Genomic DNA, 141,084 nt, shown 5'->3' with positions numbered 1-141,084 from the left:
GGGCCGCCCAGCGCGGGGGTGCGCCAGCGGCCGGTAAAGATGGCCTCCGCCGCCCGGGGGGGGGCTCCGGGAGACGCTGCGGTGGGCTGCGCGAGCCTGCGGGGCCGAGTAAATTGGGAGTACTGGGCTGCGTTGGGAATCGGTGGAGAGAGAGGGCAGCAGCCCCCCGGGGCGGGGGCGGGTGGCTGCTCGGTGAGGTACCGAGGTAGGCTCTTGGGTTTAAAGTTGGCTTTGGGAGGTGCCGACTTAATACTAAGTAAAGAGAGCAGGCCCTCGGAACCAAGTCTGGCAGCAGCCCTAATCCCAGAAGACTCTTCGTCTCCCCGCTGCCTCCACTGCCGTGCAGGGAGGGCTCAGAAACAGCCAGGACTACCTGCAGCGAAGTTTGTTCATGCCCGTTGTATGTGACCGCCAGGCCTTCACAATGAGTTTTTCTGTTGCTGAAAGATCAAGATGTTCTTCAGTTTCATCACTTCGTACAAGTGTATATGGGATTTATATGAATATTTTCCTAACGTACATCCAAAGATACTTCTCAAGAGAATGTCAAGAGGAAAATAAAAAGTTTTACAGTGGTATTAAGGAAAGTGCTTTTGTTCAAGGAGAAAGAGCTCCCACTAGATGAATTGATAACATGAGACAATGGGACAGAAGGAAAATTAACATGAGTAGCTTAATAGCTAAGAAAATAAATGGCTATAAGATCAGAAAGATAAGTTGAGCTGAGTCCATCAAGAGAGCAGTGTTTATGTTGGATCTGACGCAAATGGGATGCTAACGGAGGTGAAGGAAAAATTCAGTGAGTCTTGCTTCATGGAGGAAGCCAGCTCGGTGTGATGGCCTCTCAGATTCAAAGCACAGGCTTTAAGAGAACAAAAAGGACATAGACTATAGGTAGAAGTAGAATGGTTGGTGTTTAACAAGCTGTATTCTACTATATAAGATACTGCCTTCCAGTCAATCAGTAATCAAGCAAAAGTGTCACAGAATTAAGTATATCCCTTGTACTCTTTTTGATTATATGATAAACATTCATAATTGTCTTGTAGCACACTTCAAGTTACTACACTTACTCCCTAGTTCCCAAGCTGTCTATACCTATTCTTATGGTTGGACTCGATGATCTTAAAAGTCTTTTCCAACCTAAATGATTCTATGATTCTATGATTTATCCCTTGGTAGCCCAGGAACCAGTCAATAGTCCCAATGAGAAACTGTATTCTAGGAAAATGCATCTATTCATGGGCTGTTAATGAGACTTTGTTTGCACTAGCACCATGTGATGCAGTCACCGTGGTTATGTTACAGAAAGGGTTGGAATAATACACCACACATCCACATGAACGTGTGCTTGGTCAACAAAGCCACTCATATAAATTAATTCTTTAAAAAAAACAGCAACCATGTATTTTTCCATTAGTCCAGTCTTTTTTTTTTTTTTTCTGCTAGCATGAGCCAAATTTGTTTGTATAACTGTGGTGTAGAGACTTTTTCCTCCAAGGATTTTGCACTGTGCTTAATCACAGCTTATGAAGTCTAGCTAGTTTATTTTTTCTGCTTCACTGCACTGGGATCAAAATGGCTGGAAAGCATTCACCTGTAGAAGTAGTCTGCCACACTAATACCAGTAGTGTTTTAAACAGTAAGCGCATTTTCCTATATCTGTAACTTTGTCAGATAACATCGCTGGTACAGTAATGTCTTACGGACCAAAATCATTCGGTGTCAGCTGAGAGAGAAGGTGCATCTTTGACTAGGATGATAGCTTATAAATTGCAGGTATTGCCAGTGTTCAGGGTTACATCAGATTAAAATAAGGTGAACTAGTATAACTCTTGAATTTAGCTGTTGGACACTATTCTACAATTCCTGCAAATACTTCCATCATGTTCTTCCCCATCAAAACAAGTGAGATTCTTGAATCGGAAAAACAGATGCATAAAGACAAGGTAAACATGACACAAAGAAAATCTCACAAGTCCCAACACAAAAACAACCTCCCCCAAACCATAGGACACGGCGGTGTAAAATATCAGTAGCAAGTCTTCCTTTCCAAACAAATTGAGGACAATGCCGCAACCTTACAGACCGAACTGAACCGACACATCGCCTGCATAGCCTTCTAAGCAAGCAAAGAAGAAAAGACCCACTGGAGCTGCTTCCAGTCACACTGTTACCAGACACATCAACAGCTGTACAGGGGACACTTTGCTCCCCAAAAGTTATTTCCATCTTCATCCCTTTGTTAACTACAATTAGCATACATAGTATAACACCACCATGCCATGTGCCCAAGAAACAGTGATTTTGGGAGTTGAAGAAAGTATTCTTCCTTATTTTAAAGTGGTATGCCAACTCCTGAATTTTTCATTATGTTTTTGGTCTAGGTTTCAGAGTACTTCCCTCAGGGAATACCATTGCTCTCTAATATTCAGAAGATCTAACAGGGAAAGTGAAGCAAAAACTGAGCTCCTATCAGAATCTTTGTATCTTTCAAAAACCCATGTTTGCATTAAATACCTTGAGACGACTTTTCAAAAGCCACATAAGAGGCATTTCTTGCTTCTCGTTTCCATTTTAAGAAACTACCTTGTCAGATGACATGTGCTTAAGGGAGTGTACACTGGAGGTAACGGGTATTCCTGAAACTTAAATCCTTTCGGGAGACACGGGCATCCTTAGTGCAGCTTCTGGGAGAGGCATCCTGAAAGCAGTGGAAATTATACGTCCCAGCAAGAGCGTGGGAGCAAGGGAGTGAACTCAAGGAGTGGGGCAGTGACACGCAAGTGTGTAGCAAAGCTACGCACATCTCTTCTACCATTATCAATTACTAATGGGTTCATCTCTCGAGGGCAGAAGCAGGTTTACTTGAGTGCCATGAGCCACGGAAACCGAGGTTTAAGCAGTCATTAGACACTGTGCAATCCTAATCCTTATTTTGTTCCTACTTGAAGGTTTTAGAGAGGAAAAACTCTTCAAATCTGGACATCTCTCTCGTTCCTAGGCACTTACCTGGGCGTAAGGCCATCGATACTCGGCTCCCAGTGTATCTACCTGCTTCTTTCATTACTTTTATGTCTCTCTTATCTCCCTCTGTCTATGTTTTCTTTGCTGCCCTTTGCCCACTCCACTTAGAATCAAGTCCTTCGTGACTGTCTCCGAGGTTTTCAGACAGCTCCTAACACAAAATAGTAATGAGAAAGAGCACATTTATCTTCACATATCTTCAGATCCATTCCCTGTATTTCACTTATTTGTAATGAATATACAGTTGGGAATATTACATTTGGGAAGAGAGAAATAACAAGATGAACTACTTACATCCCAGTAATATTCTGGAAGAGACAAGAAAGCATTAGCTGTGGCTGAAGACTGGAACAACCCCAAACAACCCAAGGTGCAGCTCTCAAATGATAAAACTGGGTCTAAAATAACCTTGCCACTGCGCACTTGCAGCATCCCTAGGCAGGAATGGGAGCACCACCTGTAGTTAGGGCTCCCGTGTGAAGTGCTGCTTTCTGGTGCTGAGTAACACTGCTGAAGCAGGAGTGGCAAATTTTCCTAGAAAATATCTGTCTCAAGTTGTGGAGGTGTAGGTTTAGTTTTTGGCCTGTTTTGCCTTTAAAAAAAGTTCTAGCTAGAACAAGCCAGTCATGGGAAAAACAAAATATATGGAATTATTTTTACTACAATTTTTTTTGACAGCTGAACGCTGCCTTCATCAGCCATGCTCCATCTTCTCAGCTCCCAAGTGTTCAATGGCACAGATATGATCTCCTCAGATCAGCTGAGCTCTCTCTGTCCACAGGCTTCTTGGGACTTAACCTTGCAATTGTGCCATTGAATTCTTCAGGGCTGCTGATACAGAGTCATTATCCCCACTGCTGGTTTTGTTGACACTCTCCAGGGAAGAGGTTGGAGTTGAGAAGTCTGGGTGAAATGCAGAGGAGCGAGAAATGGGACAAGACATTTAAAAAAAATATATAAAAATGAAGGAAAGTATTTGGGAATGGGGTAGGAGGGCCCTGATTCAGGCACATGGAGTAAGGGAGAGCAGGAGCCAAAATGGGGCAGGTGGAGGCAGGAAAAACCTCTGTCTCCCCATTTAGTGCCACTTACAGCACTTCCAACTCAAGATGACTTTCAAGTCTCTACATGCTCAAGTTGTCTTTCAACAACAAAAGGAAACCCACTACTGAGGACCTACCGTCACGTTGCTGATCATCCAATTTAGGGCCAAACACGTGGTCAAGTGTTAGATTTCCTTTCCTCATGTCTTTGTTTTCCTGGAGATGGGGAAAAGGCATTAAGTAAAGTAAAGGAATGTTGGACCTATGGAGTCAAACAGTATTTATACTAGGTCAAATTAGTATTTGTGAATACTCACAAACTGGAAAATTTCAGAATTAATTTTAGCATCAAATTTCAGCAAAAAGCTATTATAGGGCTGCCTTTTCAGTCAAATGGTGTTTGTTGCTGTATTTCATTCAGTGCACAGGATTGTCCCTATGAGTAAGGACTGCATAATGAACAAGCCAGGAAGCTACAGAATAAGAATCGTAAGATTTCCTCTTAAGAAAATTTAATACCATTGTGGATAATTGTCTTTTTTCCCTGTCTGCCAGAAGCTTTTTTGTGATACTGAATAACTCACTTAAACCAGAACCTGCCATTAACCATTACTTTTGTTATAACAAAATCTTATCTCATCTGGAATCAGACCTGCTGCTACATCCTCTCCTCTTCTTCAGGAAAATAGGCCAGCCGCTTGCGACTTTTGAATTATGTATTCCTTAGGCATTTGGTTTAACATAAAGGCAAACATTCAACTCAGAGCTAAAATCACCGATCCTTCTTCTTTCCAGGCTCCTCATTCAGTCTGAAGTTTTTCTTTCTATCCATTGGTACAGGTAATTCCATTCAACACTTTCCTTTAGCTAACAAGTCAACCATGTCAGACCGTACCCTGTGAGAAGCTGACTTTTCCCCAGCCAGCAACCCTGCCCTGCGTTACTGTTCCGAGTTTGGTCACTTGGCTCAATCACTGTCTCCATCCGCTCTCCCCACTTCATCATCTGGGAAAAAAAATCTGATTGGCACAGCTGGGACTAAGGCCGAGTCCTTCCACAGGAGTAGCTGAGGGCTTTTGCAGGTTTGTTTTCCCTTCATTCCATTTCCAGGCAATCGGTATGAAGACACTTGTGGCCAAGTTTGTGTGGTTGCTGAACACCAAAGTGAAGCTGATTGAAACAGTGTAGAAGTATTCTGATAACCTGATGTGTCAAATGCAATGGACGCTTTTAGCGGGTTTTACTTTCATTTCTCTTGCCAGTGTCTTATCTGTAAAATATCAACAATAATAGCTAAATAATGCAACACTTCATGTTGCATGGACATAATGAAAATAATTCTTCCTGTTTGTAAAACACCTTCAGGCTACATCATAGAACCATCTGTGAGGAAACAAATTATCTTTTCAGAGTCGCTTAGGTACTCTACGTTAAGTATGTACAGCAACAGTAACTTGAATGGAAAAGGTAGAAACAGTAAGCAAATACCAGTAGCAATTTGAATATATTTATATTGTTATATTTATTACTAATCATACCAAATATAATAAATGAAAGGAAAGGCAACATTTCATGTGAGCAGTTACCTTGCTAAGGATATTAGGAAAGCACAGATGTGCTGTATAGTACTTTGATTAATATGGCATTTTACTGTTTAAATGAGCAGCATCCCCTTAACAGGAGAGATTTGAAGCCATTATGATCCATTAAAACAGTTATAAGTGTCTGATAGTAGAGTCCCTGGCATCTTTCCATTAGGATTTCTTGATTTGGTCTATATCTGGTTTTTTGTTGTTCTTTTTTGAACTGCATTAACTGTGAAAGCCCCTACCACACCAGTGCCCTAGCTGTTTGTTTTGTGCTGGTGTTAATAAGGGTACATTTTGACAATACTGATTTAAAAGGCAAATCTGAGGGTTTGGGAACTCCAACCTTGATTTCGGAGAGTCCTTCTCTGGAATTCTTCTACCTCTCTGTTTATCCTACTTTACTTTTTCTCACAAATAAAGCCTTGTTCACCACCATCTTTCTTCTTAGGCACAACAAACAGCACCGAACTTTATTTGGAGCTTGTCACCACTATTCCTTTACCAGCCAAATGGGATGCTGTTGAGTGACACAGTGGACTCCACAACCACTACTGGGAAGTAAACATGCTGTCTCTACATCTTCAAAGCAGGAGAACATTCTCTTGTTAAATAGGTTTTGCAGCCTGGTAAGAAGAAGAATAAAATGTATTAGAGAGCCACTTTGTTTAAAGAATTTTAGGGTTTGCTACTCCTTAAGTGACATACACTTAATAAGGATGTTCCATTTTGAGAGCTTCTGTGCATACAACAGGTTATGGGGCCAGAGCAGACTCACAGCACTAAGGTGAAATGCTGGAAATAATTATTATTATTTCCAGGCAGGTAATATATTCGCCAGTAGAACAAATATTTACTTGTAAATGTGGTTTGTTGGTGTGACAGCTATAAAACAGGCTTTAACAGTTTGCCTAATGCTAATTTACATACAATAAAAGTGCATTTACATAACACTAAGGAACAAACCTGTAAAAACAAGGAAGCCTGCAGTTAGCTTAAAAGTGTACCGTTTAGGTGGCACGGTATTTAAGTGAAATATATGATGCATTTCTGTTTTAACTGCATGTTTCATTGGGTTTGTGAGTTCATGTCACGGCCTTAATTGCATTTAAAAGCAGGTTTGGGGATGTGAATTTCCTTTGTAGCTTTTACATCCCAAACTAAAATAGAATGCAAAACTTAGGCATCATTAAAAGAGAGACAAAGGAAAGGGAACTGCTGGTAGGTCTCAGCAGCTGGGATAATCTCCCACAGGGAGAGGTGGAAACCTTATTCCATGAGTCATTTAATACCGAATAAACAAAGCACTGGAGAATAAATTGTAAGGCATGATTTTTTTTGTTGTTGTTCATTGACAGAGGGAGGGCTACCTGACTTAATGGAGCTTTTCTGTATTAGTAGAAAGCATGGACAATGTTACAGATCTACTTTTCCTTTATTTCTCATTGTCATTTTGGTTCTTGCTGTAACTGTAATCTAGTAAAGGCATGAGTAACTTTAGCCCCTGCGCTGTGAAGTAAAACTTTATTTGCGAGATTGAGCCCTCAAGAGTTGCTGAAATTCAGGATCCTCTTAGAAAGTGGCCATCACTGATGTAGTTACATAGTGTTTTAACTACAGTTCCATAAAAAGTTTTACACGCCCGACTATCACAGGTCCTGCTATTAAATGCTATGCTTTAGTGACAAGGCTCTGAGGAAGGTAGCTGAGTAAGCTGTGTATGCTGGCATGGCATGCTCTTGGTCTCCAGTGGAATCCAGGAGACTGATAGAAGGCAACAAATAACCCCTTTGCATCAGTACGGTAGGAGCATGTCTGTAATCAAACGTAATTATGGAAACACTACCAGTCAGAGCTGTTACAGTCTTGCCTGTAATCAAGAACAGCATTATTGCAACATTTATTAGTCTCAAAAGTAATCTCAGTTTTATGGGTCCTTGGAAAGAAAAGCATTATTTGGCAAATCTATCTATATGTGTTATTCGTCCACGAAGAGAGTTCTTTCTTTGAGAGATCAGAGCAGTTCCAATGAAGTACATCTTTTGGATAATTTCTTCAGATTCTTCATAGTCTTAAATGACAAAAAGCCCACACGTTACTTGAAGAAATTCTTTCCAAGCTTGTTATATGCAAACTTGGACTGCCCAGCCAGGTAGATGTAGGCACACATAATTTCCCTGATGCTTGAGATATAATGTAACCACAACTGGTGGAGATAGAACTACTACATTCAAATAAAGAGCTGAAATTAGTGTCATCATGCAGAAACTGAACTCTTTGATGTAATTGTTCAGTTATTTTAAGTTCAGGATGAAATGCCTCAAGGGGAAGACCTTCTGCTATAGTACAGAGTTATGGCTTTGGCTCTTCCAGCAGACAGCGTCTCTCTGTTACATGAGAGGGAATGTTAAACAGAAAATGTATTTGGAAAAAGGACGATATGTGAGATAACTCATCGTAAGAAGCATAGAGAAAGGGAGTAAGAAGTGCGGTTGATGCTGCAAGGTAGAAGAAGCTATATCTCTTAATTTTGGAAAGAAGAGGGAAAAAAAAGAATTTTTTTGTGACTTCTTAGCTCACAAGGGGACAGAAGAGAGCTCTGAATTCAGAAGTGAATGTGATGTGGGTGGGAAAGCAATGGAAGAAGAAAAATCTTGTTACCTTAAAAATGCTACTTCAAAAGGTTTAGAAACCAATTAATAAAACCACCTCAAAGCTCCCCAAGGAAATTGTGTGTTTTGTTCTACAAGTTACATAGGTGATCTGTAGAGTTGATGTGGAGGGCACAAAAGCTGTTATAGACTACTCCCCATACCAAGCCTCTGAGGTTAGGAGAGTCAGCTCCTCTGTTTGTGTATATGGTGACAGTTCTGCCAAATACTTCTCAGACACAGCAGCTTTATCAGTGAGAAGGATCTAGGCTGCCATGCAAAGATAATCCTCCCAGTGGTGTGTCAGGCTTGAGGAAGGGTGTGATTATCATTCCAGAGAAGTGTAACGTGAACCTGTGCCTCCCGTTCAGCCCAGTGGTGGCTAGGTCAAGGAGGCTTCTGCTCTTTGCTCACTCTGTCTTTCTTTTCTTCTCTTTCTTTCTTTCTTCTTCCTTTCTTTCAGCAAACAACTTCTCTTCATACTAACTTCTTTTATCATGTACATCTAAGATGCCCAAAGCGTGAACCAATGCCCCAAGGCACAGTGGTCCTTGGAAATGGATCTCCAACTAGACCATTAGCAGAGTACTAGGTAGATGGGAGTTTCCCATCTTGGGGTGCTTGGATGGCTGCTGGCTCTGATTAGCATCTTACAATGACAAGTTTTCTCTGAAAACAGCCTAGTGGAGTCTTTCACTGGACTGAATCAGCTCTGCTAAGCATGGTGTTTCAAGACTTCTCTACCAGCCACAGCCTGGGACACACAAAGCTCCGGTCCCCATGTAAGGGTGACATGGCACTTCCACACCTTTGATTGAACAGGTCTTAAAGATGGATGTTGCCTGTTCTGTCAATTCAAGGAAGCAGGCCCTCATCTAATGAAATCAGGTGTCTAATCCCCCAGGTCTCCTGAACTCCTGTGTGTCCTTTTTTATTCTTTTTTTCACAGGAAGGACAAGCACATCAAATGCCAGATGGGAGAATGGTGATCCTCTAGCCACATGGGGCTGTGCTTATTTATGGGTCATAATCCAGAAACAAAATATTTGTGTGTGTTTGGGGTTTTGTTCTGGTCTTGCAGGTCCAGTAGCAATGATGGAGTTGAGCCTGGAATTCAATACACAAAAAATAGAGAAAAGTAAGGCCGACAAAACTCAAGATTAAACAAATAACTAACTGCTGCATGACAACAGCAAGTGAGCTTGATCTTTTAAAACCAGACAAATTTCTGCACCAAAGCCCCTTTCCTCTCTGTGGGCTGCATAAAGGAAGGAACAGAGGCAGCTGCAACCACTTCAGCTTCAGAGATGGGGCTCCCAGTAGTCAGTCCTGCGAGAAAGCACCTGGCTGGCCTTAACGAGCATTATTTTCTAGAATGTTCCCCAAGCCCTGCTGGCAGGGAAATATACCTGCCTTATAAGGGAGAACATAAAGAGGCAGTTCTCAAACAGCACATGGTTTGACTTAAAAGCTTTCCTTAAGGGCAGAATTAATTATATATCATACAAATCTATTATATATTCTGTTTATACAATTATAAAGCATTATGGTTAATTAGTTGTGGTACAGACTCCTGAAGCAGAATCTGGTTACAGAATAAACAAAAAACTCAGTCAGCTGCAACAGTGGTTAACAACTTGCACTTTCATATCACCTTTCACACTGAACTCTCTTGGAGCGTTATATAAAAGTTATGCAATCCAGTGGGCTTGAGTTTTATATTTTTTGGAGGTTTTTGATTTTATATAAAACTAGAATATGCTGATCTGAAATGGCCTGACATTCTCACACCCTTAAGAAATTAAATTCAAAATATTCCCTAGCCAACTTTAATTCAACTGTTTTTCCCGTTTACTGCCATAGCACCTGAGTGACCTAGTGGTTAATCATGATCCTATTATGTCTGGCATTGTATATACACAGAACATAAGTACTTCTCCATCCCCTTTTCCTCTCCTGATACATACAGCTCTGACTGGCAGCCGTGGGAATCTCTATCTGTCTGCCTCACTATCCTAAAAATAGGGGTGAAATCCTGATTGTGAAAAGATTTTGATTAGACTGAAGTGTGCAATACTGCATAGGTTTTGTTTTCAAACTATGTTTTTACATTATTTTTATGCGATGAAGTAGGCTGACATGCCACAATATTAATGCCTCAAACTGTTAGATATCTTTGAACTTAATTACCTTTTTCCTATCACATTATTTAATGCTGAGTCTTATTGTTGTGTATATGCTGCTACAAGTGTCCAGAGAGAATAAGTGGTGGTGGAGATCTCATCAGTGTCATGTGAGTAGAGCTAAAAACCCCATAAATTAGTATTATTTGTTGTGTCACGGCATATTGTACTGCTTAATGTGCACACCCAAAAAGGCAGTTCTTAAAGCAAAAAAGCTTGTAATATTTGTAAGATAAATTGAAGTAAAAAACAAGAAGGGAGCAAGAGTGACGTTAGAGTACGTATGTAGTATAGACTAAATATCTATACTGTGAAATGTAGCACGCAACATATTTACAAATCTACAAATAAATTAAAAAGAGCACTCCCCACTGAAAATGCTACAGACTGATATCAGTTCTCAGTTTCCTGAATGCATCATGAAGGTAGTGGGATTTGAGATAACTTTGAAGGAATGCTGTGTAGGTTTTTTTACAGTCTATTTTGGGGTATAGTTCTCTAGAAGAAAGCCTGAAAGATATGTATGAAAGAACTTCTGAGAGAAAGAGTTGTATGGGCAACTGAAAAAGGCATTGTCAGCTTGGAGCAAAGAACTGCACAGTAAGATACAAGATAACATTATAGATGAGTGCCCAATGGATGCCCCTAACTTGTATTCAAAATAGCAGTAAAGGGGAATGCCAGGAAAGGATACAAAGACAGGCTGATAAAATCATAGAAAGAATTCAGGAAGGTCATCTTGACTTCAATGTTTTAGGCTCAAGGGGAAAACAGGTATGTGTAATGAAAAGTGGAGAACTCGCATTGTAGAGATGACAGTTGCATTGATGCAATCACAAGAAATCACCTAAGAAAACATATAAGTAGAATAATAAGAGGTAAAAATAGAGCCTGGTGAGATATCTGTTGAAAGAGAAAGCTAGGATGGAGATCTCCCGTGGCTGAAAGAAAGGTTAAGGAATTGGCAATGATTTGGAAAAGAAAACAAGACAAGACAGAGAGTCAAGAGAGGACAAGATTTCAGATTCACAGTATGATCAATAATGTCACAGGCTCTGGAGATGGAAGGAGTCTGGAGATTTGGTCACATCACTAACAGTGACCTCAGAAGAGCTGAGTGGAGTGTACCAGCCAAAATTAAAGATGACTTGGGAAAAGGTGAAGAAGGCAGAAAGCCATCTGAGGTAATTGTTTCGGGCAATGCATTATTTTATTTTAGAAGTTATGGACAGGAGGAAAACTTAGCAGAAATGTGAGAGCAAAGGAGGTCAAATGTAGGATTTTAAAAAATATGGATGAGACAGACATACTTCTGTGTATGTTGGGATGGCTATGGAGAGTTAAGAAAAACAAAGAACAAGGGAAAAAAACCCAAACAAACAGAAAATTACAGGATTACTGGCAAAGGAGGAGGGGTAAAATGAAAATCCGATAAGAATTGCCATGATAAGGGATTGGGGGAGAGAGGAAAAAGTGGGAGAGTGGATGAAAAGAGAAAGAACATGTATTTGTTGATTAGATCTTCTCTTGAAAAAGAAAGAACTGATAACATGGATAAGAAGATGGCGGAGGTGTGTGAAGTTGATTTCAGGAAACCATTATTTAAATTAAATGTTTGTATTTTCCAAAGCAAATATATTTTTAAACATGGAGAAGTCATTACTTAATTTGAATCAATGTGACAAATATGTAAAAAGTAAAAAACTTTTTCCATTCTCATGTCTGAAGTATAAATAATACTAAGATCCTCGGACGGTGAGAAAAAGTTTAAATATTATCACGAATTTGTGTGGGAACTGATTATTTTCCAAGCAACTATCAGAGATCCAATTTTTGTCTTCTGCCACTCAGGAAATATGTGTCTGTGTAGGTGAAAACAAGATGACATTTTCAAAAAAGTTACTCCCTACTATATATAACATTAGAGTTCACACAAAGAGATTTAAAAAAAAAATAATAGGAGTCCTATTGCTGTGTTTTATACATGGAAGCCCACTTTTGCTATTAGTGTTTTACCAGCTCCCAGGCATTTCCCTGCTTCCTCAATAGCCCTGTGATAAATAGCCCGTAACTGCTCTGTAAACGTCATTTCTCGTATCTGCTTATTATTCTTACATATCTATAAATTAAGCTTCTTGCTGCTTAATTTTAGCAGTGACAGTGATCAGACACAGGCAGGTAGTAAAGATTTAGAAGCTCAGCTTGTCCATCCAATAGTCCAAAAAGCTGGAATATTGCATTCAGTGGAGGTTTAAGTCCCCACATAAAACAGCTTTTCTTCCTTCAAATGGCAAACTTTCCAAAGAAGAGTTCTCATTTACAAATTCCCATCAATCAGTTTATTAAATTTAAATTTCAGTATTTTATTGCTATTTTCCATATATCCAAGTTAGCTATGCTAAGTAACACTAAAAAAAGCCCACTTCATTATATGCAAGTGAAGAATTTTAATTGGTGGTAGTTTCATAGAAACACTCAAGAACTTGAGTAGCTGTACAAGCCACTATGAAAAGAATAACTACAAAGTTTATGAACAAAGATCCCATTGGTTTAGCTTTTGGAATAGCGTTTTAAGTAATGTATTTAGAAACTGTAATACATACACTAGTGTGATGGCTTTGATCCTTTGATCCAGGCATTGGGATGCATCGAATGGAGATAGCTGTGGCATCTGAGCACCATGTTAATAGACACCTCTCACTTTAAAAAGTTTATAATAGGCAGGTAGGCCTTTTGTATTTGTGCATGGGCTTTGTCAAGTGTGCCCGTAGTCCCACACCATCTTTCTGAGGATGTCTTAGTGTTTGGGAACCCCCTGCTTCGCCCAGAGCTAGCACGGCCCTCGGCAGCCCAGCTGCATCCCTCAGCTGGCGTGGGCTCTTGGAGTCACTGGCCGCGGTAACAGCTCCGCAGCCACGGAAATCAAAAACAACTTCACTTCCCTTCCACCGCCTTTCTACCCTAACACAGAGGGAAGGGAAGGATATTTGGTGCCGAACTAGAGAGAGTTCAGGTAACAATAGCATTTTAGGAATAACTTAGGAAGATAGATACATGTTTCAGGAAGTTCCCACCTGCCCCTCAATTACAGCTTGTAGTGCACCACTGTGCGTAGCGGCCTTACACGCTTGGTAGAAAAGTACTTGGCTGAGCCTACGTATAAACTAAAATTTAACATGTTCAAAAGGTAGGATAAATTGAAAGTAAAGAACAAGCTTTTACAAGACATTTAGATTTGTCTTGAAACCACCGTTTTCTTTCAAGAAGTGCAGCATACTCACGAGCACACAGCAGCAGCTCCAAAAAAACATCTTCCTCTAACATTTTTTACACTTTTGTGGGCGTGCTTTAGTTAGAAGGATTCTGCAGAACAAGGAAACCTGAATATTTAGGAGAAAAACATTGATTGTAAAAGTACATTATTATGAATTCATGTCGCTTCAGAGAGAAAAGGAAGTACTAATTGTAACTACGTGACAGAATTTTAAGAAAACCAAGGAAGTTAGTTGGTGTGCCAAATTCGGTTATATATCAGCAGTTTGGAAAGAGAAACCTTGATTTCAATCTACTGTTATCCTATCTCTAAATAATAATGGTACATCAATAGAATAACAACATAATAAGGGCGATTTGATACAGTCTGTGGCTTATTTAAGGAAGAAACTTCTACAAGCAATTAATTGGATGATGAGAGTCAGAATTACCAGCTAAGTTTTATATCCACATATCTTATTTTCCTCCTGAGATACTAAGCAAATGATATATAGAGAGAAAATGTGTAGCTATTTGCACCAATAAAACATGTCAATGGATTTCCTATGAGATGCTTTTTCATGCTTTACCAAATCAATCCTAAATGGTTCTTAATATGTATGATTTCTTAGAACATGCCTTTGGTACTGGTTACAGTACATTTATTCTGGAAAGGCAAAGAACTCCTACCTAAGGTAATTCTGCCCTTTTGAAGTGTTTATTTTTGAGTGTTCTTATTGCTGGTATTACGTAGTATGTAGTTGTCCTGTTGTAATTTTTTTTTTTTTTCTGAATGGATATTTCCTGTCTCTCAGGCTATACTGAGATCACCTTCCATTTCTTGTGTCAGACTAATACTGCTGTACACACAGTGGATTTGCACAGATTATCAGTTGAAACACAGCATCTATGCACCTTGGAGTAAGTCGTCTCTCTCTTCATTGGTCTTTTTACAATCACATCCAGAAGATCAGAGAGAGTTTTATCACAGTCCTTTTCTTGCCTAGGAAAAAATCCTTCAGAGGTCCACTCCCCTCGCCTCGCTCCTGTACTACCTGTCCTGGAACACTGTTGCAGTCTCAAAACAAAACACTTTTTACAACTACTTTTAGTCATGTTTATGTTTAATATTTTGAAAGGGTACATGATACACAAAAATTGCAAAAGATAGCATGCGTTTGAGCAGCCTCTTCTGTTTTCATGTCAAGTGTTGACAGTTTTTATAGGAGATTCCATGCTACAAATTGTTTTATCAGCCCAGTGAATACATAATACCACAGAATTAGAATTTTTTAACTATTCAGATTGACATGGAAGGTAAATGACCTTATGCATGTGTCGTGGTTTAACCCCAGCCAGCAACTAGGCACCACACAGCCGCTCGCTTACTCCCCCCACTCCCATTGGGATGGGGAGAGAATTGGAAGAAAAAAAAAGTTAAACTCGTGGGTTGAAATAAGAACAATTTAATAACTAAAGTAAAATAAAATGTAATACTAACTATAACAATAAAAATATAATAATAGTAATAAAATAAAATAAAATAAAATAAAATAAAATAAAAAACCACACACAAGAAAAGACAAGTGATGCACCATGCTCACCACCAACTGACCAAGCAGTGATCCACCCCTCCTGGCCAACTCCCCCCAGTTTATATACTGAGCATGATGTTCTGTGGTATGGAGTATCCCTTTGGCCAGTTCGGGTCAGCTGTCCTGGTCATGCTCCCTCCCATCTTCTTGTATACCTCCGTGCTGGCAGAGCATGGGAAACTGAAAAGTCCTTAACTTAGGATAAGTGCTACTTAGCAACAACTAAAGCATTAGTGTGTTATCAACATTATTCTCACACTAAATCCAAAACACACTGTACCGGATACTAAGAAAGTTAACTCTGTCCCAGATGAAACCAGGACAGCATGAAATTATTTGCTTAAAACATACATAGCATATATGTGTGTTAACACACTTGGATCCACAGCTGCAAGCTGAGGTCAGCCCTCACTCCACCGAAACTATCAAGGTTGATTTCAAAGGACTGTTGTAAGAGGCAAAAGCTTGCTTTTCTAATGTAGGAAAGTCAGAACTAAATTAATCTTTGCAATGGAGGATACTTCATAAATACTTATTAAGATTGAGATGGCCTTTTTCTAATCACTTTCTTGATGAAGCTGTATCTCCTTTTCACCACTAGAAATCTCTCAAATGGGTTGGATAGATCATAAATACAGAATATATACATTGTAAGTGAAAAAATAATCTATGACACTACCTAACACAGTGGAAGTGAAAGACTAACCTGATTCACGGTTTCTGGGAAATATGTCACTGGCGTGAAATTCAAGCCCAGTATGGGCTCTTTGCACAGCATGTAAGCGCACGCACAGCTGCACCCCAGCTCACTACTAGATTCTGGTGATGGATTCCTGGAGGACAAACAAGGGGAGCAAGTGCGTAAGCACCTCTCTCTTCCCGCTGGGGGACATGGTCCCCCCTCACCAACCAAGGAACCATCTGGGCTGGCACGTAAGGGTGCACCACAATGGAAAGGACCATTTCTGGAAAAAGTTAGGAGCCAGAAAGGATTCGTCCCAGCAGCACGGCTCACCCAGCTGATACAGCGCCAACCTGCCACCTTTTGCAAGGGTTATGAACCTGAAAATTCTTTCCTACTTGTCTGGCAGTAGCTTTTACCCTGTCAAGAGCTGCTGCATGTCACCTGTTACCAAGGAAGTAGGTGCTGGCCAGGAGACCTGTGTTATTCCTTTCTGGTTTTAAGTTTTACTTTTCACCTGCTCTGGAGAGATAAAATGAATTCCAGTTTAGCTTGACAATCCTGCCTGCACAGGTGTGCTGTAAGAATAACACTGCGGTGTTCAGCTGGGTGAATGTTTTAGATGACTACAGTAATTATCAAAAGTACTGGGTTTAGTTCCCCCCCCCCCCTTTAATCTGTATCAGATTTGCCAAATAGTTTCAGCTGGCTTTTTTCCCTAGAGAAATAAAGCTGGAGGAGGAAAAAGAAAGGCTCGTGCCTCCTTTGGTACAATACCTGGTATTTAAATGATGCAGAACATGGGAGCTGTATAGCCAAAACCTTCCTCTTCATGAGATTCTTTGAATTCAGATTTTTAATTTCCTACCTAAATTAGTCTTCTAATTATCATGTTATTAGCTTTTCCTGGGTGGGGTTCCCAGTCCCTGCTCCTGATACTGGTGTATTTTGTGTATGTAATTAAACATCCAGGGTGGAGCAGCACCTCTACAAGCAGGGCAGGGGAAAGGTTAGGAGGAGCTCAAGGTCGTCACCCTGAAGGTGTCCGGCTGCAGGCTCTCTGCCCCCTTGGCCAGGAAAAGGAGGCAAGAGCCAGTGCCTCTCCCTTCTCTACCATCCTTCTTTCCATCCCTTTGCTCCTTTGGTAGAGGAAAAAATACGTGAGGGCTAGAAGTAAGAAGTTTGTGTTTTGCAGGGATGGGCTCCGACTGACCTAATATTTATTATGTATTTTATATAGAAGTAGGATGGAAGAGTTGCAGCAGGAGAGACTGAGGGCGATTCAGCTCTGAGCATCCTGTCTCCTGAGGATGGAGGATCCCTCCAAATTTAACCCAGGTTCTTGCATCTCAGTGAGTGAAGCGGTGTGACCACACAGCTGTTCAGCAGGGGGAACCCCTGACTCCAAATTTCTGTGAACTGAGCTACTTCTAAATAAAATAGCTAATTTCCTGTCAAAGGGAACAACTTACTCAAATTGGGACTTCTTCAGTTCTTCTCTTCATCATGAAAAATGGAAAAAAAAATTGGGGTCAGTCTAAACAAATTTTATTTAATTTTTCAGCTTGACAACTGATCCAAAAAAAATCATTTGCACAGTTCTAGTTCCGCTGTTATCACTCAACAGTTTCTATAAATATAGCAATTAATTTGCACTCTAAAAAGAGTTAGCGCAGCAAAAAACCCTAGGATACAAAAGTACACCTCGATGATTTCTCTCTGTGTTAGTACCAGCTGTGTCAGTCAAATTAGGCCATCTGTAACATCCTTGTAATCTGCAATTTTTAAATTCCCATCCAGCTACACCTATGCCACTCCTTTGTTTTCAGTAGCATTAGATAGGATTAACTGAAGAAGGAATCAAGTCTTCAAAGTTAATTAAAATGTTGTTGATGATGACCGGGAAGGCGTACTTAGAAGCTATAGGTAAAGAGATTTAGATGCTCGACATGGGGCAGTTGTGCCCAGGCTTTCAAGCTCCTGATCCATGGAAGAAAAATGCCTCTGTTTTTTCTGTGGTGGTGAAGCTGCCAGCTAAATGTGGACTGAAGTATAGCTGCTTCGGCTTCCCCCGGAGGCTTCTGTCTTCTGCTTCCTCTGGAGGCCCCATCTTCTCAGTCTGGTGCTGTTACATCTTTAATAAGATCAATAATCTTTCTCGGGTTTAGCAGCTTCATGAATTCTGATTAAGCTCCATGACAGTGGCTGTGTATTAAGAATAATAGGCAAGAAGAAGACTTTAGTGTCTCAGTCCATAAGGCATGATAGTTTCTTCTTTAGGCAAACCATTATTGATTTGATCTTGGGTTTTCTCAGCGTGGCCTCTGTAAATAAAGTGCTAACACATGCTACACTTACTGTACGGCTCCTCTTCCCTGCAGACCAATTCTTTCTGATGAAGACTTGCTTTAATTGTTCCATGACTACTAATGTGTTTAATTAAGGCTCACGTGGCTAAGTCTTTGGTGAGAAAATTAGGCGTGCTTACAAGAATTAATACAGTAAGAAATCACAAAGGTACAATCAGGAGCAAAAATTCAGAATGGTGTCTAGCACTGCTTTTCAACCAAGCACCGGTGTGTGAGTTTCTGCGCGTCATTAAAATTCCATTAAGTATTTTGGGGAAAAAAGCCTGGCACTGACAGGATACGTCATCTGACCACAGGAAGCTGTACTGACAAAAATTCATAAAGTGGAAACTGGAAACCCGTACTCTGAAGCTTTCCTGTATTAACAGTTTAATGTCCAACTATGTAATATATAATTTATGAGAATTCTCTAATGTGATCCAGCCTTGCATATTTTGCAATTTATTATTCTTATTTAGAGAGAAGTGAAGACTAAACTACTCTCTCTCTGATTTCTGAAGCCATTTTTAATAATTTTTAATACATAAATCTCATGGTAATTTTCCACAGACTCCACTTTGCAAACCCCTATTTCCACAAACCCTCTTTCCATAGGCTGAATGTTTTGTTTTCTATAGTCTTGTATGTACTTTGCATTTTAAATGTGGATTTCTTTGTTGCTTATGGTCCTTATGTGACTACAGCGGTAGCTAAGCATTTTGGTTTAACGACTTTATAGGTTTTGTGTATTTAAACCCTTTCATTTCTGCTATATTTTCTGAAATGGATTATGTGGAAGAACATTCTGTAAAACTTCTTTGTAAATCCCATTTTTGTTTTTTAATATCTGCTACTAGTTGTGAGTATCCACTCCATTGGGAGCCTGAAGAGATACGATAGATGCCAGAAGTACCATATTTGGGAGCGAACCTACAGTGGAACAAGAAAAAAAAAATCATCAACGTGCTTTATTTGGGAAGGAATCTGTGGCCTTTAAGAAATAGAAAGGGAGGAGAGAGGCTGCAGAGTATTAAAATATTGACAAGGCTAACAGGCAGTGCCATACTGTTTGAAAATGTGCAGAAATGCAAGGAGAAGGAGCAGTCAGTGAGCCCTCTGGTAGCTGCCATGGTAAAGGCGAGTGTGCCCTTCAGAGCAGTTACCTCTGCAGTCAGACTGGAAAGCAGGTATCCACAACCTCAGGGAACAGCTTGCAACAGGATAAATATGCCACAAAGATGAAGCTAGGGGAAATCAAATCCAGAAACTAAAATTAAATGGAAAACAGTCTGATAAGAAAAAGTGAAAGCATAATCAGTGTATGGAGACTAAAAGAAAGATTTTTTGAAAGTTATTTCAAGATGCAAAAGCTTCCTCCACTATTTCCTATTTGCATTTTAAAGTAGTTAGATAGCTTGGACTCAAGGTTATCTAGAAGAGGACTAACCTGCTTCAGGTCAGTTCAAAGGTGACATAGAAGAGTATTCAAAACATGTTTGTTAAAAAAGTAAACTTCACTGAAGTTTACTTTAAACTTTCCCATACTGTTGCTCCAAGAACTGTCTGAGATTACTGTAACTGAAAAATAGAGGCAGGGGAAAAAGCTCAGTTTTATGGTATTTAATATTGTAGGTATTTTCAGGTTGTTGGTGGTTTTTTGGGTTTTTTTTGTTTTTTTTTTTTTAAAAAAAACAACATTCCCATCGATAGCCTGGGTCTTTCATACAGTAAGAAGGAAGAAAAATGTTTAAAAAATTAACTGTACAAGGCTGAGTACTTACCACTACTTTCAAGACATGTTAGAACAGAGCGACTCTCAAGCTGAGGGTATTCTTACAGATCCCAGTATGACAACAGGTGGGAAGTGCCAAAAAGGTCTATACAAATACCATGGGCAAAGATTGGGACCTAAATCCAATCAGCACACCATTAACTTCAGTGCACTGTTACTCGCAAGCACTCAGTTTCTGGTGTTTGAGCACAACGTTGCTTTTGTTTCACCAGTTCCATATGTAGAAACAAAACGGCTTTGCCAGTTATGCCATGGTGCAAAATAAAGGAAATTTCCTTCTTTGTCCTTTGTAACAATTCCTCTGTTTCCAGCCTAATCTAGCTTGCGCTGCTGTACGTGTACAACAAGGTTTAATTACACAGAAGCCAAGATGAAACTGGAGGAGCCCAGTAACCATGGAGATTAGAGATCAATAATATAATACTGTTTGTTTATAAATTATCCATAGCCCATATATCCTTTTGTAAAAGGCAAATAGGCAAGTGAAATCCAGGCAGCATGCTCAATTTATTCTTATTTTCTAAAATTAAATGTGATTATGTTTTCTGTGGGTGACTACCTTCCAACTAATAATGTTATTTTCAAATTGTTCGATACAGTGTGGATTAGGTGAGATGACTGTGTTTGGAAAAGAAATATAAACCTCCTCAATACAGGAGTCATATAAATACAGAAGTCCTATAAAGCTGCATATATCTACATAGGAGTCATATAAAGCTACATCTGAAGGCTGTGTAGTGAAAAGTATACCCTTCGTAGGCACTGCCAGGCCATGTTACATCTCATGGTGTGATTAGGAAAAAGTTATGAAAGCATGTGCACCACACACAAAACACAATTCACATTCCTAATTCTTTTTCCAGTTAAAAAATACTCACCACGAAGCTTACTAATGGTGGCAATCAAAATTTGAAGGCTATCTTGGATAATGATGGTAAAGAACCTGGAGGAGGTTTCAAAATCTTAGTTGCTTTTCCTTTTGGATAGAGAAGACATTTTCTGACTAAGCCTTGTTTATCTTCCCCCTTACTTTTAAAGAGGCAACTAATCAGTTTTACTGAGAATATTTTCCACTGGAAAGTCAATAGTAATCAAAATTTAAACTCTTCACATGCTTTACTCTTCTGGGAACTTTCTACTTGGAAGGAAAAGAAGAGTTTTTCATTACTATCCATTTCAACGTTTTGTTCTAGCTTTCAAAATTACTTTGGCAAAAATGAATAGTAAAAGTAGAAAAGATTTTTTACATTATTTTACAGTTTTAAGTAATGCAAACCCAGAAGTGACCTTTTTTATGTTTCACCCCATGATGAGTTTTTCTTTCAATTGGGAATAATCATTTAAAAAACTCTTCCACAAAAGACAAAATCTGCCTCTTCAACCATTATGTGTATAAAAGGCAAAGCATGGAGAATTAAGAGCCATTTCAGAATCATTTATTGTAGCGTATCTGGCCTATGACTTCACAAGAACATTCAGCATCTCTCTAGCTCGAGTCTGCGCTTGCCGAGTTCTTGCAGTGAAATCCTATTTAAACCCAAGGGATGCATATAAGTTAGCATTTCAGTTTGAGAGTCCGTCTCCAGAAAATTCCAACTTACCGTGTTTCCATTTGAATCATGGAGCCAGCTTGGAGCATGCAAGCTGGTTTCCTTTTGAATTAAACTAAACTGAAAGATGTGCTTTGGAATCCAGGGGACATTTGGCCCGTAGGGCAAGAGCAACAGTAGTCTAAACTAGAAATGCTTGTAAAAGTGGGCGTTAAGCCTTCAGCCTTGGGTTTTTTTACTCTGTGGACCCGCTCCTCTTGGGCTGCATTACTTGCTGTAGTGTGGACATGGCTAATGAGAAGCGTTACTACTTTGAGTACTAACAAACCATAATACCCAGAGTATCGCCTTAAACTGATGTCCATTTAAGAAGATGGATAGGGCTCAGGATTTTCTGAAAACCTCCTGTCCACCACAGATGCAACCATCCTGTATGAATTTCAAACCCAGCTATTCCATTACCCACTGCTCCCACGGCACCCTTGGTCAGCGGGTTAAGAAACTGCAATTATACCGTGCCTGCCCTGAGACAGCTTACAAGTTCCCCCAGTAAGCAGCAGATTGATTTTTTAAGTTGGCTCTGCTGGCTTTCGAAGTGCCTAATGGAGTCGGTCCTAGCGGGACATGAAGGTTTGCCCACGTGCCTCCCGCCGAGGAGCAGCGCTTCCACGGCGTGCAGAGACCGTGCCGGTCTGCCTGAGGCACGGAGGGAGCCGCGGTGTTGCTGTGGTGAAGCCAAGCGTGTAGGACTTGTTTGCCCATGACAGCAGACTTAGTTCATCCTTCTCTCCAAGCAACACCTGGAAACATTTGTTTTCCAGTGGTATTTTATTTTGACTATGAACAGACTGTACTCGAATGATCCTTCTCGGATTGTTTTTCTTAAAGCCTTTTGTTCGTTATAGCCAGCCTCTAAAGGTAGAACGCATACCCCTCTGCTTGAAACAGAGGAGGAAGGCAAGTCTTTAACCCTGAGGATCAAGAGCCCCTCATGAAGGCCATGAGATGGCTGCTGAATGTGAACTTGGGGGAGGGATGCTGTGGGATGCGGGATGCTGTCCCCTGCAGGCCTGGATCTCTGATGGTCCAGATGGGGATCTGCTGAAATGCACCGCAGCTCCTCCTCTACCCACACACATTCTTTCCAAATGAAGGCAATGTGGGGAAAAAATAGCAGACGCTACGGCCTTGTCTTGATGTGCACCCAGGATACAATTTGGGTGTGTATCTGAGGCAAGAAGTAGGGCTTTCTGACCCCTGAATTAGATGTATAATTACTAGCAACTGCGAAGTGGAAGTCTGTGTCCATGAGAAGCAGGATTCAAATCCAGCAGGAGCCTGGAAATGGGAGCAACAACCAGTCACAGAAGCAAAATTTTGCCTTCCTAAGAAAAAAAACCTCCTGGCTCCCAATTGATCTCCTTGCTTCCACTGAGATCAATGATCACTCTGTCTCCAGGAACAGCAGGTGAACCCAGCGAGGGGCTGCAGGCTCCAATCTATGGCAGCGAGAGGCAATTAGCTGAATGTGCTGGCCTACAAAGCACAGCTCCTACGCCGGCCGCCTTTTAGGAGCCCTGCGGTAACAGTCACTTTGCTGAGCTTCTGGAAATACTCCAGATGCAGACTGTTCCCCCCAAAGCAGCAGAACTCCCATGCTAAGCTTTGCAGTCTTAATGCTCTTTTAGATTAGAATTAAATGGCTGAAATTGTCTAGATTTAAAAAAGAAAAACAACCCTAGGACAACATGAACCCAGCTCTTGTCCCCAAATCCATCACGTTGGCTCGAACTGCCACCCCACCTGGGCTATGACAACACTGGGGTTCAGCTGCCTCACCAGCCTGATAGCTGAAACCATCATGAAAAAGGTACGGAAGACTATACCGGTGAATTTCTCAGATATTTGCTAAGAGCAGAGGAAAGGTGAGACAGAGTTGCCCGAAAATGGAGAGGAGATGCAATTGCAGGGTGTGCGCCATTGACTGGAACACACAAGACGCAGACGGGCTCCTTGGCAGGCATTGCAGACACAAACGGCACATTTTGAAAAAGCGTGGAAGGCAGCCACATTTTAATAGACTTTCTCCCTGTCCTTTTTTTAATCTTACTTCAAAGAAGAGGTCACCACAATTCCTCTTCCCTGAGCCTCATTCTTGGAAATATCTAAGTCACTTAGACTCAAAAAAAAAAAAAGTAGGAAAATGTAGACTACAAAAAATGAGCTGGATGTGATCCCCTACCAAGAAGGATCACTGTTCTTGACCAGATTCTGCCAGGTCTTTCATTATGAGGATTTTCTCCACATGTGACACTTAAAATCAATCACTGGGAGAGGGATGGAGAAGGGCAGTGAAGAGACGGCAGCAATCAAAATAATAAACAATTTAGTGCCTGCTAGAGAATGTGTCCTTCTTTAAATAACAAGAAAAAGATGATAATGTGTTTTCTTTTGTGTTCAAGAAATCAAGTATTTTCACACTAAGTCAGTATTAACATTTTTAAAAAGCTTTAAAACATACAACCAGGTTCTGTAGTTAAGATGGGAAAACATTTTAAATTGGAAATGTGAATTTAATCCCCTCAATTAAGTGTAGAATATTTAAATACTTAACCTGATTGCTGCCAACTGCAATTTCCTATAATAAGGAATTATGAGGATAGAGAGTAGTTCTTAAAGGCATATGGTTCCCATGATACCAGCAAAGATTCAGGTCTAGAAACTGCAACTTCATCTATGTATATAGCCACTTCACCCCTTCACACAAGTTACAATTGGGAAAATTTCAAGTACTATTTTTTACAGGGCATTAAAAAAAAAAAAAAAAAAAATCTTTTTTTTTTCTTCATGTGGACTAGCTGGTAACTGCATTATTAACAGCAGATACAACAAAACAACACAGGTTTCCAGACAGTAGAGTCATAGGAAGCATCTGATGTCTGAATTAAAGGACATAAGAAAATTCTTCTGGAGAAACTGAAGACCAATCTCACACAATATATGTCTTTGTGAATAATCAACTTGTATATCTATATATCTATACCTACATATATACACACATACATATCTACATTCTCTGTGTATGTGCCTGAGTTTATGACACATGTCTGTTGCCCTAACTTCTTACATTAATTTTGCTATAACCTTTAGGACAAATCCTGTTCTCAGTTATGATGATGTAAATTATAGTAATTTTGCTGAAACCCAAGTTTGTGCAAAAATCTTTTTCTTTTCAGAACTGTTTTGTGTGTGTGTGTTCGTGTGCATAAAATATCTCTATGCTGAGGACAAGATATAGGCACCAACTTGTGAACTCACAAGGCCATTTTCTCACACATTTGGAGAAAGCAGCAGATTGAAAAACACTGGTTGCTGGCCTACAACTAAGCAGTATATTCTGAATTCCACCTCGATCCATTTTAGGAAGTGGTCATTATAAATTAACTTCCTCTACATCTCTCTACTTTGAACTGCTGTTCACTTCATAACTAAAACTGTATCTACAGAATGAAGTTTTATTTTTATCTGACTTTTTGCTTAAAAGCTGCATATTCTAATTTCCTCCTCCTTCCTCCATGGCTGGCAACGGACCAGCTCTTTTATGATATTTGGAGCAAAGAAACAGCTCACTGAACCTTTCCCAGACCACATTGTTGGGACTTAAACACTTTGAACAAATCAAAATACTTATTTAAAAGTAAATGATTTCCCATTTGCAATACAGCCTTCCACTGTTAATGACAGGTCTGATCTCTGCAAAAATAATTCTTCAGGAGAGAAGTAGGACAAAAGGGCTGAGAGAGAGATAAACTCATTCCATTCCCAGGCACTTTGCTGGAGCCATCTCTGGCAGTAGCAGTCACGCTTAGCTCCCTGCATAGATGGCCAAAGACAGACAAGCCAGAGGGTGACTCTCATCTTAACGTTGGGCAAAGAGCTCCTCTTGCCCTCCTCTCCTGCGAGCGGATGGAAACTAGGGTGACTGGGATTGTAATTAAGCACATCGGCATGGAGGAAGCAGAGAAGAGAGAAGATTTGTATCTGAGAAATTCCCCGCTTGGACCTTCTGGCCTGGCCCAAGCCAGCATACCATCAGGCACTTACGAAGGGCACCTACGAGTCCAGGTTGGATGTATCTGGGACAAATACAAGGGAGGAAACTGTCAGATAAGAATCATCGCCCTTCTCTGTTTACCCCAAATTTCACCATCTTAATAATGTAGTAAACACTGTAGAAGAGGCATTCGCTAGGTCAGAGCAGTTTAAGATCAATAGATAAATACAGAGGGAAAAAGTAAACAGAGTAAGCCAAGTGTTGCTGAGTTACTGTGTCCTCAAAAACATTTCTGTCAGCTATTACAAAGTAGACCCTCAGTATTTTTAAAAACAAGAGCAAAGTGCCAAGCTGCCACCTCTTTTTTTCCTTTTTTTTTTTTTTCCCCTGATGAAAAGCATAGGGTATTCTAACTTCTGATGTCACCAGGGCCCTCCATTCAATCCCATTGTGGGGATGCCTTCTCTCATCTTCTAACGCTCCAGCAATGCCTACGCTGATCCAGTTTGCTGAGATGGTTTTGCACGATTACCTGTTCTGATACCAGTTTCGGAGTAAGTCCTAAAAGAGAGGACTGTTCTCTTGGAGACTGACAAATTACTGGGTCATGATTTCCAGACTAAAGTGATATATCAGAAGCGAATGGTGTTTCAAAGGAGAACTTTTTCAGCACTATCTTCATAGTTTGTTTCTTTGGTGAAGCAGAATATTAGTTTGTGTACGAGCCAAAATAACTCTTTGAAGCAAGATGAAGCAGTAGGTGCCAGAAAGGCCTTGTTCAGTTAACTGCAATTTATCTAAAACCAGAATAATCTATTTGCAAATTTCCAAGTAAGACTTTATCCTTCACTTAAATTACCTCATCTATTTAAGAAGGGTGTACTAGTTGGCTTTTTTTCTTCCTAAGTAACAGTTATTTTTATTTTGGAGAAAATAATCCTTGTACAGCTAGGTTGCTGTTGCAGTGGACACACTAGGAACACTTTTCTTCCTACTTTGTGCCAGGAAGACAAGGATATACAAACCCATCTAATACCAAAAAGTGATTTGTTTAGTTACTGTGCACATACTCTCACAAATAGCCAGAGGCTTCCATTGCTACAGGAGATCCTCGCAGAGCAAGTCTCATCTGACTTCTTTTTGATGTCTGTGATGAACAGATCACTCTTGAGATGACTCTCTCTTCTAGGAGATAGTCTTCAGCATCTTGGCCTAAATCTCCCCTTTTGGTCTAAGCAGGGTGAAATGGCTCAGGCAACCTGCCAAGACTGGCGGATCACCAGAATATGATCTTGCTCAGTTCAAAGTTTTTAAAAGTAAGTTGTTTTCCAAGAAGAGAGAGTGGGGCTTCAGCACCACCCTGCACACTTAGAGGAATTGTGTCAGCTCTCCGTCATTGCATGGCTAATCATGTAGGAGATAGGAACAGAAGTCGGTCAAGTCTGCATTGCTTTTACCCACACGTTATCGATGTGCAACATCCTTTTCTTTAAGGACTATCACCCTTGAGATGCCTGTCTACCAGGATATGCCCCAATCCCAGAAACAAACCATCTGTCCAAACCCAGCTGGATGGAGTAGAGTATCCCCCAGGAGGCATCGGACTGGTATTTCTAAAATAGGTGCAGCTTTCCTCTGAAGGAGAGACAGCCGCTGGAGGTGGTGGTGAAGAGGTTTAGTTTGAGAAGACTTAGACGTCTTAAATATGAAGGCGAACGGTTTTGGACAAAACCTATCATCCTGGAAAATGGCTTTATTCCTAAATATTCTCTCAGATTTGTACAAATCGATAACTAGAACAACAGCCTGCCATACAAATTTTTTTATGGAAATAACTGCAACATGAATAGAGATAATTTCACTAGCTAGCCTCTAAGTAAACAAAAATGCATCAGCCATCTTTGTTCATTCACTCTATTTTTTACAGCTGTCCTAAGATTTAAAATTTGTCTTCAATTTATGACATTAAGATTCAAGATGAATCTTAATACTGATTTCTACTGTAAAGCATTTGAGAGATCTATAGCAAAACACTATGTTTCCATTTCTCAATCAACAACCTCTTATTTGATGCCATTTAAAAACATGACGGCAACTTCTAGCTTTGAAGCAGTTACTTTATCCTTGAGTGGATGCCTATACTGCACACTACATGCAGTAAACATAGAAAAAAGGAAGTAATTTAAAATCCCTCTATTAATCCAATATCAATTGCCTTCCTACTTTGCCTGCCCCCAAAACATGAGTTAAATTAGAACATGAGTTGAACTACATCAAAAAAGAGAGAATATCTTAACCCTGTGTGTCCAATTCTAGCCATAATTATACTAAGATTGATATGTACTATCTGCAAGTACTGTAATACTACTTGAAATAAAATCTGGCAGTCCTTTCCGGGATAAATTTAATGCATATGTTCTCTTCCACCCTATCAAGCAGAGGGAGAAGTGTAAATGTTTTTTATTTGAGAGACCACTGAAGGAGAACTAGCCAAACTACAAAAGACATAAAAGTCAAGTAACAACAAAAAGATCCTTTGAATCAATTGGTAAGATAAATATCAAGTCTTTGACAAAAGCCCTATCTAAACATATAATAGACAAAATCAAATCACAGGAATCTAAAAATGCCTTTAAGAGAAGAATAAGCCAAGCAGATGCACCAGTAGTTTCTAAAAACAGCTGAAAAAGGAAATTACAGTACAGTTTCCAAAACATCACACATTGCTTTATTTTCTTAAGGAGAAGAGACAAATAGCAGATCTCTTCTTAAAAAGGGTGACACAGTGGTCACACTAAAGTCCCAAAGTCTTTTTCAGTTCTAACAATTATCAGTTGCTTTAAGTAATTCCCTTCTCACCATGATGGTCCATTTCACCTGAGTCTTTGTTTTCTGAGCCCATCTGCTACAGACTTCTTTTCCAATGAGATTTAGATGGATGCCCAAAGCTGACCTCCCAGAACAGTTTCATGAACATTTGGATGTGAGTGGCTACTCTAACCGTAATGCTGATATCCACAAACAGTTGGGTAAGGGATGTTTATAATTGAGGCTCATCTTTTTTTTTGTTTGCTTGTGAGCAGTTTCTTTTATGTTCTGTTATTGAAGTACATGTGTCGACTGACTTAAGAGGACAGCCTTGTAAATGAGATCTTTGATCTCAAGAGTTTATTTTATCTTTGCAGCAAGGAAAAGTGAATTGAATTGGCTGGCAGAACTAAGCCCTCTCTTGTCTCTGTTCTACAGCTGCTGCATCCTTCTGGGGTCGTCATAACTTCCACTTCCACTGCTAGATACTCTCTTTTGCTACAGAATTAAAAAAAGGCTTCTCCAACATCTCATCATAACCTGCAGTACAATGCTGAAAGCTTTACAACTCCTGGTTTATTATACGAATGATGCAGCATGCTCAGACTGTTTTGCTTCTGTAGGAGGGATGTATTTGACAAACCACTGAGTTGCAATACAGCGAAGCTCTTTGAGCTACCCTGACACCTCGTCAGAAAGTAAACTTTAATAGAATATTCAGTGACTTTTTTGGAGTAAAACAGTTGAGAAAGACTACTACATGGAAGGCTGCAGACTAAAAAGAAGTATCTGCTCTGAGATGTTGAAAGGAGTATGTGATCCATCGTTACTCTCCCATTATTTATGTTAATGTACAGAGGCAATAGCGTTAGGAACTGTTGTGCTATCTACTACATGTGCACAAAAAAAAGACAACGGGGCATAATACTGATTTACTTCCCAGTTCAGATCACCAATATGATAGCGTCATCGTATTCTTACCACCTGCACTTCATTTAGTTTCCATACTTTCATTACAGCCAATGTTAGCTACTACAGAAATAATGTTCAATGAAAACTGCTTTATCTGTCCTCTCCCCCTCCCCTTCCTTAGCTTGATGTAATTTTACTACATATTTTTCCTTCTATACTACTAGAAGAAGTAACGAACACATGAGAACCTTGCCATTTTATAGTAGGTAGATATCTGTAAAAAACTAATAAATTTTAACAGCCTTGAAGTAATTGCATATAGAATAGCCAGGCTTAGTCAAGATCTATTGCACTCACCATAAAGGTAGAAAAGCTCTCCGTTAATATGTTTCAGAAAATAAAGTTTGAATTATTATTTTTAGGAGTTCTACTGAATGCTTAAAACCATTTATACATGGAGGAAAAAAAATTCTCCACACAGATTTGTCTTATGAGGGACTGCATCCACAGAGGTCAATGTAGTGCTTTGGATCTTACTGCTTTTTAGATCATTCAGCTGGCCCAGCAGCACAGGCAGGAGAATTCAAACAGTCTTACTCATTAGCATCATATTGTGCAAAGAAAAACTTTACATACCTGTACATAGAACCTAAAATGCGTGCTCCAGAACTAAACAGACAGTGAGATGCCATGCCTAGAAGATCAAGTTTACTTCTTACACTCCTGGCATCTGAAAATGATGAAATTCTGAATTGACAAAAATCTCAGTTTCACTCTATGGGCAGTAAAGCTTCCAAGTTAACTGACTGTCAACACAATGAGCACAAGGTAGCAACTTTTCTCCCATTCCAGTAAGCAAAAATACTTACATTTCTTCTTTCGGATGGCTGTGATTCAGACAGAAGGAAGGCTAAGAAAGCGTCTATGGGAACAGATCCCTTTTGCAGAATGATGCCCAGGTCTCTTTTCAGAAAACGGTCTCATGTCTGTGAAGGATGTTGAAAAAAAAGAGGTAGCTCTCTAGGAGACTCAAAGGACGTAAATATCTAACTGGTAAAGAAAGAACATGGTCTCAATGGAAGATACAGGGAGATCAATAATTTTCCTTAGTTTAAGGAATTTGAAATAACAATAGGAATAAATCAGGCCTAACATAACCCTTTCTAACTTTGCGAGCTTGTTAAAGAATGCCAAGCTTAACACTGATGGAATGCTGCAGCACAAGCAGGTGGGCTGAACAAACCCAACCTGGACTTGTTAAACCTTCTTCTTGCTACAGCACCAAACAGGAGCCTACCTTTGGAATTTAAGGAGGATTTTCTGCCTCTTTGTTGCTGTAACAGACACTCTCCAGCTTCAAAAGGAAATCTGGTTAATCTGGAATTGCCCTGTCATCAGTAGAAGAGTTGCAGTTACCTAAGAAGGGAAGGACTTACCCCTAGGAGTTGCACTTCTGGTTCCTCTCCATAGTCACTAGGCTGAGCAGAGAAAACCCAAAGCAAGATAAATTCTCATGTCATAACAAAAGATTGGTTGTAGGGAGGAGAGGAGAGCGGTTTCTCAAGCATAAGTTTTATGCTATTGTTCAGAACAACCCAATCATCTTGCCCAGGAGGCTGCTTTACTGCTTTTGTGAACGCAACAGGTTCTCCAGCTAAAAATGCAATAAACTGTGTGTTATTTTGAGATTCTGTAATTACCACGGTGAATATGCTCTTTGACTTTTTCCTTTATTTGCTCTAGGGTCAAAACCTCTCATCTGTGACTACACAAGTGTATATTTGCCAGCTGCAGTACTACAGTATCAGGGTTTGAATCACACTTCACAGAAAACTTCAGAAACTGGATCTGTAACCACCTCCTTGACTGACCTGCCGGACACAGCATTGTCTGGTTCCACTTCCGAGTTTGTCACCAAGGAGTTGTCTGTAGGGACCAGCTTCCAGTCAGCCTTCTGTGGGGCTGCTCTGGATGCAATTATTCTTTGATTTACCTTTGAACATGTGGGCTTCACTCCCCTTTTTCTACATTCAAAATTAGACTTTTCCAGAGCCTGTATTTACAACTTTTCCAGAGGAAATAAGAAGTGTCTTGTTATGTTTGATTTATTAGAAAGTTCCATAAGGAAGCTATCACACAGCGCAAAGTACATCTCTTGCAGGGAAAATGTAGAGAACTGCAAATGAAACTCAAAATCTCCCATGAACTAAAGTAACTCTAAATAAACTATTTAATAAAGGAGTGCAGGCCTAGTAATATGCCCACTAATGGCAGTGACAAAGCTCCCATTTACAGCACGTCACTGGCCCAGGATCACACCTCCGTCTTTCATTACTACTTCTGGAGTTGGCAACCTGTCATTAATGTCAGAATCAAGACATCAGCTATGAAATATCTTTCAGTTCTGTCTAAACAATTTACATATATATGCATACAATTCTATTCAAGTTCTCATTATTATATACAGAATATACAGAAAGGACAGCCAGGACGGTTTACTATTTTAATACCAATGTTGATTATATTTTAATAGTTTTTAGATTTTTTTTAAAAACTAACTATATTCCTTCATTGGTGGTCAAATGTTTGACAATATATAGAACCATCTGGTATTTGTTGCCAGTGACAGATATGCGTATATTCACATATATTCTATGCAATAATCACTTAGCGTATGACGTTAAACATATCTTACACAAGCAATTCACATTCTTTATGAACTAAGACTCTTTGAAATCTTTTATTTTCTGAAGATTGTGCCATCTTCATGTTGTTAGTGGGCAAATAATAATATCCATAAATCTAACTAATTTATAACAGTTCAAGTGTAATTTTTTCTTATCCCACTGGGAAGAAATTCACCTTTGCTGTCTGGATACCATTAGGCTTCAATCCACTTTTTATGGATGATCTCAAGCAAGGGAGAGGTTTGAGCCCCAGCCCTTGCTAAAGAGAGGGCAGTCAGCAGACACATTCCCAGTACCCTTGCTCATTACTAGTACTCTTGCTAGGTGTAAATTTTACCCTTTATGGAACATGATTAAGGATGAAGGCCAAATGTTTAACCTACCATCCACATTTCTCATCATGGGTGAGTACAACCTCCTCCCTACTCTCCGTTGCCTCTCCTTTTCTTTTGAAAGAATGCTTGTGAGTGTAACAGAGCACAATTCTGACAAGATGTAATTATTTTAGATAAATTATCTAACTGTAAGCAAAAAATGAATGCAAAAAATTATATGCTAAGTCAGCTAGCAAAGAAAGAACAAGTATTGTAAGTTTGTTCAGTCTTCAACAGTGTTTTGCAGTTCTGCTTCTAGACCACCTGAGCTGCAGAAACATTTCAGATTCAAAATGGACAACTTGAATGGAAACACGCTATTTGCAGAATGATTAATTTTTTTAATGATTAACTATAAAACAATCATAAAAATTAAGTTTAGTGCTACAGATGTGTTAACTAGAAAACTCAGCACACAAAAGAGTTCTAAACAATTTGATAAAATTAATTCTTCCTTCTAAGACTGAGTACTTCCCAGCTCACAGCCATACTATACTCAGAACAGTGTCATAGATGCCACCTAAACCACTGCAAGTCACCAACATAGGACACAGAATAGATCAGATGAAAGTGTGATACATTTGATTAAAAGGACCCCGATTTTTAAATGACACTGACAAGATTTCCGAATTGAATTTCCAAGTTCAAGCTCCCATGAAGTCTGAATGGTCACAGCTATAGTAAACAATACAGGTGAAGCCGAGTAATAACTCTCACACATAAATTTATTTAGTATCACTATTATTTCGCATTTTTTTTTTATTGGAGTGCAGCACAAATACTTTCCCTGAAACAATAACTTCAAAACATTTAGGAACATAGCTGTCAAAAATATTAAATACATACATTTTAAAAAATCTAAAACATGAATAACAACATAAGACGTATTCACAATGTAACTTCTCCATCATTTACAGTATTTATCTCAAATACTGTAAGAGGATGCAAGTCTGAAAATATAAGTATTTTAAGCTATCACAGAGCATAGAAAATATATGAAAATATCCACTAACATGTGGCACAATATAAATATTCTACCCCGAGAGAGAAAACAAGTGTAGTCTTTTGTGTGACACAGATCATTATTCATCACAAATCATGATGTTACATCAGAGAGCTGTTGCTCATGCAACAGCAGCTCTGGTTTTAGTTGAGAAAAACATGCTCAATGCTTGTGAGCAGGGGACATAGTGGTCTGCGAGAATGCATGTTTAGGTACTTAGCCATTTAATTTAGCTGGATAAGAAACAATGTAATGTTTTCCTGTTCTTAAACATTGCCATCTGTATCTCTGGCACACAAATTAAAAAAAGAAGGGTGTGACCATTAAAAGTACGTGTCCTGAGATTTCCTTCTTCAGGGGGCAAAGAGGTTAAAATGGAAAAGCTGATCTGTGTATAAATCAGGAACACATGTGGTAATGAGAACAAACAGCAGCCAACAGGCAGGCGGGGAGGACTTCTCCAGGCACAAAATGAGATGGGACAAAAATACCATCTACTGGAAAGGAAGTGCAGCAACTGATTTTCACTTTGAAATTGGTTTTAACCAATTCTATTAAATCTTCATAATTATTTAAGCACTCATAAATAACTCTGAGGTTTTAAAACTTGGTTTAACTGAAAAGCTGTCTGTCCAGTAGTGCAAAACATCGTTGCTTTAGCGTTAATACTGGCTTCTATCTGTACAAAATCAGAGGTGATCTTAACACCTGTAACAGGATCTATGTGTTTAGTATCTGAGTGAAATAACAAAACAGTGCAGACGTGAGCAGACTTCATCTTAAAGTTACGAAATGTTTGTGTCTGCAGCCTACCTACTGGAAGTAGATACCAACAGCCAGTCTCCTACTCAGGCTGAAACAGTTTTGCTTGATTTCTTTGGAGATAAACAGAATATTTAACATAGTAAGTTACAGTTCACTTAAAGCTAAGAAATATAACACAGTTGTGAATAACAATCGTTTTGATGCAATGCATCTGATATACCAGTGGCAGACCCCCAAAATATTAAGTTGATTAAAGTAAGTCTTTATCTTCACCTTAAGACTTGTTCCTTGACACAGACAGAAAAAAATAAAGAAAACATTACAGATCACAAAGCACTGAATTTTCAAGTGTAAAGTCATACCAAAATCTTGATAAATTATCATTGATGTCATAGGTGAGCAATCGGTCAGGAACGTCATTATGGGTGCCCTGCACTGCTAACACATGTGGTGCTAGGGCAAAGGGTACGTCATTCAGAAGATCTGACATGAAAGGGCTGCTTTCCAAATTTTGACTCCTTTCATTTCCCACCTCTGCACTTGACACAGTCAACTGTGATCGGTGCCCTGTATTTATCTAAAGAGAACAGAAGAACAGAAATTTAGACACTACAAGTCAGGCAGCTAAGGCTTTGTACTTAGAACCATCATGACCTACTAATAAATGAAAACAAAAAATACAAAAATAAAATCAGTTTCAGAGTTTGGTTCAGGTAGATCTAAAATAGCAGTTCTTGATACATGTCGATATAATTCTTTAGATCAGGCTGACTTGAATTAAGGCTAAAACAACAATTGATTTTTTTGAATTATTAGGGATATTTCTCCACCTAATGTTACTCTGCATTTATGAAACCCATGAGGCTGGTGGGACTTTTTGTCATTATGTCCAGTCTTGTTTAGGGGAAGTTATTTCATATAATTCCTTTCATAAACTGATGAAGCTCCATCTTTTGTTCCCCCATTCCTTTTCAGAAGTTGTCTAACAAAGGCATGACTTTGATGATTAAAAAACACTCCCATCCCAGTTATTTTGAAGTATTAATGATGTTGTTTTTCAATTTGAAATGGAATTGCATGACTGGTTGGTGAGGTCTATTATATATGGCAATACATGCATTGCCAAATACGTGCTTTATAGAAAAACAGAGTTAACAAAACTTTAAAAACAACCAACAAAACCCCCTGAACCAAACCCAACAATAAATAAATAGATAAACAAACCCCTGCCATATAGAAGTAGTCAATATCATTTACAGAAAATGTCAGCAGATGGGATGCTGGACCCAATAGACTTGCAAGCTTTGATATTGGCCTATCAATATAACTTTATTAAGTGCCTAAAACTTCTACTATTTTAAAAACAAAGAAAAGACTATTTACTCTGCCTCTAGAAATCAAATCTAACTTGTTTTACTACTTACAGCAATAAAATACTAAGCAAACTGATAGCTCTCACGTCATCTCTAGGAGTAAGATGTTTGTTATATGGATTTCTATTTTGTATAAGGACATATACAGAAATATTCAGTAATTTGTTCAAAAGTGCTTAACAAGTCATGTCAGAGCCAAGAACATTAGACATGAATTTCTGACTGCAGTCCTGACTTCTTCCTTTCAACTCTCCATACTCAGCACACAGCAAGAAAAATCCAAAGCTTACACTGTTACTAGGGAAGGGAGAGCACTGAAAGCTTTAAACGCTAATTTGGTGTTCAACTGATTATAAGAGTTAAATGGATCTAGTTGTGTGGAGGTTGCTTTCATCCTAAATTATTCTATGATTTTTAGGGGAGTTGTAGTGCTCAAGATCTGACCTGTGCTGGAGTTGAATGTTAGAGATCATGGCTGTTACAGAACACCTGAGGTTGTGGCTGTTTGACAGAAGAACAGTTTGGGCAGTGGAGTGGCAGTGGGGTTGGTTGTTTTCCTGCTTGGGAGTATGTAACACAGCTAGGCATTTAGCCAGGTAAAAGACACTCCATCTCCTTCTCAAAGGAAGGACTGGATTTGACTTGAATGCAACCTGAGCACTAGTCATTCCTTACACAACCCAACATTTCATCTAGCAGGACAGATAAACAAACATTAAACTTTCTATTAAACCATCAACAATGAAATAGATAATTGTCCTGGTTTCAGCTGGGATAGAGTTAATTTTCTTCCTAGTAGCTGGTACAGTGTTATGTTTTGGATTCAGTATGAGAAGAATGTTGATAACACACTTGACATTTTCAGTTGTTGCCAAGTAGTGTTTAGACTAAGTCAAAGATCTTTCAGCTTCCCATGCCCAGCCAGCAAGAAGGCTGGAGGGGCACAAGAAGTTGGGAGGGGACACAGCCAGGACAGCTGACCCAAACTGGCCACAGGGATATTCCATACCATGTGATGTCATGCCCAGTATACAAACTGGGGGGAGTTGGCCTCGCAGGGGGATCACTGCTCAGGAACTAATTGGGCATCGGTCGGCAAGTGGTGAGCAATTGCATTGTGCATCACTTGTTTTGTATATTCCAATCCTTTTATTATTATTATTGTCATTTTATTATTGCTATTATTATAATTATTATTTTCTTCCTTTCTGTCCTATTAAACTGTTCTTACCTCAACCCATGAGTTCTACCTTTTTTTCCCCAATTCTCTCCCCCACCCCACTGGGTGGGGGTGAAGTGAGTGAGCAGCTGCGTGGTGCCTAGTTGCTGGCTGGGGTTAAACCACAACAATAACCTTGCCAATTTAAGTCAGTCCAGAGTCAGCACTTGTCTTAGGTGACAGAGGAAGCTCGCTCCGCCATAAGCTACTGGGACAGAAGGGGTTAGTGGTGCTGCACACTCTGAAATGGACCCTCATTTAGAAGCTTTTGTTTATACTCATGAGGACTAGAAACCTAAAGCTTAATATAAACTTCCCAAGATCCATTACTATTATGTCACAGAATAATAATGTAAAATTTCTTAAGGTTAAGAAGTTTTATTAAAAACAATGACTGCTAGATATAACTACTAACGTTACTGGTTATGAACCAATACAAAAGACAAGCGAATGAGCTCCAAAGGAGGCAAGTGAGGAAAGCACCTTCCTACTGAGCTGCTGGGATTCACTTCCCAGTAAAAATCCTATTTGATTTTTCCCCCTTTCTTTCAGACCACCTTCTGGCTAATTGCTGTAAAACATTTTATTTTATATCAATAAGGAAAGAGTAGTCCCATCTTTACCTATTCTTCTAGGCCACTTCAGAGCCTTCTGGAGATAGAGAGGGTATGTCGCTGGGTTTCTCCTGCTTTAACAATATTCTCTAAGCTACTCTAATACTGACATGTCTGTACTACATAACTCCTACAGTTTCTTGTTCTTTATTTTCCCTAGCCTTCCTTTTCTCAGTTCTCTATTCTTATGAGTAGCTAACAGCTCTTCAGAAAGCTACATGCAACAGCACAGGCAAGAGTTGATAAAGATTTCTTTGGCTTTCCTTACTGATTCTGGTATCTTTAGAGGGCAGAGAAAATAGGAAAGCTAGCAGAGAAGTCAGGAACATAGCCCCCATAGTTCTCCTACTGCAGCTTTCCAAGCTCTCAGCAAAAACCCAAAGGCAACAGCACTGTAAGTCTGTAAGTTCAGGAAAACCCTAAAACCTCTTGTACTTGTCTGTTCTAATCAGCACAGATATGTTCAAATCATAGATGAGCAGCTCTCACAGAATCATAGAATGGTTTGGGTTGGAAGAGACCTTAAAGATCATCTAGTTCCAACCCCTCTGCTATGGGCAGGGACACCTTCCACTAGACCAGGTTGCTCAAAGCCCCATCCAACCTGGCCTTGAACACTTCCAGGGATGGGGCATCTACAACTTCGCTGGGCAACCTGTTCCAGTGCCTCACCACTCTCACAGTAGAGAATTTCTTCCTAACATCTAATCTAAATCTACCCTCTTTCAGTGCAAAGCCATTACCCCTTGTCCTATCACTACACTCCCTGTTAAAGAGTCGCTCCCCAACTTACCTGTAGGCCCCCTTTAAGTACTGGAAGGCTGCTGTAAGGTCTCCCTGGAGCCTTCTCTTCTCCAGGCTAACCACCTCAACTCTCTCAGCCTATCCCACTTTACAAGGGATGTTATCTTCTACTGCTAATTGATAACACTTAGAGGGAAGTCTTCCTTCTTGTCATGGCCAAATAGGCCTAAGGTGTGCATCATAAAATTCATAAACATCTTCTGCTACAGACATACTCTCTTGCTAAGAACACTGCCAAACACACAGAACATTTATTTATGTTAATGATATTTATCTGACGCCCCCTCTCCCAATACTTCAAATAAGTACTTAAATTTGTAGCTGCTGTAAACTTAAACGCTTCCCTGAATTTCTACTCTGCACAAATTTGTTACATTCCCTCTTGAAAGAAATAACCTGTGGAACATTTATTGAGGTGCTGATATTCGCTTGTATTACATCAATCTCATATTCTGAAGGGGAAAGCAGAGCCAGAAAGCTCCAAATGAAAAACAGGAAAAAGTTACACCTAGGAATCAATTAAGCAAGATCTTCAAAGACCCTTCTGCCTCCCCCCACTCCCACATTCCAGGTAAAAATGATCCCTCACTCACTGTCCTATTCCCATAGCTCAGATGATAATCAGAAATCCCTAGAATCTAATGTGGGTTTTTTTTGGCAAATTATACTTTTATGAACACCTGTTTATATCTTAATTGTCCCACAAGCTGGATGAACTCAATTTACATTGCAAATTAGACTATCACATGGCAAAACTAACTTCAAAGAGGAAAAAAAAAAATCGGAGAGAGCATAAAGCATCTTGGATCTTCTTTTTTTCCTCCAGAAACCTTACATTTGTTAGAAGGGTGCCAAATGGGCAGCCCCAGAAATTAAAACCCTTTCTGCACAGAGAACATACCATGTATTGACAACGATAGACAAAGAACCAGCTTTTCTTACTCTCAAGTCCCACTCCACATTTCAAAGCAAGACTGCAGTAAGGAAGGATGAATTACACTAATATTGTTTTACTGTTAAACATCATTTTACCATACTCAATTTCTGCATACTGTCAGCAAGGTTCGTAATAGTCTATAGATTCTGATACTACTTGAACAGCCAAATCAGTTTCATAAATAAAGCCCAAAATGGCTGGGAGCAACATAGTACAGATAAGCCAGGAACAAAGAAAAGCATCAGGTCAGTATAACGAAAGCCATAATCTGATCTCAGATCCAACAGTCTTTGCGTCCCAGTCTACCCAACCTTTCATGAGAAGGTCTTGGGTCCAATACGACAAGATCAGTTTACACGCATAAATGAGAAAAGGACTTGAGATTTCCTATTTCAGTTTCACCCATAAACCATTACTGTCTCCCCCATGAAAATGGCTATTTTTCACTATTTTAAAATGTTCACATTCACTTTTTAATTTATAGCAAATCACATTTTATGTTACTATTATTGAACTGACATCCGAACAAATTATACAATGGGAAAAATACAAAACCTGGGGAGGACGATTCTTTAATGCAGTATGCAAAACACGAACATGGTAGAAAAACGCTGGCCAAAGTTAACCTGGAAAGTTAACTGAAGATAGGCTGTGGTAAAACTGTCACGTTTGCAGTTTAACTCCTTGAACGTTGTGGAGCCCATTCCTTTACCTAGTATACAATGTGTCATATGCATTATGGCATATATTATCTATTAGGTATCTACATACAAAGAAAAAAGTTCCTGTCCTGAACAGTTCAGGTTGCAAGAAGTAATTTTTCAATTCTGCCTAGCACAGTCATTACAGGCAATCATTGCCCTTTGCTATGCAGAATTGTTTCTGAGCACTCTTGCAGTGATACTTAGATATTGGCCTCATGCAAGATCTTACCAAGCTAGACATATTTTTGCGCTTCTAAATCATAAAGACATCCTTTAAATGGGCTAAGACATATTTCACTCATATGCTGGAGAATCCACATCAGTGAAAAGACCTTGATGAAGCCAACCTGACCAGCAGGCCTTTATAGCGACTGCAGTAACGTAATGAAGAACTGGACACTCTGGTAGAGAACATCAATCACACATCAGTGCTGAGATCACCCAAGCTGGTTACAATGCAAACACCAGCACAAAGCTATGTGATGCAATCAAAGTCAAGGTTATGAAATAGCTTATGTTTTCATGCATGCATTCTTCAAGCATATATAGAACTGCAAGTCCTAGAGAATTTGATATCCCACATTAGTCACACCGATTTCTACTTAAATGCCTGACTTATTTATCCAGAATACAATCTATTCGGAGCATATTCTCTGGACATTAGCTAAACAAAGCACTGCCAAATGCTATGACGCACAATCCTGCTATGAGAAATATTAATTGAATACACTTAGAAGATCACCAAACAATTTACATTTCACCAAACACCAGGGAGTCAAAAAATCAGTTAAAATTAGAGAAGGTATGGTAATCAAATTTAATTCAACTAAGCAAGGTGTCTTCTTCATTCTTGGTTTGCAATCCAAATGAACAGGGATAAAAGAAAACAGTATGTAAACATATATGGTAGCTGGCCACCAGATACTAATTGCACTCTGACGGCAAGGGTGTTATATGTTATTTCAAAACTAACAAAGTATAGAATTATCCTCTAAAGTAAATTCTTCCTTTTTGCTCTTTTTCTTTTTTTAAATGTTTCTCAGCTGCATTTAAAAACATCTAATTTGCTGCATCTCTGTGCTAACCATAAGTCTGCCAAGAGTCTCGTAAGAAAGAAAAAATGCATAGTTTACAATGTACTGAGAAGCTGGATTTACAGTGCTCTGAAGCAGAATCAAAGATCACTGCTAGCATTATTATCATCTAAACTACTGAACAAGGTTTTCTAACAAAAATTGAGTGATTTAAAGAAATTTCTACTTTCTGTAGAAAGAGTTGTGGGTTTTTTTCCAGAAGCAGACCCATTTTCCTTAGAAAGACAGCCTTGAGAAACAAAAAGTACATTCAGTCTTCCAGAATATTTAGTAAATATCATAATGATGACAGAGACCTACAACACTACTGGTGATACAGAAATATTATCTTTATTTCATGCAATTTTGTAGTATTAGAGCAAATAGTGTATCATAATGTATCTCGGAATTTATTTAGCACTACGCAGTTACTTCTGACGTGTCTAGAAATGGAAATTGTCTTAGGGGATTGTTCTTCCAGTTGTGTTTCAGCTGATGCTTTTTAGGGTATTCACTGGTCCTTTTTAGAAAATTTGTAGGAATTCCAGAGTGAGCATCTCCACTGAGGACGATTCACTTTGCAAATAAGAAGAGTAATGGCAAAGAGGAACAGCAGGGAAAAGAAAAATTATTCACAAGGCACTCTGAATGTTTAGCACTTTGTATTAAAAAATCTAAGCTAGAAAAAAAGGATCAGTAAAGCCTTGTTGGAGGGGGAAAAGTGTACATGACATGACAGTTTTTAAATGTCACAAAAACCCCAACCCAAACATCAACAACAAAACACCCCCACAACCAACACACCAATAAGTATGTGACCTATATCCTTACAGAACTGAAAGGAGGGAAGAACCCACCCGGACAAGCACAAAACAGATGCCCTTGAGATGGTTTGGAAAACCTCATGCGAATCACGAAAGCTGCTATTCTTTCAAGGCTTGCTCAAAAGTTTAGTCAGCATCCCCTTCAGGGACTCAAGAAAAAAGTTATTTCTATCTGGGAGAACAAAAGTAGATGAAAGAAGTAGCGCTGGAGACCTTGCAGTAGCTCATTGCTGTACCCAAATGACTTTTGGTCGCTTTCTTTCTTTCTTAACAGAAATGCAATGAATAGGATTGTAATACTAGCTCAAGATTGGTGTTGTCAGTGGTTGCAATAGGCAGACTTCCATGCTGAAAGCTTTGGGCTAAGATCAAGTCCTTGGAGAGGCTTTTAGAAGCAAGAATGGCTGTCAATGGAAATCAGCTTTCCCATTTGCTTTGGGCTCTTGTTTCCCAGCTTCTTATGACTCTCATTCTGTAATACAGCAGTAATTTGTCTTTCTTAAAGAGCTGCTACCTGTACAAATTTTGTGTGATTAGTAGGCAGCATGTTTTTTCTCCATTTATCAATATTGCTGTTCAGAGGAAAACAGAACCAGATTTTAAAATAAGCGTTTAAGAGTATTTTTACTGATTTGTGACATACATTTTAGATATTTTTCTTTTTCATTTTCCTCTTTAAAGCATGTTTTTCAGCTCTTTCCTAGACTAGAACAGAATCAAGGTCAGGTTAATGTTGCTGAAATCTTAAAGAAAAAAATTCTAAAGAAACAGTGAAAAGTACCTCTGACATTCTAGTTTTTCATTATTATAGCAAAGCTCCCCACAGAGTACCCTGGCCTGCAAAGAACAGTAGGGAAATGTTTGTTAAACCATGCTTTCAGTATCAATAATGATGTACATTTGTACATACTCATTGGCATTAAAGCAATTAGAAAAGTGTAATTATTCAGAACTAACTTCTTCGCTAATGTAGGAACAATTTGATATTTTAAATGCAGAATGAACTTTCTATAATTAGTACATGCTCCCTGCCCTCTCAAACAGCTAAAACTGTTAAACTCTGCAGAGGGGAGGAATTGTGAGGTTGCCATTTGAACTCTGGATACTCTGAATGTTCCACAGTTAAAGTGTTAGTTTAATTATCCTAGTAAATACTAGAGATGCCTGTGAATTTTATTTATGAAACACTTATAGAATGTAATTCTACCCTGAAAACTATTCTTAAGTACCACAAAAGACTGCGTATCTAGTGTCTAAACCAACTATCTCATTTGTTGATCCTAGAAGAAAAAAAATTGGTTTTCTTCATTAACAATTTTGCAGACTCAAACCAGAACAAGATTATGGTTCTGTTTTTACTCAATCCCCTATAATAACAATTGGGCACAGGAAATATCTGAGGGGGACTGGTGATAAATTTAGCAAATATATTGAACTTAATATAACCAAAATTGTATAATGATATTTTTATTCCTAATTCCTACTTTTATTCCTTTACTCCTAATTCCTATTATTTATTTCATTCAATAATTGTTTAAAGACAGAGAACCATAACATCTCAAATGAGGACATCTGTAATGAGAAACTATAAAATTGTGAACAAACAGGGATAAGATGCAACATGAAGAATGACTGCAGAACTAAGAGAAAGCAGAAATAAGAAGGAAGCAGAAAAGGATTCTAAATATTTATTAAAAATGCTAAGTCTTAATTTCACACCATAAATAAAATAATTATACTCTTACCTTTCCTTCTATCCCAACCAATTTTAGCACTTTTGAATCTGATAATTGAAGAGCTGTATCAGCATTTATGCCCCTTCAGTAGCAGGGTTCCTGTTCTTGCTGCCTCCCTGTGCCTCTCTGGAGGACCCTGAGCTTAGGGCACTGTCCTAACAGGTGAATTTTGGACAACGTTCCCCTCTGCAACATGAATATTATGGTAAGAATAATCTTGGAAGAAAGAGAGGTGTGGGTTCAGTAAGAAACAGTTTATCTAGTTCCTCTGTTCCTTCGAAGTACTATGCAAGCTATTCATAGCAAAGATCTCATACATTATAATAAGCAACTTAATATTCAGCATGTTGTGCTTCTGCCAGTGCCAGGAAATGTTACTAAGTAGGCCAGAATTTTTTTTTTTCTTTTCTTCTGTAGCACATATACTGAAAGATTAAAAAGTTCATGAAAATTACTATAGTAAGTAAACTGCAAGCCAGAAATGCAGGCAGTTGTAGACATCCAGCAGTGCATTCCACAGCCACAAATCAGAAGTGAAGGACAAGTCAATATATTGCAAAATAAATAGAGAAGTCTGATAAATGCTGATAATGGATTTGTTCTATAACTTCAGTTAGAACACTGAAGCACAAAGTAGTCACATTTATTTTGCTGCTACCTTCATTCCTGATGTAATACAAAACTCAGATAACTTCAATACAACCAGAGAATATAGTAAGAAATTAATTTTCTATAAAATTTTAATTGCATATTGAAATAAACAGTATTTAAATAATCCATTTAATTTAGCAGCTTCATTTTATCAATGTAGTTAGTGACAACAAGATTTTAGTTTCTCTCTACTGCTCCAAGCAAAAAAACATCCTGAAGACTTTTTGGGAAGCTGATGTCCTGAACAGGAGGAGTTTAGAGAAATGGGGTCTCTGCCTCCATGTCTCTACCTCTTGTTCCCAACCCCTGCTATTGTAGAAGCTCCAACATGGTAACCTGCTATGGCAGAAAAAAGATGACAGTTTCTCTGAGATGGTATATGTTCACGGAGCAGAACCTCTGAAAACCAGGGCTAATACCGCATTTTTTCATTGTTCTACTATGTGTATGAAAACCCAAAGACCTGAATGGGAAAGGAAGCTGTCTACATAAGAAAAGAACTTCGACAATTAAAGACTAGTAAGAAAATATTTAGCAAACATGGTTTCATAAAAGGAAGTCAATAAATTTTTCAGCAAATTTGAACAACTGAGAAAAGCTGCGTATATCAGAAGTTATTGTTTTGAGAAGAAAAGGAAATCTCTCTTTGAGTAATTGAGGTCATCAGCAACATCCGCGAAATGTCCCCCCAGAACGTTAATATCTGTGAGAGGAAAAAGACAGGGATAACAATTTCCATCTACAATAAGAGGAAAGGAAAAGGAAATGATCTTGGATTTGATTTTCACAAGAAAGCTAATTATGTAGAGTGAACTGAAAAGAATTACTACTCTGAACCCAGGTGAAGCTTCCTCCAGTGATACCTGCAAACAACGTCCTCAGCCATGCTTTCAGAAGTTCTGTTAGGTGACTAAACCCCTGGATCTTCCTAACAGTCTCTCTCCTCAGTCTTGAAGATCATAAATGGACTCTCAGGCAGATATGTGAATAAAAATTGCTGTACTAAGTGCTTTGTTCTGAGGTTTTTATTGTGCTGCTTAAAATCCAAGCATGCAGCAAGACTAGCATTGTGTCCTATTTACAAATTTAAAATACTCTAATGCCAAAAAAGTGAATTAGGCGAGTATCTCCTAACACAACTTTCCACCTGCTCTCTCCATAAAGATTCAAGTCAGTAAGAGAAAGGAAGGATGGATATTTGACTTTGAGTTCCTCCATACACAGTCTGTAGCTGGAGCACTTGTCAACAGCACCTTCAGCAAACAAGTTACCGGGAGCCAGTTTGTAAAGCTTCAATCTACAAACAGTAACAAGACGGAGTTGTCCTCAGCACCTACTGCTTAGGCTTTTGAGATGCAGGAATAAAAGCATGATGACTCTCAAAGCAGTAAAGGACCAAATAATTAAATAAATAAACAAAAGGAAACAAATATTGGTCATCTCTTTCAATTAAGGTGGCCTCTTTCAGCCTCCTGGTTCACTATGGAAGGAAGATAATTGGACCATAATGAAAAGGAAGAAGGGTACTTTTTTGGTTTTTAAAGTAGATTTGGTTTTATCAAGCAGGACTACTAACTGCATTACAACACTAGAAGAGTATTCTTAAAATTTGTAATACTGGAAGCAAAGAAAAGAAATTTGCAAACAAATAATTTCCATTTTATCTTGTATTTTTTAAAAGTGCTTTAGAACAAAATTTGACTGTGCTATGCAATGCACAGTCTTTCACAAGTCTGATACGACTGAGGAGTGGTGAAGTTCTGGGGATTTCTTTAAGGCAGAAATTACAGCAGTAGCATATTGTGGTGAAAGGACCAAACCACACTAATGGAAAGTACAGAAAAACATATTTCTGTCTTATCCATATTAGCATTTTGGACTGAAATGAGGCAGTTTTCATGTCATATTTCCTTTCCATTAAAATGGACTGCCCACTGCTGTTTGTGGTGGGGTTTGTGGTGGGGTTTTTTTCCCCAGAAAGTGGCAGTGAAACTAACCTAAAGACATTGTTATTTTCCTTACTTGGTGTTTAAAGTAATTATTAATAAGCAGCCCTACTCTACAGTCTTTCAGCCACCATTTTACACTAATCCATCATGTTGTAAATATCACTGTACCATCAGGCTGTATTAGCACACAGTCTCACCAAGTGATGTATGATCTACATTGCATTTTAGATCAATTTTAATATTTGAAAGCCCAGAAGGGTTGCTCCCAAAGGCAGGATGACTGACCAATCAATTTGTTGACAGCAGCAAAATGAACCAGCATTACTGGCTTTTAGTCCAATCGCATGTGTTTGGGCAAGAGATAGAGGATAATCAGTAGCTTTATCTGGGGATTAAGCTAGTCACAAGATCCCAAAATTAGAGAAAGGCTAAAAAATGTGATGGCAACATCTGAACACTCAATTTGAGCATCTCCTGCTACAAATAACCATCCAATGTAACTGAATAAGCACACAATTAAGTCCAGCATATAGTGAGTCTCTCCCAAACTAAATAGGGAGGTATGCAAATTGTGCTTCTGGATACATGTGCCTTGGTCACTATTTGGAGCATATGTTCCTTTCCTAAAGCCTAGCTCTCAAAATGAAGAAGCTGCCAATCAGGCCAATTTTACTATTTTATGAACTTTTTACATGTGGGTACGTACACTGCTATTTATAGGCACTAAATGATGAAAATATACCATGCTTGTGTGTCGTTCTTTCCCTACAGGAGGTGATTTTGTCTTCCGTTGCTCATACCTCACCAACTGTACAAATTGACCACAGCCCTAACTCCGGATTCCACAGGCAGGGCTGTAGAAGGGAGGGATGCTCCAACCAATTTGATGTGTGTAAGTGTATTTGCTGGCCAGACAGAATATTCAAGTCCCATTTTAAAAGACTGTAAGGCTTCCTCAGTTCCTGTCATAATGAAATCTCAACTGAAATTAAACAAAGGTATTTCATACCTGCAAAGTGCTATAGAAAAGTGCTTTGTAAGAGAGTGCTGCATTACTTGTTTGAAAATGAACTGTTTTCTAAGTTCAGAGAGGAAGTTGGTGACAGCCACATTAATTCACATCTCTCAATTCCCACTCTAGTTCCCTTTATCTAAAAACATAAAGTTTCCCTTTAAGAAAAAGACAACGGACATAGCATTCTTGACATTAATATGATTACTAAGTATCTGAAATAACCCCAGCTGTGTATCATGTTACACAGATAACAAGTCTAACTACTCACTTTGGAGCTGAGAAAAAGCCTACAAGGTGATAGTCTTACAAGACAGCCTCAGGTCTTACTGGTTGACCCTGGGTCAATAGATTCCACAAATCAGAGTTTATAATATGTTATTTCTGAGGCCATTGCAACTAATCCTTTGTGACATGCAGAAGCAGACTTTCTTATTGATGATCATGTTGCTTAAATTTTACATATGTATGTACATATACCTAATATATTTATATATAATATATACATATACCCTCCCCTCCTGCTAAGTTGCCCAACTGTTGAGGGCAGACAGAAGTCCCCTGGTCCATACATTCTGGAGATCTTCCTAGTATGAAAAGACCTCTTAAATATTTCGGTCAGTTAACAAACAGTTAGCAATATGAACATTACAATATAATGAATCCTTATAAAGCAAATATGCTATTGCATAGTAATAGTTGCAATATGTAGTAGTTGATTTTTTTAGCTGACTGGGCTATTTACCTTCCTTCTCAGTAAGATCACAACCATACGTTGTGCCTTTGTTATCATATGGCTGCTCTACTTCACATGCACTTTCAATCTGTGGCTGCACATGGATCCCCCAAAGAACTGCAAGCTATTCACTATACATGCAAAGGATGGAGGGAGCTAAGAAAGATGATGTCCATTGCAGCCACTAAGACTGAAAAGTAGTCATCCTTCTTTAAAGGTAATGTTAAAACTTCACTTCCTATAGCTTATGATCACACACAATAATTGAGTAAAATATAAGATCTTTTTTCTGATGATACCAGCATTCAGAGAAAAGTACATGCTTGATGACTTGCTGCAGACAGCCTTATTCCAGTCCCTTCTAAGAGTGGATAAATTCATTAAGTGATTATTGCTTACATACCCAATTAAGAAGAGAGAAAATATGGACCAACATGCTTTAAGAGCTTTATATGTGAAAAAGATCTTGGAGTTAATATGACATATGACAAGCAATTAATCTAACCAGGCCATGACTAGAATTCTAGCTTATGAGAGCTTAAAAAAAAAAAAAAGACACCAAAAAACCACAACCAAACAACAACCAAAAAACCCCACACAATCTAAGCAGCAACATTTTCTACTGGCACCATAATTTGTCAAAATGGAGCAAACTGAACAAAAACATTGGCCAATAATTTTGAAATATAAACCACCTTCTCTAAAGCACATGTAGGGAATTTAAAATGATGCAGTAAATCCAGCCCAGAACACCCTTCTCGAGATTTTAAATATGGGACCCTCTGAACCATAACCTAAGAGTTGGGTGACTGAACAGAGACATGATCAGTAATAGCTCCTTTTCCAGTAACTTGTAAAAATAATCCAGACAGCCAAGCTTTAGTAAAAACTGGGCAATAATAGGTCTGGAAGAATAAATTAGTTTTAATTTTTTTAAATTTTTTTTTTAAAGGAAAACAAGATAACATTAGCATTATTCATGCCCTGGGATTATATCTGGCAATCTGCTTAAAAGGATATCTTAAAAGTGTATCAACTTCAGCAATACTTGCTAATTTTTCTAGAAGAGTAAAACAAAAGTTAAATTTATCTTTTCCCCTACTCTGTGCACTCACAACTCCCATTATCTCTTCCTTGGTATTTTATATCTCATAGTACTTCTGTCTTTCCAATTGACTAATATGACCCCTAACCAGATGCCTAGGAAACTGTTATTTACATCTATTCAGAATCCTTACATAGCAGATTTACAAAGCATCAATTTAATGACGATAATATCTGCCAATTCAGATATGAAAATATTTTTTCTAATTTATTTATATACTTGCCCAAAATGGTGCACACCAGTATCTATATGCAGAAAACCACAGATAATTTTATATTTACTTCAGGAAACATGGGCTTTCTATCTGCTACGTTCTCAGTTTTTAGTAGCAAATTATGAAAAGAAAGGGCACAAGAACCATAACAGAACTATTGCAATTCATAAAACTATGTCCTATGACGATAAGTATCACAGCAAGGTATATAATTAAGAGTGGCTATAACAACAACATATAAATTAGGTAATTATGGATTAAGCAATCCCTTGGGGGATTCTCTCTTGCCCTAGAAAACGTATAACAAGCTCCTTAGATAGAAGGCAATATCTATTAAGTATTTGAGGGAGAAATAGGACTATAAAGAAAAACAAAACAAAAAAAAGAACACAGCAAGAGAAAAATCTTAATTTACAATCTAAAGACAGCTCTCATTTTTGGTAGTTTATTTTAATACCCTTTACTGGTACAGTTTTCACCCATTAAATCTGCTGACATCTGTTGGCTAAAGAGCGCCTGTCAGATTATCAAGAAGTGCAATATCAAATAAACACGAGCTGTTTCTTAGGGTGACAATAGGGAGATACAAAACACTGCAGCTATTACCAGAAATGTAATTTTTGTTGTTGTTGTTTCTTACATCAATTTAATAATCCCAGGTGTCCTGGACGTCGGACATACAATAATCTTCATAAATCCTAGTTCACAGTCATACCATCTGTCAAAAATATTTTTTATGTCTCCTAATAGATATGCTACATAATTGCTCTCACAGTAGGACAAAAATACATGGTTGCACTAATCTGCTTTGCGAATGGAATAGCTCATTATGAAAAATAACCCCACCACATTACTAGGGTTTCTAGCACTCTTCATATATCAAAACTAACCTTTCCATTCTGTTATTTTCTATAACCTTAAATTCCCAGAAAGCAGATAAAGATTGAATTATCTGGAAATTGTACTGTAATAATGGAAAACTCACAAGCATGAAAAAATAAAACCGTAATATCTCTTTCTATTACGATGGTGTTGCAGTTAAAATTAGAAGCTTTGTATTACACAAAGAGACTAATTTAAGTTCTCGGCCCTGCAGAGCGCTAAGCATTTTGGCCCCAATCCAGAAAAGCACTTAAATGCGCGTATGACTTTTAGTTCATGAGCCTGAAGCAACTTCAGCAGGATTGTACGTGTTTGATTAGGCTCAGAGCACTCATTACCCTGCATCTCCCTAGGACTGACTCGGCATCGGGAGATGACCCTCCCAAACTTCCATCCGTACTTGTGGAGAAGGAGAGGATACTCCACATGCGACTGTTCAAAGCAGGAGTTTTGTTCCCACTCTGCAGCAGAAGATGAAATGTTTGGACTGAAGTTAGCCTGTGAGAACACTCTTCCTCCAACAAGTTTCTAAATATGTGCAGTTCCTCTAACATGCATGCAATATCAAAACCTCTTAAAATTTAACACAGACTGCAGGTATGGCAGTTGTTACGAGAGGCTGTGTTACATGTTGCTAGCTGCAGCAAGACAATCTTGGTGTAAGCTTTTATTTGTGCATTAGTTTAAATAATTTATGCAAGATTATACAAAAATATGTACTTGAGAATTCAGTAATTGTACAGCAAACAAATCCAATAGTACCTAAGTAAATGGGAAATTCCAAAGATGACGACAGTTTTCTAAAAATACTCCAGAAGATACTTTCTTCAAAAGATACTCCAAAAGATACTCCAAAAGATACTCCAAAAGATACTTTCTTCACTCAGCCTCATTTCCCTTTTGTATAAGGAAGTGACCCATGAACAAAGTATTACTTCATTCTTCTTTAAATCACATTTCTAGAAGCACTTTGATGTTCCACAAAGTCTACATCTAATAGGTTGTAAAATACTTTATATTTAAAAATAAAAGCAAGTTTCCAGCAATTAAAGGATGCAGTTGAAGAACAAAACACTCTTCTGCTCAACTCTGCATGACAAATATCTGATACTACTTTGCAGTCTAATAAATGTTGTTTAACATACTGTACTACGTTTATGAAGTATCCTTGTTTTAATGCTAACAAGTTTATTATTTCAATTAATGTCCTATGTCTCAATGACATATTGATTATGGAATACAACGCTTTTCCAATTTCACTAAATCAGTAGAGCTCTCCCACAAATTTATAAAAATATACTCACCACTGCAAATAGGAATATTGCTTTCCTAATGGCCAGAATTATCCATTTCTTTTCCATGATCCTCAGTTACTCTATTTAGTTTGAAAAATTGAGAATTCCTTCAAGTAAACGTGAAGTCCAAATACCAAAATCTAGACTGGAATTAATAACTTAGATACTACCAAATGCTGTATCTTAATTTAACTGATGTTGTCACAAGCCAGTTCATACAAGTATTTTTGTGACATGTAAGTCTTTAATAGAAAGGTTAAAATAAATCTTTTTTTTATCTTCACTGTAATATCTGCTATTTTATTTTGAAAACTTTGCTTCTTTCCTCTAACTCATAAACACTTAAAATCTACACAAGTTCCTATTTTACTGAAATTCCACAGAACTGAACAAACCACTGATGCTACAATAACTGGCAGTTCACAATACCTAGCAAGAACATCGCATTAAGGGAAACTATGTCTGTGCAGTAGGTAACCACAACATCAGTGCATTATACTGCCTCAAAATTGCAGGACTTCAGCTGCAAAACACCCTGGCTCAGATGTGCATGGATCCAGAAGTCAGACTACAATTTTGCAATTAATTGTAACTAATTCATACTTCTACATTATCAGAAGGTAAACCACTCATTACTTATGATGAATTAAAAATTTCTGTATCAGACACAGTTTTTAATTTGAAATTAAAAAAAGGACACTACAGATCACACACACGTTGACCACTCTTAAAGATGCAACGTTATCACGCACACCTCTGATATACCAAAGGACTTAGCAATGATAAATATTAAAATAGCATTGAGGGGGGGAAGGGAGAGAGAGAGAGAGAGACAGTTAATTCCAAAGCTAGAGATGAGAAAGAGAGAGAGAAAATATAGGTTAAGAAAAAAAAAAAAAACAAAAAACAACACCGCAAAAGCACAAAAATGTCTCACATTTATCCTGCAAGCAAAATTTCTCACAGTTATCTTGCAAATATCTAAAACTATATGACAATGGAAAACAGGCTCATTGCAAAAACGTTTTCAGAGAAGGCAAAGAAGAAAATATGTGTACATCATACGAAGAAATATTCTGAAAAGCCTTCTTTGGTATACATGGATTAAATATTAAATAAACCAGATGAATAAAAACAAGTCCAGATTTACAGCCACGCAGTACTGAAACAGAACTGAAACAATAAAGACAGTCTATTATACTCACACATTTACAACATGTTACTTACAATGGTAGCTGTGGAAATAAGTGACTTATGTAAATGTTTGACATTTTCCATCACTACTCACCATACTAATGCTTCTATGCAATTCATTAGCATTCTAGCTACAGTTTCATGCTTGCACATCTGAAGTATAAAAATAAGATACTCAGCAATGCCATACAGCCTTGCCTTCTTACTCTTTCTTTTTCAAATCAGTATTTGTGGCCTTGGTAACATTGTCATCTAATTACTAACAGTGCTTCTTTTATGATAGATGACAAGGAAGGCTGAGTAGGCACTCAGTCTATGGAAGATGTGCGTATGTTGAAAGCTTCTCCTGCAGGACATTCGTGCTTCTTAAATAAACTGCTATGGAAGTTTCATCATGTGTGCAAGGAAATAATCTCCTACCTGTGGAGGTTGGTTGGTCTCTGGAAACGAAGTTTTATCCTTTGACTCTCTACTTTGATCATCAATTGTGTCACCTAGCAAAGTAAAAAAATACCTATTAAATCACTAAAATCGTCCATATTTTATATAGAATAAGTCTTGAGTCTTCTGAAAATCAAATTATACAATTCCCTGGGAAAGGGGGAACTCTGTTGTCACATTTCTATTTTACAATTTTGAACACGGGAAAAGAGAAAAGCATTGAGAAGTGGTCTGCAAAACCTGGGAATAAATCTGTGTGAATTAGTTAAAGGGAAAAATTCAGAGGGGAAAAAAAAAAAAGAAAGAAAAAAAGTAGGGCCCCTATTTTTGCACACTTTAGGAACATTAAGTTCTAAAACTGGCAAAGTGTCAAAGAAAGGAGACATAGCAGTACGAGCATCTGTGTGAAGGCAATACCAGGTGACTCTGTCACATCCCAGTCCCATGTCAGGCTAGGAGGACATGTGCACTGTTACTCTATCCTCATTTGTAACCTCATTTCCATACAGAGGATATCTGTGCATGAATGCTGAAAGAGAGACGCAGCATACTGAGAGAAATTGCCTGGGTTTGACTGTACTGGGACAATAACTACTTGGCAGGCTGGGCACTAACCTCCTCCCATTGCATAGACGTGGCTACCTCTGCCCAGGATTTTACTGAGGAGACATGATTCGGTTTATCCCAAAAGCTGCAGCTGGTACCAATCTAAGATGGGCAGATCACAGCAATAGAGACAACAGTATTTAAATTTATTTTGAAGACAGAAGGTAAATTATTAGTTTTATTGAAAAGGTAGAGGTAGTAAAACAAAAATCCAAGCATATGTTCCTCAGATATTGTAAACAAACATCCACCTAGCCTATCTTCTCCAATCTTTGTTGGTGGGAGGGTGTACAACAAGTTGTAAAGATTTTGTGGATTATTTCCTTCTGCTGTTAGTGCTACTCATTAAATAGTTTGTAAGAGGAGATAACTTACAAAGATGAAAGACTTAGTCATCTTTCTGATAAAAAAATAATAAAAAGTAAAACCATAATTCTGGTTTTATTTTTATTTGAACTGACACTGCTTTCTGTAATGGAGTATTTTGAAAATACTCCTTAAAGAGTTCTGCAGCAACAATTCTAGATGAAAGGGTTCAATTTACTGTAGTTTAAGTCCTTTGCTAAGCCTGTGTTTTTGGCTGTCCTGTTCCGTTTTCTCCAGAGGTTTAGTTAGAGCTGGTGCATGCAGCAGAAGCCATTGGGAACAGCAGCCAGTTTCTGCCCATGCCCATTTAGCCTGGAAGTCAATGACACCCAGGTCCACACATGCTTGCTCCATGCTGTCACCAGTCCCCAAGGACTGACTGGTTAGGTCCTCCAGGTACACTACAATATTTAGTAAAGTTTCTTATGAAAACAAGCAGTAATATTTAGTCATCAGGCATGCTTTTTAATACCCAAGAATTATTCCTAACAGTGTATTTTGAGAGTCATCAATAAATGATCTTTGTTACACGTCATTAATGCCTATTAATTCCATTAATGTCTACACTTTTCAAGATATTTTCTGGAGTTGAAAATTGCTTCTCAGTGAACTAGTAATTCTCTGCATAAAATACATCAAAACTCTTGTATTCACACCATCTATTAAAAAAAAAAAAAAAAAAAAAAAAAGGCAGGGGGGAGACCAAAGGAGATGAGGAATCAGTTAATCTTCAATTCCACCCCACAATACTGTGAAAAACAAAATTTTTAAATGTCTGTAAGGTAACAAGGTAAGTAACAGCCATGAAAATAAATTATGCAAACCATTAGTTCACATTCATAATGAAGTAGAGAGGCCTGCAAAGACAAATTATTAGAGGTCTTATAACTGCACTCTGCAATGAAAGATTGCAAAGACTTGGGGAGGCGTGAAAATGGTTAACATATACGAAGAGGACAGCAAGACATTATTTTGTACGTTTGGTGTGGATGAGAGTGCAAACAAGTTTAAATTGTACCACATTTAGGCTAGATCTGTTTCTCCAGAAGTAGGGCTAATTAAGCACTTGAAACAACCTAAGAAAATGGTGTTCTCTCTAAACAGTGGTCCATCTCCAAAAGATTTCAGAGGTAAGTTGAAGAAACATCTGTCATGAATGATTTCAATCCTGCCAAGACAAGGAAAGTGAATGACCTTTTGTGTTCTCTTCTAGTCCTACATTCTATGAAGGATGCAGGAAGAGAGACTCCACAGGATAACCCTCCCTAAAATCAGGATTTGTCAACAGAACTCATGCTGGCTGCATGGAGACTTGTGAAGATGCAAGTAGACTGCAGCAAGCTGGACAAAGACTCATCAACTGTATAAGGGAAGAGCCGTGTAGCCAGTCAGTAGGAAAGGGATGGCTAATTGAAGTCAGTGAGATGACTCATATTGGGTAAAGTTGGGTGTATGCATAAACATACTGTAAAAGAGTTACACTGGAGACTTAAGAAACACAGGAACCACCTTTTTACTCCTTGTCTTTACGTACCGTTCCTGAGAAAGCACTCAGAAGTTTTTATATGCAAAAACCAAAAGACCAAATTCATGTGTGTTAATACTGTCCAGAATATACTTTCTTCCTGTGATTAGTTTTCCTTAAGATGAAAAGAAATCTTTGAAATCAGGACGAAACGGTCAAAAATGTATAAATGTTTGCTGGAAAGGAAGAATAAGAACAGCTCATTTGGAGAGAAATGAAACTTTTTGACTTAGAACTTTGCCATCCAACTCCCAGAGGTCATAAGTTCTTAAGGAGGCCAAAATGTAGCAAAGTCTATGGTGTTTCACAATGTAAGTTGCCTTTGTAAACTGACCTTTAATACAGACCTCTTATTTGCTAAAAATCAAAAACCAAAAAAACAACAAAACAACCAACTTCCCCCCCCACCCCCCAACATCTTGCCAAATTTTCAGGCATACGGTCCTGCAAGGATAAGCCATGAATCTTTGTATGGACTTATTATTTAAGTTAATGGAGTTAAAACAGTTATAGGCAGCTGCATAACAAGGTGTCCAAGAGGTCCACTAGGAGAGAAGAGTTTTCCAGAGAAATCTGTATTTTTGGTGTACTTCTTTCACCAGTTCCTATCTCAAATATCCAAACAGATTAGTCATCCTTCTAACCAGCCCAAATAATGAATTAACTTTCACATACCTCCTGTGCTTGTTTCAGTTCCCAACCTTTTCAAGCTTGCCATAACTGACCTATCTTGTTTAGCCACTCCCAAATTTTTTTTGTTCAGCTTGCCTTGGTTTTCCATTGATCTGAATTCTAATCTCTTCCCTTAACTGGAAGTCACAGTTTCTCTTTCCTCTTCAGGCTCAGCATTTCAAATGCTTCCCTCTGATCTGGCTTTTCCTCTTCTCCACTGCAACCCTGCAATCTCCTCTTCCCATCTACCTACATGTTAGGAAGGTGGATGAAGGTAAACACCGAATGGACAAACATCCCATGAGAGCACAGACCTTTGGGAGCAGGAACTAATGTGGGTTCTTTTGAGCACTTCACACATTCTGGTTGATAGTTTTTGACTGGGGGAAAAACCCAAACCACCCCTCCCCCCCAAACACTCTGAAAAAAACCCCAAACCCAAACAATTCCCCTTACACAATCCTGATGTAAATAAGTATGTAATTACAATTTTGCCAAACTAAGCAACTGAAATCTGGCTCTGAAAAAATCACAAACACATGACCTTAGTAGGAAGGGCTACCAAATACCCACCATCGCTTCCTAAAAAAGTTCTTCATGAGAACTGAACTGTAAATATGTTCATAGATAAGGCCAGAGGGACCACCATAATCATCTAGCCTAGCCTCCTGTATAAGTAAGATTTCTTGAATTAATTTGCTTGAACTTGAGCAAGTTTAAAGCTGTATTTTAATTAAGAGATAACAGACAAGATGATTCATTTTACAAAACAATTAGATTCTGGCTCATATATCCCTTGCTTTAAAAACATTATGCAAAGTTTTAGTCACAAAACTCCTATTAAAAAAAATTATAAGTCATAGATCTAAAAATGTCATATACTATTTAGAGACTATAAGAATTAGAAATGAAGGGTGCTCCATGCAGTGTAATATGGTTTAAACATCAGCAGCATAATCTGTAATATGAAGGACATTACTAGGAAAATTTATCAGGAAAAAAAAAATCATGCTTATTGCTGTAAAATATTCCCTTACTTATCAATAGAAAAATATTTTCAAGTTTGAAAAGAGAGCAGTAGACATATTTATCCTACTGTCTAGAGAAGCCCATATTTCAAATCCTTAGCCTTAGGAGGCTGTTTTTAAGTTATATTAACCCTCTTCCAGGCCCAAATAAATGGCATTGCACTCAAAGGTCAGACATACATTTCTTCTTTCACTGAGCTGGTGCTGGATTTACACCGATTCTCCGAGTTCCACCGATATCTTCTTTTTCCAAGAACTGCAGCCAGGTGTTGCACAGGAAAGAAATACTCAGTCCAGTCTTCAGTATACACTATGTACATTCCCCCTCTGACCTCAGAATTTTTGGTTTCTTCAGATATCTGCATTCAGCTGCCTAACCAGACCTCAGTGAACTCTCCTATAGAAAGGATCAGCCACAAGTTTGGCTTCTACTCAACAAGGAAGTGGCGTTTCTATTTATACTCTTTCCTCTTCCAGCATTTTGTTATCCTCAAGCTGTGTAGTCTCTTGATCAACAGATAGCATTTAAAAGTCTATCCCACCCTCAGTTTAAAAAATTAAAACCAATTGCAAATATATTTTTGAGTCTTCTGTAACTTAGATTGCCATTTGTTCTGGACTGTGCAAGAATCCTGTGAGACAGTAAAGCACATGCAACACAACAAGCAACCAAGTAACTAGCAACCAAATACATGGATTTTCAAATGTCACCTACAGCTTCAAAAGGAAGACTGCTATTTTCCATTATACTTTAGCTGGTTGTTTAACTCTTTGTTGCCTGTAATTATCTTCTTTATCCTGCATAGAAATGGCAAGAACAAAGAGTTTTCTGGCTTCTACTTGGAAGCAAAAAGACAAAAAGTTTTAAGAGAGGATTAGTAGGATCTGAACACAGGAGAGGCTGACTCTGTGGAAGCATCAAGGTTTTATTGCAGTTTTTTCTTGCCCCTCTCTCTCACTCATAAATCTTCCCCTCTCTCCCTGAGATAAGAAAAAAAGAAAGACAGGCCAGACACACCAATTTTAAGTCATCCTGCTCCAGAATAAACTAACAGCACTTCAGACTTCAGTCCATCGATAGTAGCACCATTTTCAGTCTAGGGAGGTATTTAAGAAGTACTGTAATTCCCCTCTCCCATCTGAACATCTGAGTCTCAGGAGTCCCTACTTCCCTGTAAAGGGATTTGATACTATCACGTTTCTGAGCCCTGCTCTTCTCTCAGCCTTATTTAAATAGCCTCCACCTCCTTCAGCAGCGATGCAACGCGTGTCTGCTCAGTCTCTCCCCAGCCCTGCTTGTTTCTCCAGCACCCACTGCCAGGGTCTCACAGCTTCCATTTACTTCCAGCACCACTGCAAGCTTATTAGGAAAACATTCTTTTCCTTTCTTTGTGCATACAGCAGATGGGCAATCAGCAATGCATGTCCAGCAGCTGCTGTTCTCCTCACTCCCATTTCCATCCTCAAGCCTCATCTCAGTCGCCCTTGTTCCTTTCAAGAAGGATCCATAGCTACATGAGTACCAAAGAAGAGTGATGAGCTGCCAATCCAGAATATCAGTCAAGTATGCTTACCAGCCAATTGCTATCCAATGAGTGAGCTGGGGACTGCAGTGGGGTGGTACCAGGGAACACGGATGGCAGTACCCAGAACACAAAATTGTGCTGTTTTTATGGGATCAAGACAATTAACAGAAGACAGAGGGAAGAACTTTAGAAATCTTTGCTAATGAGCATAGAATCACAAAACAGTTTGGGTTGGAAAGGATCTTTAAAGATCATCTAGTCCAACCCCCCTGAATGGATTGTACACAATTATAGCAAAATATAATACTCTATAAGCAATTTGACAGTTCCCATTGGTGATTAACAGACTACTTAATGATCCAACTGAATCAAATAAGGCACTGGTCAGTTGCTGTCCTCTTCAATGGGAGAGATGGGACATTGATGGATAGGTGGTTCTTCTCTTTTCTTAAAAGTGGGACTACCATTCTGTCTAGCATTAGTGCTATAAAACCTGCACATTAATCCTCATTACCTTCCATGTGCACATGGCCAAGATACAATAGCCTTATAAGAATCTGTAGAGTTGGCAAAACAATGAAGTCATCCTAGTTTCAGGTCACCTCATCCTGGTTTCATATTAAAGCTTTTCATATCAACAGCAGTTTCATTTCAACAAGCTAATAATACCCCCTAAAAATCCAATATATCAGCAAAAAGATTTTCCACAGCTGCAACTTTCAGCAAAACAAGAGTTTAAGAGTTTATGCTGTATAAGGGTGAATGAGAAGGAAGTCTGTGTAAGCCCATGCTAAGGCAGAGGTCTGTGTTAGCCTAAGCAGGCACATGGTAAGTCTTTGGCAGCCTTATATTGAGTTTCAACAGTGTTTTTATAGCTGGGTATTAAGGGGTCCAACAAATAAATCTTTGATCGGGAGTAGAACTTACCAGTGTCTTCTCTATCCTGACGAACCATGAGAGAAATCTATAAAAACCCTGCAGAGTGAGAACCCTGAAAGACTGATTTCTTCAAACTTGTAAAAAGGAGGGGGGGAACTCTAACAAGGTAAACATTATCCTGAATGTTTTTGCATTTATAGACATGAAGCAACAAGGTTCAGTCCTTTCCCAGTTAAGAGGAATAGCAAATCCAACTACAGCACATGCCACTGAAGGTTATGGGAGTAGCACTCCAAATTGCCACCGAGTTTCATTTTGGTATCCCACCCTTCTGCAGGTGATCTTAATGTAGAGTCTCCATTTTCCTAAACAATTCCGTCAGGGTCTTCTCAACCCGCATCCCACTATCAAGATCAGAGCGAACTACAGATTAAAAACTCCCCTACAGCAACTTTTTTTTTTTTTCCCCAAACAAAAACTTTTAGGAAGACAGCAATAGAAAAACAGTATGAGAGGATTAGAGGTTCCTGTAGGATTCAGTATCTCAGATCTACATCCTTTTAAGTTTGCAAAAAGCTTTTTATTTCTGTGCTTTTTTGTCTTTCCAACTTCTTAAAAGTTTGACTTCTTTCAAAGCTTTCCTGGATCCTAAAACAAAGGACCCTTAGAGTTTAAATCTAACTCCATCTCCAACCAGTTCACTGAGGCTAAATCATTCCAACTCCCCCGACCCCCATTTATATGGTTTTCTTTTAAGAGGTGCCCAACTCTTTCCGAAAGCTAATGAATCAAAAGCCAAAGTTTCCTAGCAAAATTTTGGTTGGAAGGAATCCCTGGAGGTTACACTAGTCCAACCTCCAGTTCAGCTGAGGGCTAACCTCAAAGTGAAACTATGTTCCTCAGGTGCTTGTCCAGCTGAATTTTGAGTGTCCAAAGATGGAGATTCCACAGCCTCTCTCGTCTCTCAGTTATATCTATCCCTCGACTATTTGTTACATCCAGGTCCACAGTCACATTCAAAGAAAGCTGTAGAATTCATTCATCTGTGAGCCAGGATCCCCATGATGAAATGTTATTTTACTTTGGTTTTAACTGGTGACACTTTCACGTCAAGCATAAAGAAATGCTGATGATCAATCTCATTCTGATTTACTGGTGTGAGGCATCCATGCAAGTACTTTCTTCTCCATTATATGTGCATAACAGCCTTTCTCAGTCACCCACAAAAACACTGAACCCCCTCACCACAGCCTATCTTTGAGTAGATCTCACTTTTCCATCTTGCTATTTGGAAATCCCATTCTTGAGTTCATTACCCTAGATGCTGCCGCACCTTTCTTATCTAGTTTTGCTATCGGAATGAGCAGGTGATACGACTTATCAGCTACTCAATACATCTTTAGTACTGAAGCGACCAACATGGTACCGATCCACGTAAGGGTTTATGACATGTTCAATCATTTTATAAAAAAAAAACAGTTGAAAACAAAAGCTACACAAGAGCAGTGTATGTTCTCTAAGTCTTCTGACTCAACAATTGTGCTTATCTGGGTGTGTGTGCCCATGCCTCAGGGAGAACCTCAAAACTATTGACTACTCTTCCTTTGTTCAACTGATACTGTTCTGTGGATAAGCCCCCAGCATATCTATTTTATGTTAGCATTTATCATGAACATTGTCCCTAAAAGAAAAAAATATCTGCAAAACTGCCTGGAAGGCATAGATTAGATGCCATAGGCCAGTCTCTACATGCATTAAGTCGCAGTTCTTGACATTCCCAGAGCACCTTTAAATCTTCCTGTCATTCACTTTATCTGTCAGTTAAGCCCCTCCTCTTCATATCAAAACAAATGTAACTTTCCAAAGCCAAGTGAATCCTACTTTTCTGGGGAAGTAAACCATTAAATCCACTTTTTTGAAAAAGAAAAGTTTTATAAGCTGTTTACCTCTCTCTTTTTTAATATTTATTGTTTACATAATCACTGAGTGTTAGTTTATTGTCATGGTCATCTGCACTAGCTCAGTCATCCCACAGAATAAGTACATTGTTTTAAGGTTAAGAATAAAACAAGAAGTCCCTTAAATTTTTAGATGTTTGGAGAAGCTTAGTGTTAATTTATAACTCCCCAATCTGCTTCCTGGGTAGTGAAAGATGCCTACACTTAGCATAATCCAACTTTGCTATATAGGTGGGCTGGTATGCAACAAGTGCAAAAGAAGCAGCAGTCTGCAAGGCAGATTTTCTTCCATGGTTGCAGTCTCCCACTGCTTTGCTTTTCCAAGGGACAGAGATAAAGACAATATTATTTGCCTTTATTTGTTCTGTTTCTCTTGCCTAACTTTGTCGTCTTTATGTTTGATGAGAATATGACAGTCATGATCTTCACAATCCTTCCTGCATTTTCTTACTTTGCTTGGAAGGATGACAGAATGTTTAATCTCAAAACAATAAAAGTCTTTACCACTTCAGTTCTTGATGAGCAGTAAAAGGCTTCGGGGAAACATCAGTAACAACAAACTCAGTTGAAGACAATAGCACAGCTCACACAGAGTACTGCTGGCAAGCAACCTCCCCTTAAACACATTTTAGCAGTATCATTTTCTTGTCACTAGTTAAAGCAACCTATAAAACCTATCTCAGATTACAGGCTCAAATGTTGTTCAAAAGGTAAATATTTATTATAACATTCAACTTTTCACTATGAAATTAAGATTATTTCACTATCCTCACTTAACTATAAGATTAGGACTCCCCTCTTCCTGTTTTATTCTTGATGTGGTTCTAAAGGCAATCCTGTCCAGAATGAAAACAGCACATTGAAGCCCACTTTGACAAGGACAGAGATTTTCTTAGCACTTAAAAATCTGCAGTATGGTCTGCTGGCTCAGTCTCTTGGTTACACTGTGTAACTTGCATGTCAGTAGGTCCAGCATGCATTAAAGTTATTTGCCTGTCAAAAACTTAGGTGCTGATAGCCCAATATTTGCATATGAAGCTTGCTACATAAATGCAAATTATGTCAGAAAACAAATAATGCAAATTTTAGCTGGTTTCCTAAGGAAGTAGATTTACCTGACCAATCTTCTGTCACTGACAACACAGGAAAACATTGTCAAATGTGGTTGAAGCTGGCACAGAGATAGAAGACTTGGAAGATGTTTGCAGAATATAATCACCTGCAGCTGGGTAGTAAAAAAAGACCAGGAGTAATGCCCCTGCTGAAGGAAAAACCCATAGCTCTCTGTTCTTCTTGGCCTGCTAGCAGGTCAGTTGGCAAATATTGCTGCGGTTGGTCACTGGGAATGAAGGCAAGGGAGACTACTATAATAATGCAGGGAAATAGCCACAGCTATTGTAGTGGGGTAGAAGGCCTAGGAGGTCCTCAAGGAGGTCCTTGAGAAACTGAACTTCATCATTTCTCCTATTCCACGGAATGCCATGTTTTATTCTATCTTGATAGCATTTCAGGTATGTTTAAACAAGAAATAATTTTTACATAATGAAAAAGAGGGGAAAATCCCACAGGAAAATTTGTAAATCAGTCATTTGGACTGCCCATATTAGGGCCTTTTACATCTTTGTCCCACTAGTTGCTGTGGGATGCACTGTGATGAGCAGATTATCATAACTAGCCTTCATGCGTGAGCAGCTGCCTATTATCAGTTATTAAGAACTTTTTTATCACATCTTCTAGAAACTCTGAAAGTACCAGAAAGCTGAGTTAATACTTTGTGGGAGAAGAATTAATGCATAGGACAGAACACTCATTTAAGGTAACTTTTATGTGACATAAGAAATCTTCTCCAAAGTAATAATAATGTCATACTTAAAGTGCTACCATCCTCTCAGAGGTATGGAAGCCCCCACTCAATTCTGAAACAAAGTTAAGCAGAATTAATTTAAAACATAAACACCACACACAAAGTTATATAGATACACTGATAGTCAGTTTATATGTGTCTGTGTGACATACAGGCACCAACACAACCGATGCAGGAAGTTAAATCACAATATCTAAGCTTCCGTCAGAAGGCTTACAAATACTGCAGCTCAAAAAGCTTCCCTCCTCGCATTTTTCTGAAAGTTATCTTCTAGATGACAGCCTGGCATTCTTATGTCACTGTGACTATATAATGTTAATTCTGAGCAGAAAACCTTATGGTACATCCACTGCTGCTTTTGAATTTCTGACACATGCTTGCAGAGTATTTCTGAACACAGCATATTTTGTTTTTCTCTAAAAAGAAGTATAAACTCTCTGTTTGGATTTTGTGTAGTAACAAGTACAAGTTTATAAACATACCTAAAATTGTTACACAAAGGTTCTGAATATCAAGAAAAGGAAAGCCTACATCCAAAAGCAATCTCCACAAATAATTCAATAAAACAAACAAAATACCTCCATAACTCCTTGAAATTTTACTTTTGATTTACACTGTTAATTCCATTGTATTACTACCACCATCTTCTGATCTACCTCAGACTTAGGAAGGGGATCTAAAACCAAAAAACAAACAAACAAAACAGGTTAAGAAGTAGGCAGTCTCCTCACAAAATAAAACATAAATCCATTTAACCTGTCCTCAGAAATGGCAAAAAAAAGCACAGTAGCTAATCTTTGGATCAGTCCACTCTCATGAATAACCAGCTCCACACAGATGATTAAAGGACTTCATAATTTTATTTATTTATTTATTAGAGCACATAGGTCAATAATGTGGATTAACTAGGATTAAAGTGTTATTTTCCGATTACTTTTGTGCTTTAAGCTGGTTTAGTATTTCTAGGAACTTTATTTTAAAGCCAGCTTTGTAGAAGAAACTACACTACGGAACTTCTGGTTTACTTTTGCCTTGTGTGTAAACAACATGGAAAAGATCACTTCAACATATTATCACTAGATTGTTTGATTTTAAAGGCAATGAGATAAATAGCATTAAATATTCACAGATTTTTAGTATTTCTGGCTTCAGTGCATTAAAACTTTTCTAACCATTGTTTGGACTTTCAATTGCATTTGCATGTTACACAAACGTAGTAGTAGAGATCTGTTAGGAAAAAAATTGAAGTATCAGCACAAAAAAAGCACTAGCAGAATTCTTTTAAAGTATCTGAAGAGCAGGGCAGAAGTTATTTTGGGGGGAAAAAGAAATGAATGAGAGTTTCTGAACAGAGAAATTTAGTTTACAAAGTCTAAAAAAGCCCCACCACGTTAAAATATCCATTTACAAAGATACAAGGGCAACAGATGTAAAAGACCAGCTGATATGTTTTTGGCTGCATCTTTCAATGAAATGTCCAAAAATTTGCATGTACACCAAAAAGTGACATTAACATTGCCCACAAAGCAAAGAGAAAAAAAAAATTATTCAAATATTGCACAAGTTGTTAAAAAAAATAATTCTGCCAGGACTTTGTACCATATTCGTGTCATACATGGAGAAAATGAAGAAAAGTCACAGCCAGCTGTAACTTTTATCATCATCTGTTAATGGTGTGGAACTGTCTGAGGGCTACGGTCACTTATGCCAAGTTATCCCTACACTGTACATTGGTCCCTCCCCTAAACTCTGCACAGAAATGGCATTTTCCAGCTGAAACCAAAACATTTCAATTTGTCAAAAAAACCAACAACAAAACACCCACGTACAATCACGCCAGCTTCAAGAGCACAAAGGCAGACAGGCAGTTTTCAAAAAAAGAACATTTCTTGTTTCCTGAGATGGCAACCACCCACATCCCCAGAGGCCTTGGGGAGCCAGCGGCATGAGCTGCGGTGGGTTTCAAGCTCTGCAGCCAGGGTTTCAGGGGAACTCTAGGCTTATGGGCACTCCAGATCCATGGGGATGTGTCAGCTATGTTAACAGGGGCTACCAGATCTTCTAACAAAAACTTTCTGATGTTCAGAGATGAAGGACCACTCTCTGTCTCAGGCTTTCGAGCCTGCAAGGTTCAGCAGACCAGAACTACAAAGGTTTCTGAATTCCTCAAAATCCAATGGGCAGATTGTCCCAGAGGCTGACGTACAAATTTTTCCAGGTTCTGTGGCTCCTTACCCACTTGCTCAACGTCAAGTTCCCAGACAGGTCCGCCCTGCACATGTAATATTTTTGCAGAACATTTTCATGCAACAACATGATTAGAATAGGGTAAGTATCTGTTTCAAAACACAACACACCGAAAACAAACAAGGCCACCCTACAAAACAAACTGCGCAGATCTGGTAACTCCCTTCTGGCTACTATTTGAAGAACTGTCAGTCAACCTGTAGTATGAACATTATTACCTAAGGGTGAGTTTTCACAACACGGCTGAGTCAGGCTAACCGCTCTGTGCTGCCAAAATGAGCAGTCCTGCCTCTCCCCCCAGTCCCAGTGCTCCCGCTGTTTCCTTTGTGGAGGCTCCCAGAGTTTCCTGAGGTCTTGCGAGCCACCTGAGCTCACCAAACTGGTTAAAAAAAGATAAATACATACTCCCTTTCTTGCTGGGTTAGTTTTCTGCCAGTTTAGTGAGCTGAATCAGAGATGTCAAATGAGCTGGCAGAGCTGGCACAAGGGTGATGGAAAGTAATCCTGCTTCTAGGAGCAAGAAGCAGGATGACCCATTCTTCAGAGAGTTAAGCAGCTCAGCTGTCCGGTGGAAACATACCCTATCATAGCACCAGTCTTGCTTTCCATTGTGAAAAAACAGAAGGCAGTATTTTGGATCTAAATGTAGTCTCCACTCTAGACATTATACAAATCAACCTGGAAAGTTTCATGGAATGGTGTGCTATCAAATACATGATGAAATTCTTAAACACACCAAAAACCCCAAACAATTTATTATAGTAGCAAATGCTCCTTTTTGTTATTATCAGTAGGCTGTAGGAAACTAGATATTAGTATGCATTTTTAGTTTTCTTCCTTTTCTTCGCAAGGGGTCAACTTAGGCAACTGGTTTTGTCTTTTGCTTTCTCCTCATGAGAAATCTGCATTCATGTTTACTTTGTCAGCCCCAGGGAATCAGACAAGTGAACATCCACTACACAAAGCTGAACTGCCATGTTCAAGGAGCCAGCTCTGGAAGCAAACGATATTAGTCTGGATGACAGATCTTTCAGGAATTCTGTAAACTGGCTTTAAGAATTACTATGGGCAAAGTAATTTTATGAAAAATCTGAAATCTTACTTGGTCAATGCAAAGAAGCCATCCAAGTATTTAATTTCTTGTGAGTATAGCAGTAAAAAAATAGGTAAGGTAATGCAATTTTTATAAATTCTGGTTAAGATGCACTTACCTGAACCTTGAACATGAGGAATTTCGTGAAGATGAGACCCAAAACAGTCATATTGAAAATCTTCCCCATTTTTAGCCATAGCCCTTACCACCACCATTTTGAACTCAGTACTCAAGAGAAAAGCACAGACCAACAATGTCACCCTAGTGTCTCCCCATAAAACAAGCCAACGAACCAATCCATCCCATGCACAAAGGGCTGTGTTACCAGATACCTATTCAACTGGTTGAAAATTGGCAGATGAAATTCTAGGTCACAAAGACCTGAACTCCTATGTCTGATAGGCAGCGGCTAGAATAGATTAATGATTTTCACAAAACAAGAGAGAATTCAGTTTCCATGATGCAGTTACTGCTTTACATGTGCTCTACTCGGGAATGTGTCCTACATTCAGAACCTGAAATCCTCACACTGTGGTCTGCCCACAATCATTATGCAGCCTGATGTGCAGAACAACTAGAAGGGAAAAAAAAACGAAAAACAAAACAAAAAAAACACACCAGGATCATAAACACAAAATGATGCTCCTTTTTTCCCCAAAGACTTGGCCTCTGTCTGGAAGACAACTGATTTTGTATCTACTTTGAGAAGAGATGAGGACAACAAGCCTAGTGCCTAGAGGTTTACACACACAAGCACTGCAGCAGGACAAATACTGCACATGGTTGCCGTCAGACCAACTCAATGCTGCCAAAACACGTGGACTCATCTTTCCTCTCTGTTCCGAGCTGTTTGCTCCTGCCATTCCCCTCATCTGTTCTGAGGCTGGTCTGGCTTCTCAGGGTGTCCACTCAGCTCTCTAATCCAGAAGAACTGTTTCTGCTGGCTGAATTTGCTCTCACCTTAGTAAGCAGACCTGGCTCCCTATCAGGTATCTGAATAGTAGTGAGTGATGAGACACTAAGAGGCAATTGAGCAGTTCACCAATGCTCAAGGATGCATTTCGGTTCATACCTCCCATTTCTGTCTTCTCTCTTACCTTCCCTTGCTCCATCACTCAACCCCTTCAAACCAATTCACCTTACTAGAACAGCACAACACTAACCCAGAAGACGGTTCACAAAATTGCAGAAAAATTAGAGTCTGAAGTGGGATGAAGGACCTGGCCCTCCTTCACAGGAGCAAAAGTTCAGCCCAGCTATGTAGAGAGCTAGCCTAAGACATGGTGATTTTCTCAACAGAGCAACTATATCTGCATGCAATACGATCAGTCATCTTTAATTGTTGCCTGGATAAAGGTGACATGTGACCACACGAGCTGATCCAACCACTCACTGCCACTAAGGAGAGGAATTCCTGTTCCCCTCACTCAAAGGCCCTGCCCTTGCATCGACTGACAAACATCAGACTTTCTGCTTATTAACCTGTCTTTTTCTGGTAACTGAGCCGATTAACGAAGTCCAGCAAACACCAGAGTTGGAGCAAAGTAAGACTCACTGAAGTGGAGGAAAGTAGCACCTTTACTTTTGGGTGGCAGCAAGCTGATAAAATCAGATTATTCTCACTTGCAAAACTGCCACTGGCCAAACAACTCTTAAATGAATAAGATCAGACATGGGAGAGACAGCATACAGGATTTTGCCTTTGAGATATCCCATACTACTTCACTTTAAAGCTTTTGTGGTTAGAAAAAAATTCATTTGCTTTACTGTTGTAGTGGTTTAACCCCAGCCAGCAACTAGGCACCACGCAGCTGCTCACCAACTTTCCCCCCCACCCAGTGGGATGGAGGAGAGAATTGGAAAGAAAAGGTGAAACTCATGAGTTGAGATAAGAACAGTTTAATAGAACAGAAAGGAAGAAACTAATAATTATAATAATAACAACAATAAAATGACAATAATAATAAAAGGATTGGAATATACAAAATAAGTGATGCACAATGCAATTGCTTACCACTCGCTGATCGATGCCCAGTCAGTTCCTGAGCAGCAATCCCCTCCAGACATGATATCACACAGTATGGAATACCCCTTTGGCCACTTTGGGTCAGCTGTCCTGGCTGTGTCCCCTCCCAACTTCTTGTGTCCCTCCAGCCTTCTTGCTGGCTGGGCATGGGAAGCTGAAAGATCTTTGACTTAGTCTAAACACTCCTTAGCAACAACTGAAAACATCAGTGTGTTATCAACATTCTTCTCATACCGAATCCAAAACACAGCACTATACCAGCTACTAGAAAGAAAATTAACTCTCTCCCAGCTGAAACCAGGACAACTGTCCTGCCCCAAGGGATTAATTAGGAACAAAGGCCTCAAAAACAACCAGTCTCAAACTTTCTAAGCAACTTGGAGGTTAGAAGACTGTCCCTGTTGTGAGTTTGTCAAAATGTAGGTGTGGCATACAAATGCATAGAATATTTTGGAGCTAATTTCTTGGGAAAGGGGAACAGCTGCAACATAAGCCCCTAAGTTAGGGGATCAGACTCCCCACACAGCTGTTGCCAACAGGCTTCCCCAAAAGGTGACCAGGAGGCACCTATGTTAAACACCTGCTCCATATGCACGGAAGCATCTTTCCATCCAGTGACTAAATTGGAAGAATTGCTCCCAAATGAAGACATCTGAAGTCAAACACTCCTCTAAGTGACCTGATCCACGATTTCTATACCCTTCTCCAACATGAAGGGTAGACTGAACCTAGGCAGCTGTTCTGAAAGGTTGCAATCAGAAGAAAAGCTCTGCTACAGCAAGAAGAGTTTCAGATACGGGATGTCAGCATGCCTCTAAAAAGCATCCCAGCAACTGAAGACATGTGGGAAGAAAATGCTCCGGCCCAAGAGACACTCCAACCCTCCTCTACTTACCTGAGGTCCATCCCATATTGCAGCCACCCTGCACGTGATTTCTTTTAGCCATCAGTGCAGGTGAAATGATGCCTGCAGTGAATGAATGAGGTGGGAACAGGGGTCTCTGCCTTAATCATGGGAAGATCAAAGCCAGAAGCACCAGGTGACAGGAGTCGATGCTTCACCTAGACTTCAGTGCGTGTGTTGAATGAAGATGTAAGAGAGGGATTCTGAGTTTGCCTTGCTTGAATTTGTTTCTAAATTAATAAAAAAACACTGTAAAAAGTAACTGGACTATAAGTGTGTTCTGAAGCATGATTTCCTTCTCCCCATCTGCTTCTTTAATCAATTTACAGTTATAGTTGCAATCAAAAGTAATTTAAATACAATACATCTTAGAATTAGTGTCTCTCTATTACCATCCCAGAACACAAATTAAAAGCTCAGGACAGACCACAGAAACATTACTGCTGTATTAATACCCAATCAAACCTTTTCAAAACTTTGTCACAATAGGTCTCGGAATTAAGAAAGGGGCTCTCAGTTGCACAGGCATGCAAATATTGACTTTCTTTCACCTTCTTACTTCTAATGCATGCATGTCAGGTGAGTATATCCAAAGCTCAAATCCCCAGCAGCACATCAGACAACGGAGTTCAGAGAACAACCTGACCACCTTTTGATCTACCACGTGTGAGCTTAAAATATCCCAGCCCTACCAACACTCTCAGTGTTCCCAGGGGTCCAGCAGGAAAACAGGATTATTTTCTTATCTCAACCTACATGTCTTGGATTTACCTGTATTAGCCCAAGACCAGGCTGTTTGCATCTGAGGGCTGCATTACCTACCATCCTCCTAGCTTGCTTCCCACAAAACTGTCATTTTTGCTAATCAGTGCTAAGTGAATCAGAAAGGAGAGAATGGCAGGGATCCAGCTGACTCATCAATACAAGTGTAACGGATTAACCCTTTTACATTGTCTTCCCCCCCCCCCAATTAGTCAGCATCAAAGAGGTTTGAGACTGCACACATTGGAAACATAAAATGGGACAAAGTGTTTGAAAACAAAGGAGAACATCTAGGAGCAACATCATATTCTACCACAAGAACCATTATCTTCATATTACTTGGGAATAGTTATTTTTATAAAAGTTAAGTTAAACTTTATGTAAAAGGCAGCAAGAGAATGAAATAGCCTGTCTGTAGAGTGAAACACTCTGATCTGTATAATTAATCCATAACAAACTTTTCACTTATATGAAGAATGTAGAAGTTCAGCATGAAACAACTAGCCACTCCAAGTTCAAAATTGTTATTAACTGTGACTATGAAATTACTACAAAATGTTAAAACTCAACTTTTTTTTTTTTTAACATATGGGCAGCACTTTTTGATTTGTGAAGCGAAACAAGATATTTTTTGTTTAGTCAAACTGCTATTTAGAAAACTCCCTTCGAAAACAAACTGTCAGCCTGAGGTTTTACATTATACAAGATGGAACACTTATTTCCCCAGTATTTACCTGCTTTAAAAAGTTTTTCTAAATGTGTAACTGCCATAACTGCTATCAAAGATTAATGACTCCTCTCAGTACCTCCAGTAGCCTTCTATTCCATTTGATATAATACAAGCATCTTTATTTCTTAAAATAAGCATATGTATGAACGTGTGACATACATACCTACATTCAGACAAACAATGCATCCCAGACAATTTAAGAAAGAGACCTCAACTATATTTGTAATACTGTTTTTGGAAAAGTGGGGCATTTCTCATTATGCAGTTATACACACACTTCACCAAAACCTGGATTATTGCACTGTATAACTTGAATGCTAATGCTAAGGACTTAAGCCCCGTTTTATGCAATATATGTAAGAAATTCACTATACATAACATGTTTCATTGTGTAGTAAATTCTTGCCTGTATAAATGCTTCTTATCCTTTTAAAAATTCAGTAACAGTTTAGTGAATATTGTGCTTTTAAGACATCCATCCAGCATTTATATTTGCTTCACATAGTCTGTCTCAATTATACTACAGCTGTCTCACAAGGCATAGCTAGCCATCTCCATCATGAACAACCACCACAGAATCTGAAGTTCTTGATTAAAAAGCAAATGGTTTTGTGAGCCAAGCTAAAACTACCGCAGCTGCTCCGTTTCACAAACCAAGCTCCATTCAGCTGGGAAGAATGGCACCGACTCTGAATTGTTCTTCCTGAGAGTTTTCACAATAAAAACAAACCACACTACTTCCAAATTTTCAAAGACTTTACAAAAAAAAAGTCTTCACTATTCTGGAAACAAGTGTTTTCTTTTTACTCTGAGCTTTTGATTTCTACATCAGTGTTCCTCTATGAATAAAAAACCAAACCCAAAACCAACCCCTCCCCCAAGCATACACACACCACACGGGTTCCTGTAGATACTTTTAATGACCACCTACAGCAAGTTTGCAGATGTATTAAACAGGAACTGCAATGCTTAACTTAAAAAAAAAAACATCAAACCAAGATATCGCTAATCAGCTGATCACTCCTGAAGCTGTTGAATATCATATTCAGTGACAGGGTAACTCATGGAAATAATTATTATTAATATTATTATTATTATTGATATACATTAACACAATAATAAAAAATTGTAATTTCCTTCATTAAGACAAAATATCAATCAACTCTTCATCACTTGCTCTCCAAGAACATACATTTCTCTACAACATATGAAATAAAACAAATCTCATTACAGTGAAGGTGCAGCAAATTAAGTCATAATATGTAATTTGGATAAAAGTCATGTTTAGTACAACTTGTGATGCACAACTTTTGAATGTGTCACCTCTTTTTTTTAGGTAACCACAACAAAATTTAAGTGTTCATAATAATAAAAAACATAAGACACGCAAAACGTACCCACCAAAATGCTGAAAGAGAATTTTTTTTCTACTTTATTGAAACTGATTTCATTAAAATATCAGAACCAAAACCATTACATAGGTTTCCTACAATATCCTAATAACACCTTCTCGGTGGTCAGGCTAGCATGTGTCCAGGAAATATTTTACAGCTAAGTTAACTTTTATACTTCAAAAATAGTGAATGGTTAGTCAGATTTTTGGTTTTTAGTTATTTGGCTACATGAAATTTATTTGATGTCTTAGCCAGAAACAAATTGTATGTAGCTGAAAACATTTCCCATTTTATTCAAATGAAAATATTCAGGAGTTTTCTCTAAGCTAATCTTGACTAATGCAAAAATGAGAACCAACTCCTTCAAAGTGTTTAAATTCACTCATTTCCCAGTAATGAAAAAAAAAAAAGCTGTGCTTCATTAAAGATTTTTCTTTAAAATACTGTCTGTCTTCCCTATCATCATTTCATTTATTTTGCCTTTATGCCTACTGTATTTGAGCTAGATTAGAAACACCAGGTTAAGTACAGACTAGACATTACACAAGGCTTCAGAATATTACAATTTTGAGCATATGAAAAGAGGAAAAACCAAAAACTTAGTCTACCTTACTTTTCATTCTACCTTTGGGAGTTGGAAAAGGTTTGATTTTGTGTTGCTAATTAATGAGGACTGGTTTTAGGCTACATGTATCACTGCAGCATTTTAGAATGATTACAAGCAAATTTTACATATTTGTTGCTTTTTTAAATGTAGTCTGAGAGTAATAACTAACAACACTGAATATCTCTTGAGTATTTCTTAAAAAAAACCCCTCAGTATTTTAGAGAACTAGTTGGTGGATTTGGCTTCACAAGTCAATAGTCCATATGAAAATGCTAACAGATTTGTAAATTGTTTTTAAAGGTTATTATTAGACTGTTCTGTAAACAAAAAAAGACACTGTGAAAGATGAAGAGAAAGTAATATTTATCTGCAAAGGATAATTTCCAATTTCAATGGAAACACTACTTTCAGTTTGAAAACCTCACTTTTCATAGTACAGAACTGATTTGTTTGGGGCTTTTTTGTTGTTTTGTGGTTCTTCTATAAACAAGTTCTGATCCTAAAAAAAAATAAGGATTTATAATGGTCCTCCCACAGCCCCTGTCACAAAGTTATTGTGCCACTTCCAGGCTGTTGTTTTTTTAGTCTTTGAGGAAGTTAAATTCAGCACAACTTTTGAACTTCTGGAAGCAAAACTACCAGTTTCATTTTAGAAGTTACTCCTTAGTAACTGACAAACTGTACATTCACTTTGGTAAGATTGCATATAAGATAGCATAAGTATTGAAAATTCATACTTCTAAGAGCAAAAGTTAATGATTTGAAACTACATTTGATTTTTACTCTAGTATACATAAGTATCCAAAGGAAGAATCCTGCCCTACTTCTGATTTTCAGTTCTGTTACTTGAGAAGACAGGGAAGACGCAGGCTGTCTGGAGGCCACGCAAAGTGACAAGGAAAAGACTTCAATTTGTTACAGCACCTGCCAAATCCAGGTCAATGGACCCAATACACTGGTGTTCCCCAGCCCTTCCTCTAATATGAAAATGTTTCTGAAATTCAGGTGTTTGGAGAATTATGTGCCCTTCTCTAAACATTGTAACCCAGTTGAGAGAGTATTTAAATTTTTCCCCAAAGTACAGTTTCCAGCAATTTTCAGGCCAGATTAAGAATGAGAAAGACAAACCGAACCATGTTCAACACAATGCATGCAACAGCCCCTCTTTCAGTCTGGTCTTCTAAGAGGAACAAGCAACTCATTTCAACCAAATGACACAAGGATATAAGTCTCAAAAATAATTACATTTTCACAGATTTTATGAATAAGGCAGCTGTGCAGACAGAAATTAAGCTTCCAACTGTAGAAAAACCTTCAGCAAGACTTTGCAATAAATCACAAGAAAAATACTTAGAAGTCAGGACTACAATAATTCCAGCCCTCCCAGAAACAGCAGTGTAATTCTCACTCTCAATAACTTTTTTTTGGTGTTTTCAGGATAACTGACATACAAGGAGGGAATGAGTGGCCCTACATATTGAGCCTATATTAACTTTTTTTTTTTTTTTTAGTTTCTTCAAAAAGTCATTTCTCATTGTACTAGATCTCCTAATAATGCCTACTTGAAAAAGTTCTAGGATCCTTGTCTCCTCCAAGCCCTACAGTGTTTCTATAAAGAGGCAAAGTTACTTATTTGCTGGCTGTTCCCCTGTTTTGAATCCTTATTTTCAATCACAGATGGGTCTAGGCCTTGTATCAGCAGGAAAATGTCTCATTTGAATTCATCAGTGAGGGGGTACAGGGGAGAAAACCATTACAAGTTTTTAATGAAAAACCTATTTGATGTCTATTATGTGTGCATATCACATGTCACCATTTTCTTATGGCAACTGAGTATTTCTAGATGGGGAGAATGAGAAAGTTAGAAGAAAGTCTAATCTTTAATAATCTAATAAATGTTTCATCAAGAACATTATCTAGGCTGGGAGTTTTGAATTAAAAGAAATGCAGAATCAGCTTTAGGAGGCAAATTAAAGAAAGCTGGTTTAACCATAACAGAGTATTATGAAACTTGTTTTGTAGTTTTTACTTTTGTAATACTTGCCTATTCACTCAGATGGAAGACGTGCTGCTACAGCAACGTTAGTAAGATAAATCAGGTGACATTCCTTAAGGGCTCAAAAGAAAGCTAGTAAGGACCATGCAAACTAAGGTCAAAAATCTAAGTAAGTCCTCAAAGCTTTTTTGAAGTAACATTTTCAAATAAATATTCTTCATACATAGCTGCTTCAGAAGGAAGCTAAACTTAAGACATTTAGATATGTAAAATAAAAACTAAACACCAAAATGCACTACGCATATACAGCAGTCATTGTGTTAGTCATCTGGCAGGTCTGAAAGTTTGTGCTGGGTATCACAAGGCTATAAAGTACCTTTTGGGAAATCCCAACTATTTAAGATTGACAGGGATTTTGTGACAAAGTGCAAGACACAACCTGCAAAGTCTAGATCAAAAATAAGATCAGAATCAGAAATAAGCAGAACTAACAGTATTTCAAGGGGTGAGGAGTGTTTGGATTCAATTCCCGCTTTGATAAAACACCCTGGCAGTAATAAATGTTTTAAACAAGTTAGATACATTGTTGTTTACTATGAAAGGCAGTAAAATCCCAAGCACTTCCCTCCCACTTAGTATTACTGTATTTTAAGGTTGAGTTCTGACTGAAATAATCCAGGATTAAAACCATCTAAATCACATGAACCCTTTGTTCTCGATCATCTGCACTTCCATTAATTTGAAAGTGGCAGTGCTGATACTGATATTTGAGAGTATAATACCACCAGATTCAAAAGCTACAACACATTTTCCATTACAAAAAACCCTTATAAAAGTCCTTTTCAGTGTGGACAACTGAAAAAAAGAGACAATGTCAAGAGGCACTAGCTTCAGTACTACCACACTAATATTATCAATAAATGGACATATATATAGCAAAGCAACACCAGTTTCTTCTCACTGCAATGGAACATTTTCCATATTGCATAATGTTTACCCTCTCCTTCCCTTATTATTGATGTCCTACCAGGAATTGCAACATTCAGGACATGGGGGAGCTGCTTAGAGCACCGGCGTGTGGAAAGTCAGGATGTGTTTTATAGCTTGCAGTTTGTACTGATAATGGTAAAGTGATAGAGTCGGGGGAGGGGGGGGGTTCACACTTCAGTTACTGACACAAGTTTGTTCTGAAAAGGTAAGTAAGTCTAGAAATAGGAGCTGGAAGACAAGACTGAGAGACTGAACTCAATGACATATAGGGCAGTAGAGGAAAGCAAAAGCACAGTGTCTTTGTAACACAGCTTGCGTGTGATGACTTTGGTCTATGTTACGTGAGTCACCATCCTGGACAGGTTTCCACTTTCAAATTTCACAGACACTCACCACCCAGCTTGCACAGTGACCTCCTTTCTCCAGCATTAGACTGGTGGCCAAGTGGCTTCTGCACGCTTTCATTCATACTTCTCACTAAATTTGCAGCATTTCAGAGAACTGGCAAGGGCTGATTTTACCACGAGCACCTTTTAGAGATTAGAGAAGTGAAGTAACTAGTACACAGAATCAACAAAGTACTGCCTGCAAGCTCCCATTTAACTAATAAAATACACTAATAAATGTTTTTTTAAAATATTTATATATTTATGGTACAGCAGCAAAATGTATGATATTGCTGCTTGGGCCCATGTAAAAGTTAAGGCAAATGGGAATCAACATTTGGAAAGACCCTGTTCCTTTGGATGACTAGACAGAGCTTAAATCGGCGGCAGTATTTGTCTTTGAGGGCTATTGTTAGTAGAACAAAAAGGCACCCCTTCGTTCAATACCTTGTCTTCTTTTGCTCTTAATTAAGCTCTTCCATGCTTTTTATCTCCCAGTTATGCCACTTCCTGCTTTCCATCTTTGCTCAAATATTTGTTCAACAGCAGCAGAACATCTTTGCATTTTTACTGCAACTCAAAACACATGACGTCTAAATGGTATCTCAAGCTGATTTTACAGAGTATTTACCTGAAGTAACATGATTCTGTTTCTCATAAATTATGTACCATGCAGTTATTACTAGCCTGTAGTTTTAAGACAGCTAAGCCAAGGTAAGACCTCACTAAAGTAGCTGGTCCTTCAAACTGTCTCTGCTGTTCATCTGACGCTTCAGCAAGACAGTTCAGTTTATTAAGCAGGCAGGAAACCCCAAAGCATGGGGGGGGGGGGACGACTTGTTTTTCACCAGCTTAGTGAAATGAATCAAATCACCAAGAAATCAGACAAATGGCTAGACTGACTCAGGTGCAGGGGAGAAGAAGCCAGTCCCTTTTGGTGACAGTGATCTGTTAAATGAACTCATCAGTCCTATCTGCACCTTAAGTGGAAGCCTCTTGGGCAAAACCCCACAGGATTATTCTCCCATTATTCATAAATTATTTCTCCTCTTTTTTTTAAACAGAAGGACATTATAAGAATGGCACTTGAAGCTAGTACTAGGCTGTGCCTCAGAAAGGGTATGCGTGTGAACACTGACAGACATTTATTGCAGACCAACTGAAAATGAGCAATTCACTGAGCTCTAAAATTTCATCACTTATCACACATAATGCAACAATAATGTGTTTACTGCACAAAGTTTTAATATGCAAATATACCAATCAAAAAGCACCATGTCTTTGGCACCAGAAGTCAGCCATTTTATATTAAATATTTGTGATGGGGTATCTCTAGGGGCATATACGAAGGGTTGTTTTCAAATTCCTCCTCTTGCTTTGAAATTACTCCTAGAGTAGAATGTTTCTTTAAAATCCTTTGCAGCAGAAGCTGCTGGCGTTTTAAAGTTGCAATGGCAGAGTAGTATCCCCACAGAGAAAAAAAAAACTGTTAGAGCTCTGCTGAAAATTAAGTAGGGGAATTTAAAAAAAAAAAACCACACAAAAACAAAACAACAAAAAAACCCCAAAACACTTTATGCATGTCCAATAGAATCCAAATTACTTTTTTAAATTGCGGCCTGGGATTTAGTACAAAATGTCACATTGTGTATACCCTAAATTTAATTTGCATTTGTCTCCATAATTCCTCAAGATACCAGTACATTTTCAACCTCTTATTACCAAGTGTTTTGGGGCATTCACAATTTCCAAGATGTTGCCACTGCTCCCCAGTATTACACTTTAAGTATTTCTACAGTGGACAAATGTCTTAAAACATTGCAGAAGAAAAAAACAGTTGTAAACATGCAAACCAAAGGCAAACCAGTTAAACATTAACTGTTGGACGACGTGTGTATGTGCATATCTGACTGCAGCACCACTACATCAAGCATATTACACTCTGTGTATGACTGTTGGACTAGATTGCCATGACTAATGAATACTGTGTTGCTGCATTGGCCCAGAAGCAGATATAAAAAACAGCAACTCAGACATATTTATTTTACTTTTTTTGTACTCTGAGAAGGATCACTTTACTTAATTTCCAGCAAGTCCATATTCTTGTTGGCAACATTCCTCTGTGGGTAAAAGAGGCAATGCAGAGTCAAGTTGTTCTCCCCCCCGCCCCGTTCCCTCCTTATCCACTGTTTCTGGAATCGATTTACATTAGCCTTCATCTCTCTATTTTAAAGGAGGCCAAATATTTTCTTCCTTTTTTTTTTTTTTTTTTTTTTTTTTTTTTGGTTGGGTGGGGAAAGAGAAGAGGGAAGATTTTGGGTTTTTTTCCAAATAACCAGAGGAGTAATACCAAGTTACGTATGCTTTGTAACAAGACTTTCAAAATACTAAGTAAACAAGAGTAAAAAGTAGCACCATCAAAAAAAACCCATTGTATCACTAGCCAACTTAGCACAGCTATTAAAAATCTACTGAATATCTATTTGGCATCAGCCTTTCTCAAAATATCCCCAATTCAAAAAATTGCTAAGCAGATCCCCACATACTCTGGGGAATGAAATGGAAAGTTGTACCTTTCCCAACAGCCCTGACATACGATGTTTGGAAAAGCTGCAGAGAAGTAAGGCAGAAATTCCAGGTAACAAAACATTTCCAGATAATGTTATTTCTTACCTTAATTGTATTACCCTTAAAATATCCTTGTATCCTCTCATGGGATTCGAACCTGGTCCTATGGAAAGTAATTAACTTTAGTGATGCAAGATCAAGCCTACAATAGGAGGAGAAAGGTTCTACTGTCTATAAGCTTGTCACAGATATCCACATGACCCAATAGAAGGAATTCAATGAAGGTACCTAAACTGGAGCCTACTGAGTTTACATGGTCACTGAGGCTTTCTGGGGGCAATTCAAAGTATTTAAGTAGAAGTGCTAAATGTTTTATCATAAGATTTGACTTCATTACAAGAGCTTGAGCTCTTGATTTATTTATAACTGGTTTCTCTCTGCATCTAACACAATGCTGCTTTGCCTCTGTTTATCCAACTTCGATTGCTTCCATTATTCTGGTACTGAGGAAAAGGAAGGGAAGAAACATTAATCATATCCTTACTAGTTAACTTTGAACTGATAATCTGAGGTTTTTTTACAGCTAGTTTGAATAATGATGGCTATGCCTAGGTTATGAAGCCTACAATTACATTTTACATGTTATTTACCACAACATACATACCTACCTGTGCACTGTGTATGTGCTTGTTTCATATAAAATACCATCATTCATATACTATTTTAAAAAAATTGAAATCTATCAATTATTAAAATGTACAGAGACAGATTGCTTTGCAGAGAAATATGAAGTCAGTCCCTTTGGTTTTTTAATTCATGACTTATGATCTATTAATTGTCTCAGTTTTGTGATTCTTTGTATAGTCTTTATGCTGTAGGGACAGATAATGTTTCTTTGTTAAATGCTTTGCTGTTTCCCGTTGTGAGAAATTAATTGACTGTTACTATTCAAGTCCTAACAAACAGCATTTCTACTGTCCTTTGCTAATTATGCCATGCCTGTGTTTTACATAGCATTTCACACTACATTTGTTTTTCTACTTTATATTTTAGGGCAGCTTATTTGTAAGAATGTGCATTTATGTTCATATTATGTTGACCTAACAGACCAGATCTGATTGCTTTTTAAACGTATGCGAATAATTGGCTTGGAAACAACACACAAATACAAGTGCTGCATTTAGTGTGAGTGCAAGAGAAGTTAAATTGGGCTGGCACTTTAAATGAGCTCAACTTGCCAGTTTAAGTGCATGTTTTGCTTTGGGCCCAGTAACAATACAGTGGGCCTATCTTTAGGATAATAACAATTATGTCTACTTATCTCACTGAAAAACAAGCCTAACCTGCTGGAGAACCTAAATAGTAGATTATGTTAAATGTAAAATGGTGGTCAAGAAAGACTGAAGGGGGAAATATCCAAGATGACCTCTTAATATTCCCACACATGGTCTCAGACAACTACCAGAATAAAAAATCTCTGTAGGAGTATGGACAAATAACAAGCAACTTTAAAAAATAACTGCAGTGGTGGTTTGTTGTAGTTGTAGAGGTTTAAGAACTCAGGCAGGACAAAGTCTGTAAGCAAAGATAATATATCTTGTTAGATCAACCAGAGTAGACAGAAATATCAGGCTTTGTGTCACAGATGTCCTTTAAGCCTAAAACCAGAAGCAATTAAGCTTTGAAAATGGAATATGAGTGCAAAATGACTGTCTGAAGTTGACTACAGGTTTGTACATAGTTTATAAGTAGTATCTGTTATTTTCTCTGACAGATGTTAAAAATCATGGCCTCAAGAAAGATCTTTGTTTTACAGCAATTCTAAATCTCGATCCCCTACTAACCTCTCCCTCCCATAAAAATCTGTGTCCCTATCACTTTTCCTCCCTCCCCACTAGCTCTTCCTCTCCTTTCAAAAGCATCAACTCTCTTTCTTTCCCAGGATGGTTTAGTTTACCTACATTTTGAACAACTGTCTTGGATGCTATCTGGCTGAGGAGCAGCAGCTTTCATTTTCACATCTGAAGAAGAGCTGGTGTCTCCAAAATGCTAGTCTAGTTTGTCTAACGATACTCATGGCTAATAGGAGATATTACCTCTGCCTGTAAAAGTTGTCTTGCCTAAAGGCATTTTACCTAACAAACATACAAAGTATGTTAAATAAAACCTAAATGAATCAAAAAAAAAATTCTGAAAGACAAACTCTATACCAGCTACTGAGAGATCAGGTTACCTCAGAGTTACAACTGTTCAACATTTCCTTTGAGAAGCAGAGGAGAAATACAGAAGCTTTCAATATAACATGTAAGTATGTTCTCCCATACTGTGGTTTAGGGAGAGAAAATCTGAACTAAAAATTCAAAAACTAATCTACTTTTGAAACACGAGGCAAATTCAATTAAATTTCTGCAATTTTAAGTTCAAAGACATTAGAGCAAAGAATCCATAGCATAAGGCAAAGATCATTTTTAAGCACAGAAAGCAAAGTACAGTCACATCTTAAACAGTTCTATTTTAAAATAGCCTGTTGTCATTAATTAGAGATGTTAATATGATGTGTATGGATAAACAGTTAACACAGTGTAATCAAGCCTTAACTTCTGCATTTCCTGCATTTGGTTCTCGGTTCCATAACTGACACCATCTGGCCAAAACCTCAAATATAGTCTCGCATGTTATCACAGTAAGGATATCTGACACCAGTTGGAGTAGCTCAAGCAGTTCCACAGCTGCTGGTCACCAACCCTGCAGAACAGCCAGCAGAAAAGACCATACCGATGTTCTTCATCTCTTTTCAAAGCAAAATGTTAGGCCTATTTGCTCTGGAAAATACTGTGACTATGACTTGGAGAAAAATTAATAACAATTAGTGGAATTAATTGAGTTTCCTGTATTTTAAAAGGTAGTAATGGCCTTAATATAATGGCTGATTAGAAAAAAATCTTCACAGGTAACAATTCAGTCCAAAAAGCCAGTATTCGAAGCTCAAGCATATGCTAGTCTGGGGCATGACAATCCAAAGCCCATGCAATGGGCAGGTCTCCAACCTTCTGCTAAGATGACAGTCAGATTGACAAAATTAGTTTTAAATCTGTGACAACTAGCAACTCACTCCATCAGTTAATACAGTAACTCTAGAATTAAAAAGTCTCTATGTAATGCAAAAAATCTGTAGTCACCACTAGTCTCTACAAGTTGTCCCTATGCATGGTGTGGGCATCATTTTAGCTACAACTGTGAAGATTTGCTCCAGATAACTCAATTACCAAATTACTGCTGATGCCAAAATCATTCTGAGCTCCATTTCTGATTACACATCGCTGCCATGCTTTCCACATTAGCTCCCTACTCTGAATAAGCCTTCACCATTTGCATTGCTGCTATTTTTCTTTTCCAATGTACCCATGAAGATAACATCAGCTGGTTTCTCTGATGAACTCCCAGATGCCATCAGCCATGTGTGGGAAAAATTACAACACAAAATTCATAAGAGTTTTCAAGACAATTCCCAAAATTCTGCTCCCTGGAACATGTACACCAGGTTGCCATTTAGCAACAACCACCCTAACTTTTTTTTTAAAAAAGAAAAAAACCTCCACAATCTTTCGTATTTTTCTTGATTTTTGCAACTCTTACCTATCTTTCAGATGACAAATTCTCAGGACAGGGACACTTTCCATAACACTGCATCATAAAGTTGGCTACTAGACAAAACACAGTTATTACCAAACAGAAGTTAATATTACGCAATGATTTTGTTCAAATCAGAGGTGAAATACAGCTTTTATTTCAAAGACTAAAGGGATGGGATGAAAAAGAGAGTAAGTAACTTCAGCTGTGATTTTCTGAAAGCTATGTACAACTTTTTTTTATTTCATCCCTAAAGTGCAAAATGTCTTGCTTTGGCCTTTAACATATCCATGTCCAAAGGAGAAATTAAGCCAGTTTATTACCTTGTATTTCCCTTTAATGGACTGCTTCCTTTCAAGCTATAGTCCCTGTACTAACACAATAAAATCCTTCCCTTCCCTCCCCCTCCCCCCAAAATAGTGTTTTGCTTCAGCAAAGACTTCAGAACTAGATGATCAGAAAATAATCCAATGTCCCTTCCTCTAATGACTAGCCAGCAGGAGTGTTCAGGCACAGTGTAATCACTCCTCCACTATACCCAGCACTATTGCATTAAACTATAATTTAGTTGATCTACTTCTGGGAGTCATTTATTACATTGCGAGTTCTGTGGATAGTGATAGGGCCATAAATGAAGCTATAAAACCCAAACTCTTATCAGCTGGACATCTATTTCTATTACATGAAAGTTTGGTAAATATGAAGATTTATTACTTGAGCAATGCTCTATGAGAACATTGCTTATACAGTAAAGTGGAGGTGATTTTTCTTTCATTCTGTAGTTTCCCTCATTTGCTACTTGCACACAGTTTGAAAGTTGAACTGGTTAAAGATTTTTAATGTACATCTATTTCTCAAAGTGAGATTTAATTCTTGACAAACTTATATAGCCTTTTAAAGCATGTTTGATCAAGATTAAAACTATGGTGTCAGTATCTGCATGGTTTCTTTAGGTTAGTGAGAAATGACAATAGATGAGAAATTCTATCTGCAATACACCTAGCTCCATGCTCTGTGATTAGAGCTTTGTGAATGCTGGAATTTCATATATAGGACCAGATCGAAGCCCAAAGTTTTATATTGGTCAATTAAAACTGTACATTCCATATGTGTCAAATAGATATTAAAAAAAACCCGTGCTTTTTGAGTTTTAAGGAATAAATTATTTTTGCTCTATGTTTAACAGAACTTTTTGGAAAAACCAGACTGAAACAATCTGTCATTTAACAGGAAGTTGCAATCAACTAACTAGACAAATCAGACAATCTTTTTCTTTTCAAAAACTCCCAAAAAATTGATTTTATATTCTTCAAAACATCCCTACGATCATTGCAAACAGAAGTATAATACCATGCGTATGAAAACTGTATGAATACATACATCTTCACTGACATTTAAGAATCTGCTCCATTTGTGTGATTTTAAGCAAAGTTGCAAAGTACAAATATACCATTAAAGACTGTTTTGAAGAAACGTGCTCAAAGCTGATTCCATGCAGTAAGTTTTATAAGTAGACAATTAAGATGGTAATGAAATAACTCCATTAGTTCAATAGAGCAGCAACTCTTTTACAGTTGAGATGGGGAGGGCCCTCCCACATACATACATATATACATACATAACTTTGGTTACCTTGAAATACGTCGTACAGCACTGAAACACGGTATAAGGAAGCAGTTAGTTTTACCAGGGTTTTCTTACATACAGCTCCCTAATTTTGCAAGACTTTCTATGAAGCAGTATGTCCTGGTTTTAAACTGTTAAGTGTAACTGCTTGAAATCTTTACAGTAAACCAGCCTAGGAAAAAAAGAGTTCTGAAGATTAAGTATGTACTTCGCCCAGTTTGGCGGTACTCTATTGCAACAATAAAACAAGAAGAAAGAAAAAAGATACTGCATGAAAACCACCATTACTTAGTCATACATAAATTGACAAAGTGAACCATAAATTAATGACTCGGGAATTTTCAGTTGGTATGATTTTTTTATGGAAGAAAAATTTCTGGTTTCATACCAAGAATTTTGCAGCTGCTTAAAATATATTCCTTACTAAGAAACCAAGCTTCATGTTTGCCTTAAACTGTGTCAGGACAGAATTTTGCACCTACAGAAAATTCTGACCAAGCCTCCGATGGACTCAGAAACCCCTTAGAGATGTGCATACAGCTGTATCATGGTCTCTACCTCCTCACTGATTTAACCTGATGGATCTAGCTGGGTAATACAAAACCAAGGAAATTCACTAAGAGCAGCAAGCCAGACCATTAAGAGAGCTAACTACTGTGTAACTATGTCAGTGGAATCAATACAGTCATAACACATGAACTTAAACTGATTTTTCATTTATGTTTTTTCATTTATGTTAAATATATTGTCCACTTAATTCTAAGATAAATTTCTAATTACTTTTTTCTATTCTGAGTTTTAAAAGCAGCCAATTTTCAGAAAAAGAACTACTATTGAAAACAAGCCTCCCTTGCATTGCCTACACACATTTTCCAATTCTCACTTGTGAAAAACAGCAACATTTACTATGAAAATTCAGACAACTGTAATAATCATTTTATAAGAAGTACTAGATTCTCCTCATTGCATGTTTATTTACAAAAATGTAGTAAGTACACATATGCTTTATAGGTTTACCTTGGGGGCTGGTTTCACAATCAATTTAACCAACATTAAGTGCAAACTGAAGCTGAAATCGGCTGTGCTGTCACCCCCTCTCTCTATAGCCGCATCTCCATCCCAGCCAGACTGCATCATCGCCCTCAGGCCAGACTCTCAACGTGTACCTGATTAGTTGATCAGTTCTCTGATCCAACTTGTGTGCAGCCACACCAGCAGTGTTGGCACATGGAATGTATGCGGCTGCCACTTTTCAGGGGATACACATACAGGCTTGCAAAAAGCAACCATGGTCTAACAAAAACTACCTGCCAGTTTATGCCAAAATAGTATGCAAGACAGCAAATGTCATGGATAACAGTAAATGCTATACATGAATGCATATAAATTGCCATATAGGCTATTTGGCAAATGATATATTGATTTTCTTCATATATGCTCTGTATCAGCCCTACAATCCTTTTACAGAAAGTTTAACGTTGCATGTACAAAAATCTTTCTTAAAAATCCCACAGATCTTACAACAGGTCTCTCTCTTGTTTGCTTCATTTGAAATTAACTTAAGTCTAGATTCTAGATGTCCTCTTCTTGCAAAGCACCAAAAGTATCCTTAATTAGTACACTTCAATGAAAATTACCATTTAGTCTATAATAGAGTCTGTACTGGATCACTGAAACTTATCCATGTTATTGCTGATAAAAGTGCTGAGCCTTTACTGCAAAAAAAAATGCACTATAGCTGAGTCCTAATATATTCAGACAACAGACAGGTACTAAGTTTAATATTATACAGAGATTTAGACTTCAATAAATTGGTAAGACAGAAATCAGAAGTTTCAACATTCAATTACTTGTTTTCAAGAGTACACCACATGGATGTATGATTAAAAGCCAAAATAGATCTTAATCATATAGCAACACACTACAATGACTCACTGAACACAGATGTCAACAAGAGATCTCAGTAAAGTTAGCTTATTTTTAGTACGTTATTCAGGAGCAGCTGAACACAACAGTGAAAGAAAAGATCAAGGATGAGGTTCTTTGCTAGCTAAACATGCTTATCACAGGATGTAGTGGAGAACTAATGTGGCTTACCGTACAAATTTACAATAAAAAAAACCCCAAAACATAAAACTCACTAATCAGGATAAGAGTCTAAGAGGGAAACGATTAGCGGTAAGAGCCTGGATTCCCCCATACCTTCCAAGATGATAAATGCAGTCCTTCACATCAAACAACAGTAAAGAATCAGACAAGATCTTTAGCAAACACAGCTTGAACTATTACAGATAAACTGCACAACCATTCACTAGAGCAGATTTGTGCTATTTGTCAAAGAACATATCCCTTGAGCAAACAAAGAAAAAAAAATCAACCCCAAAAAAGAGCCTTTCAAAATATTCCACATCTGCAATTTTAGTGGTTCTCCTATAATCAGCTGGCCAGATACACTATGGCAAAAAATCAAACATAAATATACCTGACAACTATTTATGACGTTGTATATAAGTTTAACTATTTTACCTTTAAAGTTGACATCTACAGGACTTCCCAGTTAATGGAAAACTTCCCATAAGACTTTTACATCAAGCCCTGCCAACCTGGCTAATTTTGCTGTGCTATGTTGAACACAATGGGGGGGGGAGGGGGGCGGGAACACTGTCCTCCCTCCAACTTGAATTTGTTGTTGTTGTTGTTAGCTGCTAATATGAAACACTTTTAGACCAAGATAAAATGGAAATGACTGTAGTCTTAATGCTAACAGTGCTAAAAATAAATCTTCAAAGAACATGACAGCACCTATGGCTAAATATTCCTAGGTACCCCGATCAGCTTGTATTTTGAGCACCATAGACACATCTGTAAAAGCCGAACATAGTATTCTGATACCAGTGGTATCAGAATCACACAGCAGGAGAAACCAAGTCTTTTCAACTTCTCTCAGTCAAGAAAGTTTCCATATCCAGTATATGCAGCTATAAAACCTGTGACCTTTTTTTTTTTAAAGGAAGTGCTAAACATAACCTTGAGGAGAAGTCAACATTTTATTTTATTGGCAAGTCTGAACATCCTCATGTTCATTTCCATTCTATTCCAGACAATCTATTTTTCTGAAGAGTGGGCCAGAACTGTTGACATCGTTACTGTAAAACCAGCAGATTTCAGGTAAGCAACTATGAAGAACAGGAAAAGATATACAGATACACTGCTGTGTAAGACAATATAGTATGCCTCGATAATGTGCAGGATCTGCCATTAAGAATAGAGAACTAAAATGAGGTAGAATCTACATGTAAGTACTTTTTCCCATTTCTGCTGTTTATTAATGCATAGGAAAAGAAATGGTATGTGCTAAAAATCAAATTATCTCTCTCTGATCACTTGATCAATGATGAGATGCAATATAAAACAAACAATACTCAAAAAGCACAACTCTGTTTTCAGTTTTTAAAGATGGGGCACATAACTGAAGGAAGAAAATTTATCACAACATATGCTCTTTAAGAATGACAAACTGTTTAAATTGTTTGAGTTAAATACTAAGCTTTAAGGAAAGCTCCTAATTTCAATTAAAATGCTTGACTGAAAATAATCACTTCTGGGAAAATGATAACGGTTGACAAGAGATTTAAGTGAACTTATAGTTAAACTAACAGGTTTGGAACAAGACTAATGCCCCAAAAAGGCACTTAATAGGACTTTCTTTTCTTGAACACACTCAAAAGATTGTAAGACATATGATCTTTAGTTCAAATATAGCCTCCCTGTGTTACACTTTACTGGACTGACACTGTAAAGAAAGCTACAGTATAAATTCTGTAGCAGCCACTAGTCATAAATTAAGGTTTTTTAAGTTCTGTTGGTCTCTTGAACCTAAAGAACCACCTCATCTCAATAGTCCTTTAAACCAATCATTTTCCAGACAGGAATGAGTAACACACTTGCTCTTGAGACCGAGTATGTGCCTATATAGCTATATGGTGACAAACTCCTTTGCCAACCCTTCTGCACTGGCAGAAGTCAAGGCAGCTCCAGCCCAGACAATGTAGCTCCATTACTGTGTCACTAGCATCAAGGCAATCAAAACTTCCCTCTGAGCCAGGTCCATCAGCTCTGGCACAGTTCAACACTGTTACATTTTAAAAAGTACGGAAGTCCCATGTGCAGTCAACCTGCCCAGTTCAGGCAAAATGAACTGGAATCTGTCTGGACTCATCCATACAGACAAACCCACACACGCTGAAGATATAACTTTAAGCTAAATCAATTGCAAAAGCCACATGCCATCAAGGCAGAAAGGCTTAAGAAAATCCACAGCAGTATCTCTATCATTCTCTTCCCTACAAGGTTTTACTAGGGCAAAGGTATAGCAGCAAAAGTTAAAAATACAGTGATGGCCTTGCTCTTTATTCAGGAGTACAAGAAACAACCCACAATTCCACATCTCTACTCTGCTCTGGTGAGACCCCACCTGGAGTACTGCGTTGAGCTCTGGGGCCCCCAACATAAGGCGGCCATGGACCTGTTGGAGCGGGTCCAGTGGAGGGCCACAAAGATGATCAGAGGGCTGGAGCACCTCTGCTATGAGGACAGGCTGAGAGAGTTGGGGTTGTTCAGCCTGGAGAAGAGAAGACTCCGGGGAGACCTTATTGCGGCCTTTCAATACTTAAAAGGGGCTTATAAGAAAGACGACGACAGACTTTTTAGCAGGGCCTGCTGCAATAGGACAAGGGGTAATAGTTTTAAACTAGAGGGTAGATCTAGACTAGATATAATGAAAATTTTTTTTACAATGAGGCTGGTGAAACACTGGCACAGGTTGCCCAAAGAGGTGGTAGATGCCCCATCCCTGGAAACATTCAAGGTCAGGTTGGACGGGGCTCTGAGCAACCTCATCTAGTTGAAGATGTCCCTGCTCACTGCAGGGGGGGTTGGACTAGATGACCTTTAAAGGTCCCTTCCAACCCAAAGTATTCTATGATCTTGATTCTGACACACAGAGGTGGCAACAAGGTATTGTACTCTCAGATGCAAAAAGGCTGGCCTAGCCAAACCCTCTGCTGATACACTCTTCTTGCAAATTTTGGTGTTCATCTCCCCCTGGTGGACTATGTACAGAGAGGGGAAACTGTTCCCTAGAACAGCTCCACCTAGAAAGATCTTTGCTACACCTAGAAAGTCCCCCTCTAATATCAACACAACTCCATACGTCTTCCAGTTAGTAGGAAATCCTCACCTCGGATGCACCAACAGGCAAAACCAGCAAGACCATCTAGAGTAAGTGGGTTCTGACACCAGTGTGGCCAGCATGTAGCCAAATGGGTAGGTGTAGCCCTCTTGCTCCAGAACCCACTGTACTGAACACTTAGATTTCTCTGCACTTACCTGCTGTGGCACTGGAAAACAGAACTAGAGTTCAGTTTGTACTTGGACAGGATGGAACGTAACAAGGTATGAAAGAACACCCATAATTAGTATAGACATATCATATGAAACCTGGATCAATAACGCATGAGAGTATACAGACACAGGATTCCTAACAGCCTTTCTTACATTCTTTAAAAGATGTCAAAATACCATACTACTACCATTGTCCAAATGCCACAGAACACTTCATCAACTGAAATGCATAACAACAGTGAAAGGACAAGTCAACCAACCTTTCTTGGCTGATAGTAGTATTAAGCTTTGGTCAGCAGAGCCAACAGAAGCTTTCTGTGCCAGACCTACACTCAACTTCTAGACCTCAACACAATCCATCTCATGAACTGTTGCAGCTCCCTCACTTTTCTACTAAGCATTCCTTTGTATTACTTTGTCTCCAAATTCTGTCCAGTGATTTCAGGAAATGGGCAATTGTTTGGCACTTTCTCTGCCCTTACTCAGCTATTTTCAAAAATCTACTTTCAAAGTGTGGGTGGCACACTTGAGAGCAAGTCTCAACTACGGGTACATTTTAATTTACAGCAGAAATAGCTACATGCTTCTATTCTGTATTTTCTAGGCCCCAAAATCTAGCAATGATTACACACTAGAAGGACATATAGCAATGCAGACAATGTAGATGGAGGAACTCTTTCAATATCAAACCAGATCTACTAACTACACTGTTTCATTCTCACAAGTCACCGTGGTGAACAGATAAACTAAGACGTCTCCTCCCCAGTCTGAGTTAGTACAAGCTAAAACTTGCCACTGTAAACTTTCAGGGTGACAACTGCTCTGTTCATCACTTGGGAATTCTTAAGTACTTACATTTTACTAAAATTAAACTTGAAGTTACTATCTATAGGTAATATTCAACACTTTATCTCAATGTGACAAGTATACAAAACTGTTTAACTCTCTAAAAACTTAATCACATCAAGACTTGGCAATTCTTAGTGAAAGCTAACTTGGTCAACATGGAGGAAGGAGAAAAAAGACAAGTCTGCACATAAGGCAGAAATACAGATGATGACTACTTTTTTTGGAGTCCTACAGACTTTTTTGCAGCCTTATAAAATGTTCTAACTTTACCTGAGTCTGCTGATAATCAGCCATCTTTCGTACTAGCACTGGAATAAGTTTTCCAACCTTCTCCAACCTGAATTCACTGTGGGACACAGCACATGTACTTAATTAATTGTGGAAAAAAACGCTTTCGCTCCACTTGCAAAAAAAGTTCTGATTTAAAAAAACAGTAGTAAGCACCTTAAACATACCAGTAAAACTACCGAAATTATAGTTGAAAACTCCCTGGAACCTACCAGCTTAAACAACAAATTTGCAATGGCTAGGCAGATGCATCTGTATACATGCAGGCATTATGTCAGTATTTTCTCCAACAATGTCAATGGATTTAGGGATCTACTTTCTTTGGATGATGCTTGGATTTAATAGTTAGGTGGCTCTGAAGCTATCAAGCCATACCTTTGTAGACTTAACTTCTTTCTTCCACTATGTATCATGCTTCATTCATCTATTCTCAAACACCTTCACCACAATTCCAGGTGGCAACTTGTGTTCTCAGGAACAACACAGTGGCATCCTGCTCCCAATTTATGGGACTTCTAAAAACCCACAGTTGGGGGTTTTTTTGCCCTTTTTTTTTTTTTTTTTTTAATGTTTCTCTTGTATGCTTGCCTTTCCTCTCTTTAAAGGACTCAATCTGAGATAACAAACCATCCAGGTATCTAGCTAGCATAGAGATTTGCAAAAGCAAGCAACTTTCTTTTACGGAAGGACGCATCTGTGAAACATCCTTGGCTTATCGTACTCTTAAGTCAGCTTCTGGCATATGGTTGCTCTCAGACAGGTTGCCTATAGTTGTTTCTATTCAAACAAGAGCTCACCAGTGACAGGCTTTGAACTCACCTAACAAGATGCTTTTAGGGACAGCAAAGTTCATAGCTATATTTCTGCAAAGTCACCCTGACCAATCTACATTTCCGCACATTTATTTTATTGCATACTCCCTTGTTCCATTGTTCTTGATGTCTTGCACACATTCTAATCTACTTTGAATTTGGGGATTACAACAAGTTTCGTAACAGGAAGGCACACCTCTTAACATCCCACTTTTATATGGCTAGATGGCTTGTCATCTTCTCCTGGCATGGGCACAAATGATGGAGAACTTATTTGCCATATAGAACAGTGAGAATCAAGACCCTAGGAACAATCAGTGCTAATGTTTTTCTCAACTGGAACACATGACCTCTTTGCAGCTCTCCTGCAAGTTACTTTCTTAGTAAGGTAAGCCAAGTACAGACTTGACCACCTTTTATTTAAAAAAACCCCAAAACCCACAAAAACCAACAAGCCAAGTCTGGGGTAAAATCCACCAGAGTTTAGGTAGTTATGTGAAATAATCCTAAACAAAGGATAAAAATAGTATCAATCAAAAAAAAATATAAAAGAATTAGTATCAATCCAGTATCACAATACTTCAGTTGTGTTTGTGGAACAAACTAGGCTACAGCTACTTGAGTTGTAGATGTAAAACTAATCTACCAAATCTTGTATACATAAATGATACTGTTATACCAATAAAAAGAATACATTGCTGAACCACCCAATTTTGAAAGCAAAAATAGCAGCAACTTGGCATGAAAATCTAAGACTTTTTCCACTTATAATAAAGTTTTATGTAATGGTTACAACAAAGGAAAATATTTTTTAAAGGTTGAAAAATACCTCTAAAAGAAAAAGTTAGTTTATAATAACAACGCATACCTTTTCACAGGTTAAGAGGTACAAAAAAACAGCTAGGGTTTTTAAAGCTTCAAGCAGTACACGGCTAAAATTTCTTTAAAAAAAAAAAAAAAAAAAAGGCTTTTGCAGTTGGATGGCCTCTGTGTGTTCCTTTGTTATTCATTAATAACTTTTGTGATCATTGCCCTGTGTCAATTAAGGTTGAACCAAGTCCCTAAAACAGAGCTGCTAAACCCAATCAGGGCAACCAAGGGTTATATGGCTGTGGGCAGCCTCTCGAGTCAGTTGCTACCCACCAAAGCCGAGCATTCCATTAGGCTTATCTCACGGTGGCTACCATCCCTGTGCTGGCTACGTGACTTTGGAGCAGCACGCCAGCTAGTCTTGGAAATGCCATTCCTTGCCAAGCCATTAAAGGAGAGATTTGCAGGAGAAGGGATGGAACTGAAGGAGGGTAAGGGAGGAGGGCTAAGGCTAGTGAGCTGTAAAGCCATAGGAGAGGAGGCTGTATGGGGTTTGCTTGTCAAGGAACGATGAGTTCTTTTGAAAGGTGCTTATCCTTTCAGATGCGTTATGTATTCCATATTACTGCAGCCTGCATTTATCTGACCTACCAAATGCATGATTTTCATACCTAGTTAGAAGCGGGCAAGTCACACTAGTTTAGCAGATGATGATACACTTAGAAAGTATAACTATCCTATTTAAATTTTCAACTTTTTCACCTAGAAATGAATATTAAGTTAGAAATATTGTAAAATATTTTTTATCTAATTAGCTTCCACTAGGGAAAAAAAAAAAAAGACTGAAATCTGTATTTTTTCCTATTAATGCAGAAATGTAGCATTTAGTTCCCAAAATAACATTTTATGGTTTTAGGACAAGATTATATTTCATTCTTGCTTTGATCACTATTATCTGCAATAATTAAATTCTTCACCTCCCTAAAAAACAATGAACAAAAGATGCCCAAAATTTTTGGATAAGATGGGGTCTATTTTATTGTTATTCTTCTCAAGTACAGGCACCACTCTGTCATAACTTTGAATTTTTTAAATAAAAATATAACACTCAACTTTGATTATATCATACATATTTTTAAAAAGAGTTGGTAAGGCATATGACAAAAATAAATGTGGAAAGGAAATGAAGGTATTTTCTAGAACTATTTATAGTAATCCAGTCATGCTGAACTGATTGTATTTCCTCCTATATTGAAAACGCACAGACAGCTGCATACAAAATAGATGTCATCAACTTTCAACTTATATCCAGTGCAAAAAATAACAGGTAAACATACTAGTAAGTAGACTAAAATTGCTGTCAGTTTACACAGGGAAAGAAAACTTTACTGTGGCCAAATCTTGAAACCAACAATTTGTACAGATAATCATCTATCTCTGTGAAATATATTCATATATAAGAACTCCTAAAGATTAGTTTCTTAAGAATTAAATTTTGACATTGGTACAATATTTATTTTAATGAAAGCACTTAAGACACAAGAAAATTGTTGGCAACATGAAGTTGTTTTTGTTTTTTTTAATTAAAAGAAGCTGTAAAGTGTAATTATAACCTAAAGTTACCCCCAAGTGTCTGGAATCTGGCCAAGAGCTATTGGTTTCTGTAAGATATGTGTCTTATGAACAAGAGAAGCTGAATTCTGAACAGGGATAGCTAATACTTTGTATCATGTCTTCGGTAAGTTATGCTTTTTCTATCTGTCTACCTCTTCATTTTAAATTTTATTAGCTTTGGAGTCAAAAGGGCTCTCTAATTTACATGGACAAATGAACCCACTAGACAGGCCACCTGAAATCAGTTAGTTCAAAGGTAAATTAAAGACATATTTGGTCCCTCTCCCATTTCCTCTCATGTTCTAAGGCATTAACAGAGGATTTAGTTGCAGTGGTTCCATCATACGCAATGTTTAACTTCCTGAAATTCCCTGTTGTCAAGAGGGCACAATCATGGAAGATACTAACACACCTGACTATATCCTGGTATTCTACTGAAAAAGAATACCAGGATACAAGCATTAAATGGTGTTATGAGACCAGACCAGATATTCAGGGTTTTTTCAGCCTTTTGCTACTCTGCCTACCTGTAATTTCACTGCTTGAAGATCTCCCCTGGAAGATCTCACAGGAAAAAGTCAAGAATTCTGGAGTTCTGCTTCACTTGATTAACTCCACATTTAGCTTTGAATCTTTTCAACTTTAATACTATACTGAATTTATCTCCAGTGCACACACTTATTTTACTGAGGCTATTCCTTCAATTCACTGTTCAGAAAATAATTCACTGGCAATAAAAAAGCATATACATATGGCTTGCTAGAAATATTTTGCTCAGAAGCAGGTGGTGCACATGCAGTAAGGTTTTAGTAGTGTTCCATAAGGATGAATTCCATAGTCTAGTACTTCCACTACACTGTGTAAGCAGGGGAAGAAAAGGCAACAACTGACCCTCCCATGCTAAAATAGGGACAGAACTTAAGGGGGAAAAAACGTAACCAGACGCTCAGTTTACAATAAACTAAATATAACAAAGCCTCCCCCATTCGCAATGCTGTTTATTCCAACTGTATATATTTGATCTGTCTACAAAGTTTACATCAAGATCCAAAACATCCAAACACTTCCACCATGACTACAGCGTGAATAATGCTCACTGGCAAGAGAACCTCAGTTTTACCGACAAAAATAACTGTATATAAATCCACCTTGCGAAAGTAGGAAGGCCACAGACATGACCCCAAACAGACATCCCTAAGGTTTCAAGGGAATCTACAAACCATTCCTGAGCTTCTTTGCCACATCTCTTACAAACAGTCTATGGTGCTTAGCTTCAGGGTGTATAGTAATATGTACAAATAAGATGCTTCCATTTAAGAAGAAAAGTTACCTTGTATTAGTTAGTACCCCACTAGAATGTGGGGAGTGTAAGAATATAGAAAGCTCTTCCTTTGGGTATCTTTTTGTCCATCAAGTGTAAAAGCCAAGCTTCTTCTGTCGTTTGTTAATAAATACATCAGAAACTAGGAATATCTAAAAGTAGACAGGGTTTTAACAACTGGCAAAAGTAAATGCACTTCATGATATTTCTGTCTCTGCTTGACTAGCATTTCAGCATGTTTCTAAAGCAGTGAGGGTCACATTACTTATCCTGATTGCCTGCACATTGTACTTCACAAGTAGGTTTCATACACATCATTCAATTTATAATTCAGAATATGAGTTCCCAGCTAGAAGCTGTTGGTTTGGAGGGAGTAAAGAAGGACAAGGACCATGTTACATTATATTCTGCCCTTCAGATGATTTCTGGAGGCAGTTTATGTAGGATTTATCTATTTAGTTATCTTAAAGAACACCCTCAAAATCCTGACCTCTCAAAAACTGTCTGCTTTTTTCATTTCAACACCAGTTCTGTTCTTCTGGGTGGTTAATAAAAAGCATCCCAGACATACTTACGAAGTAAAACTGAAAGCAAAAGTCAAACAATATATCCAATATATCCATCCACAGTATAACAGCTATCATCTTCTGCTTGCAGCGTGTCACCGTAGCACATGGTTCAATCCTCTCAAAAGGGACAGAATACCTGGGACTCCTGAAACACTACATCAGTAGACTGGCTCTTAACACTCCAGGTATCACATCAGAGCACTTACGCTACTTTAAGTCACACAGACAACAAAAGTAATTGTTGCTTGCTCTCCAGTTGGCAAAGGTAACAGAGCATATACCTGAGGAAAGTCATCAAGAGGAGAATGGAAATATAAGTTTTAAAGCAAGAGCCCCTGAGAGCGTGTTAATTTGCATCCCATGTTAAGCCTGATCTCTAGAGTCAAGATCAAAAGTGCCTAGACATGTTCTCACCAGAAAAGTCTTAACTTCATAATTCATTCTCTGAACAAGAAGTTCATTGACTTTAGCTACATAATGTAAGCAAACAGATGGCTTATGCTGCCAGGAATGTGCTGAAGACTTAAAGAAATATAAATCCAGGGGATTCAGAAGTTTCACTGGACCCAAGGGAGAGGGTAGAAAAAGAAGAGAGAAGGGAAGTAGCAGACAAGATCACTTACACATATCTCACCTTCTGAAATAAGAACACTAAAGAGCAACACAGACATCCTTAACTTTACATCTGATTCATCAAATAGAGGTTAGAAAAGAAAGCATTTCTTGCTCAAGAGTAGTTGTACAAAGGTCAGCGTGCAAGACACGCAGCTGAAAGATACCTGCTGACATTAAGCAGGTATGAGCCTGTATTGCTTAACCAGTAAAAGATAACACAGGAAATTGGGGGGAGGAGGGTCTTTAAAAAAGAAAAAAAAAAAAAGTTTTCTTTTTTGTTTTAAAACAGAAGACTGCAAAAAAACCCAAACACTGCAAGATGAATTAGCTCAGGAGTATAAAGAGCGGATCATCACTATTGCATTACAGCCCCAATCAACTTTAAACCAACTTCCACAGCAGTACTGTGTGCTTCAGGTTTAAAAAAAGCAATATGCAGGCAAATAAAATTTATAAAACATTTTCTAATCTGAAGTTCTCAATATCTTCTTATAATCAAACCTGGAATCAGAAGGTGCTGGATAGCTTTTACTATTATTTTACATTGAAAAAGATCCCATCTCTTTTACCAGCCAGCATTGTTGGCCCTAGCCCCCCAGGGGAGGCCAGGGGCCCATGCCTGCTGGATCACTAAGCTGGCAGAAGCACGCACAAAATGCACCCTCTTCTGCCGAACCACTGCGCCTGTGACACACCTCCCAGCAACCAAGTAAGGCTTTTTTTAATCAACTTTTGATGGACAATGAATGCATTTGCAGCTGTGATACGTTGAATATTACCTGAAAGTATGATCCTCAATTATTTTCTTAGAGTTCTCCCCCTTGTTTCATCTAACAGTTTCTTAATACTCCTGAAAAGGTAATTTAGTCTAATAGCAAAGGCTTGCAAGCATAGAATTTGACTGCTGTTTAATGCTATTTAAAATGAAAAGCATATTGTAACAAACCATGACTCATTATCTTCCCACAGTACACATATTTTGCTATCAACAAGATTAGAATGGCTATGATACCTGGAAAGGCACGCTCAAAACAATAATCTAAAAAAGCAGCTGTCTCAGAAGCCACAAAATGCATTAGGGATCTAAATTCATTAGCTGTAGCTTCTGCACATGAGCACAAGTGTCCTGGATCTGATCGGGAAGCAGCTTAACTCCCCCCTCTCCTTGCCTCCCCCACGGCATGTTCCAGGCATAATTGGCACCTTTTCCCTGGAAATTAAAACAGGGGAAATGAGAGCTGATCCTGCTTTTCCCCTCACCCTCTAACTGGCCCACTCAAGCAGTAATGGACCTGAGATCTGGTCCCCGAAGTCTGAAGGTATTCAAGCTCCTGCCTCCCATAGGGGAGCCCTCCTGGCCAGCTACTCTTTAATTTGCTTGGGGCACCTTTCTCCCCTTCCTTTTGAAGCTGGACCTGGTTCACCCAAAACGGAAAGGTTGCCTGGGACAGAGGTAAAACAAATCAGAAGGAGTCTGAGCCCGATGCCTAAGAGTTGGCAACACACTCTGGTCTCTTCATGCTGTTTTGGGGAGGGGGGGTTTAACCTTTAGTCATTTCAGTTTAAGAAAAAACAAGCATAAACCCACAACACACATAGGCTAGGGAGTAGAGACCAGTATTCCAGTCTCCTTATTCCCAGGTCACTGCTGGAACTACAATGATTAATGCAGTATCAGAGAAGCTCCTACATCTTGCATTATTGAAGTAGAACCACGGTGCAGTCAATATAAAAAGTGAAGGTCCTCCCAGATGGACTATTTTAGACTTCAGTGCTAGAAGATGTGCATCTGACTGCGCTAAGCCTATGCAGAACTAGATTTGAGGTCTCCCGCTTCTCGGATGAATGCTTGAATAAGCACAAGTACACACCAAACATATTTCAAGAAGAACATGCTGTAACTTCAGCTTTTGGTTTTGAATCAAGTGGACAGACGCGCCTGATGTACGGCGCCTTTATTCAGACACTTCAGCTCCAGAGCATACCAAGAATTCAAGCTTACTGCTAGTCTCTGCTTTTGCCAGTGAGTCATTTTAGGCAAATATACTCAAAACACATTTTGTAAACTGAATTTCGGAGATATTTAATTCCACTTCTTGGTTCACTCTTTCCTATTTTTTTAAAACACCATGCACAAGTTGGAAACTACTGGTTCTTTCCTGGGTCTCACCTCTTGTTCACTCAGTGGTAAAGCAGGAGTAAATTTTTGTAAGAGATGGTATATCCAAATGAAGTTTATATTCAACTGAAGTCAGTATATTAAATTTGTTTAAATCTAAGGAAAACTCCTTCTGCATCTCTTTATAACAGTGCTGACATAACTTGTGGGTTCGTAAAAGAAAACAGTTCTAGCAAAAAAAAAAAATCTCTCCTAATGAAGGGTGCATTGGTATGTGTATTTAATATCCATGTTTTAAAGACAATATTGGCTACTTTCTGCTGTAATAGCTTTGCTAATGCTTTTGTAAATCAAATCTTCCTTAGTCATAGCCTTCCCCTTCTGCAAGACCTAAGAATGAAATCATTCAGAAGAAATTACGTAGGCAAGTTCCCATTAAAAAAATAAAATGGTAAAGAAATAGCCATAAAGTCCCATTCCACCACTCTCAAAAAACTGACGTTTCATACACATTGAAAGAGGGATAAAAATTAATCTTGTGGGTTTTAAGTTGTTCCTCCCCCTTATTCACCCTGGAATAGGAAAACTATGAGCTTAAACTCCTGAACAACTGCAGTATGTTGCTGGTCTAGACAGATCTCAGTGGAGAGAGATTTTAGAATGATACAACCTAACAGCAAAAATATTTTTTTTGTTTGTTTTGTTCCAGGAAAGGTCTGGGACTTTGGATCATTTTATGGAAGCTTGCCCATTTTAACTGAAAAAAATTAGTATATTGTACATGTTTAATGGCTGTCACATGCTCAAAGACCTCAATCTGGGGGTAATTGAAAGAGAAAAAAAAAAACAAACCACAAAAAAACACCAAAACAAATAAAGCTCACCATTGACAACTTAATACTACCAATTGTGAGGGCTCTCTCTACAGTTCGTACTTGTATTCTTACAGACAAAATACAAAATCCATATTCACCTAATCCACATTCCCCTAACTGCACACAGACACCCTGACAAAAACAAAAAGGAAACGAAGAGAATGTATACATCTACTGAGTGTATTTGAAGTCCCACACGTATCTCAACCGCTGTGAGAGGGAAAGACAGAGAAACACTCGCACTGTATCAATATTCCTGAGTTAAATTCACTTAAGCTTTTGAATGATTTTCTGCCCATTATCATTTTTGCCCCGCACACAAGTTTTTGTAGCAAATAACCATGCATAAATTGAGGAAACAATATACAGAATTAAGACTGTGATTACATCCTGTGATATACGTGGTTAACTATAATAACAGCAAAGTGTGTGCTAATTGTTAAAGAAACAAACTGCACAAACAAAGCAGCCCACTACTTCTAGGAGGTCTTCGCATTCCCCTTTATTTTTTACTATCACATAGAAGGGCATCCCCATGACAATGGAAATAGCACTAGAATAATTTACTAAAAGATATAAAAAGCACAAAGTGAAATGATCATGGTCACAAAAAATGATTACTGTGTAATTTCCCCAGCTAGCCATGGTCAATGCTGTGAGCAAATGCTTATTTTTAACTGAAGGAAGAAAGAATAATTTCAGAACTGACTCCATGCAGCCCTCGTTTGTGGGGGAAAAGCAGCATGAAAAAGCTGAAGATCATTCAGCTGTGTGTGCAGAGATCAGAAAGCACATTACATTTTTGGCAGCCACTAAAGATGTGTTATGGCAGAAGTAGATGAAATAGCAGTGATGTGCAAAACAATTGACTGGATAAATCACCTATATCCTTTAATTTCTTTGGCCCTTACTGAAAGGTACTTAACCTAGTATATCAAGAAAGAACAGCTGAAGAAAACACACCTTTATGCACAAGGTGACAAGCCATCTTCATTTTCTAAAGAAAAGCCTTACACTTATGTTACTATCTCATATTAAGGCCTATGACACGACTGACTTGAAACACTTGTGAAACACGAACATAACCTTCTTGAGTTCCTTTATACTACCTAATTAAAAATAAACAAGACAATGTATCTTTGGCAAAGTAATTTTTCTTCTTCCACTGAAAAAATGTACAAAAACACTTATTTGCCAGAGATAGGGAGGAGGGTGTGTAAAATCAGCTCAACATAACGTTTCCTTCAGAGAAAATTAACATTGATTAACATCTATAGAAGTCTGAATGACTCCAACCAGACAGGCTGTGATTGCATGAGCTAATGACTAGGGCTCTCTTTGCAAAGAATGATCTTCTAACTATGCTGTAAATTGCTGAAAGAGGGACTTCAACCTGAATTCATCACTTGCCAGAAGAGCAACTTGCACTGCTGCAACACATTTTCCACCTCTTGTTTTTCAGTTAGCCCTAGCTGTAAGTTCACCTTATATAGGAAAATCAGACTTGAGCTAAAAATACACTATATCTTGAACTATTTTCTTTGCATCATAAAACAAAGAAGCTTTTAATTCTAAAAGACACTTAATGACCAGCATATTCTAGGAAACAAAGTTTACAACCAACACTTGAAAATCCCTACTTTTACACTACATTTTGCTATTTTTATTCTGTTTTACAATAAGCAATCAGTATTTTCTTTTCTTGTATTCCAACTGAAAATTGCTTTAAGAATGCTATAAGGACCAATAGACTAAGACATTAGTAGTGGAGAGTAAACTACTATGTAGGGGAGTAAAATTGTCAGAACACAGGTGTCAAAAGCAATCACCCTACTATAAACAAACATTAAAGAATACTATGTCAGCTATGTAAATACATCATTGTAGAACAGTCATGTCCAAGAAATGCCTTCATCTTTTCTGAGGATAAATTTCTAGGAATAAAAAGGATTTTCTTACTTCAGCATATTCTACTTCCATCACTATTTGCAAGAGTTAATATCAGTAGGACCAAACCTCTCAGGAGCAGTTTGGAGACCTGGACATGTAGCAAGTGACTATTATACATCAAGTCAGAAGGCAGTTAATATGAAAAACAGGAACGCAGGCCGAACCAATATTTTCTTAGAGGGCTGGCAGCAAACTGTCAGATGCATGTGTGACCTCAAAACAACCTTTTGCCAGATGCCTCTTTAACCTCTTACAATTACATCAACTTCTAAAAAGACTGGTACATTTTACCATTTCCCTCCTTTGTTTATGCAAATTAAGATGTGCTTAAAAGACAGATTGAAAATGTTTGGTTCTGTGCATTTTTGTCTGTCGTAAAGCCCTCAAATAAAGCTCTCTAATACACCAGCACATACTTCTTTTTTTCTCCCCAGGATTAAAACTGCTGTAGAAGTTAAAGAAGTCTTCTTTCTTTTCTCCTCCCTTGAGTCAGTATTCAAAACCAAGTAACTTTTTGAGATAGCTGTGAGTTAAGGGGCCAAGACAATATTCAGCCAGAGCAATCAATAAATCACTTTTAATACTATTTACCATTTTTAAGTAAATAAGTTTTTGTCATAAAAAGTATGTTATACATCTTACGTTGCAATCAACAGAAGCCAACACAATGATTTCATATTAGTCAGATTTTAAAATGGCCTGTATGCTAACATTTAAAGAAGGGCATTTCTGAAAATTTTAAAATAATCAAATTCATAGCATGGAAGCATCACGAACGTCTTTCAGGGGCTCAAGCCTTAGAAAGCAAAAAAAAAAAAGAGAAATTTTACGGAATGAAAAGTAAGTAGGTCATGTAGACTAAAGTGCTAAAAATACTAACATCTGATTTGTGGGTGAGAGAACTATTTTTAAAATCTAGAGGGGTACAAGTGAATGAAGAATTGCACAGTCCTTTGTCAACAAAAACATGCTTTGATGAGGCATTAAAAAGAAAGACTGCCTGTGCTGTACAGAATCCAAGAAAAAAGAAAAATTTCCTTTAAGAAATATACCTCCTTATACAGCAAAACAATGAATTTCAGTTGTTCTGTAACCCAGTTCCTTTAATCTGCATAAGAGATGCTGACTGAGTTCACTCAACCAAATCACTACTGGCTTTCAGAATACAATCAACACATGCTTTTCAACAGTATTAATATAGCATGAAGCTTGTGCTCCTAATTATTCATGTTTTTGCATTCTGTTTTTTCCCCCTGCTGTAAAATATGCAAATTTACTTCTTTGTGTTATTTAGGTCCCACATGGGCCTCAACAGATCTGTTTGGAAGGAATTACAAGCCAACATCTAGATACATGCTGTCAACATTTCAAGCTTCATTATTTTTATTAGGTTGGAATGCCATTATAGATTTGATATTAGGCTTTAAAAAGCTTTTTATAAATCTGTCGAAAACCTACAGTCTAATAAAATGGTGTACTGATAATTACTACTACTCCACTTTGTGTGTGTGTGCATGAAAGGGAGAGAGAAAAGCCCTACAACTCTTGAATACAAGAGAAATCCCCATCTAGCGGTACTACTGAAAAACGCAGTTTGTTTTTGTGCAAAATCAGTACCCAAGAGGATTAGTTTGACTTCATTACTGAATGAAGGGTAGCCATTACCTCCTTATGCAACTAAGGATCAGTAACAGGAGAGGACTGTTTCTTCTGAATTCCTCCTCCTCCATTTTCAGTTAACTCTGACTGTAAAATTCAATGCCCAAATGAGTTACTAACGATTTTTAAGTATAAAACCCGTAAAGAAGCACTTCAAGAAACAGGTCACTTTTTACAGTAACTTCTTGCTGTGCATCAAAATTGTTCACTTACAGTGGCACAGGCTGATATGTATATAGTATTCTTTAGATAAAAACACTGAAAGATTTCCCCAAATCTCAGATTATTACAAAGTTAGTATTAAATGTTTTTAAACTTAAACAACATAATGAAATAGTAGCTTAGTTATTCGAAAACTGCAAGGTTGGAAATAACTACACCAGCACTTACTGTTATATAAAAAATACGTAATACAAGCCCATTGATGCAGAAAGTGAAAGGACATTGAGACATTGTTTTTTGCCAACTGGCACAAAGCCTTGTGCATTTCTTTAATGTAATAGTATATTTTAAAACACTGCAGCAGCCCAGCCTTCCTTACTAACACCGCTAAAAGCTCCTTAAATATTAATGAGAAAACAATGTAAAGATTCACAGGCATCTACTACACATTACTACTGACTCCTGGAAAACAAACAGCAGCAGTAACACTAAGATTTTACAAATCTCTTGATGCACTTAATCTTTGAGGTGTGTACGGAGAGGGAAGAAACCAAAAAACTATTTGAATTGCGGTAATAAACTAGTATGAGGGTAGTCCTTTGATTTGGGAGGATCAGTATATTAAATTTCCCTTTCATAACAGATTCACTCCTGGTGATTTTAAAATTGCACATTTCTCTCAGAAGCAAACATTTAAGGAGATCTTCAAAATACATGTAGAGATTTGTATTACTAAGATAAATATGGAAACAGTAAGGATCTTATTGCAAGACCTTGTTACGTGTTGGGTGACAGTGAGGGTGTCCCTTAATTCAAATACACAATTTATCTAATTCTTCCTTCCACAATAAAAAGTACCCCCACAACTACCTACGTGCAGAATACATTAATGGCAAAACAGAAATGGGGAGTCGGAGGGGAACAAGTATATGTAAAATTGGTCTTCAGAAGAACACTCAAGATTTCCAAAACTAAAGACTGACTTGTGTTGATCATTTTACTTTTTTACATCTTCAGTACAGAAGATGTCCCAATTTGTTAAGGATGTTGTTTTGCAATATAACTGCAGTTAACAAAGGGAAACATTCAGTTGGCTGTAAATCATAATTTTCAGTCTCACAGCTGAGTGAGGATGCTCCTGCCTACAGATGAGGATGATCCCATACAAAGGAATTATAATACTGAATTAACTCAGTAATATATATACCAAATACATCAGAGGAAGGTTCAAGTACCTCATTTAAGATAAAGCCGAAGTTCGAATGCCTTGCAGAGATTGCCTTAGTATTTTAAGTCATACCTGACCATCAAAATCTTGAGATAAGAATATCTGCTATCATCCATCGTTATTTATCAAATTCATTGTGTACTCTTTTTGCATCCCGTTAGGTTCCTGACTTTGTCACAGCATGTGGTGGTGATGAATTCTACAACACCTTGCTTCTCGAAAAAAAAATCCTGAACTTTCCACCTTTCATCTAATACCAGTTCTCTTCTACTTTCTTAATAAGAAATAAATATTTGCCTTATACTGTATTTCACCTCACAGGATGAAAAATAGTAGTTCCCACCTCCATTTCTGTGAAGTTTTAGATGGTGCAAGCCTGACCACATTTGTTCTGTAGAGCTCCTTCTCTGCAGACATCAGCATTGAAACAGAAGGTACATGTTGGTTAACATGACAGATCCAAGACTCACTTAAATACCACAAGTCCTTGTCTTAATTGAGAAGAGATTTCAAAACACTTAATTTCTTATGTCTATGACTATTTATGTTCTCTTGAGAGGAAATATAACAGGCAAAAATCATGCCTGCTCCAACAGTGAGAAGCATAACAAATAAGTGTTAATCCAAAATTTGCTGACTAGTTCTAGATGGCCTCCAAGGATCTAGGAAAGCACAAGTAGGAAAAAGGGAGGTTTACAGAAGAGGAGTATATCTTCAAGATAAAATTCCTGCCAACCCTTCTCACCATGGCCACAGCCTCCCTGCATCTGTGGCAGTCACTCCACTCTGATGAGAATCCTGTGCCTGTCCATTTTTCCTTGGGTACTTACTCTTGAAACTTTGAAAAACTCTACAGCAAAATTGCTGAATCTCAGAAAACAACCTTCAATAACAATACTCCCTACCACCTGTTAAGAGATCTGCACCTGAGGCTGCGAGCAGACCTCTGAAACAATAGCCATTGGTCAGTATTGAAAATTTAAGTCTAAAAAACTGAAACAGAAAGCTGTCCTAAGTTCAAGGAAGAAACAGAAGTTACATACGTTTACAAATCAGGTTTATCAGCACCAGCAACTGAGCTGCTTCTTCAAGCCATTTACTCCATTCCAATTTACAACATAAAAAGATCCCTGAGAGAAAACCAAACAAAAACCAACAACTCTTAAATCCATGAAACATATTGGTCTTTAAAACACAAGTTAAAAGTAAGCAAAGCAGAGTTGCACTCAGGCACGGCCAAAGGCTCAAGATCAAGAGCTCCTCAGAGAACCGTGCTGCCTCCAGACACTAGTGAGAGACAACACGACCATCCTGGCTGTTTGGCCCCAAGCACACCACCTCAGGTGCACCCAGCCCCAGGCGTTTGGCTGTCCATGCCCACAGCCAGCACTGACACAGTGCAGCCTGAGCACTGAGCCATCAGGATCCAGGCAAAGAGCAGCGGGAGAAGCCTCATCCCAGGTTCTTGGTCCTTGCCCAAGCCACGCTGCAGGGATGCCTGTGCCTGCCCGTGCACCTTGATAACCCCAACCCTGACCTGACTTACTGGCCTGGCCTCTGATCTGCCTCGTCCCTGCAGACTTGTCTGGCAATCGCTGGACTCTCGGCTGACCCTGGTCACCATCGCCAGACCTGCTCTGCTGTCCTTGCTCAGGTAGGGTGGGACCGCACTCCTCCTGGGTGAGGTCTCTGCCCAAGCCCCTGCCCTCTTGGCACCCTCGCTTGGCTGCAGGCTCACCTGCCGGGTGGAGCCACCAGCACTTGCTGCTCCCTCACACGGGCTTACTTCAGATTTTTCTGGAAAAGTAACCAAGACCCTGCACATCAGCATCTTAAACTAAACCTGAAAACAAAATTAACATTTAGCAGTATTTTTTAAAGAGCACATACAGAACAATATTCTGTGATAAATTATTTCTTCTTCTTTTTTTTTCTTTTAAACAATGAGGGTGATGAGACACTGGAACAGGCTGCCCAGAGAAGTTGTGTTCAAAGTCAGGTTGGACAGGGCTCCGAACAACATGATATGGTGAAAGATGTCGCTGCCCATGGCAGCCAGGTTGGACTAGATGATCTTTGAAGGTCCCTCCCAACCCAAACCATTCTATGATATCTTAGTTATCTTCAAACAAAAAACACTCACCACCCACCACAGTGGAACCATCAGCACCATGTGGATGTTTGCTGAGTTTTTGACCTTGCCAAACGCGCATGGGAAGCAGCACTGCTGTCTCAGTTTTTCAGTTCCTGATCTTATACTGAGATTAGGACTACCAGTCATATGCATCTCTGAGATCTGATGGGAGATTTTTAGCTTTGTGCCAAACCAAAATGCTAGCACTGATGTGTCTTCTTCTCTGTGGCTAGCAACAGTAGGAATGGATGGTAGGCTGGAATTTATTTTATATTACAAAAGCCAAAAGCCACAAAACATGAGAAATTCCTTAAGAACTACTACTCTTCAAGATCTGAAAACTTACTCGTTTTCTGAATTCTGTCGTTAACTTTAAAAACAATTTGTGATGATCAGGCAAACCCCTGAAACATTTTTCGTATTTCTGCAATTGATTCACTCATCAAAACCAATCACGTGTTGTGCGTATTTCATAAGCCTCTATTCCCTTTTCAGAATAACAGTTCTGCTTTTACAGAACAAACACTACTTTTACACCTTCATGAACAGATGAGATGACCAGTATCTGGAAAGTTAGTGAACTCATAGTTAGACATAAAAATGCTTTAGTCCCTGGTAGAAAATAACATTTTACATTTATTTTGTAGAGAGTGAATTATGAATTCTTTGTTCTTGACTCCCACACACACAGTATGTGCCCCCAAAGCTAAAATAATTTCTTTCAGCTACTATGCTGCAAAGTTGTTTTTGTTGCTTCCAGTGTTTTTATGAGTCATCTTTCTAGTCACAGAATAGGAATTCAGATATTGAAAATCCAAATGTACTGATATTCTACAAGCAAAGGTAGATTTAAAATATAGCAATATATAACAGGACTTGGAGGAGTTATGAAAAAAACAGAAAAAAAAATCCCTCAAGATTTGACAGGGTGATAGCTCTGGTGGATCTTTCTCAATCAAGTGTTGAACATTCTTCCCTCTTTTTCAAATATCAGATGAGATACAGAAAGAGGTTAAAATAATTAAATATTGTTAGGAAAATCGCACTTAATTATCTATATTTAATTGTGATGCTCAGTACTCTCACTACATTACTGAATAGATTTCTTTGTAATTTAATGGACATGGCATTTGATTCTTCCTTGGTAAGTCTCATTCAGACTTCCAGTAAGACTCCTGGTTGCCCTTATCAGTGGTGCATCATGTGAACAATCTTGCAAAGGATTTGTGATAGACAAGCTCTCCTGACCAGGACAGTGGAAATCAGGAGCAAGTGTCCCTTGAGGATGTATTTTACCTCTTTTTTCCCTCCAGGAAAGAAAAGCAAAGCACTTCCTCTCATGTCCACAGTATATCAGCGAACTAGGCTTTTTGTTCTTATATGCTCTGAATGAAAGACTGGGTTTAGGAACAAACTTAAAACATAAGAAATTAAATTCTCGCTCCCTTCAAGAGTGTTCACTGCCTACAGCAGTATTCACACTAACGGTCCTATAATCCTACTGAGATTTGTTAAAGACATTTAGTGCTGCTATTCTAGAATATTTTACAGTTAAGTTTAAAAAAGCTTCAGAACCTCCCATCAGAGTAATAAAGAAGTAACTAGCAGAATAGCTAGGTGTTGTGGTTTGTTTTGCCTTTTTTTTTTGGACTGCCACTATTCCTAGACAAACAAAACTTCTAGATAAGCATCTGCTTCAGTGCTGACCTATAATTCTGCAACTACATCCATTTAGTATATGCTCCACTGACAAGGTTGATGGCAATTCTTTTGCCCAGTAAAAGTTAGCTAAGATGAAATTACAGTCCATTTTGTTGCAGTTTGCTAAATTAACATCTGTCTGAGCAAAAAATAATAATAAATAGAAATAAGAGAGGATTCAAGCGAAATTTATGGTTCTTAAATTTATATTTAATAGATTAATTTAACATGAATTTATATGAACAAAGTTTAAATAAACACTGACAGCATTTTGGGAAAAAGGAAGGAAGCTCAACTGAATGCAGAATCAGGACCAGCAATTGTGGGACATAAGCAATGTTTGGGTGCAGAACTCTCTGCCTGTTACAGAATTTGAAACTCTAAATGGTCTCCAGACTTTTTTGGGACAATGATGCATCTTCTTTGACCCTTCCACAATGCAAGTGCTGGAGTGATTTGATGTAGCCATCAAAACCAGTGCAGATGAACAAATCTAGTGGAAGGCAACCATTAAACATGACAACAGAGTCACAGATGTGAAACCAGATTTATTTTAATGGAGAACTATTACAAAAAATATAAGTAAGTTCTTCTCAGAAAGAGTTCCAATAGTCTCTCATATTGTTAGATTTTGATAATCTAGAGGCTTTTGTGACTTGAAAATGCTCAAGTAACACTTAAATAGAGAAACACTGTAAGACTGCTGATAAGAACAAGTCAGTAAATCAGAGCAGCAGAATCTGAATATTGATGATGACAGATTTACAAGGAGGAGAACACAAATTTTCAAAAGAGGAAAAAGAAAAGCATCGGTTACAGCATGATAGCAATAAATTCTTTATTTTCTGCATGCTTGAGTCATGCTACAAGACTTTGAAAGAGCTTGACTAAAGCTGCAAATTTAGCCAGTTCACAGGTAAGTAGACTTCAGATTAGTTTTTGAATAACAAAAAGACTTTGAAAACCCTAAACTGCTTAATTTTCATCTGCATTTGCCATGTGACTAGAAATACACAGATGTTTCTTGGTTTCTAATATAAAGAGACTTTGGGGGTAATACTAAAAGGAAGGAACCTGAAAAAAACCAGTCCTCGAACAACTGCAATAAGGTATTTTCTTCCCACAACTCTAATCATAAAGCTAGAAGCCCCAGCTTTGAACGTTCTTGTTTTGTAAGGTCATAATTTCTCCTTGCTCACAGTATGAGAGGAAAATAAGAAACTATATTTTCAATGCTCTTGAGTAAGAGTTCATACCTATGTAAATAAAATGTCAGCTATTTAGTCCAAATGATGAGACTAAGAATATGAACTCCTTCAGAAAAAGTAAGAATTCTGAACAATTTTTATCATGGCTTCTCTTAATATTTCATTTGGTCTAAGCATCTCAAAGAAATTTTTACATTTCAAAGATGATAAGAATCACTTACAGATGCACTTTATACAGAAGCACCACTTACCCACAATAACAAATCCATCTGCTTCTCTCTCTGGCACTGTAACCTTCTTTGAATCTTGACTTTTCCGGAAGAAGCTGAACATAGCCTCCTTTTTTTTTTTCTCTTCTTAGTTGTTATCTAAAATGAAGACAAAACATGTTAAATAAATATAACAGAATTTACCATAAGAAGTTCACACCATGCCAAAGGCCACATACATGATATTACAGCTTAATCTTTATTACCAGATTTGAAATACCAGGCTTTTCTATCTCAGACAGATTACCTTGTTGATGTAGCAATTGACTTCTACAGGCAAAAAGGGAGTAAAGTATAAAAGGCTTTTCTATAAAGTTATGAATGGAGTGGAACCATTAAAAAAAAAAAACCTTCAACCATTCTAAAGGAAAGAAGGAAGCTCCCTTCAGCATTTATCCAGCATGTTTCCATATTTTTCTGCTACTTCGAATTGTTGTTACACAAACTTTCTCATCAGAGTTAGTTCTAAAGCATCTCAACTTTGAAGCCCATAACATGCTCCTACAGAAAATGCAGCTTTATAATGCAGCAATACTTGAATGAAGCAAATTGCACTAGAGATTTTCAGTCTTAAGTGTCTGTGCATCAATTATACAGACCAACCCACCCACCCCTACAGTATTAGCATAGTATCTATTTTCATTTTTCCAGTTTGCAGTCTTAGAGACAGCTTAACACTTGGGTGTATTTGATTAACAGCTACCACTGATCCCCTTAAAAGAAACTGCAACAAAATCGTATGTTGCAAATTTTTCATAACAGTAATTCATTAAAAGAATCTTCCAAAGCAGCTAAGAACTCTGAGTTAGCAACAGCTAGGACAAAACAAGGAAAGCAGTGGGACAAAAACACTAACTGCAAAAGATTATGCTCAGTATCTGTTCTCTCTCAAGACTGGAAGATTACCTAGAAGCAATTCTGAATAGCTTAAAAAGGACGAATTCATATTAAAAACCCCACAAGCATTAGCCAAAAGATAGGCAGTTGGGCCAGCTTTTACAAAATTAAGTCCTATGAACAACCCCATAAACATGGATACATCATGAAACGTTCTTCTAAGCAAATCCTCTAATTATTCTGAACTTTAAGATGTAGACTCAACAAAGTTTCTCTTCTTCCAAGAAAAGTTATAAGAGAAGCTTTATAGGGAAGTGTCAGTCTTGTGAAGAACAACCAACAGAACTACACAAAGCACGTATTCACAGGTTCAGTTTATTGAGATGGCTACCAGTGTACCACCACCTACTTTCTACCTAACGGGCACCACTGAACACAGCAACCGAGTCTCCCCAGCCTTCTCCTGCAACAGCAGCTCTGTCCGTAGCGCTAGGACAATGAGAAAAGGAAAGAGGCACCACAGCAGCAGTCACCCCTTGAAACGTGCGCTCACCTCCAGCCCTTGAGGGCTGAACTCGGACCACTGGACAATGCTGACCTATGGAGCAGCCTGTGATCTGGCTGAAACACACTGTGTGCCGAATGCAGAAAGGAAGGTTCAAAAAAAGGCATGTGAAGATCTTCTCTACTAAAATACCAATATAAAATTGGGAAAAGTGGAATAATGTAATTTCAAGTTTGAAGTAGAGTTTGAGGGGCAGAATCCTGATTCATTTTGCAGACACCAACATTTAAAGGCGAAGGGACTGACAAACCGATAGCAACATCTAATAGACACCTCCAGCAGAGGAAAGGAGTCCAGTCTAAAGAAAAGAGGTGTACAATGCCACGTTTTGATAATATTATTTCACACTAAATTTAACAAAGAAGAATCTTTAGAAGGTGGGAAAGAGAGAAGAGTGCTACCATGGAGTGTTTGGATTTAAAAAAAATAATAAAAGAAAGAAAGGTAGAAATCCTGGATTAATTATTTGCCACAATTCCTCCCTTACCACCCAAATATTCATGGTACCATAAGCAAGACTTTTTTTTTGCCGTAGCCAGTGACCCGTAACAATTAACTGCACAATCAGCACTGACTATTCACCCAATATAAACTGCCTCTCACTCTGCTGTTACAAGCAATAGCAAACACTTCCATACTCCAGATCACAGAAAGTCCCATACAGGAAGTGCAAGCACTGGCGTTCAGGAACAGTGTATAAATAGAACACGGCAAAAGCAGCAACAATTCAAACTGTGGACTGATACCTGAGACTTAAAAGACTGAATACCCTGCAGGCTGGCCAGCTACTTCTTGCTTATGCTGACACAGTGCAATTTATAGCAACCAAATAAATTACACTGAAGTACACAAGAACAGAACAAACCATCCAATCGCAGCTATGCAGTAATTAAAAACATGTTACATATCTGCACTTTATTCCTTTTTGCTTGTTTTCCTACCTTACCATGTGAAATACTGGTATTTCCAGTTCTGTGGAGATTACACAGTAGAAACTCCAAATTATCTCATTTATTCCTTACCTTCCCCCACACCCAGGCTCAACACATGGCGCCAGCAGCATATTCCTTTTTCAGCCCTCGGGGAATAAGTCTTCTCCTGCTACCAATTAGGGTTGTCAGTCCCATAGCTCAAGTGGTAAAAACCTGTGCTGTAATGCTCAAGAGTCAGGTTTCTGCTCCAATGATGTATGAAGGAGAGGCAGTTGTGGAACAGTTTAAAATGCAATTTTGCCTTCATCCTAAGTGTGCAACAACAAGAAGCAAAATCAACTTGATGTGTAAAATCTTACAGATAGCTTTGGTAAAGGCTCAGATTCCAGTCAGCCACTTTAGGTGCCAGAGCTGCAGTTGCTCCAGTCACATTTTTTTTTCTTTGAGATCCATCTGCATTATTGTACAGTTTTCAGCTCTACCACATTGTGTTCCCCTTCCCTTCTTCTTTGCACAAAGAAAAGCATCTTAATCAGTGTATATGTGGCACAAAAGAGTTGTATAGGAAACCATGCATTTGTCATTTTTAAAATCCTGCATATTTAACATACCTAAACTTCACTGCTTAAAGGACAACAGACATTTCAATTCAGAGTAAATTAACAATCAGTACAATTTGATCTAGCCAAATTAATGTTACAAGCACGCTCACATACTAGATTTTTTTCCTTTCATTGACAGAAGGCAGCCTTGCTATCCCAATTTTTTCTAAAACCCCCCAAATTCATCTTACCTACATACATGTAGCTTTCAGTTTCTGAAGTAGCTTTAACTTAATTCCACTGCCAGCAGTATTTCTCAAACAACAAAACAAAAAAACCCCACACATCCTTTTGCTTGAAGCAGAAAAACAAACAAAGCTAACAGAAGTCCCCTTAAGCTCAGGCCTCAAGTTCTTATGCTGTTAAAACCACTGGTCCAGCAGTAGGAAAATAGCATGTTGTATTTTGTGATTGTGAATGTTGGGGAGGTGATAAGGTATCCAAATATTTAAAAGACTAATGTGCTTAGTGAGGTGGTTTCCTTCTCTGGGTGTTCACCACTTTTAGAAACAAAACTTGTGCTTGTAGATCTCAGGTCTGCATAACTGATGTGGAGGAAGGAGCTTGCCAACTACTACTCGCAGTATTTTAGTACCTTTGCTGAACACAATATTAAGTTTAAACTAAATAACAAAGAACAACTAACAAAATAGAAGGGGGGCACAGAAACAAAAAGTAGAGCTATATACAGTATGCCATAGGTAAAGGAAAACCTGTAGACAGGCAATGTGGGGACATTTGTGATATTTGCTCTCTTAAGAATTTTATCAACTGTGGAACTTCAAAAGTAAACATAAATCTCTCCAGCAACGGGAAATGCAACCACTAAATTTCTTGAATTAGATGTTAAAAACAGAACAAAGCCCCTGTCCAACAAAGAAACACAGAGCTGAATGGAAACACTCCTGCTCTCGAAGATAAGAACACAGTTTAAGCACTTGCAGAATCAGGCTGGAGTTTTACTACTTGTAGATAAGATGAGGTTTCAGTCAACGAAAGCTGAGAACAACCAGTTTCCACACAAGTTTCATTTCAGAGTAAAAATTAAATTTGAAGTTTGTGGACTGGATGCATAGTCACAGAGACTAGAGAAAAAAAGCTCTCAGTTGCGGGATTTTTTTCAAAAGCTGTCAGCACAAAATCACAGAAAATACACCCGCCATTCAGAGATAGTACCATGTTCCTGCAGTAATTTCTCCTATATAGCACAGCACTTTTCCTTTCCAGATGGGATTAATTTTATTTCTATAGGAGACCTGAAATTGAATTCACTGCCTAAAGATAAAAATCTCCCTTGGTAGGAATATGCAATTCCCTTCTCCTCATGTTTCCCCCTCACCAAAAAGTGAACACAATTTTTTCTTTCTCCAATCTCAATCGCTGATAGTTAAGAACAATGCTTTTGGCACCACTTCAGTCATTAGCAAGTAATCAACTGTGAACTACAGCAATTCTGTGAGGCTGCAAAAAATATTTTGTCTTTCTATGAGGCTGTGAGAACATACGTGGGATTGGACAAAGATAAGTTACAGAGCTGCACAAAGGGGTTAATTTATTCCTCCTGCATTTTGTTAGTCTCCTTCAACAAGAAGTATGAGTGACCTTTGAGCCAAACCAATACGTTAAATCCAATAAAATTTTTCTATATAATGAAGATCCTAGCATATTTAGCATTACTTTTCATTTTTTTCCTGCATGTTCACAAGTGACAGGAGGAGAAGGGTAATTTAATATTAAAAACACAAATGATGCAGACTAAGAAAAAGAGGGGATGCCCAGGAACACAGCAAAGCAGAATTGCAGTGGCAGTGCCAGTAATTACATAAATGATGAAATGAGGTCAGAACAATATTCAAAACTGATGTCAAAAAAAGAACCAGAATAATTTCACGTCTAGCAGTTTAAGCTATATAATCTATGGAAGGAGAAAACAGAGAGCATCAGAGCAATTCTCTCTTCCAAACGAGCATCTGCTGTAATTCACCAATAAAGTAGCAATCAGAAAAGGAATAAGATGTTTACAGCCCTGTACAGCCCTGCTTATGACATGAAAACAACCAATTTAAGAGTCAAGAACATGCATGTTGAAAAGATTTCTCTGTGACACCAAAAGAACAGTTTAAAAGCTTTTGGTCTAATGTAAGTTACTATGTAAAGAAGAAAAAAAAAACCCGACGTATCATTTCTTTTATCTGGCATTAATATTAGTCAAATTACTTCAGTCTGTGATTCTTGAAAAGAGAAGAAAGGAAAGTAAGTGTCAAGAGAAACACAAACACAAAACAGGGATACACATGTAACAAAACACTAACAAAGACTTTTTTACTTACATAAAATGTGACTATTTAAAGTTTTCGTAAAATTTAAGGGAAGGAGAAATACCAAGAACTATGCAGCTCAAATTACCATAGTATAAAATGCTCAAAGATGCTGAATCAACCACAATCCAGTCAGACAATAAAAGCATAGGTGACAAAGGCAAAGCCAGGAGTGAAATAACAGTATTCAAACTGATGTCAACATTCAAAACCCTGAAGAAGATAGAAAATGCTAAAAAAGAAAGCTAGGTGCTTATTAGATACAATACTCAGTAGGTTGAAACCTACTTCTTTCCCTGCAGTTATCTTCTGACTGCAAACCTTCAACAGCTGCTAAGCATGATACAGACACGTATTTGTAAGAACTTCTACAACATGTTTTTCTAACAGCTGACCCTTAAAACGTGGCAGACAAATAGCCCTAGAAGAGCCACTCTGCAGCAGCTTGCTGCATCTTGCTCCAACTGTTACCTTTATGAGATCTCTCCTTTAAAATATCTGAAGATATGCTAAGGAGATGAGGATATTCTCTTGCAAATAAACTACTGAAAAGGTGAATGGCATAGTGACACTCAGGAGATGACAACCAGCTACACCCCACTGAAGATATAACCCCACAGCACTCCCCTTCCTGGCCACATGCTGGTTCCGCATAGCTTCTGGTAGTAGCTGGTTCAGCTTGCCAAACGATCATGACACTAACCGAGCCAACTAACAAAAACCACTTTGTGCTGGTTAGCAAGCTGAACTAGCCCGCAGCTGGTTAGAAGAGTCAGCCAGCACACAGGCAGTGTTGGGATCGCCCTTTTAAGCCGGAGCAGAGTTAGATTTTTTTTCCAAGTATTTCCTGAAACACTGGTCCTGGGGTCCTGGAAACAGAAAGGAAATCACAGAGACACAGAATGGCTGAGGTTGGAAGGGACCTCTGGAGGTTGTCTTGTTCAACCCCCTGCTTAAGCAGGGCCACCTAGAGCTGGTTGCCCAGGACCATGTCCAGATGGCTTCTGAATATGTCCAAGGATGAAGACTCCACAACCTCCCTGGGCAACCTGTGCCAGTGCTCAGTCACTCTCACAGCGAAAAAAGCGTTCCCTGATGTTCAGAGGGAACCTCCCATGTTTCAGTTTGTGCCCATTGCCTCTAGTCCTGTCACTGGGCACCACTGAAAAGAGCCTGTCTGTGTCCTCCTTGCACATTCCTTTCAGGTATTTATATGCATTAATAAGATCCCCCTGAGCCTTCTCTTCTCTAGGCTAAACAGTCCCAGCTCTCTCAGCCCTTCTTCATATGTAAGATGCTCCAGTCCCTTAATCATCACTGCGGCCCTTGCTGGACTCTCTCCAGTATGTCTACATCTCTCTTGTACCCAGAACTTGGACCCAGTGCTCCAGGTGTGGCCTCACCAGTGCTGAGGGGAAGGATCACCTTCCTCGACCCACTGGCAACTCTATATCTAACACAGCCCAGGATACCATTAGCCGCCTTTGCTGCAAGGGCAATTGGGAGGAACTGCTCCACGCAAGGGACAGTAGAGGAAAACACACGGAAAAAGACAAGAAGTGGTGAGAGTGCCACGTCCAGTGCTAGCTCTGTCTTATGTCCATCAGTCACTCTAACCCTGGGGATTGAGCGTAAGCTCTTTAATGATGAAATGAAGTGAAATGAAATTAATGTAATAGTTCAGTTGGAAGGGACCTACAATGATCATCTATCCAACTGCCTGACCACTTCAGGGCTGACCAAAACCTAAAGCATATTATTAAAGGCATTGTCCAAATGCGTCTTAAACACTGACAGGCTTGGGGCATTGACCACCTCTCTAGAAAGCCAGTTCCAGTGTTTAACCACCCTCTCTGTAAATAAATGCTTCCTAATGTCCAGCCTAAACCTCCCATGACACAGCTTTGAACCATTCTGATGGGACCTGTCACTGGATCGCAGGGAGAAGACATCAGCACCCCCCTCTCCACTTCCCCTCCCTGGGAAGCTGCAGAGAGCAATGAGGTCACCCCTCAGCCTCCTCTTCTCCAAACTAGACAAACCCAAAGTCCTTAGCTGCTCCTCATAGGACATCCCTTCCAGCCCTTTCACCAGCTTTGTTGCCCTCCTCTGGATGCATTTGAGAACCTTCACGTCCTTCTTAAATTGTGGGGCCCAGAACTGCACACAGAACTCGAGGTGAGGACTGACTAGAGTGACATAATTGCCTCTTTTGACCGGCTGGTTGTGCCGTGTTTGAGGCACCCCCGCATGCGGTCTGCCCTCTTGGCTGCCAGGGCACACTGCTGACTCGTATTGAGCCTGCTGTCAGCCAGCACCCCCGGATCCCTTTCTGCAGGGCTGCTCTCCAGCCACTCCTCTCCCCATTTATACTTTCCCCTGTGGAAATGCGTGGGTATCGCCGCCGTTAACCCGCAACGTTTTGAGTATCAACTACGGCCCGTAAAACAAGCATGGGTTAACAGACCGGTGACGGGAATGCTTGGCTTGGGCAGCGGTGACCTGAGGGGAGCCACTATCTAAAGGAAGAGGGAAAACGGCCGTTAGGGGAGGGAAAGTATGAGGTGATTTAAGAGGAAAATGGCAGGATAGGGCTGGAAGGAGCCGGCCGGGCCGCGGCGGGGAGGCCGGCGGGGCGGGGGGGGGGGGCGAACCCCGGGGAAGCCGGGTTCCCCGGCTTCCCCGGGGTTCGCCCCCCCCCCGCCCCGCCGGCCTCCCCGCCGGGGCAGCAGCAAGACCCACCCCGCCACCACCCACCGCCCCGGCCGCCCGATGCCGCCGTCGCTTCACCAACCTCCACCTCCGCTTCCGGGTCGCGTCAGGCGAAGGGGAAATCCCGCCCCGGCGCTCTCCCCCGCCCTCCCAAATCCCCCCGTTGCCAGGGGCAACGTCGCCCCTCCCCACCGCAAAGGGCGGGAAACGGCGGCGGGATGGAGGACGTCGGTGAGGTGCCGCGGCCGCGCATCGCCACCGGCCACCTGGCGCAGCACATCGGGCAGCCCGTCTGCTTCGTGGGCCGCGTCGAGAAGGTCCGTGATCTGCCCGGCGGTCGGTTACTGCCCTTCGGGGGCCGCGCCGCGGGGCCTTTGGTGGGGTAGTTGCCCTGCCGGCCTGGGTAGGGCCTTGCCCCGGGGTGCGCTGCGGGCTGGGGCGCCGTGTGGGGAGGCTGTCGCCTCGCCTGGTGCGGCTCGTCGCGGCCTGGCCCGAGGGGAGGCCGGCGGCTCCGGTCAGGCCGGGGGCAGGGCGGGAGGCGGCCGCAACGGTCGGATCTTTCGGAGGAAGGCCTGCCGCGCAGTTCTGGTTGAGGTGGCTAAACCTGTAACGCTGACAGCTGCCTTTTGAGCGCACAGGGCTAATGTCTTTTGTAGATTCATCCTACCGGGAAGCTTTTCGTGCTTTCGGATGGAGAAGGAAAACATACGACTGTGGAGCTGAGCGAACCTGTAAGTTAAGGAATACTTTGGAAATACTTGATGTTGCCTCTTGTGGATTCCGGAGGTTTTGTCATTTCTGAAACCTGTGCGTGCCTTGCATGTATCGAGTTTTTAGTCAGGAAAAAAATATATTCCTGAGGTTTTGTCCCTTCTGAAGTCTGCACGACTTGCATGTATTGGGTTTTTAGTCAGGAAAAAAAAAAAAATCCCTGGTTTCTCCCTTTTCCACCCATGTTTCATTGCCTCTGCTTCTTACATCTTCCAGCTAACTTGCAGTCTTCATATTCGTGAACTGCCTTGGTCTTCATCAATTTTCAGGTGGTATTAAGAGAGAGAACTCATTCCTGGTCAGACAGATTTCTGTGGCTATTCTGTCTTACTCTATTTGTTGTTTACAGTGTAATATATTCCACTGCGTATATTAGCTTTACTTTAATTTCACTTTTTCCTCCCTTTTTCTTACTGCCTTTATATGCCTAACAGAATATTTTGTGTAGGTAGTCGAAAAAACCCAAGAACATGGTATGCTCAACAGTTTATGAGTTGACATTTTTATAGCCTCTTAGACCACTTGTCATAGCATTCCAGTAAACTTCATCATTAGCTTGAAGCATTCTTTCTTAAAAAAATAAAAAATCAAGCAATTAATGCAATGGGTATAAGATATGCTTGTAACTACTGCACAAAAATACTGCTTCCTTTGTTATCATGTCCCACTAAAGGTATAACACCCTGGCATTCCCTTCTGTCTTTTAAGTTTGTTTTATTTTCTCTAGCAAATGTTGTAATTAAAGAATTATTTTCGCTGTGATGGCAAATGCTCTAGCTTAACTGACCATGTGTGTAGTCTTTAATGCTGAGAAATATCGCCATTTCCATGTGAAATAATTGCACATGGTACTCTCTGACTTTCAAGACAGGAGCCTCTCCTTGTTGATGAAAAATGCAGTTTGATCTGGCAAAGAGTTTTGTCTTATAAATGTTAAGCTTGCTGACATCATCTTCAAACTGAAAGAAAATGTCTTTCCTACAAGTTCTGCCTGTACCTTAACTCTTTCTTTCTGGAGGTCATGAAAAGGTTTCCTGCCTTGGGTTCTTAAAACTTCAGATGCCAGCATCTGACCAACGATTTCACAACTTTGCATAACACAGTAAATGGTCGAATTTCATAAATGCATAACTGCAGTGTTGGGCACTTCACAGTCTGTGTTCCATTGCGGTAGGAGAAACTGGTGTATGCAGAAAAAACATGCCAGGTTCATCTCTCTGGTTTGCCTAATGTCAATGGAGGAACTTCTAGATTTGCTAATCAAAGTGCTTTCTAACTTTTTTCCTCTTTAATAGATTCCTTTGTTTGCATGTGTGTAGTTTCTCCTTTCAACAGAGAACCCCAAAATTATGGGGAGGGGAGGGAATCTATTGCTGTGTTCCAGGAGACTTACTAGAAAGTGAAAAGTAAGAGTTAGATATTGGAAGAACATTACTGAAATAGTACTGCACTCTTAAAATTAGTATCTTAAAAAAGAAAGAAAACATATTCAAGCTATATGATTTTGGAGCAAGATAATACTTTTAGCCTTTTTTTTTTCCCTCGTTCAACCAAAGCCTTGTTATTGTCAAGGTCTTTGTATTCTGAACACTTACTGACAGATTACTTAATAATTTCCAATTATACCTCCTGGATCTGGAATACTGGAACTGCTCTCTGGCATGCGTGATACCTCCTTAGCTCTTACAGAGTTCTATAGTTTACTCAGGTTTGAATGCTATGTGTTAAAATCTGGATTCTTCTGCTCTCTGTGTCCTAGATTAGTCTCTGTTCAGTGACAAAATGACAGAGTTTTATATACTTATAAACCAGCATCTTCCCTCTGATGCTTCTTCATATATTTTTTTGTGTCAGTACTGAATTGGCTGTTACTAAATCTGTAAGCGGCTCAAGACTTTTGGGGGGCAGGGAGGACAGGGCTGTTCAATAGTACTGTATTGTTTGAAATGGAACAGAATCTGTCATGAACAGTCAGTTGTGGAGAGTTCCTATCTTAAGTGCTGTGGAGTAGAGACAGCAGCTAATTTAGTGATACTAATTTCATATTTGGTATGTTTTCTAGCTAGATGAAGAGATCTCAGGAGTTCTTGAGGTAGTGGGAAGAGTAACAAATCAGGCAACCATCATGTGCATGTCATATGTCCAGTTCAGAGAAGATAAAAGTCCATTTGGTAAGTAAGAATATACATTATGACAAATTCATTTTGAGTTCAGAACTCTTCTTCAGTAAGAAGGGAGAGCCTGATTATCTTTTCTTACAGACAAGGTCTTTCTTCAAGCTGCCAGATGCAGAGTGGAATGTAGAAAAGGAGAGTGTCGTGGGAAAAATTCTGTACAAAATACACTGGTTTACTGTCAAACTGTAGGGACTGACTTGAAGCTGGAGCCAGTCTAGATAGTTGCCATAGTCTGATCATTCTTGTACTCCTGACTGCAGGCTTCTGGCCTTGCACTGGACCTTGTGTGATGGTGCAGCTAGCAGGCCTAAAAATAACCCTCCAGAAAGCAAGCAGTGAGAGTGTTGTTGCCTCGGGGAAAACTGGGGAGGATGAGGGAGACTGGGAATGCTCAGCTATACTGCTTTAAAATAAGTAGTACTTTAATGCTGTCATTTGCTTGTGGGGAACTTAGCTTATGCATCATAACCATTTTCTTTGCCCTCTTTCAGATCTGGAACTCTACAATGAAGCACTAAAAATTATTCATGAATTCCCTGAATACTTCCCGTTTGGTACTGGGCGGAGCAATTGATTTTTCTAAGCATATATTAGAACATATATATTAGAGGGGACAACAGTACCATAGCTTTCTTGCCTGACAGCATGGTAACAGTTGCGTTTATTTCCATCAAATATACTGAAAAGATGGTGTTATGTGTGCCATGTATTGCCAGTGAAGAATGGTTTTCTTTGAAAATGTATTTATTCAGCAAGAATGCTTGTGTGCATATCTCACTGTCTGTATATATTTAACCCTTCTGCATCCATGAGGAGTGTTCTTTTGCAGGACTGGACTTGCTAGAAACTGAAGTTTTGTAGGCATCTTTTTGTTGCTGTTGGTAGAGGTTGTAGGATACTTCACAGGAAACTCATATTGAAGACATTTGGTGGGGTTATAATGTAAAGATTTTTTATTTATTTGCTTTGATACAATTTTATTGAACATGTAGGGGTATTTTGCATCTTGAAAATGCTCTATTCTCCAATAAAAAAGATCTGGCTACATTTAACTATTCACATAATATTACATGTTAGAGTGCTGTTTTCAGTGATACATGGTGACTCCTGTTCTATTTTACCTGACACAGGTAATTTTAACAAGTGGAGTACGAGGTACTTGCTTTTTGCATTGATATTGAACACTTTGAAGATGTCTAGTTAAGGCTTGTGGATTTCACATGCAGTTGACTTCCCATCACAACCTTCATTCTTGGTGGGAGTCTACACAGAAGTACCGGGATTCAGCCAGCTTGTCATGGTGACTTCAACCGTATAAACTTCAACACAGTTCCCAGTTTTGTTACTATCCAGGCACACAGCAGAATTCTTACATCTCTTACAGTAACACAATCAAAGTAAAATCTAACTTTGGAAATATTCTCTGTGAATTAATAAATAAAATACTTCAAAGTATTTTAAATAAACCTTAGCCTGTTCATTAACCTTTCATACAAACAGGTTTCAGGCTTAATAGATTTAGTGCCTTATTAAGATTGCTAGCTTTGTGCTTATAGTTATCTCCGTTTTCAGTCAAGGAATTTATGTTCTAAAGACTTCTTATTTATCAAAGTTACTATAAACTGGGTGGATGATCAAGTTAACAGGTGATTTATTCCCTCCCTACCCCCCTACTTAGAAGACTGACAAAGTTACTGTCACTGGGAAGGAGGAGGCCTTCTGAAGTAGGAGTCGGTCTCATACAGCAAAGAACAGGAGGTCCATGTGGCATGATACCATGCTCCGTCCTGTAGTGCTATCACTGCTATATTTTAGCGCTCATTAGGAACAAGTGTCATTCTTAATAACTGCATGCGTGTTTTCCTAGCATTTAAAAGTCTTTTGTGCTATTTTACTTTAGAAAACTGATATTTTGTGCACATACATATATTCTGTAAAATGCTATGTACAGTTAGTTACCAAGACTATCCAGGCCTAATAAAACAGTCTACCACTAGATGGCCATAGCACTTTACCCCCATACAGAGACCATCCTTGGATAGATGGTCTTGTGTGTAAACATTTGAACACATCTGAGTGGGAAATGCTACAGTTCCCGTGTCAGCCAAGACTCTTCTTGTTAATCCAGTCCTGCAGCGATGATACATGGCTAGGTAAGCAGTATACAACTAAAAGTTTCCACTATGTGCTTTTCATTCATCTGCTTCTCTATAGACTACCAAGGTTTGTGAGTAAGTGGCCTAACCTGGCTATTTGGCTATTTTAACAAGACAGCAATGCAAGGAACTGTAAAATGTTCTTGATATTAAAGGAAAAGTAATGCTCAGGTCATATATGCACTTACCAGGCTAGCAATTTCAGAAACTGCCAGGTAGATTCCCAAGGGAAAGGAATAACCATGGGGCCTGCTAACCCTCAGTTAGGACTGCACTAACAAGATGAAGGTGTGAGAAACTGCCAGACCTCGTAGATAATAAAATGGGAAATTGTGGCCTCATGGGTCAGTGACCAAAGGGGAGTCACCAGGGCAACTGTATCATCAACACCAATGAGGTATGTCACCAAAACCAGGGCCAGCAGCAGGGCCAGTAAGGTATGAAGAGGAAGCTGGTGGCTGCTTTGGGAGGACATGAGGGTGGTAAAGGGGGGGAACCTGGGAGAGGTTTATGTCCCAGTTGGTTAAGGTACAGAAAGCAGTCTGTGAGCGTGAAATGGAGGAACAGATGAAAATTTGGTGAATTCTCTTGGGGAAATTCAGTTCTAGTGGGGAACGCAGCTGTGCAGTGAAGTACCATGCAGGGACCTAGGGCTGCATGCAGGAGGCTGGGAGAAGCCTTGTCAGGGGCGTCACTACAGACTTGTCTGGCAATTGCTGGACCCTCAGCTGACCCTGGTCACCATCACCAGACCTGTTCTGCTGTCCTTGCTCGGGCATGGACACATGCACAACTCATGTTGTGCTCATGTGCAAGCAGCCTGTGCGTATTATGAGAAAGTGCTTGTGCTTAATCAGGAAAGGGAGGCAAGGCTGGTGCATGTAATGGAATGAAAATAATGAAGCGTCATCAGCATGAACCACAGGGTCAAAACATTTTTAGCATGCAAGGCCACCACCACCATTGAGCAGATAGCAGAAAACAGTAAATGTAAAAGTAACTGCAGCTAATAAAATGTCTGTAGCTGTACTTTTTGTTAGAAGACAACAAATCACCCCCAAAATCACAGCTTTATTAATTTAAAAGCAAAACAAGGAAAAAAATCTGACCATTAAAAACCATACACCTCTTACTTTGTAAATTTTGCAAATAGTGTAATTACGGACCTGAAAGTCTGATTACCAATTACAACAGCCAAAACTGATAGTTACACTGTGCCAGAATATGCACACATTCAAAATCCAAAACATTTCAAAGACACGCTCAGTATCAAAGTAAGCATCTAATTTAATTAAATGATAGAATTTGACACAAACAGGTATAGTCAAGTCAAAAATGTTACAAATGAGTTTTCTTTAAATAAGAAAATGAGACATTGTATGTTAGTAGTTGCATTCACCTGGCCATGGAATATATCAGGAAAATTTACTAAATGTTGTTGCTACAGAGGAATAAAAACATCCTTGACACTTACAAATCCTCATTTCCATAAAGCAAAAGTTTTATTGCCTGTATTTATATAAATAGGGTATCATACATTAAACCCCAGTTTACATATATAAATGGAGAACATTTTGAAGAGCTCTTCAACAGCAACTGGAAAGTGAAATAAATATGCTAACAGGAAAAAAAAGTAACTGCTCTCCCATGCCTACAAATATCAAGTACCTCTTAGATTTTTAACTTAAAAAAGATCTTTGTCAATTAGGCAAGAAATTTAGATGAGAATAAATGTAGCAGATGTATTACAACATTAATGCTAAATCAGAAAATATAACCCAGTCCTGAATGTAATCATGTACATCTACAGAAAACGTTTCCAGATTCTAACTTTTTGCAACTACACTAGAGCTCTTAGAACAAGTGGTATATTACAATATATTCTCTTTTTAAACACCGATTTTCACAGTCCTGGCAATACAGTACCAGTTTATTGCTAGCATTCCATTTAGTATTTCATAGCACGCAAGTGTTAAATAACTCCTATACTGTTTCTACTGGTAAATAAACACACACCAAATAAACTGATGTTATTATCACATACCTTAAAACAGGTTTTTTTTCCCCTAATTTGTGTGAATTTTGTTGCCTACAAAACCAAGGACAACAATACCAATTAGCTCCTAGCACAGTATTAGCAAAATATTATTGACTCTCTCTCAAGTTAATAATCTTAATTCCAGCTGGTAACATAACTACTTCTGGTCAATGACTTAAAATTGTGCATCCTTTTGGGAGCAGACTGGTGTCTGCTAGTGACCAGAAGCAGGATTTTTATAGGTTGATTTCACACTTCCCAGCATATTTCAGAAGTACAGGGAAATGCTGATTATCCAAAAGTCTTCAAATATTTTTGAAGTCAAAATTCATTAAGTAGTTTAAAACTTAAATATTTACAAGTCTCCAGTCCTTAAGATTTCAGATCTTTACAGCACTACCTTAAAAATTAATCAATCAAATGAAACCTCCTATAGTTTACCTGCATTCTGCACTGAAACACACATGACCTTTCAGGGAACTCTTCTCTAGGATATAAACATCACTAGGAGACAAACCCCTCAAATTCTTTATCATTAAAATTCACATCGGGTAGGTACATAGGCAAATAAGATCTTGAATTGCAAAGATATTGCTTTACTATTAACAAAACTTGGTAACAGAAAGAAATGGATTTTTCTTTAAAATAAAAATCTTTAGAATACAATTAACAGTGGCACTTTGAATGAACTTACAAGGAAATGATCATTTGCATACAAGAAAGTGTGATCAAACAATGAACAGAGGAATCCAACAGCATCACTTTGCCATCTTCTGAAGAACACTTTTCAGGTGTTTATTTTGAAGGCCCACTTTCACAGCACAGAAACACTGCTTTGTTTAGAAAAACAAATAAAAGGGCCCATCAGCATTACCCTGAAAACTTTTAATAAAGTTCTTTGGATTTTAGCAAATCCAAAGAGTCCACAATTCCAGGAGTGCTTTTGAACTGAACTGCTTCAATCCTCTGAACAAGGACCATATGCTATACCCAGAGGCTCATTTCAGGAATACCTGTTTCTACCAAGCACAGTCAGACACACATCATTTTACTAATCTGATAGGAATTTATTTTTTCACAGTCAGTAAGTCACAAATGACCTTTGTCTAAAATATATTCTTGGACTATGATGGACATCCATCAGAGCACCCCACGTTTTCAAACAATATTTATGCCTGGACAGTCTCTGCTGGAATGAGATTCCCTGTTGTATCCAGCTGCATACACTTACAAGAGCAAGCAGAAACCGGGCACTCGGTATGGTCCCTAGACAGCAGTAGCAGAAAGAAGAAAAAACATGTAAAATAAAACTAACAAGAATTTTGTAATCCATACATTTAAGTACGTGCAGGGACATAGTATCTTAGAAACACTAGGCATCGTAGTTAAGTTTTGCATATGTTCTAAACCAACAAAACACTATAATGATAGATACAGCAAAGGAGGCATGTCCTACTCAGTGCAGCATACACATGTGAAATAGGAAAGATTTTAATATCAACTTACCTGAACCAGCTAAGCATATGTCCAGCATGTCCACCATGCCTACAGTTGTGACACCAAGTAAACCAGTTGTTGAACTGGGCTAACTTCTTGTCTTTGCTAAGATCCACTTTTTCATCTGACTTGGATCCTCCTGTGCAGAGGCAACCCCCCCACACACAAATATGCTTGTAAATAATTTCTGTTTCAGTCCCAGTAACACTATTAGAATAAATTTGAAATTAGGAACATTATGTGAAGAAGTGGCCTGATTTTAAAAGTGAAGTCAGTAAAATTATTAAGAACTGGTCAAATGCCAAAACAAGAATTTTATTGCTGAACTGTTGTTTCACATCTTACGGACATGCTAAACTTGCCTATTAAACAAATTTTACAGACAGAATCTCTTTCAACAGTGATTTATGTTTCAGTGATTGATTTATGTTACAGTGAATTACGGGCCTGTTTTACTGCACGTGAAATGTTCTGCTTTAGAAAAATCAACAAAATCTAAGGTATGAATTGGAACAATTACAATATAGAAGTCATAACACAGATCAGTGAAAGAATGAGAGGAGATATATAAATAGATGACAACTGCATAGCTGCTCATGGCCCTATAACAAGACTGACCTAATAATATGGACAAAATCAGTTTAGTTTAGACCTTGTATAATGCTGAGCCCAAGACATACAGAACCAAAAGATTCTAGTCATAATATTTCTTAGCTGTGACAGCATGACCCATACATTCTTTTGTACTTGGTGAAAATTAAATTAAATTAAATTTAAATAAAATACAAAAAATTAAATTTAAATTTATTCTCTCTTCCTCTTCCAGCTAAAAATCAATTAATTTACATTCCAAGATTTCTGTAGCATGCCTATAATTCATCTCAAGAAAACACACTTCCCATTTCTTACAGTTTTCAAGGTCACAATACTGACCACCACAATACTTGAATCTTTTCATCTGTCTAACCATGGAATTTCACTGATAATCTCACTGGGAAAACTGTCAGAACCAAGTAACTGTGCATACTGTCTGACATGAAAGAATTGAGACATAGGTTTCATCATAAAATCAGATGGGATGTAAACAAGTTTTCAGTTATGGTCTTCCTCACTCAAAATGATGAATATTTATAGTATGAGTACAAACAGAAAGAAAAAGGTGCAACAGAAGATATTCCAACAGCAACTGCTAATTAGGCCTCTAACTAGTACTCTAGCTGAATAACTAAAACCCACTGTGTCATACCTGGACAGCTGGAAACTGGTGTTCCCATATTTATCAAGCAAAGTGCACAGCGAGGAAGGGGTTTACGGCAACCAGGACAGCTTGTAACTTTTGACTTAGTTGGTGAACCGCTAACTCCATATTGGCTAAAACCTCGCCCCTGATGAGGAATAGCTGAACAGCTGTAAGAGATTGATTTTCCACAAAAATTGCAACTCACAAACACCTAAAGAGAACAAAAGCCCATTAATTTTTTGGTTTGGTTCCACTTTTGCTACACCTGTGAGTGAATTTGTTCAAGCTAGCAAACACTTAATTTACCAGATATTCTAGAGAGTGCCCTGGAAAGACAAGGCTACTTGTGAAGGAGTTCCTAACATCTTGGCTTATAGATGTGGACTGCAGTCCTGAGTAGGCATTAATGATGCTCACTTACCTCAGAAACACATAAAAACATGCACAATTGCTAAAACTTGGAAAGGTATTATTTAAGATAATAAAAAGCCATATCTGAAGTAATGAAAGAAATTAAGTTTACTCTACCTACTATGTAACTAAATCTGGCGTCTCCCTCCTTATAGTCACGTGACCCACTCTAGAGTCCCCAACATGAGTATTTTCCTAATAATCTTTATCTACATACCTTATGCCACAAGTTGTGACTTGATACCAAGGAGCACGTACTTTAACTTAGGGGCTATTTATGTTGATCACATTAATGAAGGAGCAGTAAACTCAACTCTCTCCCATTTGGAGCAGTAAGGATGCAGCTGTCCTTAAACAGCTGTGACAGATATATGAATTCAAAACCAGCCTTCCTTAGAAGCTCTTGGGCCCTAAGGCTTGTAATGCACATACTTAGCAGACATGAGAGAGCGGAAGGTGCTGTGGTAAGACCATGTTGGCTAAAAATGCCACCAGATGTTAAGTAGATAGCATTTGGACAGGGCGTTAGTCTTTGGGTTAGCTTATGTTCAGAACTGATAATGGAAGTTGCTGCTGTTCACTTTTAGTTTAAGGTTCAAGGGCTTCAAAATAGCTTTGAGGTTCGCTTCAGTTAAAACAGAGCCAATTTGAACTAGTTCTTGGTTCAATTCCCTGGTTTCAGCATCACTCTCACGGTGATGCTGAACTCAGCTGGATGTTACATCTCTGGTTTTGTTTTTCAACATGGGAGGAAAAAAACAAGTTTCCCCAGAAAAAGTGTTGAAAAGTTAGTTTCTGAAAGACCACCTGTTATTTGAAAGAAAAAGGTTTAAGAAAAGAAAAAAAAAAAGAACACAAATAAAATGGTAGGGAACTGATTTCCTAGATTAGACATGAAGACACGTAGATTTGTTTACCAGATTTCTGTACTCTCTATCAAAACAGTTATCAAGTCCTTTCTAAAAGAATATTTTGAAAAAAACAGCTACTTTTTCAGGGCAGCCTTAGTTGAAATCTTTCTTTTGCACATGAATCCTCATGAAAGCCAAGGTGTGGCCAGCAACTTTTTTCTATAGAAGTACCATGCCACCTTCCTTTCTGGACTTGTCATACTTCATACAAGAATTACATTTACCTGGGCTAAAGGCTTTGAACTGGGATCCAGCTTACTCCTATGGATATCAAATTCTGCACGTTTATGCCAAAATCTCCAAGCATCCAAAAGATTCCTGTAGTTCTCGATCCAGTACTGAACCCTCTCATCCTTAAGTACATCCGATGGAGAACCCTAAAGCAGGCAGGAAAAAATGTCAGACACTCACTGAAGATACACAATACATATTATTCAGTTTTTCAAAAGGCTTTATAAAGCGTACAACAAGATATGAGAAATAATGCAGTGTAATTTGTCTAGAAAAAGATTAATTTTCTGCTAAACTGTAATGTGAGTTTGATAAAAATTCCCTTCAGTCTGCCTCTCTGGTTGAAAATACTTGTGCTGCCCTGTCCTCCTGAAAACTCATGTCTGTCAGATGAAGGATTATAAAATTCTGTCACATATCACAGTCTATATCATTGATGGTTACATATGCAGTTAAACACAGTTCTGGCAATAGCTGCAACTGTGTAAGGGCCAAGACAAGTCCATCACAAAAAAAGCCAAACCCAATGCCTACAAACAAAAAATCTCACCCGAGTTCTCCATCAAAATCCTGGAAGCAAAAAAATAATGAACCTGTCAGGAAACACACCAGCAATAAGCAGAGGAATGAGTATTCCCAGTTCAGCTAGTGAAAAGGACAATGTTTTTTTTTTGCCTCTTTACCCTGCTATCTCCTCAAGCTACCTCAAACAGAGAGAGAGTGAAGATACATGTTTATAGTTAACATTGAGTGTTTCAGATGATTCCGCAAAACAGGCATATGTACCGTCCCAATTTATTATAGAAAATACTTTTTTACTTCACAAGATTTAGGACTATACTGCTAAAGAAACTATGTTTAGTTCTCCTCTATAAAGATTTATTTTTGAGTGAAACACTAACCTGTAGCATGCAATAGCTTGCTGTCTGGACATCGCCCGTTCTGTCAACATAACTTTCCATCAAGTCAACTCCATCTTTTGTCAGCCCGGTTAACAGTATTCCCTCCAAATTCCCAGCATCTTTCATTTCATTCGTCAGCTTTTCAATAAACCTGTTCAGCTATAAAAAAAAATTTACTTAACTTTTGCTGTCTCTTCATCCCTTCCTAACTCATTTATGTTGGCATATGACAAAACTTTTCATGATTTGAATAGCTTTCTATAAGAGTGTCCGCTGCTAACAGTATATGCTGCTTGCTGGACGTTAGGCAGAAAAAGTTATATGGCTATATCCACGATATTGCAAGAATTCAAGTATTTATCAAGAAACTTTAAGCCTCCTGATAGGAAGTGCAAAAAGGGAGGTTACATATTCTTTAAATACTTCAGTGAATTTAAAAGAAAACATTCCTGCTGTAAAACCAAGCCTGAATTTGAGAGAACATAAATATTTGGAAATAAATACTGAGTAAGTACAAATACTCTTCAGCAAAACAGACATACAGGTAATGCAATAACATTTAACAAACTAGCATGTCATGAATACTAATAAAAAACCCAAACAAACAAGAAGAAAAAAAAAAACCACAAATCAAGCTGAAGGTACAGACTGAAGACCAGATTATACCATACCTTAGATCCTACTGTGATGAGAAAACCAAATCACTCATGACTCATTGCTTCCACTGTTCACCCCTCCACTCCAGAGTTTCTTCCGCCTCTAAATAAAGCCCAGCTTAACAGTTTGCTTAGATGTGCAACCACAAACTTACCTGAGCATCGTTGAGGAACTTGCAAGCAAATGCCACTCTGTCTCGTACAGCTACATTATTTTCATACTTTGGAGAGAAAAATGGGAATACTACCATCACATGCAAGTTTCTGCTTTTTCAATACATTGTTTGTAAAAGTCAGAACATTTGCACTATTGTATAACTATTAAATTGATTATGTACAAAGAAAACATCACATCTGAAGAAAGCTAAAACTAAATATCAGATTAATTGTTTACACTCAGATACAGGTATCAGAGCAAGACTGTGGCTACTGGAACAATCTACTCAAATGGCAGGTAAGCCTGGTACAACTAACTCCAAACACCCAGAACATGGACTTCTCACAAGTATATTGGCACTCGAGGTGCAGCAATGCAATAATATTTACTTTCTGCTTTTTAATCCTTTTACTAGATGTAACACTAAAGAAAAAAAATCCTTGACTAGATTAATTCTGGTACTTAGCCGTGCCCATATTTTTCCCTCCTGATATTCTCAGAATAGAAATTGTGATTGACACTACCAAAACAAGGAGATGTGCTTGGCAAAATCTTTTTCATGCAAACTTCAACAGATGTCACTGAAGTAAAAATTAAAATTAAAAAAACCCCCACCTTATGATCTGTCAGTTTCCAACTCATCAATAAAAAACTACAAAATTATTACCTAACATCCAGAGAACAAGAGCATTCTCTCTTGAAGAAAGAAAAAAAACACTCGGGTTTCTCTCCTCTGGGATTCTTACGTTATTTTTTTTTAATACCCTAAAAGCATCATATGACAACTTTGTTTTCAACAGGTTTAGGCCAATTACACTGTTGCATGACAGGAGTCCTCCCTTGGGCTAAATAATTCCTACTGAATCAAGTATTTCTGTTGTTCTCTAACCAAGCAGCAAGCATGTTACTCCTCCAAAGACCCAAAGCATCTCATATTAAAGATATAGTTTGCTCTTCACATGGCAATTCTATACCAATTTCAGAAGATGTGAAATTATTCTGTTTACTGTTTCAACACAGTGAAATTATTCTAACAAGTAAACAAGGAAAAATAAAATACAATTCAATGCAAATATAGCTTGATGAAAGTTCTGCAAACTCCCCTGCACTTATTCTGTTTTGTGCATTTCCATTACTAACCTCTCTCCCCTTTTGCCCCCCCCCCAATTATTTTGATAATGCATTTCTAGCGGTTTAATAACTCCATGCTAAAAAAATTTCCTCTAAAGAATGCGTGAACTATATTGGATATTTTAGCTGCTTATGCATGTTTCGTTCACTAATGTAACATTCACCGATATGAGATGTCTGTTTAGCAGAAAAAAAATGTTATCTGTCAGCATCAGGAGAAAATAATACATTCTAATCTGATTAATTCATGGACTATATAGCACTTCCCTGACACATGTGTATGTGTATATATATGCACCTATTACTTAAAGGAATTTTAACATAACAGAAATTTACTCACCAAAACACCATCATATGAACCAGACTCACTTGTCAGGAAAGCAAACATAGCACACAAGTAGGGATTGTTCAACTGCAGTCTTAGAGTACTGCACATTTCTCTCCAAAGTGAGTTCTTCTCATCCGTGTAGCCTGACAGAGCCATTGCTACTACATTAAGGTTCAGATCACCTGATTTATTAAAAACAACCAGTGAAACAATATTCAAGTTATGGACTTAAAAAAACCCAAACAATTAAAACTGTAATTGAAAGCATCAGTTTGAAACAGAACGTTTTGTCAAGATGCAAGACAAAATGCAGTAGAATTAACACTAGCTAAAATAAATGTGCATACACTAGCATTTATTTCTGTTTTAAATGCCTCTGTTCAGCTAATAGCTCAAAGTTACAAGCCCACATGAATGACAGCCTGAGTTATACTTCAAGCAACATCACACTGGTTCTGGTATTTTGAAATAGTTTTGAACTGCTAAATGTGTTCCTACCACTATCAGAAAAGATTGTCATTACCATAATTCACATCCACAAGAAGTGAAAAGATAGGATTGTATACACAGCCATCACTTAACTGACCTAGCTGGAGGATGACAACTGCATATAGCAGCTTCAAGTTAACAAGTTTCCTGAAAACATTAAATCTATTTCATCTAATTATTCATTCTGTCATAAAGTTCAATTTTATTTTTTAAGATAGCGTGTCTCCACTCTGAACCTTCCCTATGGAAAGCACACATACACTTCCCCCACCAGAAAAGGGCAATATTAAAAATAAAAGAACCTTAACAGTTCCCTTCATGTCTTACCTATCCACTTCAGCGGCAAGATAGTCTTTTAAATTTAATAAAAGAACACAGATGCAAACCGCACTTGTAGGAGGAATACTGGCAAGAAAACAGAACAAAAATACCTCCATCTCCTGGCTCTAGTAGCTTAACTTTTCCCTCATACATTGCAACTCTTGCCAAATATTACTCCAAAACAAATGTTTTCTGCAGACCCTGAATATTACATTTGAGTTATTCCACAGCCATCGCACTGGTGGAAAGCTCCATATAGCCCAAAGGAAGCAGGTATACATGACATCTAGCCAAGACACAATTCCATTAAACTAAAAGAATCCCACTAGTTCTCAGTGTAACACTTTCTGGGCTGTGTATCTGTCATGGTTTAATCCCAGCCAGCAACTAAGCACCAGGCAGCTGCTTGCTCACTTCCCCCCCACCCAGTGGGATGGAGGAGAGAATCAGGAGAAAAAAAAAAAAAAAGTAAAACTCATGGGTTGAGATAAAGACAGTTTAATAGAACAGAAAGGAAGAAAATAATAATGATAATGGTAATAAAATGACAATAATAATAATAATAGAAGAATTGGAATATACAAAACAAGTGATGCACAATGCAATTGCTCACAACTCGCCGACTGATACCCAGTTAGTTCCTGAGCAGCAATCTGCAACCCCTGGCCAACTCCCCCCAGCTCTATATACTGAGCATGATGTCATACGGTATGAGATATCCCTTTGGTCAGCTGGGTTCAGCTGTCCCAGCTGTGTCCCCTCCCAGCTTCTTGTGCACCCCCAGCCCACTCACTGGTGGGGCAGTGTGAGAAGCAGAAAAGGCCTTGACTCTGTGTAAGCACTGCTCAGCAGTAATGAAAACATCTCTGTGTTATCAACATTGTTTTCAGCACAAATCCAAAACACAGCCTCATACCAGCTACTATGAAGAAAATTAACTCTATCCCAGCCAAAACCAGCACAATATCAATAGGAAATTCTGAAACATACAATCTATTTTAACTAGATAGTAAGGCATATGACAGTCTGAGGAGTGAAAGATCAGGATCTGTCAGATTCTCAGGCTCCAACACAACCACTTGAAGTAACTATTTTATAAGACAACAGGCATCTTTTCCATACTATCTTCCACTATTCTGTTTACAGAAAAAAATCTACTAAGGTGATATAATGTCAAAGTAAAAGATACTAAACACAATACGCACCTTTTCCCGAGGAAGCCCCTTTATTTAGAATTTGTATTGCTCGCCGTATGTCCAAGTTGAAAAGTGCTACAGCAGCAGCTCGCTCCCAGTCTCCTTCCTGTTCCAATGAATTTAAAAAAGGTTCCACATCTAAGTCTGTTCCCTTCTTTATCCACCCACAGAGCTGCAAAGCCAAGGATCTCTCCTCACTCAGATACTGAATAATATCTGCTTGTCTATCAGATCCACTCCTGCTGTGCCTGAGGTTCTCTGTTGTTCCTAGAAATGGAAAATAAGTTAAATTATGCTTAAATCACAATTTAAATTGCAACACTTTGATTTCAATCATAAAGCAGAGTACAAAAGCTGAGTATCATATTTTAGTACTTTAAATTAACATCACTAAAAGCTCCATGGTAAGTAGCAGCATCCACAAAATCATTTTGATCTGCTAAAAATCATGCATCTAAATTTGACACATATTTCCCACTAAGTCTTTTTTCTTTCCCCTACCCCCTAAGATTTTGGAGGTTCTTGTTAGAATTGACAGGAGTTATCAGTATGTTCAATTTGAAAATACATACTACACAGTCAAGCACCTGCTTTACCAGTTCTCTTCTTCTTAGCAACCATGAATGTGCTAGAAGCTTTCCCACCACTAAAGAGGTTTTTTTTTTGCTCCAAGGAGCATAAACATTAGTAAGACACATAATGAATAGAGAAGGAAAGATTCAAATAATAAATTATACTAATAAAAACTTTACTGAGCATGAGAGGCATGTGATGCACCAGAGGTGATTAACACTACAGAACAAGACAGCTCATTTAAACACAGTTATACAAATGTGATTAGTACATTAGCAGTGACTACAGTAAAGTCAGCTTCCTAGAACTACACTCCTATGTGGAACTTCAAAAAATATAATAGTTATGTGGGGAGCAAGAATTTTCAGCGCCATAGTCAAAACCCAAATGTTTGAAATAGTTCAGTTGAAGATTTACCTCTGAGAATACTTTGTTTTTATGATTACTGACTTTCCAAGAACACTGAAAATTCTGGAAGTTCCTGTAATATAAACTGTTAACAGTTTATATTCCTGTAATATAACTGTTAAAACACAAGCAGAAATACTTTGTTTCTATATTTTTAAATAGCCTCTTTCAACAATTTTTAAAGACAGACCCACGAGTGCATCATTCTGTAAACATACTATAATAGAACTTATCAAAGTTGGAACATTCTTACCCAAAGATGACTTCAGAATTGATTTAATGCCAGCATAAACTAAGGGACCTTTGTTTCCTGTAAGTTTTTGATCCATATCTTCAGTATACTGCTTCATAAGTATTTTCATGTATAGGAAGCTTAATTTTTCCCAAGTGTTTGAAAAACTTTTTTTTTTTTAATTTAAAGTCACATCCTATTAACATGTGCAAAGTATTTACAGGATGTTGCATTATATTTAAAGATATTCATGCATTTCATATAACTGGTTTACATATAAAGGTATATTACTTCTTTAGGATATAAGCTACAGTAAAATAAAGGATATAATGCAGAGTGTACCAAAGCGATTTCAGCTGAGGATCTTCATTTCCAGCTAGGAGGTGATTTCTCCAAACTTGTTCAGTATCAAGACCATACCTTGACAGAGCTCTAAGCCGCATTTTGGTTGCTATGTCTTTTTCCAAGGAACTAGCCTTTCCTTCTTCTGTACACTCATATAAATGTCGTCCACAAGCCCACATTAAGGATGTCACTGGACTCCATGCAAGAGAAATTCTTTCAAAAACTGTGAAGTCAGACATAGTCCTATTGGGAGTCACTACCACCATTCGATTTTGACTTGTGGGATGCCAGGCAAATGAAGCAATGTAGTTTTCACACGGTTGGACACTTCTTTCAATTATTGTTGGCTCAGTTTCATCTCCAATAGGGGTGGGAGTATGCTGCATGTCATACAGTCTAATGATATTACTATCCCTTGTTAAAGTAGCTAACAGTCCAGTTCTTGTTGGACACCACGCAACTTTTGTTAAGGGTTTTGGTTGCTCTGTCAAGGTCAAAACAGGCTTTTCAAACTTTCTTAAATCCCATATGGCAACCTGACCTTCATAGAAGGAAGCTACACGATCATGGAAATAGGGATCAACAGTTACTCCTTGGACAGCCTTCGTGTTTACAAATATTTTTTGGCTCGTGTTCCTCAGATCAAAGATAGCTAAATTTCGATGCATTCCAGCTAAAAGCAGCTTCTGATCCCGTGGAAGCCAACAGAGAGAGAGACAAGCATCGTTCTGTCCTAATTCATACAGTGGCTTTGTTACGACCAGTCCTGCTTCCGGATCTCCTGCTGAAAGTCTTACTTTCTCTGTAGCAACTGCAGTCTCTGGGGCATATTTGCTACTGATATCCCAGATCAATACTGAAAAATCAGCCCGATGTTTATCTAACCCAGCAGCAAGCCAATTACTATCTAGTGGGTTCCACGCAAGGGTATTACATTGCCGTGCGTGTTTAGGGACAAACTCTTTGCCTATCAAATCTTTAGATTTTGAGTTGTGATCTTGACCAAGGCTAGTAAGTACCACTCGACCGTTGGCCTGTCCAACAGCAAGGAGACATTCAGGATCGTACTTTGGATACCAAGCCACACATTTCATATACGGTGTATCTGAATTTATTGACAAAAGCGTAGCTGTAGTTTCTTCCGATAACCGCAAGGACCCTGCCTTGAGTTCTGAACTTACAGCAGAGTCAATGTGATAAAGGCTCAATTCCGAATCACATACAACAAATCTGTCAACGTGGTGTGGGGCCCACAGAATATCAGGTTTGGAGCCACTCATGTTTAGGGTAAGTTTACACACAATTTAAGCTCTTGTAAGAAGATTCAGGTGATATCCATGCATATGGAAACTGTTGAGAAAATAATTTGTAGGAATGTTATCAAACCCCAAATTTCTTTGTAATCAGAGATCATCTTTAAACAAACAAAAATACAGTTCCGAATGACTTTTAGCCCAAGGGTTTAATGCGTATACGTTTCAGGCCAAAACTTTAAGCGTTCCCTGCATCGCATCACTTTCCCTGCAGCACACTTTGTTTTTAGTGGTATATGCCTACTGAGACAGAACCAACATAGCCACCTACAAACTGACAATAGGATTTGCTGTGTTTGCAAACTCCACCCCACTATTAAGGAAGAAGGGATTAACTGAGATGTGATGTGGCAAGATATGTGGGCGTCCTGCTGGTAAAAAGCCACTCCCTGAAATAGGTAGATGAAAAGTTCTCTGCCTCATTGAAGTGCACTAATTGACAAAAATTATAGTCTGTCTGTTTTGTCTAAAGCCTGTTGCATTGCCTAGAAAGCCTTGCCCTCTTTGAAGATTTCTGCAGAAACACAACTTCCCACTCCTCATCTTATTCCACTGCTCCTAATCCCACCTTCTGCCCCAACATTACCTTGTCTTTGTTCATCTTTGGCCTAGCAGCATTCATAAATGTACACTACTGTTAAATTCAATTTACGCTTTCAGTAGCCGCATGCCCAGAATCGTTACACGTGCCTATGTACAAAAAGACCCCACAGATCCTATAAACCTCTTCTATAATTGGAGAAAGGGACACACTACAGTGGGAAGCATGGAAAGGGAGCGTTATTTACTTCTCCCGGGCCTCCTGTGGCTGCTGGTTGCTCCCCAGCCCGGCTCCTACGTGCTCGGGGCAGGGGCGGGGGAGCAGGGTACCCAGGCCGCAGCCCGGCCCGCCTCGCCGCTCCCTGCCCAGGGGCAGCGCGACGCCAGAGCCGCGGAACGAGGAAACCGCCGAGGCCCGCCGGGACACCGCGGCGGCGGTGGGAAGGGACCGGAGCGCAGATGACCGCTACCCTCCCACCCTTCCCGGGCGCGGCAGCTGCTCACCCACCCCACGGGGCCCTCCGGCACCGGCACCACCGCCACCGGGGGGCGGGCGGGGGGCGGCGACCCGCCGCCAGCCGGCCCCGCCGTCCGAGGAGGAAGAACAGGAGGCGCACGGGGGCTTCCGGTTGCGAGCGCAGCGGGGAAGGAAAAACTGCGGCGCTTCCGGCGCGCCGGGCAAGGAAAGCCGCTGCACTTCCGGCGCGCGGGGCAGCCAGGAAGGTGAGCGCCCGCTCACGTAGAGCGCCTTCCGCCGGAAGGAGGCGTGAGCTCACTTCCGGCCCCGGCGCCGCCCGCTCTTTCTTGGCCCTTTTTCTGGCAGCTACGCCCGCTTGGCAGTAGCTGGGCCAGCGTAAACCCGCAGGGCGGGGTTGGGGTGGCCTGGTCGAAGCCGACAAGCTGCGGGTCTCTGTCAAAGTTAGAAGAATCCGCAGGGCTGAGTGAACGCCGGTCGCACCGGGAAGCAGTGACGCAGCAGGCGAAGGATGGCTTGACGCCTGCGCTGGTTTTATTTGTTGAAATGCTCCTGCTGCTTTATGTGACGCTGTTCAGCGCCTCCTCGTGAAAAGGTTACTCGCAATTAGCGTGCCAGCGACAGGTGGGAAAAGGGCAAAACAGTGGCAGCGATGCCCCACCCCAATTTTTACACATCCCTGGAAGTAACTAGTAAGCGGAGGAACCAGACAGTGTTACTTACGCTGGAAAGTGCAACAGGCATGAACTGAGATGACAAAACCTCCAAAAATCTCACCCGGTTTGCAGCCTGCTGTTGCCTATTTGCCTTCGGAATGGCTTCCCAGAAGCCTTCCCACGCAGAAGTGGGGTGTGACGCACAAAGTTCCTGGTACCAGTGGCCCTCTTTGCTTTGTGTTCAGCCGCTTTTGCGTTTCATCCCTCTGGCTTCTGTCGTTCCAAGTTCTTGTCCCTGTTCCAATCCAAGTGTTTCTTGACTGGGTGCAGATGACCTTTTTCAAAGGCTTACGGTTTGGCCAAAATTCAGTAGAACTGCCTAAGAATTACAGCAAGTACATCCTTCTTTCTCTTCCCCTAAGCTCTGTACTTCCTAAAGTATACCCTACTGCTTTAAAACATTAAGGATGCAGGTTTTATTTAACAAAGAAAAACGCCTGGTTTTCGTTAGCCTCATTCTTGGAAATGACTGGATTGCTTTGGCTAAAATGTAGACAGAAAGACATCTGGTACGAATAGTTACAGCTTATGTTTCTGAAGTTACATAAAGCTATAAATAACAAAACCCAGAGTCTTAAATAGAAAATATTGGGCAACCTTACTAAAAGGCCGTGGTACCCAGCCTATCAGTAGTTATACAGATGTGTTCTAAACACGTTCTCTAGATGTGTCCTTTGTTTCATCCCTGTTTTTGAACATGCTCTGTGGTGGGAATTGCAAGGGGGTATGGAGTCTAATCCAAGCCCTACAGATGCCAAACAGGAGTCTTTATTTGACTTTGTAGACTCAGAAAGAAACATAACCAGGGGAAGAGCAATTGAAGCCTTATTACCCAGACCTGTAGGATAAACTCAAAACTATATCTCACTTATGTAAGTAGAAAATACTGCAAAATAGGTATTATTGTCATTGCTCAGATTTATCATGTGGATCGTAACTAAATTCTGTCAATGGTAATTCTGAATATTTTTCCTTACATTCTACGTACTATACCGAAGACAAAATGGAAGTGTTTGTAAATTCTTAGGGAGCAGTCACTAAGCAAAGTATTTCAGTAAAGATCTCAAAGGAAAGCAAGAAGTTTTGTCAAATGGAAGAAAAAGTAGTCTGCAACATGATAACATTCTGAAGGCACAGGAAATTTTGTGTCTTCACTGGGGTTTGTAGCATCTCTTCAGGAATGAGGGAATTACAGAAAAAAAAATTGAAACATCAATCTAGAAAGGAAGCATTTAATATCTCATATGAGAAAGGCAAAAAATGTCTTGAACAACCATTTAAGAAGCTGTTAGGATGCTAAGGTAACTGTTTTATCAGATAACAGAAAACTATTCAGGGCATGTTTTGAAGGCCGCCTGAACATAAAAAAAGTAGCCAAGAAAACTGTACATAGAATCTGTTGCAGTGGATTATAAAACTTTTTTAGGTAACTTGTATTGATGATGATGATGATGTTGAAGAAACAAGCATTTGTCATCTCTAAAGTATCAGAAACTATAATGAACTAAGAAGGGGTATAAAGTGCAACAAAAGACGTGGTTTGTTATGAAGGAGGATGGTTCAGCGTATTTCAATGTAGAATATTGGCGTATTGTTTAAATGGATATTTTTATTAAGTCAGTGTTTAAGAATTAATACTTTTGTGCTGGTTTTGACTGGGATAGAATTAATTTTCTTCATAGTAGCTGGTATGGGGCTGTGTTTTGGATTTGTGCTGAAAACAGTGTTGATAACACAGAGATGTTTTCATTATTGCCGAGCTGTGCTTACACAGAGTCAGGGCCTTTTCTGCTCCTCACCCCACCCCACCAGCAAGTGGACTGGGGGTGCAGAAGAAGTTGGGAGGGGACACAGCCGGGA

General features: G+C 38.7%; 3 protein-coding genes across 8 annotated transcripts; 1 reads left to right on the top strand and 2 right to left on the bottom strand.

Moving 5' to 3' along the window:
• Positions 1-33,268: 33,268 nt before the first annotated feature.
• On the bottom strand, positions 33,269-118,190 carry UMAD1 (UBAP1-MVB12-associated (UMA) domain containing 1). 3 transcript variants are annotated; one of them, XM_075049811.1, is made up of 5 exons: positions 118,093-118,126; positions 112,469-112,686; positions 110,027-110,143; positions 53,055-53,128; positions 33,269-34,889 (listed from the first exon to the last, which is right to left on the bottom strand). In XM_075049811.1, exons 3-5 carry the CDS (start codon positions 110,106-110,108, stop codon positions 34,632-34,634), a joined length of 414 nt encoding a protein of 137 aa, XP_074905912.1. In that variant the 5' UTR covers positions 110,109-110,143; positions 112,469-112,686; positions 118,093-118,126; the 3' UTR covers positions 33,269-34,631. The 3 variants fall into 3 exon arrangements, with proteins under 3 accessions (XP_074905912.1, XP_074905904.1, XP_074905895.1); XM_075049803.1 differs by lacking the exon at positions 112,469-112,686 and having other exon boundaries at positions 118,093-118,190; XM_075049794.1 differs by lacking the exons at positions 110,027-110,143; positions 112,469-112,686; positions 118,093-118,126 and adding an exon at positions 68,854-69,036.
• On the top strand, positions 118,128-123,688 carry RPA3 (replication protein A3). Of its 2 annotated transcripts, XR_012653369.1 has the most exons (5): positions 118,128-118,327; positions 118,667-118,741; positions 120,844-120,952; positions 121,450-121,612; positions 122,089-123,688. XR_012653369.1 is itself a non-coding variant. In XM_075049821.1 (4 exons), the coding sequence occupies exons 1-4, from the start codon at positions 118,229-118,231 to the stop codon at positions 121,530-121,532; spliced, it is 366 nt and encodes a 121-aa protein (XP_074905922.1). In that variant the 5' UTR covers positions 118,128-118,228; the 3' UTR covers positions 121,533-122,010. The 2 variants fall into 2 exon arrangements, 1 of the variants encoding a protein (XP_074905922.1); XM_075049821.1 differs by lacking the exon at positions 122,089-123,688 and having other exon boundaries at positions 121,450-122,010.
• A 905-nt stretch (positions 123,689-124,593) lies between these two features.
• MIOS (meiosis regulator for oocyte development) lies at positions 124,594-138,672 on the bottom strand. Of its 3 annotated transcripts, none has more exons than XM_075049769.1 (11): positions 138,542-138,672; positions 136,164-137,530; positions 135,857-135,955; positions 134,632-134,889; positions 132,629-132,798; positions 131,156-131,221; positions 130,345-130,503; positions 129,436-129,588; positions 127,896-128,100; positions 126,659-126,788; positions 124,594-126,418 (listed from the first exon to the last, which is right to left on the bottom strand). In XM_075049769.1, exons 2-11 carry the CDS (start codon positions 137,458-137,460, stop codon positions 126,322-126,324), a joined length of 2,634 nt encoding a protein of 877 aa, XP_074905870.1. In that variant the 5' UTR covers positions 137,461-137,530; positions 138,542-138,672; the 3' UTR covers positions 124,594-126,321. The 3 variants fall into 3 exon arrangements, 2 of the variants coding, with proteins under 2 accessions (XP_074905870.1, XP_074905880.1); XM_075049779.1 differs by having other exon boundaries at positions 138,538-138,669; XR_012653363.1 differs by lacking the exon at positions 124,594-126,418 and having other exon boundaries at positions 127,896-128,056.
• Positions 138,673-141,084: the final 2,412 nt, after the last annotated feature.

The sequence above is a fragment of the Buteo buteo genome, chromosome 2, assembly GCF_964188355.1.
Source record: "Buteo buteo chromosome 2, bButBut1.hap1.1, whole genome shotgun sequence".
NCBI classification, from domain to species: Eukaryota; Metazoa; Chordata; class Aves; order Accipitriformes; family Accipitridae; genus Buteo; species Buteo buteo.
The sequence above is the reverse complement of the archived record's forward strand: the minus strand, read 5'-3'. Positions and strand labels throughout refer to the sequence as shown.

Excerpts from the sequence above, each read along its gene's own strand:
- RPA3 (XM_075049821.1), top strand. The coding sequence starts at position 118,229 with ATGGAGGACGTCGGTGAGGTGCCGCGGCCGCGCATCGCCACCGGCCAC. Across the intron at positions 118,328-118,666 it reads TCGTGGGCCGCGTCGAGAAG|ATTCATCCTACCGGGAAGCT; the intron begins GTCCGTGATCTG and ends TGTCTTTTGTAG. Across the intron at positions 120,953-121,449 it reads AGAAGATAAAAGTCCATTTG|ATCTGGAACTCTACAATGAA; the intron begins GTAAGTAAGAAT and ends GCCCTCTTTCAG.
- MIOS (XM_075049769.1), bottom strand. The coding sequence starts at position 137,460 with ATGAGTGGCTCCAAACCTGATATTCTGTGGGCCCCACACCACGTTGAC. Across the intron at positions 128,101-129,435 it reads GTTCAAAGCCTTTAGCCCAG|GTGTTTGTGAGTTGCAATTT; the intron begins GTAAATGTAATT and ends TGTTCTCTTTAG. Across the intron at positions 126,789-127,895 it reads ACCAGTTTCCAGCTGTCCAG|GAGGATCCAAGTCAGATGAA; the intron begins GTATGACACAGT and ends GCCTCTGCACAG.
- UMAD1 (XM_075049794.1), bottom strand. The coding sequence starts at position 69,013 with ATGCCCAGCCAGCAAGAAGGCTGGAGGGACACAAGAAGTTGGGAGGGG. Across the intron at positions 53,129-68,853 it reads TGGGCATCGATCAGCGAGTG|GTGACACAATTGATGATCAA; the intron begins GTAAGCAATTGC and ends TTACTTTGCTAG. Across the intron at positions 34,890-53,054 it reads AGACCAACCAACCTCCACAG|ATAAATACAGGGCACCGATC; the intron begins GTAGGAGATTAT and ends TGTTCTCTTTAG.